Source organism: Musa acuminata, unplaced genomic scaffold, assembly GCF_036884655.1.
Source record: "Musa acuminata AAA Group cultivar baxijiao unplaced genomic scaffold, Cavendish_Baxijiao_AAA HiC_scaffold_1139, whole genome shotgun sequence".
Taxonomy (NCBI): Eukaryota; Viridiplantae; Streptophyta; class Magnoliopsida; order Zingiberales; family Musaceae; genus Musa; species Musa acuminata.
Genome location: NW_027021351.1, coordinates 1,925,189 through 2,069,367, shown reverse-complemented (window position 1 = coordinate 2,069,367; position 144,179 = coordinate 1,925,189). Strand labels below are relative to the sequence as shown.

Genomic DNA, 144,179 nt, shown 5'->3' with positions numbered 1-144,179 from the left:
AATACATACATATAGAAGACGACCATCGTCTACAGCCAAGGACATTTAATGACTGTGGCCAGACATGCGCTCAATGAGCACAAAACCATAGGAAGTAGCTACGTAGACATTGCCTGCTCATCTATGGCAAAGCAAGGAAGAATTCACGAGCTCGCTACCGTGAAACCTCGAATTTGAGCTAGAAATTGGTGTCACGAATCATGAAATAGGCCTCCCGAGCCTGATAAGAACCATGATCCGGAACATGATGAACAACATGAGGAAAGTAAGAAGACCTCCATGGCTATCCTGCAACAGAAGCAGTTCGGTCACCGCTGTCGGAAAAAACCCTTTCCCTAAAGAACTGCGAGAACTCCAAAGAACCCTTGTGGTTTTCTTCCCTAAGCAAATTCCACCGCAAATGGACACCACCGAACATAGGGCGATCAGAATCGTGGAGAGCCAGCAGTGCTCCCGGGGTACACCACCCCGCCGGATCGGCGTGGAGGCGTAGATGCTGCGGTTCGGCCGCTCGGACGGATGAGTCGACCGACGGCCGGATGGGTGCCGGGAGCTGAGTCATTGCTCCCAAGGGAACGGCTGTCTCAGACCGGGTCGGAGTTGACCAATTTTGACCAATCCGTGTGTGTGTGTGTATATATATATATATATATATATATATCCATTAAAAAAAACAAAGTATATCCATTAAAAAAAATACTATAACCCACACGGTCTCACTTTTTTTTATTATCATTCGACTCCATAAATGTATATAAATATTATTAATATTTTTCAAATTATATAAATTTAAATTTAAATGTTAATTATCATCTTTAATTTTTTTTCAAAACATTCTTAATTATTATCCAAAATCACTCAAAAAGTCTGAAATTAATAAACTTAAGATATATTATGAGGTTGATAATTAAGTATGTATATATTATATCAATATGTTAATCAATGATTAAACTGGAAGGAGTTGTCAATCCACGCAGCTTCGCAATCGGTCAAAGACCGATGTATAAGACTGCCACGTATCCTCGTAAAAGTCAAACATGGATTCCACGTTCAACGGCAGACATCCTCTCCTATTGCGACCAACACCCGTTTCTTCTCGGATTGGTAGTATATGAGATTAAAGCAAGGAACGAGACGACGACGACGACCACAACACGTGATGAGACTTCCTTTCCCCTTAATTTATTTGTGGTTATTGCGTCAGAGGCTGGGCATATCTTATCATGATAAGGTCAAAGAAGTGAATCGTCTATCAGTGTAATGGACGAATCTCCTTCTTCTTGTTGAGATTTTTGTTGGTAAAAGGCCCAATTTTGATGAAAGAATAGTAGTATTAGAAATTTTCATTCACTAAGGGAAGACGAGGAGTAGCAATACCTCTGGCTTTCACCGAGGACATGGATGACGATATGGCCGGAAGTCCGCTCTAGAAGCGTGAAACCATAAGCTGCAGCGGCGTAGACCAAGGCTTGCTCGTCCGGCGACTCGCCCTGGTAGTCGATGAGCTTGAGCGACGGATCCGATGTGTCGACCAATATTGGCACGATGGTGTTGCAGGTCGCCAGTGCAAGGAAGAAGTCTCGAGCTTGTTTCGCCTTTTCTGTTCCCTTCCCACCCATCATCACGTTCATCAGCTCCGGATCGGTCTTCACGGTCATTTTAGGCCGCCATGTCTCCCCAGCAACTGCATGAACACATTGCCGGATAACATCATCGATGCGGGAAAGGAAGATGGAAGAAGCACTGTTGTCCAAGTTAATTACCTGAGATCGAATGCGCTTCCTCCTCGCCACCGCTGTAGTCGACCCCGCCAACGCTGGCGCACAGGAACTCCATCTTGTTCTCCGTGAGAGTCCCCGTCTTGTCCGAGAACACGTACTTGATCTGCCCCAGGTCTTCGTTTATGTTGAGCGCCCTGCACTGGAAGCTCGTCTTGCTCCCTTCGTCGAACATGTTCTTGTCCTGGGTCATCAAGAAGGCCTGCCCAAGCCTTACCAGCTCCATCGATATGTACAGCGCTATCGGAATCATCACCTGGAATATGATCACCGACTTGAGGAAGCTGAACAGCGTCTCCAACCCCACCCCGTGGTAGTCGTAGGTATCCGCCTCCGCGCCCGAGAAGTCCTCCTTCCGGTAGTACGGCAGGTCGTCGAGTTCGTCGCGGTGGTTGGTGAGCCACACGCCGGCGAGGATCGTGACGATGGAGCACAGCGTGATGAGTGCCACGGCTAGCAGGATCACCTCCCGGTTCATGTGCGCCTCGAGGCGACTCCGCTTAGACGGTGTGCCGGAGCTGTTCAGCATCACCTTGGTTTCCTGCCCGGTGTACACCGCGACACCGACGACCCAGCTGGTGTTCTTCAGCTCGCAGCCCCGGAGGATTATGTTGGCCGGGCCGAGCGAGACCCGTTTGCTGCCGGGCACATCGACACCGCCGAGGAACCCGTAGATGTTGCGGTTGGGCTTCTCGCAGCGGATAAGGCCGGACATCGCCTCCGGCGACGTCGACTGCGTCTCCTGCTTCGCGTACCGGCTCTTGAGATTAGACTCGCCGTCCAGGTTGATAGTCTGCACGTAGGCCACGCCGGTGGGGTCGCTGGTCGCGAGCAGGACCATGTCGCAGGGCAGCGTCTCGTCGGCAGCGACCTTGACGACCTCCCCGACGACGATGTCCTTCCACCGCTTGGGCCGGAACTCACCGCCGGCGACCAGGACCTGGGCGGTCCGGCTGTTCTCGGTGCGGTCGGAAAGATGCCGCCGCCAGTCCTCGTACGCGTCCTTGACGGCGGTGACGCCGAGCACGAAGGCGAGCGGCAGCACGGAGGCCGCCGGGGTGAACACGCCGAGCTGCGGAATCTGGTTGAGCCCCACGAGGACGAGGAAGTAGACGTAGGCCACCCGGTGGAACTGCTCGAACAGGTTGCGGGGCAAGAAGGTGAGAACGGAGTACTTGGCGGTCCTGATCGAGTTGTCGACGAATCTAAGCGGCTGGTTGGTCCTCTCGGGATCGTTGATGTACACGAGCCGAGCCTCGTCGTCGCTGATCTCCCTCTGCGAGCCGAGCTTCACGGAGTCGGAGCGCCTGGAGGGGTAAGAAGCGACAGGCGTCGATCCCGACCGCTCCAAATTCTCGACGGGGAACGCCTCCCACGAAGTCCTTCCCTCACGGGACCGCCACGACAAGTTCCTCCTGCGGGGCGATGACTTGGGCAGCAACGGAGCAACCATGATGGGCGAACCAGGTTCGGCGGGCGCCGCCAAGTCGTTCGGCGGATGGAAGACGGGCATACTGCCGGCCATGATCGAAGGGTTGAAGACAAATAGATTGGTTGTGGTGGTGGATAATGGTGGGAGAAATATGCAGGCTTAGTTTCTGCAAGAGCTGTGGCAGCACAAGGCAAAAGAGGCAATCCATGACATGGAATTGGATTTATTGTCTTGTTGTCGAGCTTCCAGAGGAAATAAAGAGGAACTCGAGTTGGACTGGGGATGTTTGGCATCTTCAGAATGCCAAAGTCTGACCTCATTTCCTTGGTCATCATCAAACGCGGAAGTCTGATCAAGTCTTCAATTTTAGCTTCGTCATTCGTATCCTCCTATCTTCTGGAAGACTACTTAGGGAGAGGTAGAAGAGAGAGAATTGAAGGAGTTTGGAGAATGTGTCCATAGTATGCTAACTTATTAACGATTGAGCCACAAATCAATAAGCAATGCATTAGATCATGTGATTTGTGATAGAAGATAAGATTTTCCCAACTATATGAGGAAATCTCTCTATTCTGTTGAGGGAAATCATTTTTCCTAATCTGCAGGAGAAACATGTTAATGTATTGAAGCATTTTCATTTCTTCGATAAAGCTTCTTCAATCATTGTTCTTATCTTCTATTATTTTCATCATGGTATCAAAGCAGTGACAAAAGCGAAGTTTCGCTTTTGCCTTTAGCCAACGACCAACGTCGTTGAGAAAAGCGAAGCTTCACCCTTGTCTTCGGCCAGCGACCAACGCCGCTACAGCCACATTCCTAAGAGGCTCCACGGCCAATTCTATCTTCCTCACCACGGTAGCCTACCCTCACAGCAACAGCAATTGCAACAATAGCAGTGATATGCTCTTGCCCTACTCATGAAGTCTCTCGCTTGTGAGGGAAATCCATAAATAGGAGAGGGAACATGTTAATGTATTGAAGCATTTTCATTTCTTCAATAAAGCTTCTTCAATCATTGTTCTTATATTCTATTATTTTCATCAACCATGATAAGAATTAAACGAAGAATATAGAAAGATAGAAGTTGTAGAAGAAACTATGAAATGTATAAGATGTAATTGTCTAGTTCTTTGTACTGGTTGCTTTTCCTCTTGGATTTTTGATTGACCTGAGCTGTAATAGATGGTCCGGGCAACCTATCATCATGCTTCAAGTATGTCTCATAGTTGATCAACTTATCATAAAGTTCTTCAAATAAAATTGGTGAGTCGCGTGCCCGAAGTGTTGCTGTCAGTTCTTTATACTCGCCTTCTAGGCCATTGAGGGTATGGATTATGACTTCTTCATCACTGAGAGAATGACCTATCAAAGCTAAATCATCGATGATAACTTTGATATGTTGTAGATAATCAGCAATAGTACTTTCCTCTTGTTTCGTTTTCATCAGATTGGAGAGAAGACCGAGCATGCGAGTACGCGAGCGATTTGCCAAAGTTGTTTGTAACTTGCACCATGCTTCTACAGCAGTCGTACATGAGGATATCAGCGGGGCAATGGATCCAGCAACGGAAGCTTGAATAGCTTGGAGGATGAGGCGATCTTGACGTAACCATAGTTTATGGGTTGGATTTGGCACTGGACTGGGTTCATCTGAGATGTTGATCATTTCAGGTGGACACTGGAGAGAGCCATCAAACGTAACCTAGGAGATCATAGCCAAATAGAAGATTAGAAAGTTGTGCCCGCCAAGATGCGTAGTTGCCACCTTTGGATAATTTGAAGGGAATAAGTGGGCAATGTTGGTGAGCACAGCACTAGAGATGCCGCAGATGAAGGAAACAAACATTGGCGCATAGTGGCAATGGAGAAGACAATTGCGGTTCGCCGAAGAGGAAAGATTTGTCGCACCGAGCTGACGATGAAAAAGCAATGGTAATCTTATCTTCTATCAATTTGCTCAAAACATTCAGTAGCCGATTGAGTAGTGCACTCGGGAGAAGCTACACTTTCGGTGCTATACAGCGATGGCGAGTCACTGATGAACAATGTTTTAGGGTTGACGTGGCTCTCTCTTGTGTGAATGTTCAACAAAAAGCGTAAAATGTTTAGTGCTTGATAATAATAGTTATAGCAATCATATAACAGAGAATCAAAATATTTTTGTATATACTAAGACTTGGAGATGGAAAGCTTTGAAGGAGGATTATTTTTGTATATACTAAGGGAGGTAACAAAAAAATTCATAAGTGATATTTTAATATGCTAAATTTTGACTCATAGTCTCTTAAGCATTTGATTAACTTTTGCAAAAATGTTATTCTGTTATATTCGGTGATAATCAATGTAGAATTTTTTATCGAAAAAAAATTTGCTTGATCAAGAATGATCTAGCATAATTCGAACTAAACTTCAATTCGATCGAATTAGAGTTTTAGTTGGAGTACTAAGTTGGATCGTAAGTTCAAAAACTAAATTCAATTCAATTTAAATCTTACTCAAATTTGGCTCAAAATGAATTCTCAGTGAAGTCCAATTCAACTCATACCACTTGAAATCTAATTTAAATCCAATGTGACTATTCTCAACTCAAACTCAATTGAATCCAATGAGGTTAGGTCTAACAAGAATAGGTTCATATCCAAAGTCCTAAGGCATTTGGACTCTCCAAGTCCTAAATGCATTAGGACTCTCCAAGTCTTTACTTAGCTAGGAGGAGAGCCCATTTAAAGTATCTCCAAAGCAATTCAAGTTGTACTCTGAAGCCAACTGATCCTAAATTGAGAAAGAGAAAAGAAACAGTAATGTTCTTCTTCTTTCTATCTAGCCTTCTAGTTGGCTTAAGATAACTTCCTAACCAAGAGTAATAGTAGTAGAAGAAGAAGATGATTAGAAAAGGAAGAAAGTCTTGGCAATCCTTCTCCAACAGCAATTAAGATTAGCAAGTAAGATGTTTTTTCTTTCAACCTATGGTAGAATTTTATAATAGAGAATTGCCATAGAACAATAGCTTCGTCATCATCCTTAACATCCAAAAATATAATGGCAACCTTAACAAATAATAGCTCTTCCAGAAGCAAGTGTTCTATCATGATTTGTCCGAACATATCGTGCGAGAACTTTTGGGCAATCATCACTCAATGACTCTTTGCTTTAGTTTCCTATTTTATGTGCTTTAAATTCTTTGTAGAAGTATATTAACTTTTTTTATTCTAAGTTATGTTTATTACAGTAAAAGCATAATTTCTCTATCAAAACTTTCTTCCAAAAGATGATAATGAGTCAACGGATCGTCGGACCCAAACCCCATATAGATTACTTCTATAGCAGCTAATTCTACAAGTTTGAATAAGGTTTTCCTCTTATTATGCTAATGGAAGAAATAGCTTTCAAAACTAAATATATTGATATACTTACTTGATGACAATTGAGATTTGGTCAATCTTAATATCAAGGGTCTACAATTGCTTAAGTAGAAGAATATGGTAATTAGACATCCTCATCTTGAAGTAAGAAAGTATGTAAAGGTTGTATTTATGGAACAATACATACACTTCCAATTCCTAAAACTTTTTCGAGAGCAAAATCACCCCTTGAAATTATTCATGATGATATATGTGGCCCTTTGTGTTAATGAATGTGTTTTATCTTTACTAGAATGATGTAGGTTTATTTTTTATATGAAAAGTCAGAGACTTTCCTTATATTTCTTCAATTCAAGATTCTCATAGAAGTTTGCCTAATATTTTTGTTGATAGATGCCATTCGTATTGCAATTTATATTCTGAATAAATCTCCTACAAAGGTCATACTTAATATAGAAACTCATATGAAGATTGACATAAAAGAAATCAGTGATTGGTTATCTTAAAAGTGTTTGGCAATATTGGATATGCATATAATCTCTAAATATGAACAAATTTGATGAAAAAGGTAAAAAATTGTTCTTTATTAGTTTTAGTGATGAATCTAAAGGTTATAGATTATTCAATCTAAATACTAACAAGCTTGTGATATCATGAGATGTCATTTATTATGAGATTGTTGCTTGGAATTAGGAAGAAAAATTAGCAAATATATAAACTATTCAAGAGTTACAGCAACCAAAACTTCCTACAACTACAATTCCAAACACAAACTCTTCAGAAGGTTCCTTAAGTCAGGAAAATTCAGATTTCCTCTAAGAAAAGTACATTCTTTAGTAGATATTTATGAATCATATGAAATTGCATTCTTTACTTACCGAAATTTATGAATCATATGAAATTGCATTCTTTACTTACCGAAATTTATGAATCATATGAAATTGCATTCTTTACTTACCGAAATTTGAAAAGCTTTAAAGGAAAAGGAGTGGAGAAAGGCTACGGATGCTGAAATAGTATTAATTGAAAAGAATAAAAATTATTATCTCATTAACCTTAAAAAAGGAAAGGATATTATTGCAACGAAGGTGGTACAATCTAAAAATACATTACAGGACTCGTTGCAAAGAGTTATTTGCAACAATGAAACTTTTGCTCCAGTTGTATTTGTATTGATGAAGATGAAAAGAATAGTTCTTCTATTAGTAGCTTAAAGTTAAAAATATTCTAACTAAACGTAAAATCAGTATTTCTTAATGATCGTCAAGAAGAGATATATGTAGAACAATCTCAATGCTAGATCTGTGGAAGCGAATGAAGGAGGTCAACTATCCTCCTTTCTAGCAGTGATCCAAATGCTAGATGTGACGAAGATGCTCATCAAATCACCATACGATCTTTCTCTTCACATACATCACACGATAAAAAAGGAGCCGCCCTTTCTTATTATCCATATATACCAAACTGGAGCTATCGACTAAGGAGGAAAGGGAGGGAGGAGAATAGGAGGTGGCAACTAAAAGGAGTCTAGCTTGTGCCCCCTTTGATTCCCTCATATTTATAAGGGTTTTTGTCAACTTAACCCTAATGGATCCTATCCTATTGGGTACTGAATCTTCATTCAACTACCCAAGCCTCTTAGATTAGTGAATTTCTACCGAATAATCTCTCATTTGCTCTTATTATATCTTATTCACAAGATCCAATAATTGGATACCTAATAAGATAAGGGCTCTAACAAATATTTTATATTTGAACCTCTACTCATCAACTATGGACATATGTATATGACCCTTTAGGCATAATATCAAGTTGGTTGTAAGTCATACCTGCTAGAATTCCTTCTAACTCAATGAATTATTATCTCCATAATAATTCACTCGACTCATCAACTATGGATATACTAGGCACTACATCGTAGTCCCTAGACGATATAAGGGAATCAAATCCATTGGACCTATCTGTCATCAGTTATCTTATATCTATAGTTCTTCATCTATCTAATATCCCAAAAGCTGTATACTAAGCATGGTATTGTCAGGTCCATACGGAATCTACTCTAGTCTTACTCGAATCGGATTCTCCCGAAGAATTCTCTCTTTTAATCTGAATAACCATAGCTAAGAATTTGCTTAAGTAAGAACACATAAGATATTCTTCTCATGATATCGAGAGTAGATAATCCTCTATCGATATTCAATTGCTCTTATAAGGTTGGCTACCACTCCCGATGACCGATTGTGCTAGATTTGGAACTTTCAAACACATAAGTCTATTATCAAAGAATGGAATACTTATACAGGACATCCTTGATGTCACAAGTCTAAGTACTAGATATACTATTGGGATGATGGAATTATTGTCTAACAATGAGGTGTCATCAACCATTCAATATTCCATGAGTATATCAATCAGTGAACTCATTCTCTGATGAGCACCTGCATTATATCCTTGATCTCCCCACACAAGCAGCTATGAGACCAACTGCATCCATCATATAAATAGGTATGTAGCACAATAGTATGTCTGGTTATCTTGATTGCCCTCTTGAGTAATCTATGATCGGGATTATTCAAAGTCTATGTTTGAAGGTAAATCAGTCTCATTATCATGATCATATTATCATCTAATTAACATTGCACAAATCCATGGACATCATAATATATGTAACAAACAATATAAAGTGAAAAAATATCAATAAATAATAATAAACAAAAAGAGTGTGTATCGTGTCACACGTGTCATCACTTACGTGATTGACATGTAGGGCACTTATGACTAGCAAAATGCTCAAGGAGCATGTCGAGTACTTTCGAATAATTTTCAAGGTTCTTAGGTAGAACACTTTATTTGTAAAAATGAAGAAGTACTACTTTGCTCAAACGAAGATTTTATTCTTAGGGCACCGAATTAGCAACGGTTCCATTTGGATGGATAAATCAAATGTGTAAGCAATGGTGAAATAGTGAATACTAAAGAAGGTGTCGGAGCTAAAATCCTTCCTTGGTTTCATTAAGTATTATCGACGCTTCATAGTAGGGCATTCAAAGTACACAGCTCCACTGTTGGAATTGTTAAAGAAGGAATAGCCTTGGCGATGGTCCGACAAATGTAAAGCGGCATTCTAAGACCTAAAGGCTATCGTGTTAGAAGAACCAGTACTCAAATTATCGGATTATGGGAAGCCCTTCAAAGTTCCTACAAATGCTTCAAACTTCGCTATTATGAGAGTACTCATGCAACAGGGTCACTTGGTGGCCTAAAAGAGCTGCAAGCTCAATAAAACCGAGCGATGGTATCTGATGTATGAGAAGGAGATGACAGTGGTGGTTTACTATCTATGAGTTTGGTGGCACTATCTTCTTAGATTGTCATTTGTGCTAAAGACGGAGAACATCACTTTGAATACTTCTAAACTCAAAAGAAACTCTCTCCAAAGTAAGCACGATGGCAAGACTTCCTAATTGAATTTGATATAGTAATGGAGTGCAAGCCCGATAGAGCAAATGTCATAGTTGATGCACCGAGTCAAAAAGTGGAGCTAGTGAATGTCATGTAGTTAGAAGGCAGAGGCCAAGCAAGTTAGTTGCACTCCAACCTCCTTTCTAGGATCAGAGATGGATTGCACAATAATCCCCAAGTAGTAACCCTAATGCAACAAATCAAAGAAGATAAGACATAATAATTTTAGGTTCAAGAGAGGCTCGTCTACACTAAAAGAAATAGGGTTTATGTTCCTCGAGCGAACAATTTGAGGCATGAACTTTTGAGATAGTATCACAATTCCTTTTGGGTTAGATATTCAAGCATTCACCAAATATTAGCTCTCATGGAGAGGGTCTTCTAATGGCCGAAGATGAGGACTGATGTGGAGGAATTTGTTTGAACATGCCTTACTTGCCAACAAGACAAGGTAGAGTAGTGGAAGCCAATGGGACTTTTGGAGCAATTTCCCGTACTAAAAAGATCGTGGGAGAGTATTTCCTTGGACTTCATATTAAGCTTGCCAATAGTAAGGGGACTCGAATCGATAATCATAGTGGTCGATCGATTTTCAAAGTATGCAACATTCATTACTATACCCTTACAATGTTCAAGAAAGGAGGTGGCCAAGTTGGTGATGAAAAATATTGTGAAGTATTGGGGAGTCCCGTACAATATCATCAGTGATCAAGATGCTCATTTCTTGAGATGATTCTAAACTAAAGTATTCAAATTGCTATGGTCTAAGTTATACTTCTCCACAAGCCTCCACCCCTTGAGCAATATCTTCAGCACTTCATGAGTGCCAACCAATGGGATTGAGTGAAGTTATTGGATATTGCTCAATTCTCCTACAACTTATAGTGGAGCTCCACGTCCAATAAAAGCCCCTTTAAGATCATTATAGAATAGCAGTCATCGACTCCTCATACCTTGGCGATCAGTTATACTAGGGGTAGTCTATTAGTATATCACTTTGTGAAGGAATGACATTGAAATGCAGATATTTTGCGGGCTTACTTGGAGAAGGCGGCCAAAAAGATGAAGAAGTGGGTAGACTTGCGAAGGCAACTATAGGAGTTTAAAATTGGTAACTTGGTGTTCATGAAGCTCCAATTAGCATCACTCTAATTTTTTAAGCAAAAAGTATATAAGGGATTAATATGCAAGTATGAAGAACCCTTCCCAATTATCAATAGGTTAAGCAATGTCTCCTACAAGTTGCAACTACTAACATGGCTCAAAATTCACAATATCTTCCACGCAAGTAACAAAAGCCTACCACTCATATCCGCAAAATATTTCCCGAAGTGTTCCAACTCAGTTACCCCCCTCCATAGCCTCTTACGAGAAGCGAGTTAAAACTATTTTAGTGGATCGTAAGACAAACCTACCCAATGGAGAGCAAACTGAATACTTGGTGAATTGACGAAAGCTTCCCTAAATAGAAATTGGTTGGGAGCTAGAAGATGCCCTATAACATGAAAAAGCAATCATCAAAGCCTATCAGCAAGTATTGACGAGGGCGTCGACAATTTAAATGGGGAAGAATATCACAAAAGATTATTGTGCATCCGCAACATCTTCATTCAACAAACCATTCATCACCTTTGTATGCTTGTATAGATGTTTGGTAGCATGTTTTACCTTGGGTTTGTATTTTTTTGCTAGAAAAATATAAGCAAGAATAGTTCACAACACTACAGTGTGACTGCTCATCACACAGGGTAAAATTGCCCCAAAATGGCTCCATTTTCGCATGCCACGACCTATTTTTTTGCAAACCACAGTCATGCGTGAAACATTAGCCATCTCAAACCCTTGGAACTCCCAAGGTGGCACAAGGGTGGATAGGGCTTCAAGGTAGTATTGTGCGTTGATCGATATATATAAGTTCACATGTTAACTTGATGGGAACTTGCCATCACGCTTGACACTCGGTGAGCAGTCATTTGTGGACTTACGACTATTTGTTTTGCCTTTTAAAGTCTTTGTTTTCTCCTTCCTCTCTGTTCTCTCTTGCACTCGAAGTATTTGCTAAATTGTTTGTAAAGCTTTCCTTTTCGTGAGACGTCGAGACTTATCCACCGCTCGTTTTTGAACTAATCAACTTACTCATTTACAAGTCCTATGAGCCTTAAATGAGGTTGTAAATTAGTTGACCTTTTGCAAACGCATATCGTAAGGATGCTTCATGACTTATGGAATCTCAACTAAGTTCGAAATATTGGTGCAAGAGTGCTTCATGACTTAGACAACTTCAACTAAGTTTATGACTTTGTCGCAATAGTACCTCACGACTTAGACAATTTCAGCTAAGTCCGTGATACCATGTTAGCCCAAACATAAACATAGATGATAACCTATGAATATTTTTATATGTATAAATTTTAGACGTGCTATGTGTGTATTTTTTCTTTTGAGTAGATATAAATATTATGTAAAGGTGTCAAAAATCATTTTTAAATATTATATAAATATTATGTAAAGGGGAAGACCTATCTTTTTGTTTAGTAAGTTAGCATATCTTACTTTTAAGACTGTCAATTTTTTTAGCTATACTCTTTATAGTAATAATTAAACTAAAATATGAGATATGTGTAAAATTAGGAGTGGGATGTTACAAAATTATTCAAGATGTAAAAAAAAAATTTTATGTTAAGAAAAATATACTAGAGATTTGTTAAAAAGGTTTCATATGATAGCTTATAAGCTAGTAAGTACTCAAAATGAATACAAATAATAAACTTATGTTAGATGATGGAGTTTAAAAAACAGATGAGAAATATTACAAAAGTTTAATTGGAGGCTAATATATCTCATATATTTAAGGTCATCAGTTAGTTTGTTATCTAAGTTCTCCTAGCAAAATATCATTTTGGAGTAGTTAAAAGAGTTTTTATATATATCATGGGAACTTTCAATTATGACATCCATTATGGGCAGATAAAATAATTTAAATTATATTCTTATGTTGATAGTAATTGGGCTGGTTTTGCAAACGATAGAAAAAAAAACTTAGAAGATTTATACTCGTTAAAGGGTGATATCATGGACAACTAAAAAACAAAAATGTATTATTTTCTCAAACTACGAGGCAAAATATATTACGGCTTCAAGCACAGCATGTAAAATAATTTGATTTCCAATAGTTCAAATAGATCTTAAAAATAAGTAAGATGGACTAAATAAAATCTACTACGACAAAAGTCTATTATTATAATGATAAAGAATCTTGTTTTCCATAGATGCACTAAAGATATTGAAGTTTGACATCACTTAGAATGAAAAAAAAGATTCAAATGAAATACTCTAGTTGGCCAACATCTTTACTAAAGTTTTACTAAAAGAAAAATTTTATTTCTTGCAAGGGCATCTTCAAGTTGTTATAATCATTTTGAATTGAGATGGTTATGATAAAACTAATGCAAATGAGTGTAATCTCAACGAAGGTAATAGGAGTAGTAGTTACCATTCATCCACTTTAAAACAAATTCAAAGCGGATGAATGTGGGTTGTTTTATGCACTATTTTAAAAAGCTTGTAAATGCTTTATTTTTAATGCTATAAATAGGTTTATTTTGGACTCATCCAAGATATTACTGGTTTGAAGTACTCCTCAACTCCTCATCTATCTTCTTGTTGTACAAGAAGCGAACAAGATCTATGTTTCTCTTTAGACAACTGATATCATTTATGTTTAGAACTTATAGTTGATTGCAGGACCAGAGTGTTCAAGAAATATGAAAGAGTTTTTAGGAAAGTGACAGCATTTTCTTCTCTAAATTTAACTCAGAACCTATCCTTAGATTGACTGCTTTCCAAATTGCAAGTATAGACTCTCTCTCATCCACAGGCCTTCCATCTGTATCAAACCAAGAAAACATATTCTAAGGTATAACTTTGCATCTGTATTTCCAATATTATACATCCTAAAGAACTTTGGATTCAAAGTCATAATCTGGAGTACAAAAGCTGAGAGCATGGATGATAAGTGCTGGACTCCAAATTCCCTTAGCCTTTCCAAGACAAGACAGGATGTATACCTCTAAACTAAAACAATCTATAAATTGACGGTGTATATGTATCTATTATCTTTGTAAATAAATTAATTATTTTTATTAAAAAATATTCATGTGTAAAATAGAGTTTGAGTGAGAAATAAGAGTAATTTCATATTGGTAAGGAATAAGAAAATAAGTGATCAATTTCAACAACACTTAACCGAAGTCTCGTACTTCAAGGCTCATCCTTCTTTAAGATTATCTACATGTCATAATTATATGTGTTATTATGAATTCTTTAATATAATATTATAAATTAATTGTATAGGTCATTTTAGTGGTTAAAAGACCAGTATGATAACTTAAAATATCTAATAAATAAAAATATTTATTATAATATTTAAAAGGCCATTTTAGTGACTAAAAGACCAGTTTGATATTCTACTAGTCAGATAAAATTTAAAGATAAAAGTTACAAATAATATTTATCAAATATCCTTTAATCTAATTTCTTGAAATAATTTAATAATAATAAGCAATGATCATAATAATTATTAAGCATTAATCAGCATAAAATAAAAAACTCATGTGATAGATGTAGTAATGATAAAATATAAATTATATTTTTATGTGAAAAATAAGTATCATTTCATAATTTTAAATATATGCATATGAATAACTAAATAAATATCCAAAATAATAATTAAAATTTATTTATCACATGCAAAATTTTATCAATATATCATATGAGAAAATTATAAAAAATCATAATTTATATTTTTAATTTCATATGGAACCCTAAATTAGACAAATCATCTCTACTTAGTTAAGCAGGCTTAAAATTTTACTAAACATTAATTCAATCAAGTTAATTAAAATTAAATTTGATCAAAGTTAAAAATTAATCAAAATTTTAACTTTTCCAAATTTGATCAAAATGTGATTAGTTAAATCTAAATCTAGTCAAGCAGTCAAAATATAACCAAGATCAAATCTATTCAAAATACTTGATCAAAATAAATCAAATTAGATAATTTTGTAATTGAGGATGTAAATAAAAAAATCTAATTTTCGAAGTATAAAATATGAATTTATTTTGGAATATATAATAAAAAAATATGATTCTTGAAAGGTAGAATGATCAAAAGGACATAAATTAGAATTAAAATATTTATAAGTGTAAAATTATAATTTTAATAAATGAAACCCAATTTTTTTTTCTTCTCTTCTTGATTGCCATTGTGTGAGACATGTGATCGCCACCTATGGCCACATGCCTATTCTCATGTAGTTGACCAATGATCTTACCGTTCGCTGCACTATGCTGTCGCACCCACGTGTGGATGTTCTCATCATGCATGGATTCCTCACTGGTGGAACACCTTTGCGGCCATGCGTCACTGACCAAGCATCGTCAATCATCATTCCAACGCATGGTTGTGCACACACACGGATCGACAATCCCACACAATCACTACAATGTGCGGTTGTGCTCATATGTTCACCAAGTTACCCCATTGGTCGTCATGGCTATTCTTGTTTGCCACATAGTCATTGGAAATTACAGCCTTCGGTGTTTAGATGATGTCGGCTATGGTTAACAAACATCGTTGCAATGGCATTGTCGCAGTCATCAATCAAAGGCAGTACTATAGTCATCACAGGTAGTGACATTGTTATAACTGCTTACAACCAAGGCAAGCCAATCCCTGCAAGTCTACTTCATAAAAGTAGCTGTGCATGTGATCGCCACTAGTTATCGCACTCCATGACGCTTCCACTGCATATAGTAACACTTGTACACAACCTGCCTATGATTGGGCTAGTGACACTGAATGCTAGCACCCTCAATAATATATTCATTGATAATAAGTTATTAATAATTATTTGTTAATTAAACATAAGGAATCTCACATCGCTCATAGGCAGGCTATAGGATGGACGAAATCAGAAAGTAGATCGACAACATAAATAAATCATTCAAACATCATAAATCAAAATCGAATAACTCCTTTTCATGAGTGAATGGTGCTAATAAATAGATTCAAATTATTTAATTTTAAAAGATATAAATTATAAATATAAAATATAAAATTATGCTATTATTACATGAAAAAAATTAATGCCTAAATCGAAATCAAATAATAATATATCAAGATTTACAATGAATACCTTTTGATGTTATTTAGAAGGCTTTTATCTGATCTGCAAGTACATTGTCATTGGATCCGAAAGCTATAGCGAAACTGATATGCAAGAAGAACTAGACTCATCTTCTCTCTCTCTTTCTACCCTTCATATGACCACTATAAGTGATGAATTAGGGTGTAAAAGAGATTGAGAATAGATCTATAATCTTAATAACTGATGTTTTGTCTCTACGAGGTCCTATGCTTTTATAGGTGAGAGCAAAAGGTATAGATGCTTTTATAATCTTCTCTCTCTTTCTATCATTAATAAGACCACTATAAATGATAGATTAGAGTGTAAGAGAGATTGAGAATAGATTTATAATCTTAATATGATGTTTCATCTTTAGGATGTCCCATGCTTTTATAAGTGAGAACAAATGGTCTAGATGATAATTAGAAGAGTCTCTTCCATCAAGGTTCAATCTCTTAAGGAATTCTACTAGTATACAACTGTATTCAGAATATAATCAAATTTATAATATATTTTGTCTAATTAAAGAGTATCACGTAATCTAACAAGAGGTGCTCATAGATCGGGAAAGAAAAGAGATTGAAATAGGGTGACATGTTATTTGGTCTCTCCTGCGAGCTAACTCAAGCTCTACAAAGCCATGCATGAATGCGTGCATATCTGAATAATGAAGTATAAGTATATGGAAATCATTTTATTCGCATGAAGAAAACATTGCAAGTGAAAAGAAATATGGTTTTTGGAGACAAATTATGGAGGTGATCATGATTCATGTGGCCAAATCATAATCACTTATTAGTTCAAGCCTTGTACTTACATTTGACAGGAATCCATCCGATCTAGTTTTTTATTTGCTTTATGGTCAATATTTATCCTGCTCATGCATAGAGTTATAATTTATACTATTTCTTTGAGATGAATATATACAACAAAGATGAACTCGTTTGGGTACTTTTATATATAATTTATCTATGTGATTTAGTCAAAAGGTACTGCGCTAAGAGTGGGGGAAAGTTGGATTGATCATGATGATGAGGATGTGGATTCAGTGGATCATGCAAAATGCAACATCTAAATCCAATTATTTGTGAGATGTTGATGAGTAAAGGATATCATATGGTCTTGCTTGTGGAAATATTTGGAAGAAACTTAACTGCATACAATGTAGTCAAGCTTACAATTGAGCAACAAAGCACATCAGAACATCAAATATTTCTCAAGGTGTAGGTCATGAATTATATTTTATCTGTATTCGTATGCTCTTTTTTTCTCTATCTAAGAGGACATATGATCTTTTCTCATTTGAGATTGTTGCTGATTTGGTCAATGGTTTTGAGTTCGTATGTCATCAAGCAATAGGAAAACATCTATTAGCTTTTTCATTTTAACCTAATATAATTGAATCATTTGGACTGATTAACTCTGAAAAATGCTGCTGAAGTATCAGAAAACAAAAGTCTAAATCTAAACATAGTTTAACTCATACTAAACTTGATTTCTAATGCATCTATCCACTTAACCTGCAACTTTCTCACACTTTTAGACATCCAAATTATGTGAAAGTGTTTCTTGAGGATCTGATTGCATCTTCTGGATAATATTTTTCTAGTTTCTCGTTGTCTCATCATATGATGGTTTTATCTTTCAAACTAGTTGTTGGTCCAGCCATATGTGAGCTTGGACTGATCGATTTGGGCATTGAGCCCAAATCTGATTTATTAAAAAATAAAAAAATAAATGTGTGCAGCGAATGTGTGTATGCAGCGAACAGTTGGGGTGCCGAGAACAGTTGGGGTGCCGAGAAAAGCAACACAAAGAGAAGAGGAAAGAGAAAATTAAGATTTTGAGATTTTTTTGTTAGATGATCAAGTGCTAAATTTCATCGATTTTGACCTAAATTTTATGTGAATAATTCTTACAATAATCTTTATCTATGGTTTATCCTCTCTAAAAATTTTCTTTCATAAAATTCATCTATGGTGATGATGATATGTTATTGTTGAGTCAAGATATATGTTCTTGATGTTATTATGATTTTTTGATTATTTTGGAGAACATTTATTATAAACATATTATCATTATTGGTGATAGTAGAAATTTGAAGTGGACTACGGTTCCGTAGTTTTTCTCGTATTGGGTTTTTCACATAAAAAATTCAGTGTCTCACTTTGTGATTGATTTATTGTTCTACTATTTATGCTTCTTTGGTTAATATTTATATTTGGTAATAAGTTGGTATTTTGATGGGAAACCTATTTTGATACACAAAGAGGGAAAAGAATTATTCTGCTATATTAGTTTTCCCAACAAGTGATATCAGAGCTCCAAGTTGTTTGGTGCTAGTTTTTCTTGTATGATTGAAATGGAAGAGTCATATGATATGATTAAATTGAACTCATCAAATTATTCTACTTGGAGGCATATAATGAAAGATTTGCTCTATTGTAAATATTTATATAAGCATATTAAAGTTAAAGACAAATCTTCTACCATGGAAGATGAGCAATGAAATACTCAACATAGAAAGATTATTACCTATATTAGAAGATGAATGAATATAAATTTACATGAGCATATTTCTGATAAAACCATAATTGATATTGATTAGCAAAGGTTAGAAAATCTTTTTTATGAAAAAGACAATGAAAAATAGAATTTCTCTCCTTACAAGGCTTATCAATTTAAAGTATAAAGATAATATTAATATTATTGAGCATACAAGCTTATTTTAGAGTTTTGTAAATAAGCTGGTTGCTATGAAAATGAATATAGATGATGAGATGCAAAGATTATTACTTCTAAGCTCCTTACCGGAAAGTTGGAAAATATATGTGGTGATTATTTATAACTCTACGCCAAAGGGGATTCTAACTATAGACATGGTTAAAGATAGTTTGATAAATGAAGATACTAGAAAGAAAGAACATGAAGAATCTTCTTCTAGTACACTTATTATTAAAAAGCAAGAAAGACGTGGAAGAAGTCATAATAGAAATCCACATGGTTATAGAGGAAGATCCAATTCTAGAAGAGATATCAAGAGTTTCCACTATAATATGTTAGGTCACATGAAGAAAGAGTGTAGGATTTGGAAGCGAGAACAGAATGAAATGAAGAAAAATAAAAAATAGACCAATGCAATTACCGTTGAAGGTGATATCATTATTGTTTGTGATTGATGTATTAGTCTTACAGCTTAGGACAGTAAGTGAGTAATTAACTCTGGTGCTTCATTTCATATTACTTATCATAATGATTTTTTTAAATCTTACACTGCTAGTGATTTTGGTAATGTTAGAATGAGAAACAGTGATACATATAATATTATGGGTATTGAGATATTTGCTTGGAGACCAGTACTATGAGCAAATTGATACTTAAAGATATTAGACATGTTTCAGATATTCATTTAACTTGATATCTACAAGCATACTTGATAATGAGGGATTTATATACTATTTTGGTCAAAGTAAATGGAAGCTCACTAAAAGTTCTCTAATTATAGAGAGAGAAAATAAGCTAAACTCTTTCAATGTCATATAAGCTAAGCTATATAGAGGAGAGATTAATGTAATTCAAAAGGGTGTAAGTATAGATCTTTGGTATAAGAGACTTAGTCATATCAACAAGAATGGACTTCAAACTCTTACTATAAAACAGTTCTTATAGGAGTTGCAAGGTACATCTCTTAAATCTTGTGATTATTACTTAGTTGAAAAAATACATAGAGTTGTCTTTCATACTTATCAACTATCTAAAAGATCAAATGTTATTGATTTGATTTACACTAATGTCTATACTATACAAACTAGAACTCTTGGAGATGCTCTTTATTTTGTTACTTTCATTGATGACTGTTCTAGAAAAGTTTAAGCTTTTGCTTTGAAATCTAAAGACCAAGTACTTGATATTTTTAAAAGTTTTATATTAGTGTTAAAAGAAAAACTAGCAAAAAACTAAAGTGGTTCGAGCATATAATGATGGCGAGTACAAGGGTCTTTTAGAGAATTATTACAGGTTTCATGGTATCAGGCTTGAGAAAATAGTTCCTAAAACTCCTTAACAAAATGGTATGGCGAAAAGGATGAATAAAACTATTAAAGAAATGATTAGGTGTATACTTTCTTATATCAAGTTGCCTAAGCCATTTTGGAGGAGGCTATAAGAACTACAATTGACCTGATAAATCTTTCTTCATCAGTTCCTCTGAAAGGTGATATTCCAAAGAGAGTATGGAAGGGAAAAAAATATCTTATGATCATTTGAGAGTCTTTGGATGCTAATCATTTGTTCATATTCCCAAAGATGAGAGGTTCAAGCATGATATTAAGGCAAAAGCATATATCTTCTCAGGGTATAGTCATGAAGAGTTTGTGTATAAATTATGGGATCCAGTGAATAAGAATATTATTAGAAGCAGAGATGTTATGTTTGTTGAAGACCAATTATTTGATGATGGTGACAATATTGAGAAGCCAAAAACCTCTGTTTATATTCCTTGGAGTTTGGGTCTAGTCCCTCCACCTATAGTTTATGATGATCTTGGGGGAGATGAACAAGAAGATTTTGGTAAAAATGTCAATAATGATGCTCCTATAATTGATAATGTTGAACCAACTAAACAATTTGAACAAGCACCTCCACCACTAGTTGAGATTTTATTGAGAAGATCCACAAGAGAGTGATAACCATCTATTAGATATCCTCCACATGAGTATGTTATGCTTACTGAAAGGAAAGAGCCAGAAACATACTAAGAATCTATTCTATATGAGCACAAGAATATGTGGGCTAAAGCCATACAAGAAGAGATGAGATCCTTTCTTGAAAACCACACATATGACTTAGTAAAATTATCTTAAGGAAAAAAAAGCTCTCAAGAATAAATAAGTTTATAAATTGAAGATTGAAAATAATAGCTCACAACAAAGATACAATGCATGACTAGTTGTGAAAGGATTCAGTCAGAAAATAAGGTATTAACTTTGAAAAAATATTTTCTCCTATGGTGAAAATGTCTCATATCCGAATTGTTCTTGGTTTAGTTACCCCCTTGAATTTAGAAGTTGAGCAACTTGATGTGAAACTACATTTCTTCATGATGACTTAGAAATAAAAATTCATATGGAGCAATCAGAATGTTTCAAAGTCGAGAGAAAAGAAAATCTAGTGTGTAAGCTTAGAAAAAACTTATATGGACTCAAACAAGCATCCAAATAGTAGTATAACAAGTTTGATTCCTTTATGATGAGTTAAGGGTACAATATAACTATATTTGATCATTGTGTATTTACAAGAAAGTTTTTAGATAATGATTTCATTATTCCCCTACTATATGTTGATGATATATTGATTGTTAGCCATGATGCTAGTAAAATTGATAAACTTAAAAAAGAACTAAGTAAGTCTTTTGCCATGAAAGACTTACGATCGGTGAAACAAATACTTGGCATGAAGATTCTATAGGGAAATCAAGGGCCGATATCACATGCACAGTGGAAGAACATAAAAAATAAAAATCTTAAAATTTTTAAATATATGTTAACGCTCCTCAAATCACTACATAAATCTCCACACTTGCTATCTAAGAAGGAAAAGGGGAAAGAAGAATAGGAGGTGACAACCAAGAAGTATCTAACCTATGGTGCTAGTCATAGGTGCCCAATAAGCCAATCACGTGAGTGATGGCACATGTGACTTGACACATAGTCTTTTTTTCTTATTATATTTTAGAATTTATCAATTTATATTGCTTGTTGTGTGTGTGTGTGTGTGTATATATATATATATATATATATATATATATATATATATATATATATATATATATATATATATATATATATATATATATATATATATATATATATATATATATATATATATATATATATATATATATATATATTGTGATGTTCTTAAATCTGTGCAATGAGAATCGGATCATGATGTGATCATGATAATGAGACCGATTCACCTTTAAACATATATCCTAAATAATCTCAGTCATAGGTTACTCGAGAGGGACGTCGAGACAACCGGACAGACTGGTGTGCTGTATACTCATCCATATGATGGATACAGGTGATCTCATAGCTGCTCATGTGGGGACACTAGGGATACAATACAGGTGCTCATTGGAGAATGAGTTCATTGATTGATCCACTTACGAAATGTTGGATGATTGATGATGCCTTATTATCAAATAGAAATTTCGTAGTCCCAGTGGTGTATTTGGTTCTTAGACTTACCCCAAGGATGTCATATATGAGTGCTCCACTCTTTGATACCAAACTTATAGGTTTGGATGTCTCAAATCTAGCACAACCGATCTTCGGGAGTGGTAGTCAATCTTACGAGGGCTATTGAGTGTCTATAGAGGATCATCCACTCTCGGTGTCATGAGAGAAATGTCTCATGTGTTCTTACTCAAACAAATCTCTAGCTATGGTCATTCAGATTGAGAGAGAAAGAGTTCTTCGGGAGAATCCAATTAGAGCAAGACTCGAGTAAAAATCGTATGGGTCTGACAACAGCATGCCCGGTATATGGTCTTTGAGATATTAGATGGATGAGGGACTATAGGTACATGGTAACTGAGGATAGATAGGTCTAATAGATTGGATTCTCCTATATCGTCTAGGGACTACGGCGTAGTGGCATAGTACGTCCGCAGTCGATGAGTCGAGTGAATTATTATGGAAATAATAATTTATTAAGCTAGAAGGAGTCCTGACAGGTATGACTCACGGCCAGCTCGATATTGGGCCTAGAGGGTCACACATATATGGTAGGCGTTGCGATGAGTAGAGGTTTAGATATGAGATATCCGTCGGAGCCCTTATCTTATTGGATATCCAATAAGCCCCTAAATTATTGGATCTCATGGATAAGATCCAATAAGAGCCCATGAGATATTATTCGATAGAGATCCACTAATCTAAGATGCTTGGGTAGTTGGATGAAGATCCAATATTCAATAGGGGATGATCTATTAGGGTTAAGTTGACAAGAGACCTCTATAAATAGGAGAGATTCAGTGGTTCATGGGCTAGAGTCTTTGCTTGCCTCTCATATTCTCCTCCCCCTCTCCACCTCAAAGCAGGCCTAGAGTTTTTAGGAGCGTCGTCGCAGCCCTACTGTGTGGATCACCGCTAGAGAGGAGAGCTCTTGACCTCCTTCACCCTCTCCTAGAGATCTACAAGGATTCATGGATATACGATCTCCCTATTTAACATAACCTATTTTATACGTAGTTTTAAGTTTCACGAATTTTGCGTACCAATCTTCGCATGACGACAAACATATCTTTGTGAATTAGGAATTGTATTTTCTGTTCTTCCGCTGCGCATGTGATGTCGCTCCCAAGATTTTCCAATATGTGGGTCTTTGGTTCTCTCTTATTTATAGAGGTCTCCTATCAACTTAACCCTAATAGATCCAACCCTATTGTGTGTTGGATCTCTATCCAATAACCCAAGCTACTTAGATTAGTGTATCTTTATCCAATAATCTCTTATTGGCTCTTTTTGGATCTCATCCATATGATCCAATAATTCAAGGGCTTATTGGATATCCAATAAAATAGGGGGTCCGACGGATATCTCATATTCGAACATCTACTTGTCACAACACTTACTATATGTGTGTGACCCTTTAGGCCCAATATCAAGCTGGCCATGAGTCATACCTATTAGAACTCCTTCTAGCTCAGTGAATTATTATCTTCATAATAATTTACTCGACTCATCGACTACGGACGTACTATGCCACTATACTACAACCCCTAGACGATACAAGGGAATCCAATCCTTTGGACCTATCTGTCCTTAATTCTTATATATATATAGTCTCTCATCCATTTAATATCCCAAAGACCATATACTAGATATGGTGTTGTCAAAGCCATATGGTTTCTACTCGAGTCTCGCTCTAATCGGATTCTTACAGAGAACTCTTTCTCTCTCAATCCGAATGACCCTGGCTAGAGATTTATTTAAGCAAGAACACATGATATATTACTCTCATGAAATCGAGAATGGATGATCCTCTATCGATACTCAATAGCCCTCGTAAGGTTGACTGCCAATCTTGATGACTGACTATGCTAGATCTGGAACTTCTAAACCTATAAGTCCAGTATCAAAGAGTGAAGTATTCATACAAGACATCATTAGTATCTCAAGTCTAAGGACTAAGTACACCATTGGGATAATGGAATCAATGTCTGACATCATTAACCATCCAGCATTCCGTGAGCGAATCAATCAGTAAACTCATTCTCCAATCTCTACACGAGCAATTATAAGACCAATTGCCTCCATCATATGAACGAGTATACAGTACACCAATTTGTCTGGTTATCTTGATGTCCCTCTCGAGTAACTTATGACTAAGATTATTTGGGGTCTGTGTTTAAAGGTGAATCGGTCTCATTATCGTAATCTCATCACGATCTGATTCACATTACATAAATCCATGGACATCACAATATATTCATGCAATAAGCAATATAAAGTGAAAGAATGCTATAATAATAATAAGTAGAAAGATTGCGTGTCATGTCACACGTGTCATCACTCACGTGATTGGTTTGTAGGGCACTTATGACTAGCAGATTCTTCATGATAGGAAAAAAGGGACGATTTGGCTACCTCAAAAGACCTACATTGAAAAGGTTCTTGAAAAATTTAATATGAGTAAAGCCAAAGCAGTTTGTTCTCCACTTGTAGGTCATTTCAAGCTTAGTTCGAAACAATATCCTACAAGTGAGAAAGAAAAAAAAGAAATGTCCAGAGTGCCTTACTCATCTGCGGTAGGTAGTTTGATGTATGCTATGGTTTATACTATACCAGATATAACTCATGCAATTAGAGTTGCCAACCAATTTCTCTCTAATCCTAGTAAGGAATATTGGGCGGTAGTAAAATTGATATTAAGATATCTAAGATATGCTTCCATATTGTGTTTATGTTTTGATAGTGGTAAACCTATGATAGAGCGGTATACAGATGCAGACATAGTAGGTGATACTGATTCCAAGAAGTCCACTTCGGGGTTCTTGATGACGTTTGCAAGGGGAACAATCTCTTGGCAGTTTAAGTTACAGAATTGTGTTGCTCTCTCAACCATAGAAACATAATACATAGTAATTACTAAAGCCTACAAAGAAACTTTATGGATCAAAAAGTTTCTATAGGAATTGGGCTTGAAACAAGAAGGATATACTGTTTACTATGATAGTCAGAGTGTCATTCACCTCTCCAAGAATTCAACATATCATTCAAGATCTAAGCATATTGATATAAGATATCATTGGATTCGTGATATGCTTGGGATAAAAGAATTACACTTGCAAAAGGTGCATACCAATACTAATGAGAATGGATCACACATGATAAAGTCTTTGCCTAAAGAGAACTTAAAGCATGTAGGCGAAGAGCGGATTTACTACAGCCCACTATATGATTAGGGGGGAAAGAATTATTAGGTCCAACCCATATGTGGCCTTGGACTGATTTATTTGGGTATTGAGCCCAAATATAATTTATTAAAAAAAATAGACGTGTGTAGTGAGGGCTTGTGTGAAGAGAGAGAGAGAGAGAGAGAGAGGAAGAGCAGAGAGAAATTTAAGATTATGATTTGTTTGCTAGATGATCTAGTGACTAAACTTTGCCAGTTTTAACTTAAATTTTATGTGAAGAATCTTTGTAATAAGCTTTACAATTTTAATAGTATTAATCTAGAGTTTGTCCTTTCTAAAGTACTTTTCTGTTATACCCATTTGGTAAGATCTAAAATTTTTCTTTTATAAAATTCATATATGGTAATGATAATATATTATTGTTGAGCCAACATATATGTTTTTGATATTATTATGATCCTCTTATTATTCTGGAGAAGATTTACTGTAAATATATTATCATTATTGGTGATAGTAAAAGTTTGAAGTGAACTATGGTCTCGTGATTTTTTTTCGCATTGGGTTTTTCACGTAAAAAATTCGGTATCCCACTTTGTGATTGATTTATTATTTTACTATTTATACTACTCTGATTAATATTACATTTAGTAACAAGTTAATATTTCCACGAGAAACACATTTTGATATACAAAGAAAGAACAAAATTATTTCAATTTTTCCCTAAGACATATGCACTTGAATTATGTAAAGTTCTTGGGAGATACTTGATGTGCATCATTTCAAGTAAATTATCATTACTTTTGTTATGGATCATTTGTGTGAAACGGATAGCTCTTTCCTCGGTAGTTTCATGACTTAATTCTCTCATAAATTTCAGATTGATGAGTCTTATTTTTGCCATCGGGTATGTGTCATATTTGTTTCATTGCACTTATCTTGATGCAATGTACAGTGAGAATTTCATGCCTTCCTCTGCTTCTTGAAAATTGAAGACATGCTTAAATTTTCGTGAAGTTTGCAATTGGGATTTATTTACATATTTCCTTTTTATATATTTTGTCCGTAATTTTTACATCATATTCGACAACGCAAGAAAAAAAATCAAAATTTTCCAAGAAAAATAAAAAACCATCTGAGACATGTTTCTGAATCTGTAAAACAAAATTGTGTTCTGATTCTTTTGTGATAATTTTTATGACATCATTTTACCAAGATAGATGCATCTTCTTCAGATGTTCCTTAATGATTGAGTTACCCCTATGATGAAAACTTAAAAGAATTGAAACATGCTATGATGATCTGACATCAAGGGAGTGTAGCCATTGGCAACAGATCCTCCAATAATAATATATTAGTTTGAACTTTTAAATCATAGCTTCTAAGTTTCTCTGCTTGATCTAGCAAACATATGGTGATTCTGTTCAGCAGCCAAACATGGATTGTCCTGCATAAACTTGTTTGAAGTGCCTTCTGATACAAAAACCTGTTGCCAGATTCAGCAAAACAAATTGTTAATATGCAGCTACATTCGGTGTTAACTATGGCATTAATGGCTGGGTTGACAAAGATTTCTTGAGGAATTCTGATAGCTATGGTGAAACTAACATACTGTATCCTTTAACGAGAGTTTGACCTTGTTACAATCACATTAAAGTGCATGGTGTAGAAGAGTTCTCTTTGATCATGGAGCTTAATGAAAAGCTTCACTTTTGATTTCAGTTTTTCCTCAAGAAAAATCACTTTTTTAGATTCATAATACTTAGTTCTCCATAACAAACAATTAAATGTAGGATTGTTTTATTGCTCCAAATGCTGGTCTTTGTTAATGTTAGAAAAACTAAGAAAAAGGATTATTGCAGTAGAAGCTATCATTCAGCCATGTAATTTATGACATATATATATATATATATATATATATATATATATATATATATATATATATATATATAAACATACTAAATTCATTGCATTGTATTCCTGATGAAAATGAGTGCTTAACTGACATCTTTTTCCAGGAAGATTTTTTGGTGGATGGCAACCAAATAGTCCCTAAACTTTGATGTTTTCTTTTCTGCAACTTTCTTTTGGCTGTCACTCCACTCAGATGACAATCTGGTCCTGGCATGCCTTTTACTTTCCTATTTCTTAGTTCTCCAAATGTGTTGGCAGGGCCAGTGATGTTTCTACTATCTTGAGATTGCAAGTGGTGTGGTATGATCCTCTTGCTGCAAAGAGTAGCAAGTGCAAACAACACAGATTGAGCTGCATTAATTTTCTATGACATTCAAATAATCATCTTCCCAATTCTGACCACCAACAAAATTTTGCAGATATTTTTCACTCATCTTTACATATTTAAGTGAAACACTGTGTATCCTAAGATAAACATGATTTTATACTTAACCTAGCAGAAAAAAGAAAAACAAATAACATTCTTCCACATCAGAAGCTTGAACTTTGAAGTTACTACTATCACTGCTGAGCATGTACAAAGCATATCAACTGGCTTGAACTAATGGAATCATTCACCCAAACAGCAAAACACATCATAAGCTTGAACTTTATAGTACCATAGGCCTGCCTCTCTGATGGAGATTTGTGTAAGCTACTAGTTCTAGGGATCTGAGCTCTTTCTAACAATAATTTAAAGCTCAGCATGTATGTGAGCATCATGTGCAATGATCCCACCATCTGATAGTCCAATTATTAAAGGAAAAAATCATGAGGTGGGAAGAGTTAGTAGTGAAGTGGAGATCACTTCTGATTTGAATAGATAAAAAGGTGAAAAGATTTGAGGGAATGGGAGGAGACAAAAGCAGCAACAGGGCATGGTCAGGATGGATGAAAATGGAGTTGTTTACACTGTTCATAAAGCCAAAGCTGTCTGCACTCAAACAGTTCTTCTACCCAGCAACACTGTTCAACTTCTCCTGTCATAATATCTAGGAAACTCACCATTGTGAGACATCAACAGAAGACATCTATCTAATCTATTGCAGTAAGGAATCTTTTTGATTCTGTAGAGTGGTTGCAAGAATCTATCCTCATACATGCATGAAAAAATCTCGTTATTTTATTTAAAAAAAAATTTCCCTTCTAATCTGCATAAATAAGGAGAACATCTTAATACGAATATAGCTACTTCTACAATTTCTATCTTCAATATTCTTTGTTTAAATCTATAACTGCATTCAAAATATTGAATATTGAGGGTTAACATATATATGATTGGATATCAATTCACATCCAAAAACTTGGGTTAATCATTAGCATAGTCAGACTTTTCTTTTTCTTTTCTTTAATCTTCACTTTATATATAAATCATCTGTCTTTATTATTTAGTATATATTTAAGGTAGGATAACTGTTGTTTTGTCATCTTCATCTCATATCTTATATATATATATATATATATATATATATATATATATATATATATATATATATATATATATATATATATATATATATATATATATATATATATATATATATATATATAATAAAAATATTTGGAATTTAAAGAACATGAGACTCTTCACAATCAATCACATCATGCCAAACCCTGTTGGGATCAGCTGTTATGATTGGCCCACTTACTACAGGTTGAAAGAGAAGGCATTGGTGGTGAGGACAGGCGCTGACATTACCACATGCGTAGCTAAGAATAAGAAGAAAAGGACATCGTCACACAGCGCTGAAACTGCAGCGAGGTTTTGTTGGGCGTGAAAGATCGAATCCAATCATGACATCTTGGCGAGGAGAACAGCGTGTGGAGCGTCTCATGCTCGTCCGTACCCTCTTGATTCATTACAGCATGATGTGAAATCCCCACAAGGCAAGAGAACACTCGACGCAGTGCAGAATTCAGGCCTCCACTTGCCTCTCAGGGCAGGAAAAGAAGGAAAGGGATGGTGGAAAAGTGCCATGGTAGAGAAAAGCGTAGAGAGAGAAAAAGAGAGAGAGACCGTAAGAAGGTACATACAAATGGAGACAGTCACTGATGATGAGCTCCACCGAGCTCGAGCTGGCTAGTTGTGGGAATCATCGGTAGGGGAGAAGGAAAGTTCACCTACGTATTTACTATACATGGCATGGCAAGTGTCCTGTGTCTACATGCAGGCATAATAAATTGACTTCAACGTGGATTCAGCTCTAAATAAAATATATGGAGCAATAACTCTCATCCTCACTCTATTTAATCTTTCATCAAATATACAATTAATAAAGATGATATCATACTTTTAGTTTTAGGCATTTCCAATGGATTATAAATGTCAAAATTTATAGTTTATCTTAAAGATAAAATTCATATTAGTAACTATGATATTTTCCAAGTTTGAGATTTGAATTTGAATTTGAATTTTAAAAAAGAAAAAATATTTTAATTTATTTTAGTTCATATTATTAATGTCACTGATTAGACTTGTGGGTTGAAGTTGGATTGACAGTAAATATTAACCATATAGCTAAATTTTAATCATAGTAAGAATTCTAGTATTAAATGAAGCCTTATGATGTTTGGCCTTTCCATGCACAGTGAGAGAGAGAGAGAGAGTGTGTGTGTGTGTGGCACTGCGATTCCCATGTGCCATGCACCGGCAAGTCGGCGAGAGTCGCGGCGAGTCGTCGTTTTCCTTGGAGGAGACTGGCCAACAACCCCAAGCATGCACCATGTTTCTTCTCTTATTTGCCTCCTCGAATCTCATCAAACATTGTTTCCATTGCTTGCTGTCATGCAGTACCTTTTCTTTCTCTCTCTTCTTCTTCTTCTTCTTCAATGGCAATTGCTGCTTCGTCAATAGTGACACACCAAACCCCAACATTCAACGGAAGAAAAACTATCCCTATCTACCTATACATTTTGAAGGAAAAAGAATAGCCTCATTCATCAGAGATCATGAATGATCAAACTCAGTAATAAAATAGATGTTGACATGAAGAAAGAACCTGTTTTTTTTGTGTGAAGAAGGAGAAAAGAAACATGTCCACTGTTGGGACTGAGAGCATAATTATCACTGTCTTCCTTAACACCTTGAATAAAACATGAGGAGAATTACTTCAAATCTGCAGTGCTAACATCTCATCCATCAGCATCTATTTATAGGAGCAAAAGAAATTAATTACAATTTAAAAAAGGAAAATAAAATTATTCCAAATCATCACCTTTTCGTTGCATGAGATCAAAGTTAATTTCTGATAGATTTGTGCCAGATGGGTTAAGTGTTGCAAGAATCCTGCCTGCCTGTCTTGAACAAGACAATGAGTTCTTCCACCACAAGTAATATAAATGAAGGTTTGTAGGGAACAGCTGTAATGTTCCCTACTGAATTTTAAATTAGAGGAAGAAGAATTCTATTACAAAACAAGAAAAATACAAATCTCTATTCTAGTCAGCCAAGAAAAAGATCCTGGTGGAATAGTATCTGTAAGATTGGAGTGGAGTCTACACTAAAGTTGCTGATTGACTGCAGAACTGACACAGAAACATTACAACTTGATTCACAAGCACCACTAACACAGTATTTGTATGTACAAAAAAATTATAAATTGAATCATCTTTTATGAAGAAACACAAGAAGAATCACAAAGATAAAAAAGAGAATGATGATCCATAAGGAACTTGAGGCCTATCCTAAAAGTATTTACTCATATTAGAGAAATTAAGAACTTGAACTATGCAGGTTATTTTTGTAATGTATCCTTAAAAAGTATAATAACATCTTACATATTCCTCTGAAAATAAAATTCCTCTATATACTCATGCAAATCTTAGAATTCACCTATTTGTAACACTAACATTACAAGTGAGTTAGATAATTTGAATCCTTGTTAAGGATGTTAACTATCTTAGCTGGCTAAGACTTCCATTATAATTATAAGTATCATTTGTAAATAATAATAATAATAATAATAATCCTCATTAAATGACTTTAACACTGAAAGGTTATATAGGATGTTATCTTTCTCAAAGGACAATATAGGTAATATAACATTTTCTAGGGTTGCATCAAAAACATTTCTAAATTTCCAAAGAGTATTAAGAATGTGTTGGTGAAGGAAATAATCGGCGTAAAAAAATTTTTATAAGTGTTGTGAATCAAACTAGCTTAATAACTGACCATTGCAAATGAGTACAAAAGCCTTCCTTTCATAGCCTGATTTATGTAAACAAATTTTGACAGAACACTACCTAATTAATGTTGGCTAAACGACAATATATATAAATAATTTGCATTATAATTATCAGATCAATTTATCTAGCATCAATATCACACACTAATAATTCATGAGTATTTATAGAGATATGTAGGTGCATAAGAACTAAAAATTGGATCTGTACTTGTATGTTTATAGTAGAACAAGTTTACTTGTACAAAAATGAGGCAACAGTCAGTCCTTTTGGACAAAAAAAATACATCAATGCCTAAATTACAGAAGATAGACAAAAAAGAAAAAAAAGATGATGTATTGGTTAAAATTGCATTTGAGAAGTTGGTCATTTGAAGAGCTTGCCAAAGTAAAATAGGTGTGAAAGATTTTATTCTCCATCAGACATTATTCATTCTTTTTGTCCTCATAGTTTATTGCTAGAGATGGAATGATACATATATTATGGCATTCATCAGAAATCACTATGGAAGAACAAAAAAATTATAGTTCAAAAGACAATGGATTCATGAGAAGATTTAAAGAGCAAATATTACTTAAGAATGAGAGCACTTTTATATGCTTTTAGTTAGCATCCATAATAACAACCACAACTGCAAGAATCAAGCCATGCATTGAAGCACCTCCATTTCTTTCACAATGTCCCCATCAACTGCATAATAACATGCATGAGACCTTATCTTTGAGAAGAGTCCCACTCATGGGACCCTTGTGATGTGAAAGGTACATGATGCACTGAGAAGGGTTCCAAACTTTGTTAGTGGAATAGTATCATATTAGCTGACATCTGTTAGAGCTTGCATTATGTTCAGTGTAAAGGAGGCATCTCAATCCCACCTGTCTCTCTCAAGCCCCTTACCTTCCCTAAAAAAGACAACTTGCCTTTCTCTTCTGTTTAGGGCTGAGATGGGATGTGCTTGGGTACTCATATAATCTTTTAGAGGGTTAATTACATATTATTTTTATATTTGTATTCTATCATAATTTTTATATTTTTTAAAAATTATATTAGACTCCTCATGATTATAAAATTATAATAATACATCTTATATTTTATATTATTATCTATTGTGTTGACAAAAGATGTTGCACATGATATTATCACATGTTGAATTAGTGATTTTATGAATGATAAAATAATCATTTGACCCATTAATGGATTATGCTATTGTGGTAAGAAATTTACTATGAGGACTTCTTGGATGGAGTAGAACCTTAGAAGATGATTTGCTTCATGTTAAGTACTACATGTGAGTTGTACAACCAATTTCTTCTATCATTCTAATGATTTTATCTTCTAACGATTTTATCTTTATTAGTTGTATATCTTTCTTTATTGAATCCATAATCGATTTCTCTCGACAATCATTCTTTGTTTATAATGTGACATAAACATGTCCTTGAAAGAGTAATTCCATGTTTATTATGAAAGGTAAAGGTATCTAAAGCCGAGTAGGCCAAATGTATCTTATTTGGACAAGTGGTCCAAATAAAGAGGCATCTATGATTGCATCATCAATCAAGGAGCTTTAAAATGTTGTGTGTTTGCCTAGGTTAGATTGTGCTGCTACATTTCTAAAGTTTCATGTCCAGTTCTATACACTTTGTTGTAATGGATGTCCATCTATAGTTGCAAATTTTGAACAGTCTGAATGTTGAAATGATGAAGAAATGCAATGAATGGATCACTCATTAATGTTGCAAATTGGTGAGTGGTTTGGGGATTTGGCCACTCACTGCTCTCCTTTTTTTGTTTGTGGGATTTCAATGTCAGAAAGAACCTGTTTTGCACCAGGCAACATTAGCATGCATATTTCATGGCTGTGTAATTTGCTTTAGACCTTATATCCATTGGATGTGTGTGCACTGAAATGAGACTGTACCAGCAGGATTCATCTGAACAACAAAGCAACAGCAGCATTCATCTGGAGAAACAGCCAGTACTGATTTCATTTTGCACTGTGTGACTTCATATTCCATGCAGCAGCAGCAGCAGATGTCAAAGCAGTTTCTGCTGTTGATCTAGAATACAAATATGCTATTCATATGAACAGATTTGGAATATGAAACCCAATAATATGGACTGGAATAAAAAAAGCTGTTGCAAATCAAAACACCAATAGCAAACACTGTGAAAAGTCTGCTGCTGCATTCTAAATCACCAGAAAGGCTTTTAGAAAAATAAAAAATCAGCAAAGCCTTGGCAAAATGCAGGTTCTCAATACTGATCAAAATGGAGCATTCAAAAGTCTGCTGCTGCATTCAAAATACCAAACAATGGTGCTGCATAAAATAGTCTTTGCAAAACATATGAAACCTAATAACAAAATATGTGATACAGTTTAATGCACAGTATTCCAAAACAATGTACAGCATATTTAATTTACAGTGTCAAACAAACACTATCAATTTAATTTATAGACTTCCAAAACCTATCCATAATGATCAAAAGATTATAATCCAAAATATCCAAAATATTATCGTTTCTACCGTCGAAGTTTGTGTTTTTCTATATTTTTTTATGGTAAAAGCTATAAAAGAAAATGATATTCTGCCTTTTGTATCTTCTTCTTAATTTTTAATATTTTTTAAAAAAATTTTACGGAGATCGGGAAATCGAAATGGTTTGTGAATGCTAACTAATCACATCTCCTTATTATCTAAAGGATTAAAGGATTAAGGAGATAACTATAGATATCTAAGAAAGTGGCTCTTTAATAATATATGTCTATTTTTTTCTTTACATCCTTTCATAAATAATTTAAACAAGATAGCATGATAATAAAAGATACCAATTAAGTCTCACTCCCTATAACTATAAGAACAATAAGCAATATTAATTATTCTTTTATCTTTTCTCATTCCAATTATCTCAAACTTATCACCACCATTTCATGTATCCAATTGACAGAATTTATCTTTTCTCCTCAATGATATCAATGTTGGGATAAAGCAATTCATCAAGCCTTATTAATGAATCTTTATTTCTTAACTAGTTTACCTAATTTATAACTGGTTTATTTCTTAACCAAAGGTATGCATCTTTGTCAACCTTTTCAAGTTCATCCAATTCTTACTTAAAGTGCACCCTCATAGCTCTTGTAGCTCTTCAAAAGAGTTTTTTTAATGTTAATCCCTTATGCTTCTCTATGAAATTATTGTATAAATGTTTCAAATAGAATTTATGCTTGGTATTGAGAAGCAAATGTGCAATGGCCTCTAACGTGCTTTTTTGTTTGTCAATGATGAATATCCACTCATCTGAACTGCTGAGGAACTAGTTCTATATCATTATTCTTCCTCTCAACTATTACATATGTAAATAGATACATTTGATTAGTTAGGTCAATCCCTACAATAGTCAATAGTACACCTTAGGCACATTATAGGAATCTTTCATTTAGTATAGAAAAATAGATATAAATTTTATAAATATATTATTTTTCTCATTGGATCTAAATTTCATGACGCATATGCTCTTTGAATTTTCTTTTTGTAAGTGATGAAGGTAAGATTCGAGCTTAGGATCTTATAATAAACTATCTAAGTCCTTACTAGTTAAACTAGCTGATACCTTTATATTAGTTGAAGTTTTGAACCCTGGACCTTTAATAAGAGAGTTTGGGACACCACTACCAAACCAATGTTTGAGGTGCAAAAAAACGTTTTTTAGATTTTTGCAATAAATCTCCTCACAATAATTCTATAACAAAGCATATTCTTCTCTCTCGGTGCTTGTGATCATGCTCAATACTTTATTCTTCACTCTATATACTTTGTGTATATGAATATTCATAACATACTCTTATTGAATTGTTGGCTTCAAAAACTTTCCTAATCATATAGGATTTATTATAATCCTATTATAGTATTTATCAGCTAACCACTTAACCATAACTAGAGGATTGTTAAATGATCTCTGACGTGAATGTTCTGCATTCAAAGTTTTTACTTATAAAATTATCTCTACTTGTAATTTTTTATGCATATATTATTCAATCATATCCAACCTGATATATTATCATAATCTTATCCTTATCATTTTTAATATATCTGAGTTGTTTGCCCATTGTTATGGCATATTGCTTGATCGTAGTTCGAACCTCTTCAACATTAGCAAAACATATTTTGAGCTGAAACTCAAGATTATTCATATCAACTCAAGCATTAAATTATTAATATAATATTTTATCTTTCCTTTTGTTATCCATAGTGACATCAATTACTATATCTTAACCATTACTATTATCCAATTATTTATCTTTTGATAATGTGGTTGTAGATTGCCTTGTTCGAATATAAATATAATTCGAGTAAGGTTTCCTCTAGAGTTATAAGCTGTTGATTATTTTCCTTAATCTCCTTTTCATCTCCCAACCCTTGTACTATGTTCCATCACTTTCATTCTCACTCTTATTGAAATCATTATCACAATGGATGAAAAAACCATAATAGGCAAAAACACCATTAACATTACAAAGATTCTAAAATAAAAATCTATAACATAAGCAAAAGTAATGATTCAAAACTATTGATAGCAACAACTGTTTCAAAAATATATGAGTCAACAAGAATAAGAAAAATACATTTGTTGCATCAAGGTAAATACTCACAAAAATATGATTCCACCACTGTTTAACAAAAATATGATACAAAATAATAATTTAAAAGTTTTCAATGAGGATTAGAGTCAACTAACAAAGTTATAATTTGAGCAAAATATAGGAAACCAAAGAAAAGTTATAACTATCATTTTTGCATCAGTTTGACACTAATCCAGCATGTGATGTCATATGCAATGTCTCCCGTCAATAGACGATGTTATAGAAAATGAGATGAATTATTATAATTTAATGAGCACGGAGAGTCCAATATAACTTTTAAGTATAATATGATGTTATAAGGTCCGAGTTCGAGAATAATATATAATTAACCACCTTTTAGATGACATGAGAGGAAACATTATTCATAAGTTTTTATCTTTTTAATAAAATTTTAATTTTTTTTTTAGATACTATGGGCAAAGTATTACGTGGAATAAATATTCACATGAAGCATGAAAACTTCAAATTAGGAAGTTATAATCATACTTATGATTACTTATCAAAATCAAACAATTAAAATGATTCAGTTTAAGTACATGTTTAATTAAATATATAAATTAATTCAAATACATATTTAACATTAGAAAATATTCAAACAAATCTAAATATATTTTATTTTTTAAAAAATATATTATTAAAAAATAATAATGATAAATAAAAAAAAATGAACTAGAGATAGATTTTATCCGGAGGAGAGAAGCAACATAAAGAAATACTTCAGGCAAAGAAGATAGAGAAGGAGAGGGACGATCAAAATATGAAAAAATATTTCTTTTAGAAGCTCAATTTATTTTTAAATTAATAAAAATATCCTTGAATATTTAAGTAATTATGAGTGTATTATAAAATTAATATGATCAACTTATCAAAAAATAAAAAGAAACAACACTAATTTAGTATGTAGATTGGACTAATCAATGGTCTAATTCTTGATTTTTCTAATATAATCACCTCGATCCAGTTTTTATAAATGTAACCACTGCCTATTTAGTTCATGTGCGATGGAATCTATCTAAATAATTTTTTTAGACTTTATTTAACATTATAGTGTAACCTTTGCTATTGTTCAAACCCAATCAATAATATTTAACACTAATTGAGTTTATCTTTATTGTTCAAACCCATTCATCACTCTCGTAATGAATTATTTAGTAACTCTTTATGTTATATCTATGAGAGATCATAATATTATTTACATAAAATATAAACATATCGAATAGTATTATTTTTAATAAAAAGTTGCATCAATTGTTATCCTATGAACTATGCAAAATCAACATAATTTTACTCCTACATTTAGTGATTAAATTACACTAGATAAGCATTATTTTTCATGTAAAAATTTAATGAAGCTATGATAAGGGACAATTTTGTCGATCGGCCATTGGTGCGATTCGTAGGCTCACGAAAAATTATCTGTTTTGGAAGATGGGCGTACCCGCATGATTTTATCCTTTCAGAACATGTGAACTCCAAAAAGTATTTTTGAGAGTAAGGAAGATCTAGTAGACTTATGAACCCTTAGTTCCCATACTTCTCAACCAATGTGGAACTAAATGACCTTATCAGTGCTCCCTCCCATAAGAGAGCTAAGGACTCATAGTCTCACGTTGATTGAGGAGTATAGGAACCAAATGCCCATAAGTCCATTATGTCTCTTTTATCCTTAGAAATATCTTTTGAAGCTTACATGTTCTGAAATAACAAAATCTCATCATCCAAAGCGGATAATTCCTCGCGAGCCTACGAATCGTACGAATGATCGACCGACCAAATTATCTCTTATCGTGTTCCATCCAAACAAAAACCCCTATCAAACTCTATTTTGTAGCTCCTAGTATTCATGGAATACCTATGGGTAATGTCTAATTCACCTAAACTAGCATTTTGTTAGAGTCATTATGTTGCTTGACAAGTTGTACTTCAACGAGCGATCCAAATCTTGTTGGTTTAAAACCTTTTCTTCCTTTTTAATCCGATATAATCTAAAATAGCAACTCAAGAAAAAATACCAATTAGTTTTACTTAACCCGACTATTGATTCAGTGATGGCATTTGGCTGAGGCGATTGGGGTTAATGAAATTGTCCCACCAAGATCAGACATAGATTACGCTGGATTGGGTTTGATTGGTCTGCTTTGAAAGTGTAGGAAGATGCTGCCTCTTTAAAATGACAACTCCATCATTTTGCATCACAAAAATTAAATAAAAAGAAAACTTTTTCTGAAATAGAGTATTTATATGATTGGCAAGACTAAAGCACGCATCATGATTAAGATGTCACATCATCAAGTCAGCATATGTGGATCCTTGATGCATACTAAAATGATGATTGCTTGTTTAACATATGTTGAAGATGAATTTTATGTAACTCGAGTGCTATTAGAGTTATGATTATATTCAAATTATTTGAAGGAGTCTTAATTAGATCTTAATTCTTTGATGGATTAGGATTAGGATTAGGATCTAGATTAGGAATCTAAGTAGGAATTGTTATAAATATACATCTTTAGTAGTTATTAGTGAATTATGATTTGTTTTCATAAATATATCTTTGAGTCTTAAGGTGTTGATGAAAGAAAGAGATATAGAATAAGACATTCTCAGTAGTGGATATAGAAAAGGTTGAAGAAAGAATTCTTTTGGGCAAAAGTTTCTGACTTTGGTTTAACTTTTGATTCTTTGTATTTGGTCTTCTTAGTATGTATTCATTAAGACTCACCAAATCTATATTATTTATGTGTTGATCTCTAAGTTTGTCCTTTGGTTTCGTATTTTCTTTTTATTCCCAACAAAATTGATGATTTCTATTTTAGATGATTTTTTAAAAAAAAATTAACATTTTATTTTCTTCCTAATCAAACCCTCTTTTTCCTTTTCGCGAGCTCTTATTTTTTGTAAAATGACTAAATACTATTAATATATGAAAATTTTTTGCCAAAACAAATCAGATTTATAGTTGAATTGATCTAATATTATATTCGAACAACTATTATATTTTTGAATGAAGTTATAATATTTTGGTTCAGTAGATAAAAGAGTATAATTCCATTCAAAAAACTTTACAATTGGGTAATTCTTATTCATTCTTATTGTCATTCTCATGCATAAAAAAGAATAGAAATAGTGTTAATTATGAAAAAATTGAATAGTTTGTTTTGATCATCACAATCACAATAAAAATACTAATAATATACTCGAAAGCATTATAAATAATCCAAATACACTCCTAACTTCAATAAATTTAATTATAAATATAAAAATTTGTATTGTAATGACACTTATAGTATTTTTTTTAATAGCTTTATAATATTTTTAACATCTCAACAAAAAAACTATAATTTTATTGAAAAGTATTGTACATGAGTCAAATGAAATCAAAACACATTAGAAATTATTTGATATACTATATTAGGATTCAAATAAAAAATTTTATAATAGTTTACAAACAACATTAAAATTAACCTTATTATAATGTTTTAACCATCACAATAAAAGCCATATTAAATATATTTGAAAAAACTATAACTAACCCAAATAGACTAAAACCGCAACTAAACCAACTAAAAGTCTAAAAATATTGATATCATAATAGTTTATAAGCAATAATAATAATAAAAAAGACATGATATGATATCTTCTTTCGGCTTTAAATATTTTCAACACTTTAACTAAAATACTGTAATACTATTGAAAAACACTGTTAATAGATATTTGATATATCATACTATAATTCAAATAAATACTTATAACAGCCAAATGTAGATAAAGAATTGATCTATTATGATGTCTTGATCATCATAATAAAAACTACTATAAAATCTATACAAGAATAGTCAAATGTATTCCTAACCTCAAATACTATAATGAATTCATTGGTCCATCCACTTATATTAATATACTTTATAGATTGGTCCATAGGGTATCTTCGGGTATCTTCGAAACTAACGAAAATAATATCATTACGATGACATGTTCCATATTATTCAAAATAAAAATATTATTTAAAAAATAAAAACATAAGATACTTTTTAAAAAGATAAAAATGAAAACTTTTTTTAAAAAAATTAAATATTATAATGGATTGGATTCAACACTGAATTAGTTTTGGTCCATCTAAATTGAACTTGAAATATAAAAAAGTTAGGGTGTCAACTTTCCAATCATTGGATACTTTTGGAGGTAAAAAAAGAAAAAAAGCAGATGGTTTTAATTAATTTCTATTTTTTTAAATCTATATACAAATTGGAGATGAAGAGAAGACGAAGTGGCCTAATAGGACCCCTCGAACAACATATGCTGTTCCCACGTGCCGACGCACATGCACGTGTGGGTTACGCACAGGCTTGAAACCAGCATCCGTGAATGGGGTTCTTTTGGAGCTTTAGGTGGTGATGACCACCCCCTCCATGTGACTCTCTCTCTCTCTCTCTTCTCTCTCTCGGACCGCACTCCAATGAAAAGAAAAGACGCAGAGGGAGGGAAAGCTCCAAAAACTTACACCGCTGCAGCAGCAGCAGCAGCAGTAGCAGCGGCTGCTGCTGTTGCAGTAACATGTAAGAAAAGAAAAGCAAAAGGAAAGAGGAGTGAAGGCACATGTGTTGCGTTGTGCATGGTTACAACAAGACCACGGCGTGACGCCTCTAAAGCCAGTGGTAAAAGCTGCACAAAGAAACAAGCGCACATATAAAAGAAGAGAGAGAGAGCAGCAGCACTGCGTGGGGCGTTGGATTCTATGATATCCAAATCAAAATCCGGTTGACCGCATTCACCACTGTCATTTCATTTCTCTACTGCTGAGATCTTAAGCTTCCGTGCTTACAGTAAGCTGCTCGCATGTCATCCAACTATCAGACTGAATGCAGTAGGTCGTAGTAATAATAACACTGATGATGATTTTGAGAGGGCAACGTTCCCACTGCCAGCAGTCCGCCACCAGAAAGCCAGCAATAAAGATTGGGAAAGGAGAGGGAAGGGGACAGTGAGCCCTGGAGACCCAAATGATGGCTTAGGGAACAGGGAATTTAGCAGCACTAGGACAGAGATTGAAGAGACCAGAAAAAGAGAACGAGTGAGTGTGTGTGTGAGGGGAAAGGGAGACTCACCCAAGGCCTGGGCCTCTCTAAAGGAGAGAGAAAGAGAGAGAAAGAGAGAGAGAGAAAAGGGTTTCAGGTGGAGGAGGGTGAACGTGCTCCTCTATTTGAGAAGATGCAGATCTATCCAAATTAAAGAACAAGAGGCAGAGATGGAATATGTTATGTAGAAAACAACGCCAAGGCTGTGCCGGGAGAAGTAACAGCCGACGGTGGGGTTGCGACCGAAGACTGCTCCATTAATGGTTGAGTGCCCCGTCTTACCTCTGTCCCTCTCTCTTTCTCTGTGGAAAATGGTGTGTCCTCCTCCATCACTGCTAGTCGTATATTAAGTAGGAAGTCACCGTCTTCAATCACAAGTTGGTGTCTCTTCAGATACATGCTTCAGGTTTACTGTCTTCTTCCTCTAATATGGATGTTGAAATGGCAGCTGAGAGAAACTTCTGGTAGAGAAGGAAGATAGAGAGAGAGAGAGAGAGAGAGAGAGGGCATCATCATGGACGTGTACGAGGCGACGAGGGTGGTGTTGGCGAGGATACAGAGCTTGGACGCGGTGAACGCGGCCAAGATCATGGGGTACATCTTGATCCAGGAGCACGGCGACAAGGAGATGATCCGCCTGGCTTTCGGCCCCGAGGCCCTCCTCCACTCCGTCGTCCTCAAGGCTCGGAAGGAGCTCGGCCTTGCCGCCCCTGCTCCGCCCCCCTCCTCCTCCTCCTCCTCCGCTACCTCTCCTGCCGCAGGTGGCGTCGCCTCCCCTTCTCCCTTTGGCCTTTTGGCTCGCCAGAACTCCTCTTCCCGCTTCTCTACCAACTTAGTCTCCTCCCCCACCTCCTTCGCTCCGCCGCCTGTCTTCTCCCGCGCTGGTAGAGCGAACGGCGCTCTGAACGGGTCCCTGGAGGAGCTCCAGGCCTCCGAGGAGCTCCTCAGCCCCGGCAGCCCGAGTCCCTCTCCCTTCTTCAACGGCTGCGGAACCGCTGGCGACTCGCTCGTCGATGAGTTCCACCTCCAAGACCAGCTCTCCTTCCTCCACGATCAGGCCCCCTGCCACTCCCTTCCTATTGGCCCCAGATCCGTCGCTGCCGGCGGCGGAGGCGATCTCTTCAGTCCGGACATCGGGTCTCATAGTCCGAGCGGCAGCGGAGACGGGCTGCTGTTTCCTTACAGAATGGGATGGGGTGTCAACGGAAACCACCATCGCCGGAGCTGGTCCGCTGCTGATCTCCCCCTTCGTTCGGACGCCATCGCAGCCGCGGGATTCAGTTGGAAGCCGTGCCTCTATTTCGCCAGAGGTTACTGCAAGGACGGGACCGCGTGTCGCTTCCTCCATGATCTGCCGGACGAGACCGTCGCGGCGGTAGCTGCGGGCGCGAGAATGGACGCTGCGGTGGAGCAGCAGTGCCAGGAGCTGCTGCTGAGATCTAAGAGCCAGAGGATCGGGGGCGGCGGGGCGTCGCAGCTGACTGCGTCGGCCTTCCCTTACTCCCCGCTTGGTTCCCTGCCCTCCTCTCCATCATCCACGAGCAAATGCCTCGACTTCCTGCTCCAGCAGCAGCCAAGCGATAGCCCAAGGCAGCAATTCCTTTCGCTAACGTTTTTGCACCTTTCTTCGGCATTTTGTCTGTCGACAGTGGAAGCTAAGAAGCTTTGGTCCTTCACAGGGCCGCAGCGGCGGCGGCGGCAGCAGCGCTAATGCGAACGAGGATGGAGAGGGGCGATTTCGCAGGGATGGCCAATCCTGGGTCGAGGCAGATCTACTTAACCTTCCCCGCAGACAGCACCTTCACCGAAGAAGACGTCTCCAACTACTTCAGGTTGGTTCTTACTCGTTCTCTCAGGTAGATCAGCTTCCGAGCTCAATCATCAGTCCAAATCTCTCTGATCTCTGCTTCAATCTTCGTCGTTCGAATCGGAAGCATCTACGGGCCAGTACAGGACGTGCGGATCCCGTTCCAGCAGAAGCGAATGTTTGGGTTCGTCACCTTCGTCTACCCCGAGACGGTGAAGCTGATCCTGGCTAAAGGAAATCCCCACTTCGTCTGCGATGCTCGGGTTCTCGTCAAGCCTTACAAGGAGAAGGGGAAGGTCCCCGACAAGTGCAGGCACTCTTCTTCCTCCTCCTTCCATCAAATGCTCGTTTCCGTTGCTCATCGCTGCCTACGATGAATGATGTGTTCCCCTGCTCTCATTCAGGAAGCCGCAACAGCAGCAGACTGAGAGGGGCGACTTCGCTGCATGTACGACTCCTACCGGCCTGGAATCCAGAGATCAATTTGACCTTCAACAGCTTGGTTAGATTCTTAGATCTTCTTCTGGTCGTTCTGCTCGTTTCTCTTTAGCTTTTACCGAAGCTTAAGCTGGATGACGTAGTAGCAGCAGCAAGGATGCTGTACAACAGCGGCAGCAGCAGTCAGGAGCTACTGCTGCGGAGGAAGCTGGAGGAGCAGCAGCAAGCGCTGGAACTGCAGCAGGCCATCGAGCTGCACGCGAGGAGACTCATGAATCTCCAGCTCCTCGACCTCAAGAACCGGACTCTGTGCTCCTCAGCCCCCGCCTCCGTCAACTCTCCCACCATCAAAGCTGCTCCAGCAATCACTATACCTACAGCCGATACCCCGAGCAGCAGCGGCGGCAGCAGCAGCAGCAGCCAAGAACAATCACCAACCGGAGGTGAGCTGGGTCATGATGAACAAATAGTTACCGGTGAATTGTTTCTTTGTTTAGAAGTTGGGAATTTCTCGGCGGCGCAAGTCAATCCTGTTTGCTTGGTATGAGCAGTCCAGAAGATGAACAGCTGCAATGGCTTCCGCGAACACAAGACGGTCAACTCTGCTGATAAGAAGGAATCTGGTGATGAGGCAAACCCCAACAAGGATGGCGATATCCATGAAAGGTAATATACCATTAAACAATCCAAACCCATTGCCTCTTTCGATCTCTACATTGTGATTTCTTCTCCTGTCGATGCCATGACTGAATTGTTTCGGTTTGCAAACCATGGATGCAGCGCCGAGCATAACTTGCCCGATAGCCCCTTCGCCTCGCCTAAAAAATCTTCGATCGTGCCCGATCCTTTCTCCGTCCCTGAAATGGAGATGGCAGCTGCCACTGCTGCTTCCGTGAACGATAGTAGCAGCAGCAACACCTACCTGATTGCCTCTACATTGCCACCATCCTCTTCCACGTTGGACATGGCTTCCCACAAATCATGCTTCTTCCAAATGCCAAGGTAAGATGATTAGTTTGATGTTCTCTTCATGCGGATGGAAGGATGTTACAGTCCATTTCTGGTTCTTCATATGCCAGGGTCTCCTCCACTCATGGAGCCATTGGAATGTAGAGTTGGTAATGAGGAAGCCCTCCATGGATCACAGTGAGAATCAAACAGTCAAATAATATGCAGGTTATGGGAGTTGCTTATCGTTGATCTTAGAATGTTTTCTTGCAGGAAAAAGCAATGAGGAGTTTGATTGTAACCTTCTATAGTGTAAGCTACTAAGCTCCATAGGTAATCCATTCTATGCCACAGCACAAGGTCATGGAAAGGAGCAGCTTCAGTAACCAGAATCAGCTATATACTACTACTGCTACTACTACTACCATCTGCCACTACTGCAGCTTCTCATCACCATCCAATCCATTAAGATACTCCACCATCTCACAGACACCAAACAGAAGAAGAGAACAGGAAAGGACAAACAGCAGACTGATTTCTGTAAAGGATAGCTCAGTAAGAGATAAAAGCAGCACAGAGAAGGAGGTGACCAACAAAAAGAGACTAGGTGTGATCATTTCCCTGCTGCCTGCTTGTAGAGTGGTCTCTTCTACCTCCCACCTCCCTTTGGTTGCTTTTTGCCATCTCTAATTGTGACAAACATATAGACAAAGAAATGTGTTCAGATAGTCATAAATATGTAGTTCTGCATTCCTCTATCCCTTCCTTGTCTATAATTTGGTACTCAAATAAATATTTGAGATAGCTTACCACACAAATTTTTTTTTTTTAAGATAAAAACAAGTTCACTAAAATTGGGAATATGAATCCATTTTATCATTAAAAATTTCAGTAATCTATTATTGAATTGATAAAAAAGTTATATATTTTTTATATTCTTAACCTAAAAAAGTTATTTTCTTGAAGGTCAAATTAATATTTCACCTACTATTCTTTCATTATTTAGATTCTAAAGCCGGAGGATTTGTTGTATTAATTATTGGAGATAGAGGAGCAAAGAAGAAATAGAATACTACGATACGAGTAAAAAGAATCTTTTCGACTCAAGAAAATTGACAAGAACAGTTATGGTCTTATTTATAGGACCTAGTGGTAATTGTCCTATAACTACTAGATCATGATTGAAACGAGATAGTTATTGAAATTATTCGGTAACTACTAGATTATCATAATTATTTAGATAACTATGAATCAAATTTTAATATTAATAACATTGTTAATATTAGATCAAGTCGATGCAATCACTGTATCAGATTCCTCATTCATGGTTGGTACAACAACATAAATAAACAAAGGAGTTGCTTGTGACCGCTCCTTCTTCCTGCGCCTTCCGAGAAATAGAGGAAGAAGACGGAGGAGCCGCTGCTGCCGGCTCTCTGCCTCCATGTGCACTCACTCATGTGCTCTCTACTCCACATCTCTTTCTTCTCCCCAACATGTCTGTCATGAGAAGAAGAAGAACATAGACAAGTGTGCATATGATCCTGTAAATCTTGATGTCAGATCATCTTTTAATTTGGCATGCATTAATATATATATAACGTAGGTTGATTCTATAACGAGTGAAAACAAAATCATAGCTTGTCTGTTTCCTTATGTTTGATCCATTTCGATCCATGTCTTTTCTTATTTTATTTTGAATCCACACTTGGCTTTTGTAAGTTAGATTACCTGAATGCAATCAGTTTAATATCTATTATTTGAATTATGCAAGAAACGCTAATCACTCTATGTTTTATTAGCATGATTACTGCTAATAAAAGTTTTGATTGCTGCTTTTGGATGAACAGCAAAGAAAGGCTTCCTCTATGGAATATTAATTATTTGGACCTACCGCATGATCTTCAAAGATGAAAGAGAAACCGAGCCAATGGTTTGTATTGGCCACGATGTTAATTATTAATTGGACGTAACAGAGTTATTGATTTGATTTATTTTTAAAATATTTTATATGTAAAATTGAAAAAAAAATCTAATACGAAACGAGTGCGATAATAAAGACTAATCGAGAAGCTGGACTAAAAAAGATGTTTATTTAGGGAGTTTTGATCTGAATTCGCAAGATAATTTGGTTGGAGGCAAAATTTAATGATTATTTAATTTTTTATATATATATTTTTAAAACTTATATTTATGATATGATCCATTTAATACTTAAGTTAGTGCATGTTTATATTAGACAAAAGATGAAGATGATGTGTTCAGAAAATTAGATATAAGGTTATACTTTGGAGAAATTTTTTTTTTATAATATTCATTCTATAATTGATGTCAGTTTAGAATGATCTGATATCCTAACGAGAAAATATTTATTTTTATACTTTGCTAATGTGGCACATTATCATTTTGAGTTAATTAGGCTATTTATTCTTCCTTGATTATGCTTCGCATTAAGGTGTTTATCCATGCCAAAGCATAATATTCTTATCGAGAATTAAATAGTTATCACTTATATTAAAAGTGGTTAGAGGATGCTCCAAATGGATTTGTTCAAGATAGATAATTCATATACGATGAATGTTTTCCTAGCTAAGGTGTATCAAATGCATTAACGATTATATCTAAAGTAGATGCATTATGTGTAGGGAGATGTTTTGACTTATTAGATGTATTAGATGCTTTGATATTGATATCTTGAGATGAATGTATCACATATATGGAAATGTTTTATCTTGTAAGAATACAGTGAGTGGGGAGATGCATTTAATAGTTACGGTGCATCGGGTACTTTGATGATTATATACCATGCTTATACATCATATTTTAGGAGATGCTTTGCTTAATTAGGATGTATTAGATATTTTGATACTTATATCTTGGATGAATGCATCATAAGTAGGGGGATACTTTATTTGATTAGGATATATCATGTACTTTGATACTTATATCTTAGATGAATGTATTGTACATAGGAAGATAATTTGCCCAATTAAGATACATTAGCCAGTTTGATGCTTTTATCTTAGGTGCATGCAGTGAATGCATGCTAATACTTTGCTCAATTAGAATATATCAAATGATTAAATATTTATATCATAGGAGGATGCATCATGCATGAGAAAATTCCTTGATTGATAAAGATGCATCCTACATGAGAAAATAATTTTCTTAATTAGAATATATCATCTACTTTAATACTAATTTTCAAGGAAGGTTACTGGAAGTCTTTTTTATGATCAACTTAAAAAAACCTAAATGATTTAAGATAATTGATGAAGGTGTGGATTAATATAGAAGGGTGAGAGTTGACTAGCTATTGAGTATCATTGCTAAATCTTATGATGTAGCCAATTAGAGACTCAACTTTGCCTTATCGGATGATTAATAGGGTTATCATCCGATAACCCTATTTGGATATTAAATACTAGTACAGTAGAGATCAAACTCTTTTGCTAACTATTTGAATGATAATATAATATGAGGGAGAGTAGAGTATTACTCCCAAGTGTTTTACCCGAAAGTAGTAGGTTAAATCACCAACATGACCACATTAGAAGTGGTGTATAGGATCACTTAGCATCCTAAAAGTGACCACACGCTCAACAACAGGATTGCCACTTCCATCAAAAGTCTTAGGGTTTGAAGAATAAAAGTTGAAAGGAATGAACTCATCTTGTATCAATTTGGAGATTTGCTTAATCAAATTCTTTCTCGAGTTATATCTTATATCTCATGTTATCAAGGATATATTAATTTTTTTTAATTATTTATGCAAGACATAATTCATCTCATTAATAGTGTATCATAGATTCAGGCTAAATTGATTGTGACTGAGGCATATTGTTAATCTCATTAGGATGCATATGTGGTATCAGATTGATTATCGATACAACCATCATGGAGTTTCTAGTAACACTAAATAGTTGATGGACATTAGGTTTTGTACTACTACTAGCTATATTAATAGTAGAAGAAGAACAAGGATAGTCTATATTATATCTCGAATTAGACCTATTGAGTAAGTTAAAGAAAAATCTTAATAAGTTTGACTATGGGTTGAATTTTCTAATAGGAGAGTCTAAGGTTGTTAGAGAGATAATAATTATGGGGTAGAGTTTAAGTTGATTTAAATGCTCCCATGGTTGAGAAGATTTCTCAATAGGAGGAGAGTCTAAGGTTATTAAAGAGATGATGATTGTAAAACTGAGTTTAAGTTGATTTAAATACTCCCACAGGAAAAATACTCCTTATCCAAGGTTAGTCACTATGTTAAAAGTTGAGGAAGAAGTATCATTCTCGAGATATCCTCGAGGGGTTCGAGATTTTAATTTTTCATAATATTTTCTTTACTCTCTCATTCGAGAGTCAATTTATTATGTCAATTTTGATCATCAACTCGACATTATGATTTGACTTAGTCTTTTTTCTAATTTTATCATATTTAGAATTGAATAGAAAATTATTTTAGTGTGATATGGAAAAGAGATAATAGAAGGTGTCTATTCAAGAAGCTTTAACATGAACCCTTGAGGCCACTTGGTTAGATGCAAGATTTTATCATGTCCAACAAGGGAGGGTATTCCTAGCATGGCTCCTTTAATGCTTAAGTCGTTGTTTATTCATATTATGTGAAAAAGACCCATGGATGGTTTGAGAGTTTAGAATGAATTCTGAATATTTGAAAAGATATTATACTTAAAGAAGCTGTCTTATATTGAATTTATTTTATAATTATTCGTGATTAAGAAAAAAAATAAGTACTTTAATAAAAAAAATATTTACTTTATATGTTATATTGATATAACATGTCTAATTATGATATCATCATTTTTGGGTTGACTAGGCTTTAATAATAAATTTTGAATGATTATAGATAATTATCATTCTAGTTTAGATGAAAAACTAAGAATAGAAATAGTGATGCAAAGATCAGACAAGTGCAAATAGAACATGTTGGTTGGAATTATTCAAGTGCAAAAATATAGAGAGGAAAGTGATAAGGAAATAAATCTATCTCACTTAGTCTCTTGAATCCTACCTGAGATTAAACTTAGCATGTGACAAACCTTTCAGAGGTCGTCGTTGTTAGGATCGAGAGCACTAAGAGGGGGGGGGGGTGAATTAGTGCAGCAGAAATCTTTCAGCGATTAAAAACGAAAGCTGCGTTCGTTCGATAAGAACTATTTCGATACAAAAGCCGATTCTAAGATTACTTTTGATTAAGTGTAGTTTACGTCTAAACACAGTTTGCGTCTAAGCGCAGTTTACGCAGTTTGCGTCTAAATGCAGTTTGCGTCTAAGCGCAGTTTACGCAGTTTGCGTCTAAATGCAGTTTGCGTCTAAGCGCAGTTTACGCAGTTTGCGTCTAAATGTAGTTTGCGTCTAAATGCAGTTTGCATCTAAATGCAGATTGCGTCTAAGCGCAGTTTGCGTCTAAGCTCAGATTGTGTCTAAGCGCAGTTTGCGTCTGAGCGCAGTTTGCGTCTAAGTGCAGATTGCGTCTAAGCGCAGTTTGCAGTTATGAATGGAGTCAAAACGTAAACGTAAACTGTAAAGAAACTCGTTTGTAAAAGCGCAGAAGACAGTTTGCAGTTATAAATAGAATCAAAACATAAATGTAAATTGCAATGTAAAGACCGTACGAAAACACCGATTTACATCTGAATGCAGATTCGGAAAGATCAGAACTTAGAAACTTGTTCGTAAAAGCGCAGAGAGCAGTAGCTATGTAGGAGGTTTGCAGTAATGATAAAGTGCTCAAAATAAACGCAAACCAGAGATTTAGAGTGGTTCGGTCAGTCTTGACCTACTCCACTTTTGGCTTCCTCCACCGACGAGGTTACCAACGTCAACTAGAGGCCTTCCTTCAATAGGCGAAGGCCAACTGCCCTTTTACAGTTTCACTCCTTTTGACGGGCTCAGGAGACAACCCTTACAGAACCTTTCTCTCCTCCCTTTACAACTCAAGACTTGAAGAACAGAAGGAGGAGAACTTTTGGACTTTACACAAATTTGAGCTCTTAGAATCACAGAAAAGATCAAGAATTCGGTGTAGGTCTGTATCTTTTCAGTGCTGAATGGGTGGGGTATTTATAGGCCCCAACCCAATTCAAATTTGGAGCTCAAAACGATCAAATCCCGGAATTCCGGGATCAGGCGGTTGCACCTCCTGACTGGAGAGGTTGCACCGCCTGGCAGAGCTCGAAGACTGAGCCTCTGGGCGGTGCTACCTCTGTCAGGGGCGGTTGCACCTCTCTTCCAGAGCTCGAAGACCGAGCTCAGGCGGTGCCACCTCTCTGTCAGGGAGGTTGCACCGCCCAGTCTAGCTCGAAGACTGAGCTCAAGCGGTGCCACCTCCTGGCTGGGGTGGTTGCACCACCCAGTCTCGCTGGGAGACTTAGCCCAGGCGATGCCACCTCCTGGCCTAGGCGGTTGCACCTCCTGGTGCAATCAGGGTTCGAATGGTTAGCTCCATTCGGCCCAATTTCAGTCTTTCAGGGGCCCAATTTCCCCAAGATTAAGCTAATGGGATCACCTCCCATTTTCCAACTTAATCAATGTGCTAACTACGATTAGATCTAAGACAATTTCTGCAGCTTTGCTTCGGTGCGTCAATCGCTTCTTCCGGCGAGTTTCCGGCGAACTTCCGTCGATCATTCGATGAACCCTCGGTGATGCTCCTGCGGACTTCCAGCAAACTCCTGGACTTTGCGATGATCCACTTGGCGAGTTCCGACGAGCTTCGTTTGGCAAGCTTCTGGACTTCTCGGATCTGTTCTCGCAGAACCTCCGACGACCGTCTGAACTTCCGTCGAACTCTCGAACTCCCAACGTGATCATGAACTTGACTCCGGCGCAACTCCTGTTGCTTGTCTATCTTCCATCGTAGTTAATCCTGCACACTCAAAACAAAAACTTCGATCGAGACAATTAATCATAAGCAATTAACCAAGTTGTCCGGCATGTCATTGGTCCCTCGACGCTTCGTCCGATTCTTCGGCGCATCGTCCTTTCCTGCAGCCTATTGCCCAATCGGCCAGTTGACTCCGCAACTCCGATATCCTTGGCACAATACCCGCTCTTCTTGGCCCGATGCCCGAGTCCACGGTCCGAAGCCTTCTGTCGATACGTCGACCGATCCACCGGCCCGACGTCCAATCTTCTGACACGTTCCTCCGGCACAACATGATGTTCCTGCTTTAATTGTCTCATCCTGATCGAAGCACCCTGCGTCACTCAAAACGCAGATTAAATCATAAACATATATCAAGTAGTTTCATCATCAAAATACGAGATTCAACAATCTCCCCCTTTTTGATGATGACAACTACTTGATGACGGAGTTAAACTTAACTCCCGGAGTTTAAACAAACTCCCCCTATCAATATGCCTTATTGATAGAAACTCTTAGATTCAAAAATCTAAGGAACATGTCATAATAAACGGAGTTAACCTTAACTCCCAGAGTTTAAACAAACTCCCCCTATCAATATGTCATATTGATAGAAACTCTTAGATTCAAAAATCTAAGCAACATGTCATCATAAACGGGGTTAACCTTAACTCCCAGAGTTTAAACAAACTCCCCCTATCAATATGCCATATTGATAGAAACTCTTGGATTCAAAAATCCAAGCAACATGTCATCATAAACTTATGCATAACATGTTATGTCATCAACATACTTCTCCCCCTTTGTCATCAACAAAAAGGAGAGGTACCACAATCAAGTATTTGTGATATAAGTTTAACTCATTGTATGAAAAACATAATATCAAGTTTTATCATCATACAGTTTGAAGCCAGAAAATTTAGCAAATGTTACATCATGCTTAGAACATTCAAGCTATCAAGTTTTAGATATGCAAGTTTTACGGCATACAAGATAGCACATGCAAGCTAGCAATGTTACAACATTTTAGAACTTGCAAGCTAGCAGTTTAGAGATGTTCAAGAAGGCAACTCTTGCTTCTTGAAATATGCAAGTTGCAAGCTAGCAAATTTTTGCTTCCTTTGCAGTGTTAGCTTTTGATATCGTAACGCAACCATTTCAAGTGTTTATCAATTGTAGCATTTCATCATATGGTATGATATCGATATGTAAAGCTGTGAAGCAAGATTTTGATATCATTTCATGATGTACACATTTCGAATATTTTAGCAAGTGTAGCATTGCATCACATGGTAAGATATCAGTTCGTACGATGCAAATTTTTGTTTGATATCTTGATACAGGGCATATGGCAATCATATATTTCTTGGTGATGCAAGTATGGCCTAATCATAGCATCAGTGATAGCAACCATATCAACATCATTAATAGCAACCATATCATTATCAGTGATAGCAGGTATGGCCTAATCATAACATCAGTAATAGCAACCATATCAATTCATATTTTTCTCCCCCTTTGTCATCAACAACAAGGAGAACGATATAAGCAAATTTTAAATATAAGTGCGATGCCATAAGTTGGTTCATGTCATTTTCCAACAGTGAGTGATGATACCAGTAATGCAAACATCTCGAGGAAAACATGACATGGAGATAGCTTTTATTGCTTCTTCCTTTTTATTTGTTATCTTTTTACATGAAGGAGGAAAGCCATATGTGAAGTTCAAATCGATAAGATATTAAAGCACACTTCATTTTTGCAAGGATTAAGATATGTAAGTGAGTCAAATCCTTGTATATAAAAATATCATCCTTTTATAAGAGGGAATCATCAAATATGTTTCTCGAAAAATATTTTTCACATGATAAGTGCATTTGCTAGATGATTCCATATGTCAAAAATCAATGATGTGAATTAAACTAGATATGACATATGCTTGTTAAGTTCGGAAGAGGATAATGTATCAAGAAAATTCGAAAATAAAATTTGACACTTTCATACATTCGGACAGGGTTTTACTAGAGATATTCAATTACAATCATGAAGGTAAAACATGCTTATTATCATGGAAATTTTTGTATTCAAGCACATAATTTTCAACATGTAATCATGGCAAGTAATTGTGTAAAATCATTATGGCAATCAAGTGATTTGATCATTTAATCAAAAAAGTCCGAAAAATAATTTTAACACGTTTAATCATTCGGACATATTTTTGCCATAGTTTTTCAAATATAATCATGAAGATAAGGCATGCTCATCATCATGGTAGTATGATAGCAAGTTTACCATATACAAGCTAGTAAAAAAATTTTACATTTTAAGGCCCGCAAGCTAGCAATTTTGAGATGTTCAAGAAAGCGACTCTTGCTTCTTGAAATATAAGTTTTGCTAGATGTGCAAGTTAACTTTTTGCTTCTTGAGATAGGCAAGATAGCATTTCTTGGTGATGTTCAATATAGCTAAGTTCTACATCATGCAAGCTAGTGAATTATATAACATTTTAGAACATGCATAATCACCAAAGCATCATAAATTTTAATGATGTGCAAAATTACAAATTTTGCATGATTGCATTTGTGTGTCTTGAGATTTGCAAGATAGCACTTCTTGGTGATGTTCAAGATAGCAATTTCTTCTCTTTTGAGAAGTGCAATTTTTGCTTTCTTCTTGAATTGTGCAAGCTAGCTATCTCCTCTTTTGTCATTGTCAAAAAGAAGGGAAAAACCCTTTACATCAATTTTTAAATCATGACAAAGGTTAGTATCAATCTCATTTGTGCATCATTATATTTTTAAATTAAAACATGCACATTTTCAAAACATATAAACTCATTATTATATGCATGATTCCAAATTATAAATATTTCAAATCATCATGGTATTAATTTGTCACATTGCATCCTACCATGCATGATCGAAACTTCTCATTTGCATACATCAAAATAAATTCATGAATATCTCATGCATTCATATCATCACTTGAGGAATATTGAAAAGAAATAATTGGGTGATGAGATAAATATTTCAAGAATACAAAGAATTGTATAAAAATCATATCATGAATACAAGGAATACAAGTCACAATCATTCAAGAGAAAAATCATTATTCATTTTCAATTCATTCAATTTGATAAATCAAGATCATGATTTTGATAAAACTCATTTCAAATTTAAATCATCAAAATCATTTTTATAGCTCACAAAATTTATAACATAAATAGATTCATGATTTCATTGATAATATATTTTCCCCCTTTTTAAGTGTTTCATTTTAAGTGGTCGATTTCATGTTAGCATCCCTTTTCATTTATGAAAACATGCATCAATTTTTTAAAGCCACTATTATTATCATGAAAATCGATAATCAAGAATCATCATAATTTCAAAAAAATATATACTCATTAATCATAACTTCAAATTGAACATGATTTCATATACTCAAAATCGAGAAATAACAATGGAAATCAACATGATACACATTATTACTTCTCAACCACATATAGCATGATTCCATACCGTATTTTTAATCAAAATCATTTTGTTTATCATAAACATGCAATTTTCATGATTATTTTCAAAATTACTAGAATGATAAGCATGATTCCTAATTGTTTGTATTTTCATTATAAAATTATTAAACATGCAATTTTCAAGAAAATTAAATAAAAAAGAAAAATGCTTTATGAAAAGCATCATGTAATTTCAAAGTAAATTAAAGGCATTTTGATTACCTCGGCGTCGAAAGGCGTAAAGGCGTAGTTTGCCACCTCGCCTTTGTTGATTTTCTCCTTGTCTTCGGAGGAGCTTGATTCATCCCAATTTTTGTTCTTCTTCTTGTGTTCAAAGCAAGTAGTTCCCTTCTTTTTACTTTTTAATTTGTGTTTCATTTGTTGTTTAAGTTCACCATCACTTGAGCTTATGTTCGAGTGGTCTTCAAATGTTCTATGTCCCAAATCCTTCCTGTTCTTTGGAAGGTGGTTCTCAAGTTGTTCACGTGCATTGCACGTCATTTCATATGTGATCAATGAACCAATTAGTTCTTCAAGTGGAAATTGGTTCAAGTTTTTTGATTCTTGAATAGCAGTTACTTTTGAATCCCAAGTTTTAGAAAGTGAGCGCAAAACTTTGTTAACGAGTTCAAAGTCCGAAAAGCTTTTACCAAGTGATTTTAAACCATTGACGACATCCGTAAAACGGGTGTACATGTCAACAACGGTTTCGCTTGGTTTCATATGAAAAAGCTCGAAATCATGCAGTAAAATATTAACTTTCGAGTCTTTGACTCTACTAGTTCCCTCGTGCGTGATTTCAAGAGTGCGCCAAATATCGAAAGCCGTTTCGCACAAAGAAACCCGATTGAACTCATTTTTGTCCAAAGCGCAAAATAAGGCATTCATAGCCTTTGCGTTTAAAGAAAAATACTTCTTCTCTAAATCCGACCATTCGTTCATCGGTTTAGAGGGAAGTTGAAAACCGTTTTCAACGATATTCCATAAATCCAGATTTAGAGAAATTAAGAAAACTCTTATTCGAGTTTTCCAATAAGTGTACTCCAATTCGTTAAAGAACGGTGGATAAAAGACCGAAAAGCCCTCTTGAAGAGCCATTTCTCTCGGGTGTAAATCCGAAATGAGAAATACCCCGCTCTGATACCAATTGTTATGATCGAGAGCACTAAGAGGGGGGGGGGGGGGGGGGGGGGGGTGAATTAGTGCAGCGGAAATCTTTCAGCGATTAAAAACGAAAGCTGCGTTCGTTCGATAAGAACTGTTTCGATGCAAAAGCCGATTCTAAGATTACTTTTGATTAAGTGCAGTTTACGTCTAAACACAGTTTACGTCTAAGCACAGTTTACGCAGTTTGCGTCTAAATGCAGTTTGCGTCTAAATGCAGATTGCGTCTAAGCGCAGTTTGCGTCTAAGCTCAGATTGCGTCTGAGCGCAGTTTGCGTCTAAGCGCAGATTGCGTCTAAGCACAGTTTGCAGTTATGAATGGAGTCAAAACGTAAACGTAAACTGCAAAGAAACTCGTTCGTAAAAGCGCAGAAGACAGTTTGCAGTTATAAATAGAATCAAAACGTAAATGTAAACTGCAATGTAAAGATCGTACGAAAACACCGATTTACGTCTGAATGCAGATTCGGAAAGATCAAAACTTAGAAACTTGTTCGTAAAAGCGCAGAGAGCAGTAGCTATGTAGGAGGTTTGCAGTAATGATAAAGTGCTCAAAATAAACGCAAACCAGAGATTTAGAGTGGTTCGGTCAGTCTTGACCTACTCCACTTTTGGCTTCCTCCACCAACGAGGTTACCGACGTCAACTAGAGACCTTCCTTCAATAGGCGAAGGCCAACTGCCCTTTTACAGTTTCACTCCTTTTGACGGGCTCAGGAGACAACCCTTACAGAACCTTTCTCTCCTCTCTTTACAACTCAAGACTTGAAGAACAGAAGGAGGAGAACTTTTGGACTTTACACAAATTTGAGCTCTTAGAATCACAAAAAAGATCAAGAATTCGGTGTAGGTATGTATCTTTTCAGTGCTGAATGGGTGGGGTATTTATAGGCCCCAACCCAATTCAAATTTGGAGCTCAAAACGATCAAATCCCGGAATTCCGGGATCAGGCGGTTGCACCTCCTGACTGGAGAGGTTGCACCGCCTGGCAGAGCTCGAAGACTGAGCCTCTGGGCGGTGCTACCTTTGTCAGGGGCGGTTGCACCTCTCTGCCAGAGCTCGAAGACCGAGCGCAGGCGGTGCCACCTCTCTGTCAGGGAGGTTGCACCGCCCAGTCTAGCTCGAAGACTGAGCTCAAGCGGTGCCACCTCCTGGCTGGGGCGGTTGCACCGCCCAGTCTCGCTGGGAGACTTAGCCCAGGCAGTGCCACCTCCTGGCCTAGGCGGTTGCACCTCCTGGTGCAATCAAGGTCCGAATGGTTAGCTCCATTCGGCCCAATTTCAGTCTTTCAGGGGCCCAATTGCCCCAAGATTAAGCTAATGGGATCACCTCCCATTTTCTAACTTAATCAACGTGCTAACTACGATTAGATCTAAGACAATTTCTACAGCTTTGCTTCGGTGCGTCAATCGCTTCTTCCAGCGAGTTTCCGGCGAACTTCCGTCGATCATCCGATGAACCCTCGGTGATGCTCCTGCGGACTTCCGGCAAACTCCTGGACTTTGCGACGATCCACTTGGCGAGTTCCGACGAGCTTCGCTTGGCAAGCTTCTGGACTTCTCGAATCTGTTCTCGCAGAACCTCCGACGACCGTCCGAACTTTCGTTGAACTCTCGAACTCCCAACGTGATCATGAACTTGACTCCGACGCAACTCCTGCTGCTTGTCTATCTTCCATCGTAGTTAATCCTGCACACTCAAAACAAAAACTTCGATCGAGACAATTAATCCTAAGCAATTAACCAAGTTGTCCGGCATGTCATTGGTCCCTCGACGCTTTGTCCGATTCTTCGGCGCATCGTCCTTTCCTGCAGCCTATTGCCCAATCGGCCAGTTGACTCCGCAACTCCGATATCCTTGGCACAATACCCGCTCTTCTTGGCCCGATGCCCGAGTCCACGGTCTGAAGCCTTCTGTCGATACGTCGACCGATCCACCAGCCCGACGTCCAATCTTCTGACACGTTCCTCCGGCACAATATGATGTTCCTGCTTTAATTGTCTCATCCTGATCGAAGCACCCTACGTCACTCAAAACGCAGATTAAATCATAAACATATATCAAGTAGTTTCATTATCAAAATACGAGATTCAACAGTCGTCAAAATCAAACATAATCCATGATCAAACCCTAATATTGTGGAACTTGATTAAATAGTCTAATTTTATTTATTTGAATCTTTCACTAACCCAATAGAACTTGTATCAATCATTGACTTATTAATTTAATAAACTCGGATCATCCAACTAAAATGCTTAAGCCCAAGCAAACGTAGGAACCTCATCTGGTCCCTAGAAATGGATTATTATAATCTCCCTCGTTTAAGCTTAATATTATTATCAAAATTTAAATCATCAAAAATTTATCAAGATTTAAACATAGCTTATGATCAAAATGCATGGGAGACCTAAACCAGTAGTAGTGGCTCTAGTCACATAGATAGACATTTATCACTTGGGACTCTCAATTTACTCAATGCTATGTTAGTTTCAATGGGTTATAGCCTATTGATTTTGGATATATATATATATATATATATATATATATATATATATATATATAGAGAGAGAGAGAGAGAGAGAGAGAGAGAGAGAGATTCATTTTGTAACCTTGCAGAAGATTAAATATTTTAATAATAAAATATTTATTATTAAATATAATACACCAAGTTGGCACATTGATTGACCTTTGTGTCAAGTCATAATTGGTTTTAGATATAAAGTTGATCCAATTTGATAACTCATTAACTTTGGTAGATCTAAAACCATACAGAAAGAAATGCAGTTCTCTTTGCAATTTTCTCCCAAACATAATTGATTTTTTCTCGAGAAATATATATATATATATAATTAATTAGTCAATTATCTCACAAAATTAAATTGATCATATCCAATCAAATCGAGATCTTTGATTCTGAGTATGTTTATCTTGTCCGAGACGGCCGGCGTTTGATCCAGTAAAAGTATTCTTGGTCGGCCTCTTCGTGGCTGTACTCGCTTTGTACAGACGCGGTAAAGCAACGACGACACTTGTCTTGTCGACCGGCGTTGTGGCCAGCCAGACTTGGTCTTTGATGTTCTATAACACCTGCGTCCGACGTTACTTCCATGTAATCTTCTCCTAGCTTTGTTCTCTGCGTCGAAGCCTCTTTGTTTGCCTCCCATCTCCCTCGGACATCCCAATGAACGAGGAAGAGGGCAGAGATCATACAACCCGCAGCCGTCTGAGAAACCTCACAGCCGTGATGGTAGTTCATCCTATCAACTTTCTCCTCTCTTCGCCATTGATGTCGATGAAAGGTCTTCTTCCACTGTTGGTATGCCTTGTTTGCGTTCGACATGGTTCCTGCAGCACACACCCGCAAGATGGTATTAGTTTTCTGCTGTGCATATTAAGCATTGTTAGCTACTTAATCATGCTTGTCATGTTGATTTTGATGGTAAGAATGAATCTGTGTTAGTGTGGACTAACTATGATTACCGAACACGGACAGTTTCGGCTCTCAAGTCTTTATCTACTCAATGGAAGAACACACCTCCAAGCTGGAGCCATTCGGATGATCCTTGTGGTGACAACTGGGAAGGAATCACCTGCAAGGATTCAAGGGTGAAGAAGCTGTGAGTGCTTTTATCGCACAGTTCATGTGTGTCCTGAGCTACATAGTCTCTAATGGCCTTGCCATCGAATGTTTTCAGGAAGCTATTCAACATGGGAATTGAGGGCACATTGCACAGTGACATACAGAGCCTTTCTGAATTGGAACACTTGTGAGTGTCATTCTTTAGATCTCATAAATCACTCATGGAATTCATTATGTTTAGTCTCATGAAGCATTATAATGAGATGTACGAGTGCAGGGATCTCTCCTACAACCGAAATCTGGGTGGTCCGCTCCCACCAAGCATTGGCAACTTAAAGCAGCTTGTGGTTCTGTAAGTCCAGTAGGATAATTGACCTCTGCTGAGCTCACTGATATCGATCCTAATGTGCAGTGATCTGCAATATTCCTTAGGAGATTGATCGGTTGCAATTTCGGAGATCGTATCCCAATCGAAGTAGGCAACCTACTTAATCTCCATGTCTTGTAAGGATCACTCTTTGTGTACTCACTTGTCATGCAGATATAATTGAGTTACAGAATTATAAAGGACAGGGATTCGATGTTCCAGGTCTCTGAACTCGAACCGGCTCACCGGTGAGATACCTGCTTCGCTCGGTAGGCTCTCCAATCTCACCTGGCTGGACCTTGCAGGTAATCAGCTCACCGGACATCTCCCTACTACTTCGTCGGATGAAGCTTCAGGATTAGACCAGCTTGTGAACACTCTGCACCTGTAAGTAAGCCTCTGTGGTTCTTCAATTTTCCATGTAGATCGAGCATATCACTGTTTGATTGGTCTACTATCTGCTCAACAGGCATTTGAATCAGAACCAGCTATCAGGCCGAATTCCGAATAGTCTTTTCGGCTCCAATATGAAATTTATACATATGTAAGCAGCAACATTTACCTGATTTTCTCTATGATTAATTCTTCTGACTCGATAACAATTGCTTGTGTTCAGACTTCTCGATCATAACAACTTCTCCGGGGAAATTCCAGAGTCGATAGGTCTCGTTCGATCACTCAAAATCCTGTGAGTTTTCGACCGTCAGTTACATTCTTCTTTCGGTTGATCATATCTGACAGAAACTATTTTTCAGCCGTCTAGACAATAATTACCTGAATGGATTTGTTCCTTCTAGTATCGGAAACCTTACACTCCTTGATGCCTTGTAAGTGACCGAAAAATTCAGCGGCAGTGCTAACAATTATTTCTCGGACTAGACTCAGGAATTACTTTTGTTTTCTTCAGAAATTTAGCTAACAATAAGCTAATCGGGCCGATGCCGAATCTGACCGGAATGCATGCCCTCAACTATCTGTAAGGATGTCTGACTACTTATTTCGATCATGCAAGTATTTCCATGCTTTGCCTTTTCGTAAAAACTCGAAATTGCCGTGATCAGGGATTTAAGCAACAACACGTTTGATCCTTCAGAACTTCCAGAATGGCTTTTGGATGTGCAAAATCTCACGACTTTGTAAGTCAACGTAGTGTTAAAATCTTAAAATGCCATGCTTGATGAGCTATGAAGTTTAAGCCAAGCATCACTTTCCGGTGGAATCAGAATCATAGAGTCTGGGAGGCTTCATGGAGAAGTGCCACCATCACTCTTCAGCTTTCCTCAGCTACAGCAACTGTAAGACCTTCGTGACAAGATAAAACATCTTATCACAAGAATCACTTTGCTGAAATCAATCTACAGGAGACTCAACGACAACGCATTCAGTGGCAACCTCGACATGGGCAGCAACATCAGTCATCAATTGGAGATGGTGGATTTCCGAAACAATGCTTTAAGCTCGGTGACACTTTCTTCCGACTACAACAACACCATAATGTGAGCCGATCTCAAGCTCAAACTCCATCTTCCTCCCCCGGGAGCTTGTGTACCTGATGGATCTCTGATGTCTGCAGACTCGTGGGGAATCCAGTTTGCAGTAATGCTCAGCTGCATGAGACAGAGTACTGCCATGAGCACCAAGACTCGGGATCTGATTCCTCCATCACCGACTGCTTGCACCCATATGAAGGGCCAATCGTTTGCAGAGCGCCCTCCTTCAGTGACATAAGTCACAATCTTGCACCGATGGCGAACAGGATCGCAAGCTTGCTTAATGGGACTCCAGTGAGCTTCTCTCTTCCGAACTACTTCTTCGATGGCAATGCGTATCTGCGAGTGCAGCTAACGATTTGCCCATCGAGTGCAAAGCACTTCACCAGGAGAGAGATCTTGCTGTGGTTTGATCTCAGCAGTGAGAACCTTGCACTCTCAGAGATGTATGGGCCTTGTTATTTCGATCCATGGCAGTACTCTTTTCGGCGCAAGGGTATCGAATTCTTGCTTTCGATAAGAACTCCTGAACTCTTTTCGACTTCGTATCGAGAACTCATCCGTTTATTTGACTCCCAGTGAATCGAGGATTGATCGTCGGAATAGTAGTCGGATGTGTTGCTGCAGTGTTGGCCATTGCAGGGCTTGGAATCTACGCTTTGTGGCAGAAAAAGCGAGCTAAAAAGGCCATCATTCTGCACAATCCTTTCGGTAAACAAGAAAGAACATTATCACTGTTCAACGGGTCTTGTGTTTTCCTGCGAGTCTCTCTGATGATTGCTGTTCTACATGTCTTAGCATCGTGGGGATCAACCGGTGGAGATGCCGGAGATGCTCCACAACTAAAGTTAGCGAGATGTTTCTCCCTGGATGAACTCAGGAAGTGCACCGATGATTTCTCCAAGGACAATGAAATCGGCTCAGGCGGCTATGGAAAGGTATCCGACGACCTATAATTGTCGCCATCTCTTGGCCGCTTGTTCATCACTTCCTGGCTCAACCGCTGCATCTCTCTTCAGGTCTACAAAGCGACGCTTCAAGATGGGACGACGGTGGCCATCAAGAGATCACAGAAAGGTTCGAAGCAAGGCGGGGTTGAGTTCAAGACGGAGATCGAGATGCTCTCCAGGGTGCACCACAAGAACCTCGTCGAGCTCATCGGCTTCTGCTTCGAGAAGGGGGAACGCATGCTGGTCTACGAGTACATCTCGAACGGGACCTTAACAGAAAACTTGTCCGGTATCATCTCCACGAACATCAGATTAAGCTCCTCCTCCTCCTCCTCTTCTTCACCTCACGCTGTTGGCCGCAGGAAGAAGACACACGCAGTTGGACTGGAAAAGGAGACTTCATATAGCTTTAGACGCAGCTAAAGGATTAGCTTACCTTCATGAGCTCGCTAAACCTCCGATAATCCACAGGGATGTGAAGTCGAGCAACATTCTTTTGGACGACGACTTGGCCGCCAAAGTCGCAGATTTCGGGCTCTCCATGTTGGTAAACGACAGCAATCTCGGCCATGTCTCCACCTCCGTCAAAGGAACCATGGTACCTTAATTCATCTCATTCTGCTGAATCGTTCGAGTTTTCTTCTCGATCACCTCTGTTCTTCAATGCCTGTTGATCTTCACAGGGTTATCTCGATCCGGAATACTTCATGACCCAACAGCTGACCGCGAAAAGTGATGTTTATAGTTTTGGTGTCGTAATGCTGGAGCTGATGACGGGTAGGCTGCCGATACAGAAAGGTAAGTACATCGTTCGCGAGGTGAAGATGGGATTGGATGAGAAGGATAAGGAGTTCTGTGGTCTGAAACACATGATTGATCCATCCATTCTTAACGATGGATGCATCGTTGGATTCGGAAAGTTTGTGGAATTGGCTCTGCGATGCGTCGAAGACGCATCCGATGACCGTCCGACGATGGACGAGATCGTGAAGGAAATTGAGATCATGCTAAAAGACGACAAGCTGAAGGAGAATTCAGCTTCGTCATCTTCTTCTTCTGCTGATACTGAGCTTCGACAAACTTACGATGAGCTGCTGCTCCTCAGCAGGGAAGTGAACAGCGACGGCGTCCGTCGTACCGATAGATATTTGTTCTCGGATTTATCGGAGACTAATGCTTGCGCCGTTTTAGATCGAGGCAATGAATGAATCAGATGCTCGAACACCTAATATGGCTGTGTATTAGATCGTTGACATCACAAATATGTGATGGGGATGACACAGTGTATTAGATCGTTGACATCACAAATTGTACTAAATTGGTCCCAAAACAAGTCTTAATCATGTTAACCTCAAATCATCATGGCTGTCCTTAGGGCTCGTGAGGGTGTAAAGAGAAAGGAGAACAACAAAAGGAGAAAGGATTTGTGATCCCTCATGGCTTTCCTTCTCTTTTCTTCATCATTTTGTCTTTTGAGCAACTGCTAGTGATATGAGGTGGAGGATGGCAAAGATGAGGAATACTGAAAGTGATCAATGATCTAATGAATGAATACATGAAAAGGAACATGATTTTGCAGCACTAAAGACATCTGAGTTCCAACATAATTCTATGTGCAAAGTCTGGATTGAGGTCGATATCGACGAAGAACACAAAGTAATGACAGAACAGTCACCAATTAAGAACTAAAGCTGTGTGCAAATTCTGGATCAAAATAGAGAATAGTGAAGAACATAAAAGTAGTGGCAGGAGAGTCACCAGCTAAGTAGATGCCAATGTGTTGAACCATGTCTTACATCATGAAGAAGATAACAACTAAGGCTGTGTGCAAATTGTAAATTAAGGTCGGAAATAATAAACACAAAGTAATGGCGAAAGACTAACCAATCAAGATGTCAAGGTGTCGAATTCATGTCTTGCGTTATGAAGAAAGTAGCAAACAAGTCTGTGCAAATTCTGAATTAAGGTCAGGAATAACGAAAGAACATGAACTAATGACAGGATGCTCACCGGCTATCGAGGTTTCGAATCATGTCTTACGTTATGAAGAAAACAATAACTAAGCTGTGCGCAAACTCGGGATAATGGTCAAGAACAATGAAGAACACAAAGTAATGACACAGACTCACCAATTAAGATGTAAAGGTGATAAATCATGTCCTACATTATGAAGAGAAAAAACAAGCTGCGTGTAAATTCTGGATTAAGGTTAAGAATAATGAGCATAAAGCAATGACAGGACACTAAGGTTTTGAATCAGGTCTTACATTATAAAAAATAATAACTAGGACTGTGTGCAACTTCTTGAAGAACATAAAGTAATGACAGGACACTCACCAATTAAAAAGATGTCAAGGTTTCGAATCATGTCTTTTACATTATGAAGAAAATAACAACCAAGACTGTGTGTACATTCTAGATTAAGGTCAAGAATAATGATAAATACAAAGTAATGACAGGAGACTCACTAATTAATAAGATGTGAAGGTGTTGAATCATGTATTACATTCTGAAGAAAACAACAACTAAAGCTGTGCGCAAATTCTGGATTAAGATCAAGAACAATGAAGAACATAAAGTAGTGACAGTGAGACACCGATTAAGAAGATGTTAACGTGTTGAACCGCATCTTACATTATGAAGAATATGACAACTAAGGCTATGTGCAAATTCTGGATTAAGTTCAATAATAATGAGAACATGATGTAGTGACAGGAGACTTACCAATTAAGAAGATATCAAGATGTTGAATCACGTCTTACATTATGAAGGAAAAATAAAATCAGTGAGAGTCGTAAAATAGCACTGCTGCATTTGCTTCGGATCAAGCATCTCCCTGGAGCCTCATCGCTGCTATGTAGATAGGATTTCGATTGATGTGTTATTTCCATCTACTTAAATCCTCCAGAAATTGCTCCTCCATGACCATGGATTAATCAGTAATGCCAGTTGCAGAAAATTCTGGGCAAGGGTAACTCAAAACATATTCCCATCTCAGTGTTGCTTTTTATCAGAGAAAGGTCCCCGTGGAATTTTCTGGAGTACCTTCGCATCAAAAACTGCATAGTGCTTGTTGATTTCTACCATGGCCTTCTCAGCAGCTATGTCGACATGGTCCTCATACTTCTCATAGAGAACAGGTGTAGCATACAGAACTAGGAAAACTGCAAAAGATAAGTAATGGCAACCATCATTGTGTCATACCTAAATGCCTCTGACGTATCAATAAACAGACCTCAAAAGTTTACACTCATTATTATCATGTCTTAAGACTAAAAACTTAGAACAAAGGAGAGAATCATGTAAATAATTGATATGATCAGCGTGCAAAGTTGGCCTAGCAGAAGACATTTTTCATGAAAGTTAAGCTGCCTTCCAAATTACTCATATTTCCTATTGTTCATGTCGAGTAGACATTTACTAGTTCCTAGTATGCCTTGGCAACTGGTACCAGAAGCCAGAAACCTATGAGAGAGGTGCCTAGATATTGTTACGTTTTATCTCTTTGTTCGGGAATCATCGACATTGTTCCATTTGTTTGCACTGCAATATGTCCGTGATATTTTAGCTGCACACAGTGGGAAGCATGCTTTCTCTGGAAAAAAACAAGAATACAGGGCAAACATGATGATGAGAAGAAATAAGACAAGATTTCAAACATGGGGCATCATCAGTCCAGGTTTGTCTCCATGGAGCAATAGAAATCCACATGATAGCAAACTAGAAGTTCCAAAATAACTCAAAATTTTAGCTCTAATTAATTAGACAACATATAGAATAGACTGACCAATGTAAAAAAGAGTCCAGAAACTGAACCAGCTACCGACCATTGAAAGGATCCACAAACCTCCAATTACCTGCATGACAGACTTAGCTGTGAAGATCTGGAGCAAACTACATGAAAGAAAGCTTGAAGTTATTAAAATCCTACCCTCAGAAACTTCTTCAAGTCCTTCCCAGAAGCGACACAGCGGAAGGTTGCAAAAGCTTCATTTATTTTGTATCTTACAGCATGAGCTGTGGTTAAAAACACGTCTTCTGGCAATATAACCTCTGGAAATTTTGGCGGAGACCTGCATATAAAAAATTAGGTAAGAAACATAAACAAAATTTATGTCCATAACTCTAATATGGAAGAAATTGGGACTGCCATGGAAAAGCAGAAAGAGTAGCTCGACAGAGCACTCATATTCCGCACCAAACTGACCATAAAAAAAGCAAACTCGTTCAGGTTGTTTCACCATAGTGAAAAAGGTGATTGCATGATAGATGTATAGAGAAGCAATCAAATTCCATAACTTGCATATCCATGGTTTGAACTATCCTTTTATTAGCAGAATTTAATGATGAGAACCATAACGAGATCAACTACAATGAACTCCTACAAACCGATCCACATAAGTCTCCAATGTGCACAGACCAGGCTATAGAAACTTGCATAAGCGTATAACAGAATCACTCAGCATTAATATGAAATGGTCATCATTTTTCAGCAGATATAAATGAGCAAACATATTTAAGCCTCTCTATAACATCCATGGTCCAGTAGATTGCTGCTCATCATTATTTTTCAGCAACACACGATAAAACATATTAAGCTCAGTTACATTTTCCATAGTCAACTCTTGTAAGAAAATGTTGGCTCTCACCTGTTGACAAAAGATGCTGCATTAGACCAGACAAAAAACACAGCCAGTGAGAATATAAAAGAGTGGCAGATGAAGGTCAGCAGGTGATAGCCGATCCATTCAAAAAGAAGCCATATAACAGTAACTCCAGCAAGTATGCTGCCCGATAGCTGCTTATTTCTCCATAGTATGATATCAGCAGCTGAAAGCACAAAAAACTCATTACCTACAGAATTAGGTTTTGTTGAATCATATTCAAGAACACATGCTAGAGCCCTAATAACTATTATAGAAAATAAGTATATGGTAGAGTAATAACTCAAGCAAGCAACTGAAGTATGTAATATTTCACAAAATTATTTATACAGACATTCCTTACCATAATAAATTTTATCCCCTGACCTTCTCTATCGATAGCTAATTCCTAACTTGCAAATTTCACATTTTTGTCGGTGTCTATCTTGTAACCATAAATAAAAGACTTAAGAAACTTTTAATCTAACCAAGAATATGACATTTTATAGAGCTCAATCCATTAAAAACTGATGTTTCCACATTGTCCTGGCAATGCTTGTATAAATCTTTTTACCGCCCCTCTATCTCATCCATCTACATCAAACCAATGGTCCAACATTGTTGATCTAATTGCACCTAAATCCTTACATATGACATGGCTACTATATTCCACATAGGGAATTGACGTTTTCATGAATCAATAGCAAATGACAGAAAACATAAGATCTGAAAAATAACAAGGCATTGTGAATAAAAGCTCATACATTTTCCTCCTCCAAGAACAGCATGCACCGATGCCTTCCTCCCAAACAAATGTTTCTTCCTCCAACCATGAGATGAAGGCTTGTCGTTTTCTGAATCCGAGGAGGAGGACGACGACCCCTTATACTCATGGATCTTCTCGTCAATCCACTCCGTCATCGAAGCGTGCTCACCGATTTCCGACATCATCGTGAACGATTCTACCAATAAAATGCCGATTGAGTCGATCAAATACCTAACCGATTTGCTCCGACAAATACGAGTGACATTAATCAAGAAAACCGATCCATCTATGCACAATCAGATCATAACTTGCAGAAATCTTACGCATTCGATTCAAATCGAAGAAGAAGAAGAAAAATTCATCTCGAATCGTGTAATCGCAAAAGATTTCGGGAGCAAATGCAGAGAATTCGATCGTGAGACACCGAGATCGGAAGAAGAATTACATTATGGTTCGCAGTCCTCGGCAAAGGCTTCTCCCTTTCCTTTCTCTGTTCCGAACTCTGTCTCTCTGTCTCTCTCTCTCACTCTCTCTCCTCTCGCTCGCTCGCCCGCTTGCTCAAACTGTAACGGAAACCGGCAAACTAGGAGGCCTTAAAAGCGGGAGTTTTGGGTGGTCTGCCGCGAGAATCGGGCGGCTGTGAACCCAACGTGGGACGATCAGACGGCTACCGTGGCTCCGGCGTCAGGGAGGATCGGAACGGAGGACATGACGCCGTTGCGTGTGCCGAGCTTCCACGTGGACGGTTGGACTCAAGGAGCGGCTTAAACCCAGGGGTTGTCAGATTACGAAAATACCCTTAACATCGAAGGAAGTTCGACATGTCGAGGGGCCTATTGGTCTTTTTACTATAGAAATAAACTAACATAAACCTTTGACGTATGCTATTAACTTCATACATGTGGTATTTATTTTTAAGGAATTAACGGATTTATTGTGGACGACTCGACTTATATCTAAAATTAAGGTTTATAGTATAATAATAAAATAAATTATTTTTTTTTATAAATATTAATGTATTTTAATATTATTTATTTACGTTTACAAATATAAATAATATTATTTTGAGTTACTCTAAATCTTTGGTTGCATGTTTTTAAATGGATGAATTGACTGAAAATACTATAAATTGTTATCATCTCTTTCAAATAATATTTGAAATATCACTCATCCATTTCAATTGTATTTTTTTTCTCTCGTTATATTGTTTTTGTCATCACAATGAATAAAAATACTATAAATGATATAAATAGACTCGTAATTTTAACTAAATAAACTTCGAGCCTAAAACTTTGGTATTGTAATAATAGTTTACGAGCAATAACAAGCAAACTATGATATCACTTATGGTGTTTTTCAAAAGGTTAATAGTGTTTTCAACACCTTAACAAAAACATTATAATGCTATTTAAAAATACTAAATAAAATCAAAATAAATTAAGAATCATTTGATATATACTAAGAAACAAATAGGTATTTATAATGGTTTAGAAATAACATCACCCAAATAGAGATTAAAAAAAAAATAACTATTATAGAATATTATAAATGACCCAAATAGACTCCTAATCTCAATCAAACAAATTACAACTCTAAGAATATTATATACAATGACAATGAAAGAGATACAAAATTATATAGTATTTTATTAGTAAAACACTATACATGAGCAAAAAAACACTTTAATGATTCAAAATTGATAAAAATAATAATAATAATAAAAAGTACCATTAAGGTTGATGATTGGGCATTATTCGAATTAGGGTGGTGCCTTTTGGAAAAATAAAAATAAAATAGGGAGGCTCTTTGAGAAAGCTATTATTTTATAATTTATTTTTTGAATTAAAGAAGAAGAAAATTTATGTGAAGAGTGATTTTATCATATTACAGAACAGTATAAAATTATATAATTATATAATTTAGTATAAAATTATAAAAAATAATTACAATTACATTTCTGTAATTTGGTACATCATCCAAAAATAAAAAATAATATAAATTTATTTATAATATCTTAAACCCCATTGAACAAACCAAGATTTATTTCCATTAAGACTGATATTTGTTCTCTTTGTTGTAAGTTTTCAATGTTAATATGTAGTGGAAATATGAAGGCATTATTTGCAGTTGATGAAATCTTTCAAGTATTCATGATATTATGCTAATCGATTAGACACAAAACCTAAATCAGTCAGACCAATCACATAAAATGAGTTGATGAAAAACAAATTACTATTCTTCAAAATATTCCAGAATATTTTCTCACAACTCAATAAATAGAAGCCTATGATATATATAATTCAGGATCTGAATCCATGGGCTCTCGCATGATACATTGGAGTTTCTGTTCTCAAGCAGCAATATGATTTGACCCATGACACAAGTAAGCATTCAGGAATCAGTAAATCTTTCTTTCTCTACCACAATGATTTCTCTCTCTTGTTGGGAAGAAAGAGAAGACTTACAAACAAGATATACTAGTCCTTATCCTTTTGGGATACTAACTCTGTAAAATCTAAAAATATTTATCAATACCAACATCTCTAAGGTCATGGAATACTAGAAAGGATTCAGCTCAGATGCCATAGTTCACTTGCACCAGTATAACAACCAACTGGTAACATGAGAGATTTAGTTGCCCTGTATCGAGAGTAATTACAGTGTGTAATTACGGTGTATAAAATCCAGCATATGCTCAGTAGAGCATGGATGGACATATTAATATATCTGCACAGCCAGATGAGTGAGCAATTTTTTTACATCAGAACTAGGATTCGACAGAGTATCTATACATGTGTCCTTACCAGATGCTTAACTTTATGGGCTCTTTACGAGTAAAACGAACATATGTGTTTCGATAAACAGGTTGAGGAAACCATCATCTACATGAAACCCTAAGGGCATATCACATAGAAAGATCATGAGGTTACAGATTGTGGCTGATGGCGATCGGCTTTCAGAAACCGGACAAATTCCGTCTGGAACATCTGGCCACCATTCACTGGGTCGAAGGTGCACCTACAGAAGCTGGAAACAAAGGGAAAAGGAAAAGCAAGAGAAGTTAGCAGAGATACTCACTAGACGACCAAATAACAGGTAAGCTATTGGATTATAAAATGCATATGGTCTTTTTTTACCCACCTATAACCTGCAGCCAGGTCACATAACGAACAAGAATGCAAGGATCTAAACCATAATTGTCAAATTCTTGCCACAGATAACATTGGTTGGATAAATGATTATCTAAGGTCTAGATTCACTTTTCGCATGACCTCTTGAAAGTTGAAACTGAAAACTAGAACATTGAGCTTATTCATATCACATCTCCTATGTTAAGTACCAAAATCCTCCAAGTACAACAAAAGAAAGGTGTAGATGTCTGGAGATAAATAATTACTAATGAAATCTAGACATACAACAAGGTTAATTTGAGTCCAATACAAGTCTTATTCCTTCAAGGTTTTCTATAGTTTTGACATTCCATTAAAATTGAATTTCTGATACATTATGGAGTTTAAATAGAAATTTTGGATTCTGTTTCCAAATTTTAGATTTTTCATTGAACATGGTAATCTAGCTTCACTTATGGAAGCTTCAATCAAGGATCTTAGTTTTGGGTATTGAACCTAAACCAATCACTTCTCAGACTAATTTTGGTATCATTGTGTACCAGTTACTGGTGTCAAGCAAAAAGAAAAACACAAAATCCAACAAAGGAGGAGCCGTATTATCTTCCTCTTCTTCCATCCCTGCTTTCATTACTTGCTTTCAAGTTGCTTTTATGAGAGGTCTTCTTTTCGAGTGAAGTCCTCAGATTAAACAATAAAGGAAGTAATTAAGTAATTTAATGGAGGACTCCTCAGTTATTAGTCAATATCATGTTATACTGCCAGGTTCTGACCAAATCAGGTAAAGAAAAACAAGCTTTGGTCTGGGGTAAACAGGTTCATTCAACACGATCTGAAACTGAGTGATCCAGAATACCAGTCCATGGTTGGACCAACAGGCATTGCCTGGTGGGGCAGCTATTCATGATAACAAAATCCTTGGTCCCGGTAAGACCAAAAATGAAATCATCAAGAGCGTATCCTAGAAGACGTTGGGTTGCTGTAAAGAAATCAGCATGATTTTTGTTTCCTAGATAAAATCAAGACAAATATTCATAACAAGGGTTGTTTCTCTTTATTCTTAGCCTCATTCTTCTTTTCTCAATACTCCACTTGTTTTCTTGTAATTCCACTAACCATACTTCTTTATTATTCTCAAGCATAAATTAACCATCACTGCAATACTGTTATGCATCAGGTTACTGCAGAATATCTTATGTAGAAAATATATTCATTGCCATCCAGCTAGAGGTTGCTTCCAGAACCTAACCTGAGGTAATCAAGGTTAGACCATTTTTATTTTCTAAAATGATATGGAAAAGACAAACATTTGGTGGCTAAGTGCCAATAATTGATTGGTAAGAAATAAGTACCTAACATAACAAGAAGATATTTACAAAATGCAAACATAATGATTTAGAAACCAAGCATCTAGGTTGATCAAGATACAAGGTACTGCAATACTGTTATGCATCATGTTACTGAAAAATATCTGATGTAGAAAATATATTCACTGCCATTCACCTAGAGGTTGCTTCCAGAACCTAGCCTGATGTAATCAAGGTTAGACCATTCTTCTTTTCTAACTCAAGTGATATGGAAAAGACAAACATTTGGTGACTAAATATCCTTAATTGATTGGCAAGAAATAAGTACCTAACGTAACAAGAAGATTTACAAAATGCAAACATAATGATTTAGAAACCAAGCATCTAGGTTGATGAAGATATAAGGTAGGAGGATTAATACCTGCCATCCATGCCAACAATCATGACAGTGTTTTGAGATCCAAATGCAGCAATATAGCGTGTAACTTCTGGCAAGTGAAACTGAGCGAACGACCATTCAGAACTGAAGTACTTTGGCAGGACACCTGGGTGATTTCAGTTCATAAGAAAATATCCTGCTTTTACCAAATCAATGCACTTCTTAATGTTGCAATAATGATAGCAGATCCATGACGTAATTATCACATACTAAAGAATCAGTTTTCCCTCAACAAAATACTATAACAATCAGATGAAAAATTTACTTCACCTTTTTTTTCACATCATAAAACTATTCAACTACAATTTCTTTCAGCAAAATAGTTTTTGTGCAAAACTTTTATGTTGAGATGGATGCTTAAAGTTTCCAAATAACTTTCATAATCTAGCATTAATTTGAGGTGCACTTTTACATACAAGTACTTAATAGTTAATTCTCAACCCAGCAGAATTCTGTTATACAAATCGATGTGTCAGCTTGTGCCCTCATTCTGGCAATTGGTTTAATCTTCCAGTCAATAATGATCTGAAGTTCCAGATTAAGAAGTTAGCCATTTTCCTTGTTGTTTTGTGTTTTTTGTTGGCTTACCATAGGCCTGTGAATTGACCCTGATGGTCACCCAGTGAATATTTTTAACAGTTTGAACCCTATGAGAATTGCAACCTGAACTTCAAGCTCTATGTTCTAGACCAGGAGATAGCAATGAAACAAATACTATCAGCAATAGAGCTGAACATAGTTTTCCATGATGAGGTTTTAGATAAAACCTGCAGTAGAAGTAGAGATAACACCAACATGGTAAATATGATTTGTAGATCAAGAAGCTCCATGTGGTTAACTCAGAACCACAAGCTTTCTAGTTAGAGATCATGACTATACTCATTCCTTCAATCTCATACTCATAGACATTTTGCAAAAAAGCCATTGTGAATAAAGTAGCTAGAACACCAGAAACTGACGGTATTGTTAAAACAACTACATTCCAAACATAAACCACAAGAACAAAGACGAAAAAAAGAAGCAATAGAGCATGAGATGCCTAACCTCTCATAAAATATAATGATGAGTTGTTGTTGGCTCCAGTGTTCGGAGATATAAGGGGATCAACTGGAGCAGAAGAGTTCTGATGTACCATTTCTGGAGCTTGAACAGCTGGAAGCTGGAAAGAGGCATCTTCCCCACCCACTCTAACTCGAAGTCTGAACACATGGACAGTTCCTTTATCACTGGAAACGACCAGCCATTGTACATTTGTAGAGAGAGCAATGCTATATATCTCAGCCCTATCTAATCCTCTCCGTACCTTTAATTATAGAGATCAGAAATGAGTAACTAAAACATACTTAACAAGCAAATATACAGCAAAATCTTAGATGGATATAGAAGGCAATTAACTAGCAAACACAAAACATAGAAGTCAAGGCAATTAACTATCATTACATCTAATGGCAAGCACAATGAGCTAGAGAAACATAATTCACATAAATTGGATATAAAGCTACATAGAGTGAAGAATAGCCTTGCCAATAAAGTCCAAAATCTGTTTGTCTTGTCTTGCTTCATCTGATCAGAATGGGAGATTTGGTAAGCTTCACCAAAAGATGGAAAAACCTTATAGATATGGCCTAGTGTTGCCCATATCAAATCAATGATTTAAAAAGCGCTAGGCACCAAAAGGCGCCAAGGTCCCACAATGCCCTAGGAGTTAGACGCTCGCTCGAGCGAAGCGAGGCGCTCTAAAATATAAAAAAAATACTATTTTCCTACTTGGATTGATAATTACTGAATAATCTTCTTCTTCATCATCTCTAATATGTTCAACATTATCCGCGGATAAAATCTCATAAGGTTTATTCCTTTGCATCTTTTTTTTACTCATATAAGATACCAACTCTTCTTTTACATCAAGTGAACACGTCTTACATGCTGATGCATTCTTGAAGTTCCCTACCTGATGCTGTTTTGCAAGGAAAATACAACCTATAATAGTCTTATCACAAAAGATGCAAGTAATTGCATTAGGATCTTTAGGATCCTTTAGATAATTGTGTTTCTAAGCAAGATCCTTTCTTGAATTTTTTTATGAATCTTCTGAATTGTACACTTGCCATTAATCCTAAAATCCTAGTAACAATTCCAAATAAATAGATATTAGCAGTGTTAAAATATAATAGGGACTATTATATGATAACAGTAGTTAACAATCTACTATTAACAGTAGTTAGAGGAGGAGAAAAGAGTCATCGACAGTAAAAAGTGGAGAAGAAGGCAGCGATAACGGAGGAACTTTCGGACGACGACGACGATGGTGGAGGAAGCCGTGGATGGTAACAGCAGCGGCGGAGGAAGCTTCGGATGATAACAACGACGACGAAGGAAGTTGCGAACGACAGCAGGGACGATGGCGGAAGCCACAGACAACGACATCGTGAACGGAGGAAGCTTCAGAGGTGTCAATCAATAGCAGAGGAAGCTATGATCCTCTCCCTCAGTGGTGGAATGAGCTACACATGGAAGCAGCAACAACGGAGGGAACTGCGCATGAAAGCTAGACCATCGGACTAATCTATCAATGATAGAGGAAGCATCGGTCCTATGCGTCGGTGGCGGAGGCAACGGCTGAGGAACATCAGCGATGGCGGAAACCGTTGAGCTAGGGTTTATGGCTTGGGATCGCACGGGCAGATGTGGGTTTGGAAAGTATAGTAATAGTATGTAGCTTAGTTGGTTTAATCGAACCAACTAGCTACTATTCAACTTAATAGTCTGGTTTGGTTGCTTTGTTTGAACCGAGTGCTCACCCGAGGCGTCCAACGCTTAGGCTCGGGCGAGCGCCCAAGAGGCACTTCACTGAAGCGCACCGCTTCAATGAAATTCAGACACCTTAACCATCTAATTTTCCCCAAAGTCATTTTTAATTTAATAAATTTTAGACAAAAATGGGCGAGAAGAATGGTATCAAATATTAATATCTGAAATAGAGCATCAATCAAAGATTGCACCATTAGTATCATATCATGCCAAACAAACAGATATCAAGAGATACCTGCTGCATCTCCCTGGCTATGACTTTCCTCTTACTTGTGTATCATAGAACTAGAGTTGCTTCATTGAAAAACCCTATTTCAGTTTCTATAGCTGAAGGCTAGTCGTTAAGTCAGGCCTTCATTTATTGCATATATGCCACCAACAACATTTCATCAGTGCCAGGGGTATGTTGATCATCCTTTGTTTCAATCTTATTCAATCACATAAATCTATCACTTTTACTTTGCTTCAATCTTCCTATTCAATCAACATAAATCTATCACTTTTACTGTGAAACTAGAATCTGAACTAGTAAACCAAACCAGGGTTGCTTATGAACTAAGAACTGGCCTAGATGTAATTCAGAGGCAATATGGATCTTAGATCTAAATCATGGAAGATCCTATTTTGATTAGACTGAAATTTGATATACTTGTCCCTGACAGCAAGATGCAACTTCTATTGAGAATGTTAATGGAGAACATCGTTCACAAAGAAAGCAAGCGAAAGACATCTTTAGTAATAAAAATTTAAATAACTAGTTTTCAGCTTGCAACAACAGAATAATAGAAACTATGCAAACATGGAAATTTCCATACATCATTTGAAAGTGAGAAATAATGTCCACTAAAATCTTAATTTTTTTTTAATATCCCCCGGAATTTGAAATCTACAGTTATGACCTTGAAGTTAGATGCAATTTGCAGACTGTTAAAGACCTACTATCTGCAATTAAAATATCCAATATACTCCCTTCCGATGATGTCCGTGTTTGCTTGCTAAGTGCCATTAGAGTCCTTTCCTCCAATAGTGTATCTTATACACATATATCTATAGACCAGTTATCATTAAAATCATTTCCTCCAAACAAAACTATGCTACTTTTCAGATATGCCCATTAAAATAGTCAGATCTAGGTGCCTGTTAAATATGGCCTTAATCCCAGATAGGCACAGTCCACACATATTAAACCATGGTTTAGCTAGTCTTGCACTATTAATGCCAAACAAGAGGGAAATGTTTGATGGTTTTCAAATTTCTGAGAGAGATCTACGTAAAATCAAGATTTTTAAATTAAGAAGAAGAAAGCTCCTAATCCAGCCTAACTTGTGAAAAAATTTACATAAATAGCTGCTTTGAAGATATCCTCTAACTTCTATGCTCTTTCCTAAGCGTGGTGTTCATTGAACTAGAAATCATGTCAGTCCTTCTCAATCATACCATCTCTATCCACAAATATGCTATCCTTACTGATCTCTTACCATATTGAACATCAGATCATCACACATATATTAGGTATATTCCTAGTGAATTTTGTCATCATGGTAACATTGCCCTAATTGAGTCTTAGAAACAAGATAGGGCTACATACGTGGACCCAACCTCACATTGGTGGAGTATTGTACATCGAGAGGACCTCTTATATTAGGAATATTCTTGCACAACCCTAGCATACACATACAAGTAAAGGCTAGATGCAATTGCTATACAAACCTGGAGCAAGTAGACTTATGAGAAGAACTAAACAGCAATGTCTTTTATGAAGCAATGCTTAAGATGACTGTGCAATCCCAAATACCATGGCACCAGCCTTTCCACTTTGCCCCTGCCAACATGGTTCTTGATTTCCCACTACATTAACCAACCAAATTCCGCGAGCTCTTATATCCACGTCTCCATGTCTTTTCCGTCCCCACCTCTGAGGCTTGCACATGTGAGCCAGTAGCCTTGTATGAGTGAGAATATGCCTTGGGACTCCTGTGGGATGAGGAATTGAACAAGTTCAAACAAGGCTATTATACCATGTTTAGGAACAATCCAAAGATAGGAATTCCTATTTGGAGTCTGATAAGGGCTGACACCCTGTTTTTGATCCTCAAAAGATTCAACCAGCTCAAAATACCAAAAAGACCAGACGGCCAAAAACGAAAGATTTAGAGGCCAGTCTTAAAGAAGTTCTAGTCCAAATATAATATTAGTCTATAGTTTTCAGTTTTTGGAAGGTAGCCTACACATATGGCCTGTTCAGCCTCTTACAACATCCTTGTCAATCATTTCACATGTTCCCTGATATAAATACATTGGAAAGGTTTTGGTCCAACATCTTCAACAATTGTCTACCTTTCCCAACAATAATATTTTCTAGCTAAGTCGACCTCTTGGAAGAGTGCATCTCTTCCATGAACTAGAGAAAAAAGAGCGTAATCAGCAGGTAGAAATGGTGTTGATTATACCTGCACATGTAGCAGTCTCACCAACTGGCATTAAACAATGAAAAAAAAGTTGCAGAAACAATGAAAAAAATCATAGTTGTAACTTGTGAGTGATGTATAACTCTTTAATTGAGCAGAAAATGTTCCAAGTCTAAAAAGTGGCTAAAAGGATCATCAAAGTGCCTAACTTTAATTATGAATATATTAATTTTCTAATTATGCAGAGAAACAAGCACAATATGGGGTTTTTTCTGTTTAGCTGTTGGGTGCAGCCAGCTCAAGCCAAGTTGGGAAAACTACTTTTGTGCATGTGTTCAAAGAGGAATGAACTTTTGTATGATCAATGGATACTCAGTCGTTGATCATTATTAACTGTGGTGAATGTCAAGCCATTGTGAGGCTGCTTGCCCCAACTGAATCTATCATGCTAACCAAATACTAATATCTGAGAAATTTATTGCATGAAAAAGGAGATTTTCCAAATGGATGAGTGCACATTCAAGCATCTAGAAAGTTAAAAAAAAATAGCATGCTAGGTTGGTGAAGAAGTTAAGAAAAACCTCATAGAAGTATGGAACTTCAAATATTTAAGAAGAGACAATCCACCCATCTAATCCTACAGACAGATGACAGATATTTAGGTGCATAATGAGAAGAAAGGTAATATCATTAAATAAAGACATTCAAGGATGCAGCAGTTTCAGGGTTTTCTAGAACATGGAAATTAACAAATAACAATGTATTAGCACTAATGGCATGTAATTAATTTAGTCATACTCACAACAGCATACCATGATTTTAAACATAACGCAATATACACATATTAACATACTTATAAATGCAAAGCTTTTGCCTGGTGAAGATGTGTAGTTGCAACAATTATTATTATGCAACTAGCTGCTATTGTCAAAAACATTTGGCCAACCTATTGACGGTAGCAAGAAGATGAGTACATTGTGACAAATTTGTTTGAAGCTATACAACAACATAGGAACCATTAAAGGAGGTCGAGCATGATGCTGATAACAAATACCATGACTAGGATACACAATTAAACCATTATGAGAACAATAAGTGATGCAAAAAACTTAAACCAGTAAAACTGAGATGGAGGTGTCTATCCTAGTTTTCCTTGTCGGGTCAGTGGCACAAGGAAGTTTGAAGTTTTACCTCTTGTAGTTGTGTACCATCCATTGTGTTAAAAATTCTAATCAAAGTCCCTTTTGTGCTTGCAGTTGCAAGAAGTAACCCATCCAAAGTCATGGTCATACAAGATATCTGAGAATCATGAGCACTAATGACCTTTGTCATCTTCAAACCAAAATGTTCAACACGGACCTCTCCCCGACGAAGACCAGGGCATGCCAACACTGAAGTGCTAGAATGGTGTGAGAGGCAGCAAAGTCCCTTTGGATTAGATTGAGTTTCTATTTGATGAAGAAGCTTCAAGTCTGTGAAGTCATACACATAGATCTTGTGCTCAAGAACTATGACAATACGATCTCGTCTTAATTTCACACCTCTGACATTAGATCTATATGCATATTCACCAACACAACGGCTCTGATGATCATCCCAGATCATAACTTTATTTGGTGGGTATTGCATATTGGCACCACCACCAACAAGAGCCAGGATATTAGAACGAAACAGCATTTCTACTATTCCAAATCCTCCACTTTTCAAGTCTCTTCTAAAGGTTTCCTTGAAGGGATCACAGTTATATATCCGGAAGCCGTTGCTTGTTCCAACAGCAAAGCACCCATAGTCCTGATTCCAAGACACCGACAGCAGCTCAGTTCCATTGTCATCATCGTAGTCTCCTGGTTCTGGTTGACTGAAAGGAGTTGAAGATGGCCATGACTGTTGTGACTCCAATGAGGCAATCCCCATGGGAGGATGAATGCTTGACGATGTTGATATTCTCGAGCTCATCAAGGAAACCAACAGTCACTTATGTCCAAAGGAATTCAAAGGTCATTGCAACATAAGTGATTCAACATGGATTTCAATGGACAGCGTGCGGACCTGCAACAATGAGATTCAGAAGTTAGAACAGCCTGAGATCAAGCAATTAACTTGCCTTAATCTAGAGGAACAGCCTCTGATAAAAACCGAATATACCATGAGAAAAACAGAGAAGCATTTGCAGACATTTCATCAGATCAAACCTTGACCTTCTCAAGTATCTGTATTATCATGCAGTACAAACATATGCAACTGCCTAATGCATAAAAATTACAGTTATAATTCTGTAGTTTAACCATGGAATATACATAAAAATAAAAAATGAAGCCATGAAGATCTTATAAGGTGGCTCATAATAGCAACAATACATTTCGTGTATGTGATCTGGAAAGTGCATTTAGCATGAGAAAGAAAACGATTAACGAAAAGAGCAAAAGAGACGTCAACACAATGATTCATAAGTACATTTAGCATGTCACGTTCTAAATCAAATTTCTCATACGGGCAATTTGATAACAACCTATCATGTGCATCCTTTGTAGTGCAATGGTACACAACAGATGTGATTACTTAAAGAAAATAAAAATCGAACATCATGAATAGCGATGCAAACTAATTTATTCACATTAGAGAAATAATCCAAATTTAATAAATGAAAGGAAAGGCAACAATTAATAATCCAAAAGCTGATATGCTAAAAAATCTAAACTACTCGAGATTTATAAAACACGTAGCCATACACTTGGATATTATCGACTTTGTGGCTTCAATCACAATTCTCTAAATTCCGGCAGAGGATTTAGGGGGAAAAGATGCAACTTCGAGAACGTAACATATCGATTGAAGGCGCCAGGTATTAGTGAAACAAACAAGATCATTAACTAATGAAGGCTCGCCAACGTCGATTTCCATGAGTAATAAAGGAGAAAGGACAGATTTTAACCAGATCCCGTTACACATCCGTGCAGCCAAATTTTCTAGAGTCAAGATCGGGATACATCACTAAAAGAAACGAATCAATCGGCCAAAAAGCCCCACTTTTGACACCAAAAGGAAAATAATACAGCGACGATAAAACCACCATACCTTCCACAAAGCTGTAAAACTCTTACAGTTAGTGATTTCTTTTGGTGTCCAAAACCTATCAATAGAATTTTGGATGACCAATTTAGGAGACACCGAATAAAATCTAAAACGATCAAATAACCAAAAAAAAACTCAAAAGAAAAAGTGGAAAAAGCACCTCGATATCGATTCAATGCAGGAGGGCGGTCTCGGAAGCACGATTCACCGACTCGCCAACGGGTAAGGAGGGCAGAGAGAGAGAGAGAGAGAGAGAGAGGCTGAAGGCGATCGAGCTCCGACGACAAACACGTCCGAGTTTCACACCGATCTCTCTCGCTTTTATCGCGACCAAGCCCAAGAAAAGGGAAAGGAGGCTCGCATGGAACGAATAAAGGAACGATCGGGGTGAATTCTAGAACCGTGGGGAAGGTTTCTCTCGGGAGAAAGAGATCCTCTCCAATTCGCAATGTAATTTGACGTTTTCAGTTCCCAATCGCACCGTTCATCTTTCCCTTTGACGGGTTGAGGCTGCGTTAACGTGTTGAAATCAGAGGATGGACGGCTATGAGGAGATATCTATAACCGTCCAGTTATATATGAATCGCGTAGGATCGCAGCAATCGTTTTCGAATGTTGGTGATCACATCTTATTAACGTAACTATAGGCAGTATTACTTACGTCTCTATGTAACATAATAATAATAATAATAGTAAATATAATTTATAATGCAATTAAATAATAATAATAATAATAATAATAATAATAATAGTAGATAAACAATAAGTAAAGATAAAAGATGACTCAGTTATAAATGATCAACATAACTGATTTTTGTGATTGTTTTTATTGAGATATGAATGATAAGTTTAATTTTATATTTTATCTATAAAAGTTTTATTTCATCAGAATTTAAAATAATATGTTCTTTAATTAATCAAATAATTTACTTGATAATATAGTGTTAAAAGAGTTATGATAATAGAGACAAGAAAAGGAATTGCCCTTCTAGCCTTTGTGCCTATCAATGGAGATACTATTAGACCATCCATATATAGTATCATACAACATATACAATATAATATTATTATAAATTTTTTTATCATGTTATAGTATCATACAACATATATAATATAATATAATATTATTATAAAACTAATACAACATGAAAGATCCTAAGTCATGTATGAATAAGGTATATAAGGATTCCAAGTGAAACATAATCAACAGGAATAAAAAAATAAAATTAGAAGAAATGTTTTTTCTTCCCTTCTTTCCTTTCTTTTCTTTTCTTCTTCTTCTTCTTTTTATTTTTTTTCTTTTACTTGGTTTGAGACTCTTATACAGGAGAGAGTCAAGTTACAAAATGACAATTTAGTCCAAGACTTTGGATTTAATGAGGCTCTTAATCAGGTGCAAAAATATTATTTATAATTTTAAAATTTAATGAATGAGATTTTAGATTTTAATCCTTCAACTATTTATACTTACATATAAATTACTATAATATCATAAAGAACATGTCCTTTTTCTCTCAAACCGAAAACGAAGGCTGAAAGACGAATAAATGTTAAAATATTACTGAAAATTGTTACTTAAATATGACCAAGGAACAATTACAAAATGGAACCTTGAAATTTTTCTCCGAGAAAATTTGTATTACTATCTATTTAATAACTGTATTTTATTGACACGACTAATATATATATATATATATATATATATATATATATATATGTAAAATAAGATTTATAACGAGTAATCACTCCATGAGTATAAGTCTTTTTAGTTTTATTCAAGTGAGCATGTTGGGAAATTTGGGGTGACATCATATGCGCAGCGGAAGAATAGTACACAAAATCTCAAAATTCTCATAGAAAATAATGTTTCATCGTGTGCAAGGATTGGTGTGCCAAACCCATAAAATCGAAAATTATATGTATAGGAAAGATGTATTTCCTAGGGAGATTGTATATTTCTAAATATCTATAGATCTATGGGAGAGGATGAAGAAAGTCAATTGTCCTCGTCTCTAATGGTGATCCATATTGTCACGGCCTTAGTTGGAATTGCCTAAGGCGTGAGGTACCCTTGCGGCCAAAGACGTGAACTTAGCTTGCGTTGCCTAAGTCGCGAGTCATCCTTGCGGCAAAGATGTGAACTTAGCTTGCGTTGCCTAAGTCGCGCTTCGCCCTTGCGATATTGCTCCGCAAGGATCAGCCCACTTGTAACCTCTCGCAAGTCCTGAAGGACCTGTAAAAAGAGAAAGTTGATTAGTTCGAAAGAACGAGCAACGGACAAGTCCCGACGTCTCGCGAAAAGGGGAAGCTTTACAAGCAATTCAGCGAGCACCTTGCATGCATAAGAGAAAAGAGGGAGAGGGGGAAAACAAGGGCTTTAGAAGGTTGAACGAACAGCTGCAAGCCCACAAACAGCCGCTCACCTGGTCCCGGGCGCGACAACAAGTTCCCGTAAAGGCCACGTGCGAACTTGCGAAAGAGAGTTCAACGCCCGGTATATATCCGAAGCCCCATCCAGCCCTGTGCCACCCGGGGGGTTTAAAGGGGCTGAGATGGCTGACGTTTTGGTGAGCGGAGGTAGATTGCAGAAATCAGCCCGCGGCACGCAAAAACGGAGCTGTTTTGGGCTGTTTTGGGGCTGTTTTGCTCGGTTTGGTGAGCGATCGCTTTGTAACGCTGCAGCTTGTTCGAACTTACATTTTTACAAGCAAAATGACCCAAGACCAAGAAAAAACATGCTGTCAAGCAGCTGTACATGTAGGTGTGAGCGACGAACGGTTCATTGAATGGAGTTATTGCGAGTGCGTGACGACCGTTCGTGACATTCTCCCCCACTTAAACTATCGACGCATGTTGGTAGTTGTTGATGATTTCTTCTTCATGTCGCAGGGTGTCTTCAGGCTCCCAACTGGCTTCAGTTCGGGGAAGCTTTCGCCACTTCACCAAGTACTCTGTCTGCTCAGCTCCGTTGGGTAGCTTTATCTTGCGGTCCGCTAGAATAGTTTCAACTCACTTCTCGTAGGAGGTTGTGATGGGAGGTAGTCGAGTTGGAACACTTCAGGAAGCATCTTGCGGATTCGAGTGGTAAGCTTTTAGGTTGCTGGCGTGAAGAACGTTGTGAATTTTGAACCATGCCGGCAGCTGCAACTTGTAAGAGACGTTGCCTACCCTGCTAATAATTGGGAAGAGCCCTTCATACTTGCGTACCAATCCATTGTGGACTTCGTTCCTAAAGAATTGGAGTGATGCCGGTTGGAGCTTTACCAACACCAAATCGCCAACTTTGAACTCTTGCGGGCGCCTTCCCAAGTCTGCCCACTTCTTCATCCTTTTTGCCGCCTTCCCCAAGTAAGCCCGCGCAATATCTGCATTTCGATGCCACTCCTTTGCGAAATGATAGGCTGATGGACTACTCCTAGTATACCCAATTGCCATGGTGTGCGGAGTCGACGGTTGTTGTCCTGTGATGATCTCGAAGGGGCTCTTGTCGGATGCAGAGATCCGCTGCAAGGTGTAGGAGAATTGGGCAATGTCCAATAGCTTCACCCAATCTCGTTGGTTGGCACTCACGTAGTGCCGGAGATATTGCTCCAGGAGCGAGTTTATCCTTTTAGTCTGGCCATCCGTCTGGGGGTGGAGGCTTGTAGAGAAGTATAACTTCGACCCCAACAATTTGAATAGCTCGGTCCAGAATCGTCCCAGGAACCGAGCATCTCGATCACTAATGATATTATGTGGGACTCCCCAATACTTCACCACATCTTTCATCATCAGCTTGGCCGCCTCCTCTGCTGAATAGTGTAGGGGAGCAGCAATGAAAGTTGCATACTTTGAAAATCGATCGACCACCACGAGTATCGATCCGAGTCTCCCTACAAGTGGCAAGCTTGATATGAAATCCAAGGAAATGCTCTCCCACGGCCTTTCTAGTACGGGCAACGGCTCCAAAAGTCCCACCTGCTTTCGCTACTCCACCTTGTCTTGTTAGCAAGTAAGGCATGTTCAAACATATTCCTTCACATCGGTCCCCATCTTCGGCCAGTAGAAGGCCCTCTCCACGAGAGCCAACGTCCTGTGAATGCCTGGGTGTCCAGCCCAAAGGGAATCGTGACACTCTTTTAAGAGTTCACGCCTCAAATTGTCCACTCGGGGAACATAAACCCTATTCCCTTTTATGTAAACGAGTCCCTCTTGGACCCAAAATCATCGTGCCTTGCCTTCTTTGATGAGCTGCATCAGGATAACTGCCTGGGGGTCACTATACAGTCCATCCCTGATTCTGGAAAGGAAGTTGGAGTGCAACTGACTTGCTTGGTTTCCGCCCTCCAATTGTGCGGCATTCATACGCTCCACCTTCCGACTCAATGCATCGGCCATGACATTTGCCTTCCCAGGCTTATACTCCATTGCCATATCAAATTCAGCCAGGAAGTCCTACCAACGCACCTGCTTTGGGGAGAGCTTCTTCTGAGTTTGGAAATAGCTCAGAGCGATGTTGTCCGTCCTCAACACAAATCACGATCCGAGGAGATAGTGTCGCCAAACTCGTAGATAGTGGATCACTACTGTCATCTCCTTCTCATGCACTAGATACTGCCGCTCGGTCTCGTTGAGTTTTCGGCTCTCGTAGGCCATCGGATGACCCTCCTGCATGAGTACTCCCCCAATAGTGAAGTCCGAAGCATCTGTATGGACTTCAAAAAGCTCCCCATAGTCTGGCAATTTGAGCACTGGTTCTTCCATAACAGCAGCCTTCAGATCTTGGAATGCTATTTCACATTTGTCAGACCACTTCCAAGACTGCTCCTTCTTCAGCAACTCGGTCAGTGGGGTTGCACGCTTCGAATATCCCGCTATGAAGTGTCAATAATAATTGACGAAACCAAGGAAGGATCTCAACTCTGGCACCTTCTTTGGAGTTCGCCATTCCGCAACCGCTTGCACCTTCGACTTATCCATCCGAATGGAGCCATCACCAATTCGATGTCCCAAGAATAATATCTCAGTTTGAGCAAAGTAGCATTTCTCCCTTTACACGAACAAAGTGTTCTCCCTGAGAACCTTGAAAATCGTCCGAAGATGTTTGACGTGCTCCTCGAGCGTTTGGCTGTAGACGACGATATCGTCCAAGTAGATGACCATGAACTTATCCAAATACTCCTTGAATAGCTGGTTCATGAGAGTGCAGAATGTGGCCGGAGTGTTGGTTAAGCCAAAAGGCATCACCAAAAACTCAAACGCTCCATACCTGATCACACAGGTAGTCTTCGCTTCGTCGCCTTTGCTAGTCATAGGTGTTGGGAAATCTTGGGGGCGACATCACATGTGCAGCGGAAGAACAAGAAAACAAAATCTACGATTCCCAAAAAGATGTTCGTCGTCGTGCGAAGATTGGTGCGTAAAAATCCGCGAAACATAAAACTGCGTATAGAGTAGATTGTGTTACCTAGGGAGATCGTATATCCCTGTTTCCTTGCAGATCCTTAGGAGAGGGTAAAGGAGGTCAAGTGTCCTCCTCTCTAGCGGTGATCCACACAGCAGGGTTGCGACGACGCTCCTCAAGACTCCAGGCCTGCTCTGAGGTGGAGAGGAAGAGGAGAATAGGAAAGGCAAGCAAAGGCTCTAGCCTATGAGGCTGTGAATCCCTCCTATTTATAGAGATCCCGTGTCAAACCCTAATGGGTCCTTCCCTAGTGGGTATTGGATCTGCATCCAATAAGACAAGGACGACGTCGGATATCTCATATCCGAACCTCTACTCATCGCAATGCCTACCATATGTGTGTGACCCTCTAGGCCCAATATCGAGCTGGTCGTGAGTCATACCTGTCAGAACTCCTTCTAACTTAGTGAATTATTATCTCTGTAATAATTCACTCAACTCATCGACTACGGACATACTAGGCCACTACGCCGTAGTCCCCAGACGATACAGGGGAATCCAATCCATTGGACCTGTTTGTCCTCAGTTACCGTGTACCTATAATCCCTCATCCATCTAATATCCCAGAGACCGTATATCGAGCATGGTGTTGTCAGACCCATACGGTTTCTACTCGAGTCTCGCTTTAATCGGATTCTCCCGGAGAACTCTTTCTCTCTCAACCCGAATGACCCTGGCCAGGGATTTGTCTGAGCAACAACACATGGGATATTCCTCTCATGACGCCAAGAGTGGATGATCCTCTATCGACACTCAATAGCCCTCGTAAGGTCGACTACCACTCCCAATGACCAGCTGTACTAGATCTGGGACAGCCAAACCTATAAGTCTGGTATCAAAGAGTGGAGCACTCATACATGACATCCTTGGTGTCTCAAGTCTAAGGACCAGATACACCACTAGGACTACGGAATCGCTGTCTGACAATAAGGCATCATCAACCATCCAGCATTCCGTAAGCGGATCAATCAGTGAACTCATTCTCCAATGAGCACCTGTACTGTATCCCTAGTGTCCCTACACGAGCAGCTATGAGACCAGCAGCATCCATCATATGAACGGGTATACAGCACACCAGTCTATCCGGTTATCACGATGTCCCTCTCGAGTAACCTATGACCGGGATTATTTAGGATATGTGTTTAAAGGTGAATCGATCTCATTATCGTGATCTCATCACGATCCGATTCCCATTTCACAAATCCAAGGACATCACAATATATGTATGCATTTATGCAATAGTTATAAAGTGATATACGCCAAAATATAATAAGCAAAAAGATTCTGTATCAAGTCATACGTGCCATCACTCACGTGATTGGCTTGTTGGGCACCTATGACTAGCAATCTCCCACTTGACCTAAAGCCAATCACCTATGTGTCTGATCCCCATCAGACCCCTGTGACGCTCAAAGACAAACTGAGACAACGACTTTGTCAGTGGATCTGCAATGTTATCTTCGGATAGAACTCTTTCCACTACTACATATCCTCGGGTTACGATCTCTCTGATAAGTTGGAACCTCCTCAGAACACTTCTGATGAGACCCGGGTTCCCTTATTTGAGTAATCGCCCCATAGTTGTCGCAATATAAGGAGATCGGCTCCTCGCTACCCGGCACGACTCCCAAATCTGTGATGAACTTCTTCACCCAGACTCCCTCCTTTGCTACATCTAATGCAGCAATGTACTCCGCCTCTGTGGTCGAGTCAGTAGTAGTATCTTGCTTGGAACTCTTCCAGCACACTGCTCCTCCATTCAAGGTGTACACATACCCTGAATTCGACTTGCTATCATCGACATCAGACTGAAAACTTGAGTCAGTGTAGCCTTCAATCTTAAGGTTATTTCCTCCATATACTAGTAAAAGATCCTTAGTCCTTCTCAAGTACTTAAGGATACACTTTACTGCTTTCCAGTGCTCCAAGCCTGGATCCGCCTGATACCTGCTCGTGACACTCAGAGCATGCGCTATATCAGGCCTAGTACATAGCATGACATAAATGATAGACCCTATTGCTGAGGCATAAGGTATCATATTCATGTTTGCCCTTTCTTCTGGAGTCTTTGGGGACATACTCGTAGAAAGCGATATCCCATGTCTCATCGGTATGAGACCTCTCTTGGAATTTTCCATGCTAAACCTTTTGACAATGGTTTCTATGTACCTGGACTGGGACAAGCCAAGCATCCTTTTGGATCTATCTCTATAGATTCTAATCCCCAAGATATAGGATGCTTCCCCTAAGTCCTTTATGGAGAAGTGTCTAGATAACCAAGTCTTTACTGTGGATAGCATTCCTACGTCATTCCCAATGATGAGGATGTCATCCACAGATAACACCAAAAAGGTGATAGCGCTCCCACTTACCTTCCTGTATACACAAGGCTCATCTTCGTTCTTAACGAAGTCATAAGATCTGATTGCCTCATCAAATCTTATGTTCCAACTTCGGAAAGCTTGCTTTAGTCCATAAATGGATCTAAGCAACCTACACACCTTATCTGGGCAGTTCTTGGACACGAATCCCTCAGGTTGCATCATATACACCTCCTCCTCGAGGTTTCCGTTGAGGAATGCGGTTTTCACATCCATCTGCCAGATCTCATAATCATAGTGTGCTGCAATAGCCAATAGAATTCTGATGGATTTTAGCATTGCTACGGGTGAGAAAGTTTCGTCGTAGTCAACACCTTGCCTTTGACGATACCCCTTAGCCACTAGCCTTGCTTTATAGGTCTCTACCTTTCCATCTACTCCGATCTTTTTCTTAAAGATCCACTTGCAACCGATGGGTACAATACCTTCGGGCGCATCAACTAGGTTCCAAACCTTATTGGAGTACATAGAATCCATCTCAAAATTCATGGCTTCTTGCCACTTCCCGGAGTCTATACTCATAATAGCCTCCTCGTAGGTCTGAGGATCAATAACCTCTACATCCTCTCCTCTAATATGTCCCACATATCTCTCAAGAGGATGGGATACTCTATCAAACCTGCGTAAAGTTGATACTTGTGTATTAGGTACCTGAACAGACTCGGGCTGTAGAGTGGTGCTTGAGCTTGGTTCTCCAACCTCGCTCAACTCTATCATTCTCCCACTGTCTCCGCCAAGAATGTGTTCCTTCTTAAGGAACACTGCTCTCTTAGCTACAAAGACCTTTTGGTCCTCGAGATGATAGAAATAATACCCACAAGTTTCCTTGGGGTATCCCACAAATTTGCATCGCTCTGTCCTTGATTCTAACTTGTCGGGGTTGTGTCTTTTAATGTGGGTAGGGCAACCCCAAATCTTAACAACCTTAAGATCAGGCTTCTTCCCTTTCCATATCTCATATGGTGTAGACACTACCGACTTAGTTGGAATTCTGTTCAGAAGGTAAGCTGCGATTTCTAGGGCATATCCCCAGAACGAGATGGGTAGGTCAGCGAAACTCATCATGGACCGTACCATATCTAATAACGTACGATTTCTCCTTTCAGAGACACCATTGAGATGAGGTGTATAAGGAGGTGTCCATTGGGATAATATCCCATGGTCCTTGAGGAACTGAGTAAACTCTGTACTTAAGTACTCACCTCCTCGATCTGATCGAAGAGTTTTGATACTCTTTCCAGTTTGGTTCTCCACCTCATTCCTATACTCTCTGAATTTCTCAAAGGCCTCGGACTTGTACTTCATTAAGTACACATATCCATACCTTGAGAAATCATCAGTAAATGTAATAAAGTAGGAGTAACCTCCAATGGCATGAGTTGACATGGGTCCACATACATCACTATGTATGAGTTCCAATAACTCAGTGGCTCTCTCTCCAGTTCCACTAAATGGAGATTTGGTCAGTTTTCCACGAATGCAAGGCTCACAAGTTGCATATGACACATAGTCGAATGGATCTAGATATCCATCATTTAGCAACTTTTGAATCCTTCTTTCATGGATGTGACCTAGCCTACAATGCCACAGGTATGCACTGTTCAACTCATCTCGTTTCCTTTTGGACACATTTACATTCATGATATGTGGAGTGGTGTCTAACATAAATAAACCATTATGCAATGTTCCTTTCGTGATGATCTTATCATCTAATAATATCGAACAACCATTGTTCTCAAAAACAAATTTATATCCACTAACTGTTAAACATGAAATGGAGATAATGTTTTTGATAATAGAAGGAACAAAATAACATGCATCTAATGCAATAAAAGCTCCACTAGGCAGATGTAGGGCGACCTCGCCAACAGCTAATACAGCAACTTTTGCTCCATTACCTATCTTGAGGTCCATCTCGCCTCTCTCTAGTCTCCTAGGCCTTGCCAGAACCTGCAACGAATTGCATATATGATAAGCACTACCGGTATCCAATACCCATGTGTTATCATAAGAGTCTGACAAATGGAGACTGATCATGAATGTACCTGAAGCTTCATCAAGCTTTTGTTTTGCCCTTTCTGCAAGGTACTCTTTGCAGTTTCTCTTCCAGTGCCCATCTTTACCATAGTGGAAGCACTGGCCTTTGTCCTTTACTGGGTCTTTCTTAGCAACCTTTGCTTTACCTGGTATGCCCTTGCCCTTCCCCTTCTTAAGGGACCTTTCTGCTTTCCTTTTCTTTCTGGTCTCACCAGTGTAGAGAACTGGCTTCTCTTTCTTAATAGTACTCTCTGCCTCCCTCAACATATTGAGGAGCTCTGGGAGAGTCACCTCAAGCTTGTTCATATTAAAATTCATTATGAACTGTGAAAAGGAATCTGGTAGGGACTGAAGCACAACGTCCACACACAAGTTATCCTCTAGGACCATTCCTAGACCTGTGAGTTTTTCTATCCACTCAATCATCTTTAGGACATGGTTATGAACCGGTGTCCCCTCAGTCATCCTAGCGCGGAAAAGGCTCTTGGATATCTCATATCGTTGAGTCCTTCCCTGTTCCTCAAACAATTTACGGACATGTAGGAGAATGGATCTGACATCCATCTTTTCATGTTGTCTCTGTAACTCAGGAGTCATAGAGCCCAACATATAGCACTGAGCAAGAGTGGAGTCATCAATGTACTTCACGTAGCGAGCGATCTCATCCTCGCTTGCCCCTTCTTCGGGCGTAGGCATCACTGTATCAAGGACGTACATGATTTTCTCCGCTGTGAGAACAATTCTCAAGTTACGGAGCCAATCCGTATAATTTGGACCAGTGAGGCGGTTGACATCAAGTATGCCACGTAAGGGATTTGAAAGCGACATTTTTTGAAAATAAAGATGTAGCAGAAATGAATAACATGCAGATTTTGCAAGAAATAAACTATCAAGATATGGACTTCTATCTTAATATGCTCCCACTATTTTACTAACGAGTCACGCGACACCCTCAGCACGTGAAACGGAAGTCTCCGGCAGACTTCTAGTGGGGATCAGGATCCAATCAACGTCTTAGTGTAACCTCGAGGGACTCGACCAATCACACTAAGCCTAAAAGGTATGCAACTCTTACCAATCACAACTCCTTGTGATTCCTGTCCTGTTCGGCCTCCGAATCACCATGGCCTCGAGGGACTCGACCAACCATGATGCTCGGTTAAGTCAACACCTTCGTTACAAGATAAGTCTGATTTGATGATATACCCTCGAGGGACTCGACCAAGTATACCATGCCCTCAGGTCACCGGTGACATCTCTATGTCGTAAGCAAGATAGCGAATCGCGATATAGGTGAGTCTCGAGGGACTCGACCAACTCAACCTACACCGGGAATCGGTTCCTACTCATAACGATGGAAGGCCACGTGGGTCAATCTAATTGCCTCACGTTTACCGACTTAATATTATCGAGAGATGTTTCTATAATTTGGTCTCCTAATATGACATGTCACACATATACATATTTAATATATATCTACATCGCATGCAAATATATATACATATCTAGTATATGTATAAGCAATCACATCAGATGATCATGGACCACAACCTAATATGATTAGGCCCGAGCCAGTAGTCCTAATCACTCACATCAAGATCTATGTGTGCAACGGTGCATCTCCATGCCCCGTGATCGTCCATCTCGTCCTTGTCGGTTCCGTCGACATCTTGATGCATCTCCATGCATCACGATCGTCCGTTTCGTGGGTCCCGCTATCGCATCCACGCTCCCGCTGCGCCTCCTCATGTGATTACAACTTAATCATAGGCACGCAGGCCCGACAATAAACGAGAAATATAATGGAGGTTCGCAGACCTCAATAATAATAATCACAAGTACACACATCACACGGTCCATGATCATCCGTCCACACATCATACATCACATTTATAAATAATCATCATCATGTAGGACTACTAGATAATAATAAAAATAATAATCAACTAAACCTTTTAATTAATTAATATTTTTCTGAAATCAGGGACATGTAGGGAATTTCTCAATTCCTAAGGGTATTTTCATAATTTGGACAAAAGACAGAAACTGAAATTTCTCAAATTTCGAGGGGCAAAATTGTCTTTTTCCAGAAAACCCTAATGCCTTTTCCCCTTTTCGCTGCTGCCGCCGCCGCCACCTTGCCGGCGGCGGCCTGTGCGGCGGGGCGAGGGCACTGCCCTCGCCTGCAGGCAGCACGCCCGCTGGCGGCGATGCCGCTACGGGTGGGCGCCCCCTTCGGGCGCCGCTGCCTCCGCAGGCGGTGCTGTCCCGCCGGGCGGCCGCCCCTGTGGGGGGAGTTTCGCCCGCGGGAGTAGCGACGGCAGGCGTCGCTGCCCTACGGCGCCTCTGCCCGTGGGCTGCCAGCCCCGCCGGTAGCAAGCCTGCTGCAAGCAGGCCGCCGGCCGGCTGCTGCAGACGCAGCCCCTGTGCTGCCCGCGGGCTGCCAGCAAGGACATCACAATATATGTATGCATTTATGCAATAGTTATAAAGTGATATACGCCAAAATATAATAAGCAAAAAGATTCTATATAAGTCACACGTGCCATCACTCACGTGATTGGCTTGCTGGGCACTTATGACTAGCAATCTCCCACTTGACCTAAAGCCAATCACCTTTGTGTCTGATCCCCATCAGACCCCTGTGATGCTCAAAGACAAAATGAGACAACGGCTTTGTCAGTGGATCTGCAATGTTATCTTCGGATGAAACTCTTTCCACTGCTACATATCCTCGAGTTACGATCTCTCTGATAAGTTGGAACCTCCTCAGAACACTTCTGATGAGACCCGGGTTCCCTTATTTGAGTAATCGCCCTGTTATTATCGTAATATAAGGAGATCGGCTCCTCGCTACCCAGCACGACTCCCAAATCTGTGATGAACTTCTTCACCCAGACTCCCTCCTTTGCTACATCTAATGCAGCAATGTACTCCGCCTCTGTGGTCGAGTCAGCAGTGGTATCTTGCTTGGAACTCTTCCAGCACACTGCTCCTTCATTCAAGGTATACACATATCCTGAATTTGACTTGCTATCATCGACATCAGACTGAAAACTTGAGTTAGTGTAGCCTTCAACCTTAAGGCTATTACCTCCATATATTAGTAAAAGATCCTTAGTCCTTCTCAAGTACATAAGGATACACTTTACTGCTTTCCAGTGCTCCAAGCCTGGATCCGCCTGATACCTGCTCGTGACACTAAGAGCATGCGCTATATCAGGCCTAGTACATAGCATGGCATACATGATAGACCCTATTGCTGAGGCATAAGGTATCATATCCATGTTCGCCCTTTCTTAGAATTTTCAATGCCAAACATTTTGACAATGGTTTCTATGTACGTGGACTAGGACAAGTCAAGCATCCTTTTGGATCTATCTCTATAGATTCTAATCCCCAAGATATAAGATGCTTCCCCTAAGTCCTTCATGGAGAAGTGTCTAGATAACCAAGCCTTTACTGTGGATAACATTCCTATGTCATTCCCAATGATGAGGATGTCATCCACATATAATACCAAAAAGGTGATAGCGCTCCCACTTACCTTTCTGTATACACAAGGCTCATCTTCGTTCTTAACGAAGTCATAAGATCTGATTGCCTCATCAAATCTTATGTTCCAACTTCGGGAAGCTTGCTTTAGTCCATAAATGGATCTAAGCAACCTACACACCTTATCTGGGCAGTTCTTGGACACGAATCCCTCAGGTTGCATCATATACACCTCCTCGAGGTTCCCGTTGAGGAATGCGGTTTTCACATCCATCTGCCAGATCTCATAATCATAGTGTGCTGCAATATCCAATAGAATTCTGATGGATTTTAGCATTGCTACGGGTGAGAAAGTTTCGTCGTAGTCAACACCTTGCCTTTGACGATACCCCTTAGCCACTAGCCTTGCTTTATATGTCTCTACCTTTCCATCTACTCTGATTTTTTTCTTAAAGATCCACTTGCAACCGATGGGTACAATACCTTCGGGCGCATCAACTAGGTTCCAAACCTTATTGGAGTACATAGAATCCATCTCAGAATTCATGGCTTCTTGCCACTTCCCGGAGTCTATACTCATAATAGCCTCCTCGTAGGTCTGAGGATCAATATCCTCTACATCCTCTGCTCTAATATGTCCCACATATCTCTCAGGAGGATGGGATACTCTATTAGACCTGCGTAAAGTTGATACTTGTGTATTAGGTACCTGAACAGACTCGGGCTATAGAGTGGTGCTTGAGCTTGGTTCTCCAACCTCGCTCAACTCTATCATTCTCCCACTGTCTCCGCCAAGAATGTGTTCCTTCTTAAGGAACACTGCTCTCTTAGCTACAAAGACCTTTTGGTCCTCGAGAAATCATCAGTAAATGTAATAAAGTAGGAGTAACCTCCAATGGCATGAGTTGACATGGGTCCACATACATCACTATGTATGAGTTCCAATAACTCAGTGGCTCTCTCTCCAGTTCCACTAAATGGAGATTTGGTCAGTTTTCCACGAATGCAAGGCTCACAAGTTGCATATGACACATAGTCGAATGGATCTAGATATCCATCATTTAGCAACTTTTGAATCATTCTTTCATGGATGTGACCTAGCCTACAATGCCACAGGTATGCACTGTTCAACTCATCTCGTTTCCTTTTGGACACTTACATTCATGATATGTGGAGTAGTGTCTTGCATAAACAAACCTTTATGCAATATTCCTCTCGTCAATCTCCCCTTGGCTTTGCTAGAATTTACAATAAATTGTAGATGTGATAAGCAATATTGGTATCCAATACCAATGCATTATCACAAAAATCTGCCAATTGGATATTGATCATGAATATACCTGAAGCTTCACCAAGCTTCTTGTTTCGCCCTTTCTGCAAGGTACTCTTTGCAGTTCCTCTTCCAGTGCCCATCTTTACCATAGTGGAAGCACTGGCCTTTGTCCTTTGCAGGGTCTTTCTTAGCAACCTTTGCTTTACCTAGTTTGCCCTTGCCCTTTCCCTTCTTAAGGGACCTTTCTGCTTTCCTTTTCTTTCTGGTCTCACCAGTGTAGAGAACTGGCTTCTCTTTCTTAATAGTACTCTCTGCCTCCCTCAACATATTGAGGAGCTCTGGGAGAGTCACCTCAAGCTTGTTCATATTAAAATCCATTATGAACTATGAAAAGGAATCTGGTAGGGACTAAAGTACAATGTCCACACACAAGTTATCCTCTAGGACCATTCCTAGACCTGTGAGTTTCTCTATCCACTCAATCATCTTTAGGACATGGTTCTAAACCAGTGTCCCCTCAGTCATCCTACCACGGAAGAGGCTCTTAGATATCTCATATCGTTGAGTCCTTCCCTGTTCCTCAAACAATTTGCAGACATGTAGGAGAATAGATCTGGCATCCATCTTTTCATGTTGTCTCTGTAACTCTGGAGTCATAGAGCCCAACATATAGCACTGAGCAAGAGTGGAGTCATCAATGTACTTCATGTAGCGAGCGATCTCATCCTCGCTTGCCCCTTCTTCGGGCGTAGGCATCACTGTATCAAGGACGTACACGATTTTCTCCGCTGTGAGAACAATTCTCAAGTTACGGAGCCAATCCGTATAATTTGGACCAGTGAGGCGGTTGACATCAAGTATGCCACGTAAGGGATTTGAAAGCGACATTTTCTAAAAATAAATATGCAGCAGAAATGAATAACATGCAGATTTTGCAAGAAATAAACTATCAAGATATGGACTTCTATCTTAATATGCTCCCACTATTTTACTAACGAGTCACGCGACACCCTCAGCACATGAAACAGAAGTTTCCGGCAGACTTCTAGTGGGGATCAGGATCCAATCAGCGTCTTAGTGTAACCTCGAGGGACTCGACCAATCACACTAAGCCTAAAAGATAGGCAACTCTTACCAATCACAACTCCTTGTGATTCCCGTCCTGTTCGGCCTCCGAATCACCATGGCCTCGAGGGACTCGACCAACCATGATGCTCGGTTAAGTCAACACCTTCGTTACAAGATAAGTCTGATTTGATGATATACCCTCGAGGGACTCGACCAAGTATACCATGCCCTCAGGTCACCGGTGACATCTCTATGTCGTAAGCAAGATAGCGAATCGCGATATAGGTGAGTCTCGAGGGACTCGACCAACTCAACCTACACCGGGAATCGGTTCCTACTTATAACGATGGAAGGTCACGTGGGTCAATCTAATTGCCTCACGTTTACCGACTTAATATTATCGAGAGATGTTTCTAAGATTTTGTCTCCTAATATGACATGTCACACATATACATATTTAATATATATCTACATCGCATGCAAATATATATACTTATCTAGTATGTGTATAAGCAATCACACCAGATGATCATGGACCATAACCTAATATGATTAGGCCAGAGCCAGTAGGCCTAATCACTCACATCAAGATCTATGTGTGCAACGGTGCATCTCCATGCCCTGTGATCGTCCATCTCGTCCTCGTCGGTTCCGTCGACATCTTCGGTTCCGTCGACATCTTGATGCATCTCCATGCATCACGATCGTCCGTCTCGTGGGTCCCGCTATCGCATCCACGCTCCCTTTGCGCCTCCTCATGTGATTACAACTTAATCATAGGCACGCAGGCCCGACAATAAACGAGAAATATAATGGAGGCTCGCAGACCTCAATAATAATAATCACAAGTACACACATCACATGGTCCATGATCATCCGTCCACACATCATACATCATATGTATAAATAATCATCATCTTGTAGGACTACTAGATAATAATAAAAATAATAATCAACGAAACCTTTTAATTAATTAATTTTTTTGAAATCAGGGACATGTAGGGAATTTCAGAATTTATAGAGGTATTTTCGTAATTTGGACAAAAGATAGAAACTGGAATTTCTCAAATTCCGAGGGGCAAAACTATCTTTTGCCCACAAAACCCTAATGCCCTTTCCCCCTTTCGCTGCTGCCGTCGCCGCCACCCAGCCGGCGGCGGCCTGTGCGGCGGTGCGAGGGCACTGCCCTCGCCTGTAGGCGGCACGCCCGCTGGCGGCGATGCCGCTGCGGGTGGGCACCCCCTTCGGGCGCCGCTGCCTCCGCAGGCGGTGCTGTCCCGCCGGGCGGCCGCCCCTGTGGGGGGGGTTTCGCCCGCGGGAGTAGCGACGGCAGGCGTCGCTGCCCTACGGCGCCTCTGCCCGTGGGCTGCCAGCCCCGCCGGTAGCAAGCCTGCTGCAAGCAGGCCGCCGGCCGGCTGCTGCAGACGCAGCCCCTGTGCTGCCCGCCTTCGGCTGCGCTTCACGCACGCAGATCAAGGGCAGCAACTGTTGCTGCCCTTTCTCGCTTTTGCGTCAACGATTTTGACGTCAAAATTCTTCCTAAACACAACACACGCAGTTCAAAACCAATCATTCGCACGAACAACCTGACTCTGATACCACTGTTGGGAAATCTTGGGGGCGACATCACATGCGCAGCGGAAGAACAAGAAAACAAAATCCCCGATTCCCAAAAAGATGTTCGTCGTCGTGCGAAGATTGATGCGCAAAATCCGCGAAACACAAAACTGCGTATAGAGATTGTGTTACCTAGGGAGATCGTATATCCCTGTTTTCTTGCAGATCCTTAGGAGAGGGTGAAGGAGGTCAAGCATCCTCCTCTCTAGTGGTGATCCACACAGCAGAGTTGCGACGACGCTCCTCAAAACTCCAGGCCTACTCTGAGGTGGAGAGGGAGAGGAGAATAGGAAAGGCAAGCAAAGACTCTAGCCTATGAGACTCTGAATCCCTCCTATTTATAGAGGTCCCCTGTCAAACCCTAATGGGTCCTCCCCTAGTGGGTATTGGATCTGCATCCAATAAGATAAGGGCTCCGTCGGATATCTCATATCCGAACCTCTACTCATCGCAATGCCTACCATATGTGTGTGACCCTCTAGGCCCAATATCGAGCTGGTCGTGAGTCATACATGTCAGAACTCCTTCTAACTTAGTGAATTATTATCTCTGTAATAATTCACTCGACTCATCGACTACGGACGTACTAGGCCACTACGCCGTAGTCCCCAGACGATACAGGGGAATCTAATCCATTGGACCTGTCTGTCCTCTGTTACCATGTACCTATAGTCCCTCATCCATCTAATATCCCAGAGACCGTATATCGAGCATGGTGCTGTCAGACCCATACGGTTTCTACTCGAGTCTCGCTCTAATCGGATTCTCCCGGAGAACTCTTTCTCTCTCAACCCGAATGACCCTGGCCAGGGATTTGTCTGAGCAAGAACACATGGGATATTCCTCTCATGACGCCGAGAGTGGATGATCCTCTATCGACACTCAATAGCCCTCGTAAGGTCGACTACCACTCCCAATGACCAGCTGTACTAGATCTGGGACAGCCAAACCTATAAGTCTGGTATCAAAGAGTGGAGCACTCATACAGGACATCCTTGGTGTCTCAAGTCTAAGGACCAGATACACCACTAGGACTACGGAATCGCTGTCTGACAATAAGGCATCATCAACCATCCAGCATTCCGTAAGCGGATCAATCAGTGAACTCATTCTCCAATGAGCACCTGTATTGTATCCCTAGTGTCCCTACACGAGCAGCTATGAGACCAGTTGCATCCATCATATGGACGGGTATACAGCACACCAGTCTATCCGGTTATCACGATGTCCCTCTCGAGTAACCTATGACCGGGATTATTTAGGATATGTGTTTAAAGGTGAATCGATCTCATTATCGTGATCTCATCACGATCCGATTCCCATTGCACAAATCCAAGGACATCACAATATATGTATGCATTTATGCAATAGTTATAAAGTGATATACGCCAAAATATAATAAGCAAAAAGATTCTGTATCAAGTCACACGTGCCATCACTCATGTGATTGGCTTGCTGGGCACCTATGACTAGCAGTTCTCCCCCACTTGACCCCGCATAGCGTTCAACAAACGCATTGCTCCCATTCGGGGTCCTTGCGACTCCTCGTCGTCGCTGCTGGATTTAGAACTGCTCGAACTAAGAGCAACAGCTTTGCCCTTTTCCGATCGGGGGGGGTGGATGGAAGTCGTCAAAGCATTGAGTGCCTGTTTTTGTAGGCACTCCCTCACCATGTGCGGTCCTCCGCACAAGAAACATCCTCCAGGTTTTGAGGCCTTGCCTTTCGGGTTTGGCCCTTTGTGGGAACTCTTCTTCTTTTGTTCGCCCCCAAGCTCCTTCCCTCGAGAATGTTTTGGAGGGCGATTGCCTGAAGATTGTTTCCTTCTGCTTGGGTCTTCAGAGGAAACAAAGTCGGTGAGCCTTTCTGCAGTAGCAATTGCCCCGACCACATCGGTAACATTCCTTTGATTTAGCTCCTGTTGAGCCCATGACTTCAAACCATCAAGGAAGCTGAACAACTTATTATTCTCGGACATGTCTTGTATGTCTAGCATTAGTGCAGAAAATTGCTTCACATAGTCTCGGATGGTGGTACTCTAGCAGAGTTGTCTCAACTTCCTTCTTGCGACGAACTCTATGTTCTCTGGCAGGAACTGAGTTCTCAACTCCCGCTTCAAGTCCTCCCATGTGTCGACTCGACATCGACCTTGTTGGATCTCCTCCCAACGGGTTCGCCACCAAAGTTTCGCATCTCCGTTCAGATACATTGTTGCTATAGAAACTTTGGTATCTTCAGAATCAAGCCTCGTAGCTCGGAAGTATTGTTCCATGTCGAACAGAAAGTTCTCGAGCTCTTTGGCATCTTTGGCCCCTCCATATCCATGAGGCTCAGGTGCCCTCAAATTTTATGGCGGTGCAGCGCGGGTGTTGCTTCCTCTCGCATTTAGTGTTCTTGTGAGCATGGCCACCTTTGCAGTGAGTTCCGCCACAATATCCTGTAAGTGTTGCACGGAGTCTTTGGTGTCATCAGACAGTCGGTCGACTAGGGCCTTGACCTTGTCGATCATGGACTCCGCTTCCTCTTGCGAGCTCTCTACCCCAACAAGCCTTTGTTGGCCATGGTAGAGTTCCTCCATTCTCGCTTCAAGAACATCCAGGCGGGTTTCCGCCGTTGTGAGTCTCTCCTTGTGGCTCTTTTTCCCAGTTAGTGCTCCAGAGAGTAGCCAACTTCTCACTCATCATGTTCACTGTCGTGCTCCTCTTGAGCGGCTCCAACAGTATGAGAGCGAGTGTGCACATGCAGCCCACCTGCGGCTGCTTGGGGCAAAGGTCCGGCTTGCCCCGTCTTGCTTGATTCGCCACGATGCTTTGCCATGGCGAAGTTGCGAAGTTCCTTCGCTGCTCGCTCGAAGTGCTTGCCCGCTCTGATACCACAATGTCACGGCCTTAGCTGGAATTGCCTAAGGCATAAGGCATCCTTGCGGCCAAAGACGCGAACTTAGCTTGCGTTGCCTAAGTCGCAAGTCACCCTTGCGGCAAAGACGCGAACTTAGCTTGCGTTGCCTAAGTCGCACTTCGCCCTTGCGATATTGCTCCGCAAGGATCAGCCCACTTGTAACCTTTCGCAGGTCCCGAAGGACCTGTAAAAAGATAAAGTTGATTAGTTCGAAAGAACGAGTGACGGACAAGTCCCGACGTCTCATGAAAAGGGAAAGCTTTACAAGCAATTCAGCGAACACCTTACGTGCACAAGAGAAAAGAGGGAGAGGGAGAAAACAAGGGCTATAGAAGGTTGAACGAACAGCTGCAAGCCCACAAACAGCCGCTCACCTGGTCCCGGGCGCGACAACAAGTTCCCGTAAAGGCCACGTGCGAATTTGCGAAAGAGAGTTCAACGCCCGGTATATATCCGAAGCCCCATCCAGCCCTGTGCCACCCGGGGGTTCAAAGGGGCTGAGATGGCTAAGGTTTTGGTGAGCAGAGGCAGATTGCAGAAATCAGCTCGCGGCACGTGAAAACGGAGTTATTTTGGGGTTGTTTTGCTTGGTTCGGTGAGTGGTCGCTTTGTAACGCTGCAGTTTGTTCGAACTTACATTTTTACAAGCAAAATGACCCAAAACCAAGAGAAAACATGTTGTCAAGCAACTATACATGTAGGTGTGAGCGACGAACGGTTCATTGAACGAAGTTGTTGCGAGTGCGCGACGACCGTTCGTGACAATATGGTAGGGGCTGCGAAGACGCTCCTCAAATCATTGCCCAAAATCTCTTCCTTGCGTGCATTATGCAATCAAGAAGGGGTTGCCCATTCTTACTATCCACATGCCCCAAGTAGGGATTACATGTTGATGAGGAAAAGGGGAGAGGAGAATATGAGGTGGCAGCCAAAAATAACCTAACTCATGGCTATTTGATTCCCTCCTATTTATAGAGGCCCATTGTCAACTTACACTAATGAATCCTGTCATATTCGGTACTAGATCTCCATCCAATTACCCAAGCCTCTTAGATTAGTGGGTCTCTACATAATAATATCTTATTGTCTCTTATTGGATCTCATCCATATGATTCAATAATTCAGCGGCTTATTGGATATCAAATAAGATAAGGGTTCCAATGGATATCTCATATTCAAATCTCCATTCGTCGCAACACTTACCATATGTGTGTGACCCTCTAGGCCCAATATCGAGTTGGTTGTAATTCATACTTGTCAGAACTCTTTCTAGCTTAGTGAATTATTATCCCCATAATAATTCACTCAACTCATCGATTGCGGACATACTAGGCCATTACGTCGTAGTCCCTAGATGATACAAGGGAATCCAATCTATTGGATATGTCTATCCTCAATTACCATGTATCTATAGTCCCTCATCTATCTAATACCCCAAAGATTGTATACTAGACATAGTGCTATCAGGCCCATATAGTTTTTACTTGAGTCTCGTTCTAATTAGATTCTCACAGAAAACTCTTTCTCTCTCAATTCGAATGACCTAGGTTAGGGATTTGTCTGAGTAAGAATATATGAGATATTCCTCTCATGACACCGAGAGTAGATGATCCTCTATTGATACTCAATAGCCCTCATAAGGTTGGTTATCACTCCCCATGATTGCTTGTGCTAGATCTGGAACTTCCAAGCCTATAAGTCCGGTATCAAAGAGTGGATTACTCATACAGGACATCTTTAGTATTTCAAGTCTAAGGACCAAATATGCCACTAGGACGACAGAATCAATGTATAACAATAAGGCATCATTAACCATCCAACATTTAGTGAGCGGATCTATCAATGAACTCATTCTTCAATGAGCACCTGCACTGAATCACTAGTGTCCCCACATGAGCAACTATGAGACCAGTTACCTCTATCATATGTATAGGTATACAGTATACTAGTTTGTTCGATTATCTTGATGTCCCTCTCGAGTAACCTCTGACCAAAATTATTTAGGGTCTATGTTTAAAGGCAAATCGATCTCATTATCATGATTTCATCATGATCCGATTCCCGTTGCCAAGATCCATGAATATCACAATATATTCATACAACATACAATATAAAGTGATAAATACCAAATCATATGATAAAGAAAAGAATCTGCATCATGTCACATGTGCTATCACTCACGTGATTAGCTTGCAGGACACTTATGATTAGCAATGGTCTCCTAGATTGTGTCAGGTAGTGGTACTACCCAGACTGATAGTGGTACTGCCAATGCTCAATGTTGCTAGTGGTGGTACTACCAATGCTGAGTGCTGCTAGCGGTGGTACCGCCCAACATTGGCAATAGTACCACCAATACCTCAAAAACCTGGGGATAAGATATTTTGGTTTTATTTTTGAAGATATTTGGAGCCTATAAATACCTCACTTATTCTTGCTTCATATAGTAAGAAAAGAGCACTAAAAACTTGTAATTCTAAATGTATAAACTTTTTAAGTTTTTTCCTCCTTAATCTTTTAAATCATTTGAAGGGAGGCGTGAGGATTACTTATAATTATTTATCAAAGAGTTGTAACAAGGATAGTTGATTTTCGCTCAAGATCGTTAGTGAAAATTGATGGCCTCAACGAAGGAGGCATCGAGAGTCGACGTAGGTCACGATGACCAAATCACTATAAATCCAGTGTGTATTTCCTTTATGTTTTTCATTCTTATTGCTCAGTTGCTCACTACTTTTACTCACATTCTAAGTTAAACGTATTTCTAATATAGGTTTGATCAAAATTTTTTAAATCAATTCTTCATTTCGAAAGTACTAATTTACTCCCTCCCTTTTAGTGCCTTTACGATCCTAACACCTAGATAAGCCTGCACCTTCGATAATAGACCAATTGGATCGACTCATCAATCAACGATAATCATAACACCATTATAAGGTATGGGTGCTAGGAGTAGGATGTTAAAACTAACATTTAAAATATAATAAATGAGAATAACATTTGTATATGATTTATACTTTTATTAATGTATTAGTTATAATTTTAAAGTGTGTGAGATTTGGGCCATTCAAATGGAATCAACGTATGCTATCATTTGATACATCACATTATGATTCAAATATATATATTTATAATAGTTTAAGAATAATATTATCCAAATAAAAATGAAAAAAAAATAATTTATTATATTATTTTTATCATCATAATAAAAACGATGTAAACCCCACTTAAAAAAATACTGTAAATGATTTGAATAGACTTCTATCTGAAATCAACTACAAAATATGATATTGTAATGATCTCCGTAATATTTTTTAATAATATTAATATATTTTTAATACCTTAGTAAAAATACTATAGATATTATAAAAAAATATTATAAACATGCTAAATGAAAATACTATAATAATTTAAAACTAATAAAAAAGACAAAAAAATAGCATTTTTTTAGGGTTATTTTAGATTTTTGAAAATAAAAACTGCTTTTAAAAGAATAAAATGAGGATACCGGTTAAGAAATATCTAATATATGAGTATATTTTAGGAAAATAGTCCCTTTTTTTACATGGATAAAATTACTACGTGAATTAACTCTTGGCAGGAATTTCTCTTATTCCGGCAATTTAGTAGTAAAGACGAGAATCAAATAAAACCATAGAAACAAAACAAAAACAATATTATAGAAAAAAAAGGAATTATAAGAGCTTGCAATTAGTACTTCTCATAGACAAATTTATAATAAATTATATCATTTGACTATATCAATAATCATAAAAGCATTTTTCGTAACCAACATGCTGTCCATCAAACATGTTTTAAGAAACAGAAAAACACAAAACAAAACAAAAGGAATCGAAGCATTTTCCAGTTTGGTCTCCCACCAAAAGTTTGCTGCCAACAAGCGATCGGAAGCCCTCTCCCTAATTTGTTCTCTCGCTCTCCTTAAGCTTGCTCATGGCGAAACCCTACAAAGGATTCATCAACGGCTTCCGCAGGCTCTACTCCCACGAATTCCCGTCGAATCCTTCGCTGCGAAGCCCCATTCCTTGGGGTCAGACGCGGTTCTTGAATTCAGCTCCATTTCGCTCCAGCCGCTCCGCGAGTCCCTCGCCGCTTCCGGATCCCGCATCCCCGAATCGCTTCTTTAACCGTTTCTTCACTTTGGACTGCAACTCGAGCCGTCTGGGCTCCGAAACTGCCATCAAGCTGCGATCTTTGGGTTCCGGGATCAAGGGGCTCGGTCGGATCAGCGAAAGTGGGTACGGCTCCCAGATCTTCTCCATCAGGAGTCTGAACTTTGGCAAATATGGGGTATTTGGTGGGGGCGTGGGGAAATCGGTGGTCGATAAGCCCTTGTCGGCCGCTTCGTCGGCGTTCTCGCGGTACCGCGAGGCGGTCGGATTGCAAATGGATGCGTTTTGGAGGAGGAACTATATGATTCTCGTGGGGGCCGGCGCGGTGGTCGCATGCTTTGCGCTATGGAGGATCATGTTTGGGATCGCGAGCACCTTCGTCGGGCTTTCGGAAGGCATGGCTAAGTACGGGTTTCTTGCGCTCGCGTCTGCCATTGTGGCTTTCGCTGTGAGTATTTCATTTTATATTTGAGCAAAAATTTAGGTCAAGAGAATTTTTCACTTGTAGAAATTGTTTTTTGCTATATATAATTTGTTTATGTTTTGTGAAAAAATTTAGATATGTCGGTACCCCTGACAAATTTGAGGAGTTGTTGTGCATAAGTCTCAATTTAGGACCGGCTAGATGGATCTTTTATCGTCATTGAGATATGTAAAAAACTATATATTTAGATAAGTTCAGAATACTTAATTCTCTATTTAAAGTTGCTATTAAAGTTTTTTTTTCTCTCTTTGTACTACTAATATTCATTATTTCACTTTTTCTGACTATTTCCTCTGGTGGTCTCCTCGACACATGCCTATATCATCTTAAATGATTTTTTCTCATCTTATCCTTTATCGAAGCGATACCTGGTTATTCACAAATAAAAGTATTTATTTTCTTATCTTTCTTGATAACTCCACGTATCTATCTCAACATTCTCATTTCGACAACAACACAAACTTTTTGTATATGTTATTTCTTAACTACCCAATACTTAGATCTATAAAGTGTTAATGGTTTCACAATTGTCTTGTAGAATATTTCTCTTAATCTCAAAGGTATTCGATAATCACACAAGACTCTTGACGCCCCTCGTCATTTGAACCATCCTATTTTTATTCTATGAATAATATCTTCATCGATCTCTCCATCTTGTTGAATAATTGATCTAAGATACTTAGAGTTTTTATTTAAAGAGACTTCTTATCCATCCAATTTGATTATATTCTCTTGTTTCTTTCTAGAATTATTAAAATTATATTTTTATATATTTAGTTGTAGTCTGACTTAATCTAAAACTTTTAGTTTCTAAGACTTGCCTTCGTAGCTCAAGTTTATAATTAATTCCACTTAGACTCTCACCAACTAAGATAATATCATCGACAAATAATATACATGGGAGGTTTATCGTGTAAGTGACTAATAATTTCATCCATTATCAATGTGAAAAGGTAGGGATTTAATGCAGATCTTTTGTGTAATCCTATGCTAATAGGAAACTCATTAGACACATTCCCTATAGTTCTAACACTAGTAGCTACATTATCATACATATCTTTAATAACATCAATATAATTAGTGGATACACCTTTCTTTCTTAGAACCACCATAATAAATCTCTAGGAATCCTACCATAGACTTTCTCTATGTCCATAAAACCATATATAATTTTTTTTTCTCCCTATACTTTTTCATTAATTGTCTTAATAACTTATATGGTTAATCTTCTGGGCATAAAATCAAATTGATTTTAGATATATTTGTTTCAAGTCTTATCCTACTTTCGATAACTTTTTTCCAAAATTTCATAATATGGCTCATGATTTTCAGAGAAATTTGAGGAATAAGATGGTGAAAAATGTTTATCATAGTTTTGACATCTCCACAAAAGACCTAGAAGTACACTGGTTAAGCTTTGTGAGTTGACTCAAATAATCCATGAAAACTTCATTTGTTTAATCTTAATGCTGTTAGTGATATTGCCTTCGAAATGGGGTTCAACAAGGCGAAATGACCTAGCCTCAAATAGTTGGTTCTTAGGCTCGTCATTGTTGCTGAAAATAGTTCAGCATATTTCATGACATGCACAGCTGCCTTTGGTTAAAGGTAGCCATTTTATGTTTTGTCTCAAATTCTCAGAGACGAGAAACGGAGGATTCTGAGATAACTTGATCTTGATTGCCCGTGATTGTTATTTATAGAATTATGGTAAGTTTCTCACAGCTTAATAAAAGATTATTTCCCTGGGAAATAATCAGTTATATCGAGACCCAAACTAAGATGGGATGGTACCGTTGGATGAGTAGCTTGCCCTGATACTAGCTTGTCAAGCTAGTAGACACTTCTGGACAGGATAAAAATATTGGTTCTTATATGAGAGCTTATCACAAACATTCAGTAAGTTACTATAGGTTCTGTAGAGATATAGGTAGAGCTATATTTAATTGCTTTGTGATAACTACTAAAGGACACAAATTTATCTTGTCATTTTGTGTTAATGCTAATTAGTCCCGTGTATTTTGTGTTAATGCTACTAAAGGACACAATTCTCTGTTGCTTATATTTCCTGTATCTGAATCTTTATGAATTCAACTGAAAAGATCAATAGAGAAATTTCCTTGTTATATTGTACATATATGCATGATAAATTTTGGTGTATAAATGGCAACATACTCCTTCGGGCTTCTCTATGTCCCTTAAGAAATAATGTGATGTAACTTCATGATGGTCACGCTACTTCCTGTTAATGGTATTTCTTCAATGCTGAAGTGTTACTTGTTTTCTGAAGGGCATGTATTTCCGTGCAAGGTTCACTATTAATCCTGACAAGGTATATAGAATAGCAATGAGGAGACTGAACACGTCTGCTGGGATTCTTGAGGTTATGGGTGCCCCTTTAACTGGGACGGATGTGAGGGCATATGTAATGTCTGGAGGTCGACCCAAACTGAAGAACTTTAAGTTGAAGTTTGGCGACAAACGGTGTTTTCTGATATTCCCCATCCGAGGATCTGAAAGGAGGGGTCTTGTAAGCGTCGAGGTCAAGAATAAAAAGGGCCAGGTAGCTGTCTATAACTGAAATTAGTTGATAATCTATTTCATTACAAATCCTATTAACATTGTACGAAAATGTCGACTAGTTACATGCGTCTTTGTTATGACTTGCATAAATTTACACATGGATTCTCTCTGAAATGCATTTTAATTAGTTAAAAGTCATCGAGTATGATTCAATAATCGAAGGTTTTACAAGAAATAGATTTTTTGTTTACTTTGCCAGAAGTTTCTCCTGTCTACCTACTGATTAGGCTACCGTGCTAAATTTGGTTGGTTGGTGGTGGTCTCCACTCTCCAAGGTGATCCATTTAATGTGTATAAACAATTTTTTTTACTCTGTGTTAAACTAGAATATCTATAAGCTAAGGCTGTGGGCATCACTTAATCGAAGAAATTGTTGTTAGATTATTTGCTTGCCATCCTCTAGCTGATCTTAGTTATTTTAGGATTTGACCTGGAATGATCTATGATGCAGTATGACATGAAGCTACTTGCAGTTGATATACCAATGGCTTCAGGGCCTGATCAGCGGCTGTTCCTTGCGGGCAACGAGCAGGAATACAGAGTGGGAGGAGGTTTGATATCTGAACTAAGAGATCCCATAGTGAAAGCAATGGCTGCAGAGAAGGAATTTGAAGATCTAGATCAGAAGGAGGAGGAAGAAGATGAAATCAGGGAGCAGGAGGAGGCAGAAAGAAAACAACGAGAAGAGGAACAAAGAACACTTGAGGCAGAAAAGCAGCGGCACGAAGAGGAAGAAAGAACAGTTGATGCGGCTGATACCAAGCACCGGTGAGCCCAAGGAGAGTTGTAGTTCGAAGAGTGAACTTGTGGCTTTACATATTTTGTTGTGAAATTTTCAAGCATAAGAATAGCGGCATGCCGCATTCAGAGAACTAGATTTCCATAATACACAATTTTTTTCTCTAGAGAAGTTGAAGGCAGGCTTTCTGTTCCCTGTCATTGGCATAATAATGGCTTTTATTGCTTCTGAAGCCTAATAACATTCAACGAACTTGTCTAGTCCTTTTATTGGCTCTTATATTTATCAGGTCCTAATTGGCTGACCACTTGGCCATAAGACTGAAGAGGTGAGATTATGAGATAATGCCCTTTCTGTTCATGTGCATCAAGTTGTATTTCTCTGGTGATTTGGTGAGAAAATATTGTGAAGTGATCATCATGCAAATAAAGTGTATCCATAGCCAAGATCTAGTGATTTATTTTTCCATTGTCCATCTCTTCATGCTCCAACTTGTAATTTTTTGTATCTGTCACTGATCTTATGTTCATTTTGAAAGTGTAATCAGAATATTTTTGTATGTTGAAAGAGAATTGAAACACAGATTTTTATCATTTTGTTTGAAACATAGTTGGTTTGGGTAAACTGGATATGGTTAATTTTGTTGATTAGTCACATTATACATTTTGGCTTGATAATGTAATTTGTGGTTTCACAATCTGCTATGACCCATTAGGCAGCTATTTGTTTTATCTGCTTTCAAATCCCATTTACATGTTCTATAGACTCTTCGATTATCTGAGACACTTTCGAAGGATCTGCTGCCTAAATACAAAAGTTTGGTACGTCTTTTCAGATCGTGAAATTAATCTGGCAATTTGGATGTCTGACATGATCGTTTAAGATCCAAAATATTGATCAGTGCATTTGGTCTAATTCCAAATCTCTACTCTGCAATTTGCTCATCTAATCCCCACTTACATTCCCAAGATAATTCAAGCAGCCAAGCTCTTGGAGTTGGAACTTGTTGAATCGAAACAGCAAAATATTTCATGGGACAAAGTACATGGGATTTGGAATCTTAAATGTGCGATCCCCAACGCAATCTCCCAAAAGATCACTCCATTGATCTCCAACATTTCCTCTGATCCTGTATCCCTCTGCCACCAGCTGCCTTCTGATAGCTGACTTGAAGGCCACTGCACCCTGTCCTCTGAATCTGGGACCTCTGCAAAGATCTCATGCAACTGAGGAACTTGTCACAATAAGAGTTATTTATATCCTGAATGTTCTAATAATGAGGACTAGTGTCTTTTCCAAAAACAAGGAAAAGATATTGTCCTAAAACTATTTTAGGATGTGAAAAAGAAGTTATTTAAGACGATATGAATATGGACTAATTAGACCGATAAAATTTTAAAAAATATTATTAGAAAATATAAGTAAAATTTTAAAATTTTTTAATGAAAGATATCACTTGAAACTCAAAAACGACAAATATAAGTGGATTTCTTAAAAGATCTTATAGGGTATGATAATTGAGGAGCTCCTAAGAATAAGAGTTATTTATATCCTAAATATTCAAATAATAAGGACTATTATTTATCTATAAAAATAAAATATTTTATTTTTCTATTTCATTAGATAACTATTTTATTTATCTATAAAAATAAAATATTTTTTTCATTAATCTCGATAGAGGTTTACAACCGTGTGAATTTGTGAAAAACCGACAAGTGTTATATAGTTAGAAGAGATGAAATGATACGAAAATAGTATTAAAAAATTACTAAAAAATTTAAAAAAAATCAAATACTCTTAACTTAATATATGAGAAATCAATGGACACAAAAATAGATTAATGTACTTAACCTATTTTGATTTGTCTTCTCCCAGAAAGTTAGTCCCTAAAAAGGAAAGAAAAGAAAAAATTTGCACTCTGTTATGCACTTGTTATTTTTCTTTGGATATGATCAATTTCTCTCAAAGGTCTGTCTTTATCTAAATGTTGTATCCAAAAGATCAAAACAATGAAGAAAAATACATTCTACATCACCTCATGATCAGCCTCTGATGCCCAACAAACCCTTGAGCAGCCAAGTTCTCAGCTGTGGATGAGCCCATGACCTCTTCATCCCTCCCAGTGACAAGAAAGACTTGGAATCCTCTTCCCATCAGCTTCTCATAAAGCCTGAGGACTGCAGGGATTGCAGGACAATCTCCTCTCAGAATCCAATTCCTAAATGCCGTGGAATCGAAAGCGTCTCCCCTGAGATCATACACAGAGAGAGAGAGAGAGAGAGAGAGAGAGAGAGCGAAGCTCTGTTCGTCAGCAGACTCATACGAGAGCAAGAAGAAGAGGAGTCGAAGATGCATCACCCAAAGTGCTTCCCCCTGTAGTAAGGAAGGTTGGAAAGGCAGGTGTCGTCCACGTCGAGGAGCCACACGTCCTTGTCGTCGTCAGCCGCGACGACGCCGTCGAGGTAAGCCGTGACGTTTTCGACCACGGCGTCGACGTCGCTCTCGTACTGACCTCCGAGCATGTAGCTCTCGACGTGGCAGACGCACTCCGACGGCACCGTACGCCAGCCGCGGGCATTGTTGGCCTCCACGGCGACCCGCCAGCTCAGGCAGTAGCTTTCTTCCGCCGCCATGTCGGAGCTCAGGCATCGCTTCATGGCGGTGGTGCAGCAGAGGTTGGTGGGAATGGGAAATGGGGAAGTCGCCATGAAGCCCCTTGTTAAGGTGTGGTGAGCATTGAGAGTGACCGATGTGTGCATGCCAACGTAGCTTGACTTTGAATGCTGTGAGTCTAACTTTAATATCACCCTAAGAGTAAGTTTTTATTTCAAGGTTTCTTAAAATTTTAATATCGACTTCGATAATCTATTGGATCGATATATTAATTGAATAAAATATAAAAAAATAAAAATTTCTCTTATTCGGACCAATAAATATACGTTGGTATCCGAAAAATTAAGGGATAGTATTACCCCTGTAATCAGCTATAAACAATTTTAAAAGTTATATTAGAATCTCTATATTTATAAAAGTGAAACATTGAGATTTATGTAAAAAGGTTAAAAAGTTTATTTTATAGGATTAAAAATTAAAGGAGAAAGAGATATTTTATAGGAGCAACGGATTAAATATTTAACTTTCGTCCAAAGTATAAAGAACTTAATATAATCTTTGAAAGTATAAAGATCAGGATACTAAAGATAACTAATTACAAAAGGATAATATTTAATTAGCCTAAATTGAGGAGTCTTATATATATGCTTCAATATATTATCTATAAAAAAAAAGAATATTAGTTTTTTTCATAAAAATAGCTAGGAATATGAAAAAATATATAATTTAATTATTTGATAAAAAATATTTTCTACAAGTTTTCTTAGAATTTTTTAGTATTACTGAAACATATATGAGAGAGAGATTCTCAAATAATTAATGTTAATAGTATAAGGAGACGTAGAACTAAACACGATGTAACAAAATCTTATTAGAAATTATAAGTAAAAGATTAATTTTTTAATTAACTAAAGATATCATTTTCTATAGAAGATTCAGTTTATTATCATTATTGATAATTAATTATTTTTTTCATCTATCTATATTATATATGTTACCTTAACGAAAAAAACCCTTAAAAAATCACATTTCTTGTCTCCATATGGATCATATCATAACATTTTTTTTTTCAGATAAAAAGAAAAAAAATCCAAACTGTGTTCATTTATACATTTCCTCCATTGTTAGGTCAAGCAAGAATTATACAGTAATCAAGCATGTGAATCCTCTACCCACATTTCACGTCAATGTCTTCTATATGAATGCGTATACCTGTCATCTTGCGGCTTGACTCCTGCAAATACCTACAAAGACTTTGACTTCATTGACTATAATATAAGCTTCTAATATTATCCCACTGTGGAGAACATATATTCACCATCGATATGAATCCTTTTTTGTCAGATTCAAAGCAAGAAATAAAAGAAAATAATGATTGTTATAAATTAGATGTCATTTTCTTTGAAAATTCACAAAAAATATTATGTTGTCCGATAAATGATTAGACTAAAAGGAGAAAAACATCAGAAAGCAAAGATTGGTGTTGACCAAATAACTCTTGGAAAATTGGAAATAACTCGGAATAAGCACTTTAAGTACAATATCATATTATAATGATTATGACACATCACCCATTCCAACACATTGTAATAAGGAAAACAATATAAAGACAAAAAAAAAGAAGAGAAAATATCTTATAAACAAATTGTGATTGCTATTCAAAGATTTTTCTTCTTCTTTTTGATAGTATTTAAAATGAATTAACATGAAAGATGAGAATGATTATTATTATTTTCCTCATTTCATAATATTTCCTCGACGCATCAGATAGTAACTTTCGGTGTGACTTCCATGCCGTAATTTCTGACTTTGGATTGGCAGCTACGACACGAGTCAACATTCAAAACTGAGTATTTTGTGAGAGAGACCCGATCATAGATACTACTAGTCAAGAGTCAACGGGTTGGGTCAATTCACCTACGTATTTCAATTAAACCCATCTCAAATCTCATTGAATGATATTTAAATCTAGTTTAAGTGAGTTAAATTGATGATAATATCGAACAAAAATTTAATTTGTTATCATCTTTATTCCTTCAATCTAATTTAGTTTAAATATTTTAAATTAATAATTTATAGTCGATAAATATTTTGATTGAGCTATGACACTATTAGTTAAATGAATTATTATGAGACACAAGGAGTGCCAATAAACTTACAACGGTTAATGATATAGTGATGAGATTGTGAATTTATGATTAATAATTTTAGCCATATGTATAATGGGTAGCAATGAAATAAAATAAAATAAAAAAGCATTGTCATATGACATCTTTACTTAAGAATTAAGCCGAGAGAATTCAGACCTCAATTCCATCATCACCTCAAACAATCACATATTTTTAGATTAAGAGTTTAATGTAATGCATGACAATAAAAGCATTTAAATTTTTTTAGATTTATAAGGTGGATTTCTTAGTGTTTCATTTGAATTCATCTCCATACATAGTAGCAAAGACAGGATGGAATCATACATAAAACTTTGCTATCAGTAGTCAAGATATATTTATTAATTAATATTTTAAAGTCTGATAATCTACTACTAAATTAATGATCATACTCAATCTTCTTCTTCTTCTTCTTCTTCTTCTTAGAAACAAAAGTTTTTTGGCTACATTTATTTAATTTTTTGAAATCAAACTTCAAGCTTTTAGTTGACTTGAGAGTTTTTTGTGTCTAAAAGCCAATAATGTCCTTCTTGTCCATGTGCAGTGAACAGACTTGAACATTGTTCCATGTAGCTGCCTTCCTTCAATCTTCCTTCTTTTTGGCTGGTTCTGTGGAAAATTGTCATACACACAGATGAACACATGATAGGATGTGAGATTTGAATGAGGCTTATTTCCATGTGGAAGGAAATAGATCCAGTTTCATTTGCCTTCTTCTTTCCTTTTTCTCTATTGGTCTGTGAAACCTTGTCATATACAATGAACAAAGAAACATTTTGAACAGGTGTGGGAGTCTTCTTGCCATGTGCATTCTACCTTTCCTGTCTCAGTTCTAAGTAACCTACCTAAGATGAGGCAGTAGAGTTCCAATCAAACCAGATAGAATTTGATATGATAAGATGAGATGAGATGAGTTCCAATCATCCTATGTTTATCAACTGACTTGTAATGCTATCTATGACAGCTCATGAACAACCATTTTGTGCTCCTCATCTTTATCTATGAGTTGTTTGAGATCACAAGTCCTGGATCTTGTGGCAGTGGCAACCAAAACAAGGGGTGGGTGGTCACATTCTATCACTGTGATCCCATCCTTGATGGTGGCAAAGAAACAAGGGTTCCCCATGCCTCCTTGTTCACAAGTTGCAAACTGCAGTGCTGATCTGAATGAAGCATGTCTTTTCCTTTCAGATAGAGGTTGTATTGGCTCTTGACATACATACTTTCATCCTGCATACAACCTTGATGGCACCAGAATTGTACAATCAATGATCCAAAGCATCAGACTAACAATGTCTTGACCTAAGAGTTGATTTCTCTCTCCATAATTTGAATTGATGTGTGAACATTGTTACATCAAAGAAGAGGAAAATATTGGTCAAGAACAGTTTCTGCAATGTTTTAATTGTAGCATGTTGATCCGAAAACACCAAGCAATCCTTCTTTTTGGGAGTGAGAGTGCATATTTGTTGTCTGAAACAAATATTCAAGCTTCAACCTTGCAGAACATTCTTTTAGACAAGCCTGTTCAGTGTGATGTAGGAAACCATTTTACTGCAGTGTTATGTTTCTTGTAGATACAGATGAGATCAACTCCGTTTGAAGTATTATGTTTCCTGAAATGCGATCAGATATTGAAATAAGCAGAAAGTCTGATCAGTAGAACCACAAAGGAGTCCCGAAAACCCGAATTCGGCAGAGGATTTACAATCAGGAAGCTGCCTACAAGCATCCGATCGATCGATGTAGCTCATCCAAAAGAGACATGGCCACCATGATCAAGCTTGGATCAACTGTTGAGTGGAGGACCAGTAGTCCTAAGATGAGCTTAGATTGGCTTACGACACAGCATCAGTAGTCCAGTCCAAAATCCAAATTATTCACACAATAAGGACGCTTAGAGATGGAGACATCAGACATGGCACATGAATTTGTCTGATGAACCAGAGACCTGAGACCTAAGGTAGCTCCCCCAATCACATAAGAAGATGGCTTGGAAAGTATCATCAGGGGGTTTGAACCACACAAGTGCTGTGCCCACATTCTCATCATTTATTGTCCTTCAGGACTAGCATCAGTTCTTTACCCATTGCATCAAAAGTTACTTCAGTTCCTTTTTGATCCCAAGAACACCATATGAGCTGGTGTTGTGTTCCATATCTGATACCCAACTTGTGGAGGAACTCTGCAATTGCCTTTGTCATGTATGCACATTTGAGATTCTCAGTGAGGCCACACTGACTGAAACAACAAAAAGTATAGTAGAATTTTAGTTGATTCAAGCTTCTTTCTTTTTCGGAAAATAATGGAAGGATACATCTGCCAGCTAAATTATTTCGTGTAGCTTGTCGTTATCAACTCGATGTCGGTAAAAGATCCATATAACGGAACCCAAAATAGTTATCAATAAATACTTGGATATCAATCAGACATAACATTTGTCCAACATAATTCATGCAATGAAAAGAGCTTTGTCCTTCAGTTAAGGATTCCTTTCAATCTCTTAACAGGAGTTACTTGTGTCAGATATTTTGGATATCTATCATTCTGAAAGGCCTCAAGTTTCAACAGTGAAGATGAATGTAGAGAGAAAATAAGAGATAATTGGTCAATCTAGACAATTATAGATGAATAAGCTCTTTATATTTACATGTCATTAAAGAACAAATGATGTGCCATTAAATGAACCAAGAGAAAAATCAACAAAGAAAGATCAACTCACACTCATCATGTTGTTTTTTGTCAGCATTAAACAAAGCAAAAGAAAGCGGTAAAACTTTGAGAAAGAACCCTAACTGGCATAGGAATCAGTTAATATCCAAGTACATATCCACTCTCACAGGTTCTCCTCTGATCCATTTAATGCTCCTCCCTTGCCTCCTTCACAGTCTTATTTCTCTTTCTGTAGAGCTTCTGGTGTCGGAGAGGACAGAATTTAGATGTGCAGCTGAGGCTTTCGAGTCACATTTGGTACACTGGTTGGAGGAGGACTGAAGGAAGGTGAGGATCTTGTTTTCTCTTTGAATACCTTCAATCTGAGATCGAACTGGATTTACTGGCTTTCTTCTTAACTATGGTAAATCTATGATGTATTTTTTCTAGTCGATGGGATTTAAAGCACCAAGTGATGTTTAAGCTCCGCTGCAGGGTCATTTGAAGAAGGATTGCTGTGGTGATTGTTGCAGAGTATCAGCTGCTGAAGAAAGGAAAGAGATGGAATCCTTAGCAAAGAGCAGAATGGATGACCTGCTATCTGCTGAGGTTGGAAAGCATGATTATGATTGGTAACATAACCATAAGCCGAGCCTTGTTCAAGCTATGTTCACCATTTAGATGTATGTCTTCTTCTTGCACTGAGAGATCAAATGAAACTGGATATGATATGCTTTTTTCCTTCATCTAAATCTTAGTTTCTTTGGACCTGCAGAGGTTTTAGATACAAGACTTTTGACATCTACACTTTGTAATCAAATTCATACTGCTTATTGATCTCAAGAATTATAGTTTCTTTCCTAAATTGTAGATAAGCTGGTATGATTTTTGCAGCAACAGCATGTTATATCTAGAATTTTAGAAAAATATAGGCAGTAAATCCAACAACGTGGACAAAGAAGCTGAACCACAAGGAAAAAAAATTAACATTTCTCTGCCAAATCTTCATTTCTAATGTAAAAGTGAATCTAAGAAAATTCAGGAACAGTCTTCAGTATATCTTCCATGGACTGTGTAGCTTAAGCCACTCCCTTTTGGTCACTGTAAAATTGCACTCAGCCAACTTTTCACAGTGCACAACAAACAAGATCCATTCTGCTATAGCTAATAATTTCAAGATCTGATAATACATCTCATGTATATAAATGATGCAGAGAATTCTACATTGCTTTTAAGTTTCAAGTTGAACCCATTTACCACTGAAACTAAGAACTGACAGGCTTCTCACTCCTCCTGGAACTCCTGTTTCTTCCTACTCTGACAAGCAAACATCCAAGGTGACACCAAGGAGCAGATCCAATGCTAGATCTGTTTCCACTGGAAAAGCTTCAAAGGTGAGTTCCTTTTCTTTTCCACCTTTTTATCTGAAGAATTATGATCTTAACATGCAAACTTTTTCCAAATTTCCTGAACATCTCCTATAATTCATACACCTAAATTTTCTAAACCTAATTATCTACCATCTCTAGTTGTATTTTTTAATTAGAATAAAAAATTGTAAGGTGATCATTAGGTATCGATGCGTGTCGGAATATAAAAATGGATGCGCAAAGTTAGTAGAAAAGATAAGAGAAAATAATTAGATATATCGTTTAAGATTATATGAACTTTGCTCATTGACCTGTCAATATATAATTAGTATTAGTGGTGTAAGAAAAAATATATTAAAAACTATAAAGTAAAATTTAAATCCTTTTAATTTAATCAGAATATTATCTTGTGATGATAAAAAAGATCCATATATAATTTCTTGTTGTTGTTCAGTTGTCTTTGAATTAAAATGATTTCTCCTGCAGTTATCTGTGTGTCAGTCAGAGAAAGACAACTCTGTCAAGCCTGCAAGAAGTAGCTCAGCAATGCGGCCTTCCATGCCCAACGCACACTCATCCTTCACCCATTTCTCTAACAGCAGGCAAACAGCACTCCTCAACACCAGCACAGCCTCCGTCACTTCCAAGCCTTCGACGCCCGGCCATCGGTCGAACACAAAGATGACTCCGTTCACGCCCTCTCGATCATCCCCATCACGGTCTTCACAGAATAGTAGGCCTTCTTCGCCAACTGTTCGACCTCAGATCGGCTCCATTGCTCCGAGCACCAGCTCGACCGCCGCAGCCGCAACTCGAACCAACTCCCGGCCATCGACTCCTACTCGTCGTGTATCAGCAGCAGCAGCAGCAGCCGCGGTAGCCTCTGCAAACATCCGAAGCACCTCCCCGGCACCACGAGGCCGAGCTCAAACACAAACGAAGCCGCCTGAGCGTGCCATATCCACCGGCAGGCAACGACGACCAGGAACAGCGTCGACGCAGTCTTCCTCGCCCCTCGTCAGCAGAGGCAGGCTTCAAGAGAACACATCGAACGCTCGGTCGAACCATAAGTTGATCACGGCATCGGAGACCGCAGCCCGGCGAGCCACGAAGCCAGCTCTCAAGAACACCACGGTGAGCTCCTTCCGCTAGCAGATCTGCTGCATGAATGAGGCTCACTGAGCTCTTGCTACCTTGTTGTAGGACATCAAACAAAGCACGGGTGGCATCCGCGGGACCTCCCCCTTCCCTCAGAGCACTCGCTCCGCCGCCCAAAAAGGCCGGCCTGGTCGTTCCTCGGAGCTGGGAGGTTCAACTTGTCGCAGTGTAGCTCATCATGTTGATGCGGCCGTTTCAGATGATGACAGTCGCAATGGAGACATCTCCAATGGCTACAATGGATCAGTTCTGGGCAACCAAGACATTGCTGTTCCATTGAAATCTGCATGACAACCATTGGTATCATAAGATATAAAAGATCAAGTGAAGCTTCCTTGGGTACGTCTGATCATGGCTACATTGATGAATATAGATATCAGTAGATTGTGTGATTCATGTCCACCGAATCCAAACACTCCTTGAGTTTGAACAATTGAGATGAATAAATCACTGCTACACTTTTTATGCCCAAATTGTGATACTAATATAGTAAATTGGACACTGAACTGTATGTATCATAATCTTAAAAAGATACCAAATATCGGATAGATAAGCTCTTCGATCACTGTATTGTTTATCGAACCGATACATCGACTAGTGAGATAATAGGTTGGATGAATTTTTGAAAAGAGAAAATATAATAATATATTTATGTAAAAGCACAAAATATATTTTGATTAAAGAGATTTGTGGTTTTGTAAGTTATTATGATTAAAAAAATAATAAAAATAAAAACACAAATTATAATAACTTACAAAATCATGAATCTTTTGGCCCTTCATGATTCTACCTCATTTCTTCTTCTCTTCTTGTATTGTTGAATCTAATATGTTACATTAGCTTCTTATTTATAGTATTTGAATATTATAAGCTAAAATAAAATTAAAAAGAAGCAAGTTATGATCTGTAGTATTCTTTGGAGTCTTTAAATCTTGAAAGCATATTTGTAGTCTTGTCTACCTTTGTGAATTGGCAAAAATTTGATTTTGAGTCTTTGAATTTTTGAATCATACAATTGTAAAATTTTATAATTTTTGATCAATCTATTTTATTTATTTTAATCAATTATAAAATTTTGATTTGTCTCGAACTAATTTTAAACAAATCTTCAAATAAAAATCAAGCTGTTAGAATTATCAATTACAAAATTTTTTATTTCTAATCTTGAATAGCAGTTCTTTTCATTTTTAACATCAGCAACTTCTTCTAAACCTCATCTATCAACTTATCTGAATTTGCAATCTCCTTTTCTACATACCTTCTTTATGCTACCAACATGAACAAAATTATTTACTCTAATAAAATTTATGTTTTCACTTGCTATATTAGTGGCATCACAACCAAAATCATGTTCATCAACAATGTAAAATGACTAATTATTAAAGTTATCAATAGAAATAAAATCATCCTCTTTTTTCAAAGAGGCACAAAGCTCTCCCATCTTAATTCTTCTTGTTTTTTGTAGTGCTAATCATAATTCTTGATCTATACATACACAGATTTTCTTTTGGAATGACTCTCACAGTCCAAAAAATATATACATTTTAAGTTAGGATAACATAATTTTTATCAAAAAAATTATTTCTGCTATGTGACATATCCCCATCCTCAATAGAAAAAACATTTTGAAATATAATAATAGCTTTTTTACAAATATAATAATAGCTTCGACCCTTTTGAAATCAACCTCTAAATTCAATTCAATGTCTCTTACTTACTCTTTTAAATTCAACTACCTTGAGGAAATCTTATTTGCTATCATGCCCCCGCAAGATTGAGCTTATATTAAGGATGCCGATCTTGGACCGATGAGATGAAAATAGTTTGTGGGCGAGAGGTTTTGTGAGTGAGTCTGCTAGTTGATCAACTATATGTACATGAGAAACACGGAGTTGATGTCTAACAACTTAATCTCGCACGAAGTGGAAGTCGATGGCAATGTGTTTCATACGGGAATGGAACACTGGATTGACACATAAGTAGGTAGCTCCAATATTATCACAATATATTGTAAGAGTAACTGTGGAGTTGACGTTGAGTTCCTTGAGCAAATTTGTGATTCAATTGAGTTCAGCAGCGGCGGTGGCGATGACATAGTATTCAGCTTCAGTTGTAGATCGTGCAACCGTCTTTTATTTTTTAGAACTCCAATTGATTGGAGTAGCTCCAAGAAAGACAATGTACCTTGATGTGGATGTTCTATCATCAAAGTTCCCTGCCCAATCGGCATCAGCAAAGGCATGGAGATGGAGTGAAGCATTTTGCGAAGAAAAATTCCATGATTAAGAGTCTCTTTAAGATACCGAAAATTCGTTTGACTGCAGACCAATGCATAGTAGATGGTCGATGCATGAATTGTGATAATTTACTAATGGCAAATGAGATATCTGGACGGATAAGAGCCAAGTACTGTAATGAGCCAAGGACTTGTCGATATTGAGTCGAATCTGTAGTAGGGCTTCTATCATATAATTTAAGTGATTCACTGGTAAAGAGAGGAGTTGTAACCTCTTTTGCATCTTGTGTGTTTGTCTTTGATAATAAATCTTGAATATACTTTCTTTATGATAGGAAGAGACCTGAAGATATAAATATTGCTTTCATTTCCAGAAAGTAGCTTAAAGTTCCTAGACCTTTGAGGGAGAATCGATCGGCCAAGTGCTTTAGAAATGCCCGAGTCTTCAAAAGATCATTGCCTATGACAATAATATCATCTATATACACTAAAAGATATATTGTGCTGGCAAATGAATAACGAGGTATCAGACATGGAATTGATGAAGCCAATTGAGGTCAAAAACGAGCCAAGTTCTATATACCAAGCCATTGCAGCTTGACGAAGTCCATAAATAACTTTTTGAAGTTTGCAGACATGTCTTGGATACTGAGGATGAATGAAACCAGGAGGTTGCTATATAAAAACATCTTTAGTAAGCAACCCCTGTAAAAAGGCATAGTTAACATCCAATTGTCGTATGTGCCAGCCCTTTGAGATGACCAAACTCAGGATAAGATGGATTGTTGTAGGTTTAACAACGAGACTAAATGTCTCTGTGAAGTCGACACCAGGTCGTTGATGAAACCCTTTGGCAACTAGACATGCTTTATATCTAGCAATGGATCCGTTTGGGTTCCGCTTAATTTGAAAGACCCATTTACATTGGTTGATATTTTGTGTGTAATGAAAGGGTACTAAGGTCCATGTAGAGTTATGGAGGAGCATCATATTTGTCACACATGGCATTATGCTAGTGAGAAGATTTTTGAGCTTTTGAGCTTGAGTGATTGTAGTGGGTTTATTGGCCTCAGTGGAGGAATTTGTTATAACATGTAAGTCAAGGACTTGACGTGGTTTGAAAATATCACTTTTAAAGCGTGTTATCATTGGATGTCTAGGGGCGATGGAAATGGTATATTGTGTTGGTGATATAGCCGAGGGCGAGTCATTGTCATGGACCAGGCCAGCTGTCGGCACGTCAATGTCACTAGGTCTAGGAGAAGGTAAAGCCAGTGGCAATGTTGCCGAGAGTATTACTTCAGTAATAGGGGAAACTTGTGAGGAAGGGAGTGGATAAATAGAGGGAGTGAGAAGCTGTTGAACTAGAGTAATAGTAGTATGCGGATCTTGAGGGTAAGGACTGGACGGTGTCGTGGGAGATTCGTGTGATGAGATCGAAGGGATACTCCAATGATGTATATTTATCGGAGTAGCCTGCATAGTAGGATTGTTTTGAAAAGGAAAGACAGACACCTCAAAAATAACATGACGTGATATAAAGACTTTTTTAGTTTGGGGTTCATAGCATCGAAAAGCATTATATTCAATAGAGTAGCCTATAAAAGTGCAAGGCTTAGATCGTGGTGTTAGCTTATGCGAGGCATTGGGACGGAGCCATGGATAACATAAACAGCTAAAAACTTTGAGTTTATAAAGGTTTAGAAGCTTGTGGAATAATTTTTCAAATGATGATTGGTATTATAAGACTAGAGTGAGCATACGATTAATGAGATAAACTACAATTTGAAAAGTTGCTAACAAAAAAGGTGGTGGCATGGATGCTTGATGTAGAAGGGAGAGACTAGTTTCAACGATATGCTGATGTTTGCATTTGGTAGAGCCAACCAATTGGGGAGTATGTGGGAGTGACTTGAGGTGTTGTATACCATAAGCGGAGAGATAGGATGTGAGGGCTTGATATTCGCCTCCGCCATCAGAGTAAACTGTTCTAATGGAAGATTGAAAAAAATTCTCGACCAACTTTCAAAAGTTAGTAAATACTGTGGAAACATCAGACTTATGATGGAGAGGATATAACCATGTGTACTTAGTGAAATAGTCTACAAAAATGACATAAAAGCGAAACTTGTCAAAAGAAGGAATTGATGTTGTCCCAAAAGGTAATTTATGACTTTAGAGTAAGAAATTGAGGTTGTCCCAAAAGGTAATTTATGACTTTTATTGTAAAGACAAGCATCACAATGAGTGATAGTGCAATTGATTTTCAAGGTAGGAAGAGAAAAATAAGAAAGTAATTTTTGCTGGATAAAAGAAGAGAGATGACCAAGACGATGATGCCATATATCAATCGGATTTGCGATTGAAGAGTGAGCAGTAGGAAGGGTTATTTGCGAAGCGGATGGCCACTTATAAATGTTGTCTTTGTTCTGGCCCTAGACTAAAGATGCCCCCATGCTTAAATCCTTGATAAGAAAAGAGTTATGAAAGAATTCAATCGAGGTATTATTTTGTTTATAGAATTAAGAAATGAAAATGATGTTTCTTTTAATGTTAGGTACACACAGAACATCATCGAGTGTAAAAGTTGTGGTAAGTAAACTAAGCGTTGAGGAACCAGAATGAGTAATAGGAATTCTTTTACCGTCACCAATGATGATATCTTCATTTCCGTCATAGTTGTTATGGATGGATAAGTTCTGAAGATCAAAGATGATATGATGAGAGGCGTTCGAAACCACAATCCAATTAGGTTGGGTAGTAGTTGGAGTAGCCATGAAATTCGCCTAAGGCCACTGTGATGGAGCAGGGAATCTGGGGTGAGACCAACAGACTTTCGCGGAGTGTCCAACTTTATCACACAGTTGGCAAATGACTCGTTGGTGGCTTGTGAAGTCAGGACGCGACGGTTGAGGATTATGAAAGTTACCACCTTGATAGGGATAAGGGGGGTTTGGTCTGGACCCCATAGGGCTAGGAGGTAACTTAGGTACTAGTAGAGCTTGGTGGTTGGGATTTGAGGGCTTTAAGGGTGTTCCCTCTTCTAAGCGTTGAGACACGGTTGTAGTAGTGTTAGTAGCAGAAGGCTGCACCGATGCTGGAGAAGGCTGCACTGATGCTAGAGAAGGCTGCACCGATGCTGGAGAGTGACTAAGATGGAGTTGCGGTCCACAGAAGGAGCCGAGATTCAGTGGTGGCCTTCACGGCGATAGCTCTGATACTATGATAGAAATGAAATATAAAGAAGAAGATTGCATTGATTGAAACAATATACAATACTCCATATTTTTATATGTTTGGAAGGGAGAATTTTCCTCAACATAGGAGGATTTTCCTTAACAGATTTACGATATCTCATCATGTAGTTGGGGAGATCTTGGCTGTTGTTGTTAGTAGCAAAAAGCTGCATCGATGCTGGAGAAGGTTGCAGTAATTTCTGCAGCAATGCAGAATGCAGGAGAGATTTCGCAGCGATGCAGGAGAGATTGTTGCAGCGAGGCAGGAGAAATCTCTACAGCTTGCAACGATTTCTGCAGCGATGTAGGAGAGATTTCTGCAGCAATGCTGGAGAAATCTGCAAGGTTAGAGATAGTTGCAGTAATGCAGTGTTGGAGTTTGGTGGCTGGAAGAGCGGCGGAGTTTTCAGCGGAAGACTTCGGTTGGCAAGGGAGCAGCAGCCGGTGGTAGAAAGAAAGGCCGCGAGTATGCTTCCTTTTGGAGTGTTGCCCATGGAAGAAGTGTCGATGCAGTGGGCGTAGCGACAAAGACGGCAGCAGCGACGACACCACCGTCATCTCAATCTATGCTGCTGCGATGGGTGTGATCTGAGACTAGCAGCCGCAAGTGCTGCAGTAGGCCGTAGTGAATGGTTGCAGCTGAGGGGCGGAGACATCACCGCGAGAGGGATGGTCGAGTGGCTACGACTGCGACCCAAGGGGAGGCAGTGGACTTCGGTCGGGAAGCGGTCATGGGGCTGTGACGGGAGGTGACTGCTTTATTGCTTTAGATTAATGTTGCCGAGGTGCGCCGAGGTAGAGAAAATGACAGGCGGCTTCCAGCTCATGTAGGAGAACACAGCGAAACAAGGTAAACAACGTCGGCGTCGAGCACCTCTGCTGACGAGGTTGTGTAAGGAGTCAAACAACGAGAAGAGGGCTTGCTCTAGGCAAGCAGCTCTGATACCATGTAAATAATTAAACGAAGAAGATAGAAAGATAGAAATTATAGAAGAAACTATGAAATGTATGAAATGTAATTGCATAGTTCATTTAGATTGTGAGCTCTTGATAGCTATTTCTAGATGATACGTCAAAGAAAGATTTTATGGGTATGGATACGAAGGCCCGATCAAACATTATTCTAAATCTCGCTGACGAGGTTTTACGGGAGGTAGCTACGGAGACTACGACTAAGAGCATGTGGGATAAGCTTAAAGCCTTATATATGAAGAGGACAATGGAGAATCATCTCTACTTGAAGCAGAGTTTATGTATGCTTCGGATGATTGAAGGTACATCTATACTCTCACATCTTGATAAATTTGATTCATTAATTATGGATTTAGAGAATATAGATGCGAAAATTGATGATGAGGATAAGGCCCTATTACTTTTGTGTTCTCTTCCCTAATCCTTTAAGTATTTTCGTGATACTATGATTTATGGAAAAGAAATAATTTTGTATCAAGAAATTAAATCTGCACTAAAATCTAAGGAGCAGATAGACAGGGATATCACTAAGGAAAGTAGAGAGAATCAGACTAAGAGTCTGGTTATCAGGGGTAGAACGGATAAAAGGGAATTTGATAGTAGTAGATCTAAATCGAGATTTAAATCCAGACATAGAAATTTGGAGTACAGATATTGTCATAAAATGGGGCACATTAAGACTGATTGCTTTAAATTGAAAAATAAATTAAAGCAAAAGGAAAAAATTGTTGAGAAAACTACTTAGTCCGCTGAAGCTAGTGTAGCAACTGATGAGAATGTTGGAAATATTTTCTTTGCTACTGATGACAGGATGAGGTCTAAAAATGAATGGATTTTAGATTCGGGTTGTTCTTATCACATGTGTCCCAATAAAGATTTGTTTTCTATATATGAATCTTGTAATAGTGGAATTGTTTTGATAGACAATAATACCACGTGTGATGTTGTTGGTAGAAGCACAATCTGAATTAAAATACATGATAGTATTGTGAGGATGCTCACTAATGTTAGACATGTTCATGATTTAAAAAAGAATCTCATCTCTTTAGGCACCCTAGAGGCTTTTGGGTGTAAATACGCAACTAAAGGTGGAGTTATGAAAGTTTCTAGAAGTGCCCTTATTGTTATGAAAGCTTGTAGGTCTGGTAGCTTATATATTTTGCAGGGAACTACTGCCATAGGTTCGATTGTAGTTTCATCATCATCATTGTCTGATTCTGACATCACCAAATTATGTCATATGCGTTTGGGTTATATGAGCGAAAAAGGTTTGAGCATATTAAGCAAAAGGAGTCTTCTTTGCGGACAAAGTACTAGGCCACTGGATTTCTGTGAACATTGCATTTTTGGAAAGCAGAAAAGAGTCAGCTTCAATTATCTGATAATTCACAAAACGAAAGGTACTCTTGACTAAATTCATTCAGACCTTTGGGGTCCAGCTCGTGTTCAGTCTAAGGGTGGTGCCAAGTATATGTTGACTTTCATTGACGATTATTTTAGGAAAGTTTGGATTTATTTTCTGAAGCATAAAAATAATATTTTTCTAACCTTTAAACAATAGAAGGCTTTTATTAAGAAGCAAACATGTAAACAGATTAAGCAGCTTCAAACAGATAATGGCATGAAATTTTGTGAATTTGACTTTGATGAATTCTGCAAAAATGAATGAATTGTTCGGCATCGCACTGTTAGGATGATGCCTCAGCAAAATGGTGTGGCCGAACATATGAACAAAACACTCTTGGAGAGAGCAAGGTGTATGATCTCAAATGTAGGGTTGACAAAGGACTTTTGGGTAGAGACGATTAATATGGCCTATTACGTTGTCAACTACGCTCCTTCTATAGCACTTAATATTAGAACTCTATAGGAAGTTTGGTCAGGTACTCCTGCTGATTACTTTGACTTAAAAATTTTTGGGTGTCCAGCATACATTCATGTAAATAAAGGAAAATTAGAACCTCGAGCTAAAAAGTATATTTTCCTTGGGTATGCTTCTAGGGTGAAAGGATATAGATTATGATGTTCTGATCCCAAATCCCCAAAATTTATAATTAGTAGAGATGTTATTTTTGATGAATTATCTATGTTATCTTCCAAAGAGGAATATACTAGTTGTACAAATGATAGTGCGCAGAAGCAGGTGGAGCTTGAGATTGATAGTTCTGATTCTTTTTAGTCGAACTCTTCTACTCAAAGAATGCCAGTAGATGGTCCCGAGTCTACTGACGAAGATGATCTAGAGGAAGAGCAATATTCCATAGCTAAGGATAGACCACGTAGAGATATTCGACCACCACAAAGATATGCAAATTTGGTTACATATGTTTTGTTTGTTGCAGAAGAAACAAGTGAAGTTGGTGAGCCTACTACCTACTTAGATGCAGTTTCTTGTGATAATTTCTTTAAGTGGTTGATTGCGATGAATGAAGAAATTGAATCTCTCCATTAGAATAGAACTTGGGATCTTGTGAAGCCGCCTTCGGGTAAGAAAATTGTTGGATGCAAATGGGTCTTCAAAAGGAAGGAAGGTATTCCAGGGGTTGAACCTACAAGGTACAAAGCACAATTGGTTGCAAATGACTATAGTCAATTGCCATATATGATTTGGAATTGGAGCAACTTGATGTCAAGACAGTTTTCTTACATGGTGAACTTGAAGAACAAATTTACATGGAGCAACCTTATGGATTTGAAGTTGATGGTAAGAAAGACCGTGTTTGCTTGTTAAAGAAATCCTTGTACAGATTGAAGTAGTCTCCAAGACAATGGTATAAGAGGTTTGATTCTTTTATGTTAGGTCATGGTTACATGAGGAGCATGTATGATGGCTGTGTCTACTTTCGGAAGTTAACTGATGGCTCTTTGATGTATTTGTTGCTTTATGTTGATGACATACTTATTGCAGCTAAGAATTTGTCAGAAATTCACACTTTGAAAATGCAGCTGAGTAGTAAATTTGAAATGCAAGATTTGGGAGCAGCTAAGAAAATTCTTGGCATGGAGATCAAAAGCGAACAAGGAGTTAACAAATTATTTCTGACCTAGAAAAATTATCTCGAGAAAATCTTGGAGAGGTTTGATATGAAAAACACTAAGCCAGTGAGTACTCCTCTTGCTAGCCATTTTCGACTATCTGCTGCTCAGTCACCATAGTCAGTTGAAGAGGAAGAATATATGGTACAAGTTCCATATTCCAGTTCCATCGGCAGTATTATATATGCAATGGTTTATACTCGTCCAGTTATTTCACAAGCAGTCAGTGTGGTTAGCAGATATATGTCTCGCTCGGGTAAAACACATTGGTATGCTGTGAAGTGGATTCTCAGATACTTGCAAGGGACTTCAGATGCTTGTTTGTAGTTTGAGAAAAATCGTAATACTTTGGTTGGTTTCGTCGACTCTGATTATACTGCGGATCTTGATAAACGAATATCTTTGATAGACTATGTTTTTTGCATTGGCGGTTATGTAGTTAGTTAGAAAGCTTTCTTACAACCTATCGTGGCTTTATCTACTACAGAGACAGAATATATGGTAGTGATAGAGGCGATCAAAGAAGTTTTATGGTTAAGAGGTTTGTTCGGTGAATTATATCTGCATCAAGGTGTTACTACAATTTACTGTGATAGTCAAAGTGCTATTCATTTGACTAAAGACCAGATGTATCATGAGAGGACGAAACACATCGATGTGAAGTTTCATTTTATTCGGGATATCATTGCTGAGGGAAAGGTCCTTGTTCAAAAAGTTCATACGAAGGACAATCCAATTGATATGTTTACAAAGCCTCTTCTGGTTTACAAGTTCAAGCAGTACTTAGACTTGGTTGGTGTTCATTGTTGGTGATTGCCCGTTGGGGCTTTTGTGAAGAAGGTGGAGCAAGTTTTATTAATTGTCAATGTTGGGATATGTCAAGGTGGAGATTTGTCAGTTTGGCAAGTCCCATATAGTCCCACATTGAGAAAATCAAGCTTGTTATCTCCTATTACAACTATAAATAAGGGTCTAAGCTTTGAAGCCAAATGCACCACAAGAAAAATCTAATTATTTGCTTTGAGTTTAATTTCTATTAAGTCTTAAAATAGTTTAGGCTTATAGTTTGAGTTTTTCTTGTTTAGTAGTTTCAGGTGTTTTATGGCTTAGGAATATTTTCCTAAGGTATTTGTAATTGTCCCTTTTATAGTAGAGTTTTGCTTTTTCTCCGTCCGCGTAGGTCAATTGATCGAACCACGTAAATCTGGTGTCCTTATCTCTCTTATTTTTCTACTTTATTTTTTTTATTGGGTTATCAAATTACTTTTGGTAAATTTTCTGGACCAGCTCTAGCAACCATCATATACCCGACCAGTGTTCCAAATTACATTGCACAACCAGATGTCTACTCCACAGCAAGATCAATGGGTCCAAAGCACAGGTGAACTTGAACTACAATTTAACCTGGATTCCCCCCGTGGAAGCTGGCTTCTATTACCTTGTCCGGCTACAGAAAAGATCCAGTATCCGATAGTCAAGGTAAACCAGAGAGTCTTTGACATCTACCTTGATAACCAGACTGCAACTGAAGAAGCTGATGTCATAGGTTGGAGTGGCGGTATCGGTATCCCTGTTTACAGGGACTATGTGGTGATGACAATGGGAAGAGGGCAGATGGATCCGTGGGTTGCGCTTCATCCAGATACACTCTCCAACCCAGAGTATTATGATGCCATCTTGAATGGGCTTGAGGTGTTCAAGCTGCAGAACAGTAATAACAGCCTGGCTGGTCTTAATCCAGGAGCACGCTCGCAGCTCTACGTTGATCCTGGAGATCTCAGGAAGGGGAGTGCGAAACATAAGAGTGAAGTTCCTGTTATTTTTGGTGGCGTGGTCGGAGGTTTTGCTGTTTTGCTCGCTGGTTTTTGCCTCATTGGAATGTGCAAATGACAGAAGAAGAAGATGATGAAGGAAGGGAAGGGTGCAGTTACAAGCAATGGGCATTATGGTTTGTCGCCTCTCTCCCTCTATGGCAACACACGTTCAGCTGCGTCGGCTGAGTCCAACCTCTGCCGCTACTTCTCCATTGCAGAGATAAAAGATGCCACAAATGACTTCGATGAGTCCCTTCTTCTTGGAGTTGGTGGGTTCGGAAAGGTCTACCGTGGGGAGATAGATGGTGGGATCACAAAGGTAGCCATCAAGCGTGCTAACCCGATGTCCGAGCAAGGTGTCCATCAATTCCAGACTGAGATTGAGATGCTTTCCAAGCTCCGACACAACCACCTTGTCTCTTTGATCGGTTACTGTGAGGAGAGCTGTGAGATGATCCTAGTCTACGATTACATGGCCCTACCATGGAAACTGCGGCTTGAGATCTGTATCGGGGCTGTTAGAGCTAGCCCCAGGAAATTTACCACAAGGTAATTTTGGCAACACAACAAAGACACGAGCAAATCACTACTATGAAAAGGGATTATTACAAATGCCTTAAGATGTTCCTAGGCCATAAAACACCCGAAAATACTAAACAAGAAAAACTCAAACTATAAGTCCACCTATTTAACTGAGTGTAGACTTAAACCAAAGTGAATACTTAGGTTTTCTTGTGGTGCATCTGACTTCAAAGTCCAGGCCCTTATTTATAGTTCCAATAGGAGATAACAATCCTGATTTTCTCGATGTGGGACTATGGGACTTGCCAAACTAACAAATCTCCACCTTGACATGTCCCAACAAAACTTGCTCCATCTTTTTCATAAAAGCCCCAACGGGCAATCACCAACAATGAACACCAACCAAGTCCAAGCACTACTTGAACTTGTAAACTGGAAGAGGCTTCGTAAGCATATCAGCTGAATTGTCCTTCGTATGAATTTTCTGAACAAGGACTTTTCTCTCAGCAATGATATCTCGAATAAAATGAAACTTCACATCAATATGTTTCGTCCTCTCATGATACATCTGGTCTTTAGTCAAATGAATAGCACTTTGACTATCATAGTAAATTGTAGTAACACCTTGATATAGACATAATTCACTGAACAAACCTCTTAACCATAAAACTTCTTTGATCGCCTCTGTCACTACCATATATTCTGCCTCTGTAGTAGATAAAGCTACGACAGGTTGTAAGGAAGCTTTCCAACTAACTGCACAACCACCAACGCAAAATACATAGCCTGTCAAAGATCTTCGTTTATCAAGATCCGCAGCATAATCAGAGTCGACGTAACCAACCAAAGTGTCACGATTTTTCCCAAATTCCAAACAAGCATCTGAAGTCCTTTGCAAGTATCTGAGAATCCACTTCACAGCCTGCCAATGTGTTTTACCCGGGTGAGACATATATCTACTAACCACACTAACTACTTGTGAAATATCTGGATGAGTATAAACCATTGCATACATAATACTGCCGATGGCACTAGAATATGGAACTTTCACCATATATTCTTCCTCTTCAACTGACTGTGGTGATTGAGCAGTAGATAGCCGAAAATGGCTAGCAAGAGGAGTACTAACTGGCTTAGCATTTTTCATGCCATACCTCTCCAAGACTTTCTTGAGGTAATTTTTTTGAGTCAGAAATAATTTTCCAACTCCTCGATCTCTTTTGATCTCCATGCCAAGAATTTTCTTAGCTGCTCCCAAATCTTTCATTTCAAATTCACTACTCAGTTGCATTTTCAAAGTGTGAATTTCTGACAAATTCTTAGCTGCAATAAGCATGTCATCAACATAAAGCAACAAATATACAAAAGAGCCATCAGTTAACTTCCGGAAGTAAACACAACTATCTTACATGCTCCTCGTGTAACCATGACCCAACATAAAAGAATCAAACCTCTTATACCACTGTCTTGGACACTGCTTCAATCCATACAAAGATTTCTTTAATAAGTAAACATGGTCTTCCTTTCCATCAACTTCAAATCCATGAGGTTGCTCCATATAAATTTGTTCTTCAAGTTCACCATGTAAGAAAGCTGTCTTGACATCAAGTTGCTCCAATTCCAAATCATACATGGCAACTAAAGCAAGCAAAGCACGAATAGAGCTATGTTTAACAACAGGTGAAAATACGTCATTAAAATCAACACCATGTACCTGACTATAGCCCTTTGCAACCAATCGTGCTTTGTACCTTGCATCTTCAACCCGTGGAATACCTTCCTTCCTTTTGAAGACCCATTTGCATCCAACAATTTTCTTACCCGAAGGCGGCTTCACAAGATCCCAAGTTCTATTCCGATGGAGAGATTCAATTTATTCATTTATCGCAATCAACCACTTAGCGGAATTATCACAAGAAACTGCATCTGAGTAGGAAGTAGGCTCACCAACTTCACTTGTCTCTTTTGCAACAGACAAAGCATATGCAACCAAATTTACATATCTTTATGGTGGTCGAATATCTCTCCGTGGTCTATCCTTGGCTATGGAATATTGGTCTTCCTCTAGATCATCTGCGTCAGTAGACTTGGGACCATGTACTGGTATTCTTTGAGTAGAAGAGTTCGACTTAAAGGAATCTGAACTACCAATCTCAAGCTCCACCTGCTTCTGCGCACTATCATTTGTACAACTAGTAGAATCCTCTTTAGAAGATAACATAGATAATTCATCAAAAGTAACATCTCTACTGATTACAAATTTTGGGGATTTGGGATCAGAACACCATAATCTGTATCCTTTCGCCCCAGAAGCATACCCAAGGAAAATGCATTTTTTTGCTCGAGGCTCTAATTTTCCTTCATTTATATGCATGTATGCTGGACACCCAAAAATTTTTAAATCAGGGTAATCAGTAGGAGTACCTGACCAAACTTCCTCCGGAGTTTTAAAGTTAAGTGTCGTAGAAGGAGCGCGATTGACAACGTAACAGGCCATATTAATCGCCTCTGCCCAAAAGTCCTTTGTCAACCCTACATTTGAGATCATACACCTTGCTCTCTCCAAGAGTGTTCTATTTATACGTTCGGCCACACCATTTTGTTGAGGCGTCATCCTAACAGTGCGATGCCGAGCAATTCCTTCATTTTTGCAGAATTCTTCAAAGTCACCTTCACAAAATTCCATGCCATTATCTGTTCGAAGCCGCTTAATCTGTTTACCTGTTTGTTTCTCAATCAAAGCCTTCCATTATTTAAAGGTTAGAAAAACATCATTTTTATGCTTCAAAAAATAAACCCAAACTTTCCTGGAATAATCGTCAATGAAAGTCAACATATACCTAGTACCACCCTTAGACTGAACATGAGCCGGACACCAAAGGTCTGAATGGATATAATCAAGAGTACATTTCGTTTTGTGAACTGCCGGAGAAGTGAAGCTGACTCTTTTCTGCTTTCCAAAAATGCAGTGTTCACAAAAATCAAGTGGCCCAGTACTCTGTCCGCAAAGTAGACCCCTTTTGCTCAATATGCTCAAACATTTTTCGCTCATATGACCCAAACGCATATGCCATAATTTGGTGATGTCAGAATCAGACAATGATGATGATGAAACTGCAACCGAACCTGTGATAGTAGTTCCCTGCAGAATATACAAGCTACCAGACCTACAAGCTTTCATAACAACAAGAGCACTTCTAGAAACTTTCATAACTCCACCTTCAGTTGTGTATTTACACTCAAGGGCCTCTAGGGTGCCTAAAGAGATGAGATTCTTTTTTAAATTAGGAACATGTCTAACATTAGTGAGCGTCCTCACAATACCATCATGCATTTTAATTTGGATTGTGCCTCTACCAACAACATCACATGCAGCATTATTGCCCATCAAAACAATTTCACCATTACAAGATTCATATGTGGAAAACAAATCCCTATTGGGACACATGTGATAAGAACAACCCGAATCTAAAATCCATTCATTTTTAGACATCGTCCTGTTATCAGTAGCAAAGAAAATATTTTCAACATTCTCATCAGATGCTACACTAGCTTCAGCGGACACAGTAGTTTTCTCAACAAGTTTTCCCTTTTGCTTTAATTTATTTTTTAATTTAAAGCAATCAGTCTTAATGTGCCCCATTTTATGATAATATCTGCATTCCAAATTTCTATGTCTGGATTTAGATCTAGATTTAGATCTACTACTGTCAAATTCTCTTTTATCCATTCTCCCCCTAACAACCAAACCTTCAGCCTGATTCCCTCTACTTTCCCCAGTGATATTCCTGTCTATCTGCTCCTTAGATTTCAGTGCAGATTTAATTTCTTGATACAAAACTGTTTCTTTTCCATAAATCAAAGTATCACGGAAATGTTTAAAAGATTGGGGAAGAGAACACAAGAGTAACAAAGCCTTATCTTCATTATCAATTTTTGCATCTATATTCTCCAAATCCATAACCAAAGAATCAAACTTATCAAGATGTGAGAGTATAGATGTACCTTCAGTCATCCGAAGCATATACAGACTCTGCTTCAAGTAGAGATGATTCTCCACTGTCCTCTTCATGTACAAGGCTTTAAGCTTGTCCCACATGCTCTTAGCCGTAGTCTCCATAGCTACCTCCAGTAAAACCTCGTCAGAGAGATTTAGAATGATGCTAGATCGGGCCTTCTTATCCATACCCGCAAGATCTTCCTTTGACGTACCATCTGGAATGTTCTCAGCACCCTGAAGTGCCAAATCAACTCCGTCTTGAACCAGAATGGCCTCCATCTTGAGTTACCACATGCCGAAGTTGACATTTCTATCGAATTTCTCGACAACGATCTTTGTTATTGTCATTGTTGCCAAAAGATCCCGAAACCAAGCTCTGATACCAGTTTGTTAGAGCTAGCCCCAGGAAATTTACCACAAGGTAATTTTGGCAACACAACAAAGACAATAAAACAAAAAGATAAAAGCGACAAGAACACCAGATTTACGTGGTTCGGTCAATTAACTTTGACCTACATGCACGGACGAAAGAGGAGCAAATCACTACTATGAAAAGGGACTATTACAAATGCCTTAGGAAGATGTTCCTAGGCCATAAAACACCCGAAAATACTAAACAAGAAAAACCCAAACTATAAGTCCACCTATTTAACTGAGTGTGGACTTAAACCAAAGTGAATACTTAGGTTTTCTTGTGGTGCATCTGACTTCAAAGTACAGGCACTTATTTATAGTTCCAATAGGCGATAACAATCTTGATTTTCCCAATGTGGGACTATGGGACTTGCCAAACTAATAAGGGCTGCACGTGGTCTGCATTACCTACACACCGGTGCCAAGCATACCATCATACATCGAGATGTGAAGGCAACAAACATACTGTTAGATGACAAAAGGTTTGCAAAAGTTTCAGATTTCGGGCTCTCGAAGATTGGTCCGACCTGCCGACGAGTCCCATGTCAGCACGATGGTGAAGGGAAGCTTTGGTTACTTCGATCCAGAGTACTTTCGAATGATGCAGCTCACAGAGAAATCTGATGTTTACTCTTTTGGGGTCGTGCTGTTTGAGGTTCTGTGTGCTTGCCCAACTGTTAACCGATGCTTTCGTTGGGTCCAGCCATATGGGCTTGGACAATTGAGCTTTCTGAGCCCAAATCAACAATTAAAAGAGAATTATATAAGATAGGACAAGGAGAGAGGGAAGTGATTTGTGCGTACAACGGTAACAACACACAGTGAGAGGAAAAAGAGAGAGAAAAGATAGAGAGAGAAAGATTAGGATTTTGAGTTTTATGATCAGTAGCCAAACATTATCAGTTTTAGCCCAAATTTTATATGGAGAATCCTTGTAGTAAACTCTATAATTCTAATAGTGTTGATATACAGTTTACCTTCTCTAAGGTACTTTCTTGCTATACCCAATTTTTGAGACCTGTAATTCTCTTACGAGGAGATCAATCCTATGTGATGATGATATGTTATTCTTGAGCCAAGATCTATGTTCTTGATGTTATTGTGATCCTCTAGTTATTCTAGAGAAGATTTACTATAAACCTGTTATCATTACTATTGATAGTGGAAGTTTAAGGTGGACTACAGTCCCGTGATTTTTCCCACATTGGGTTTTTCACGTTAAAATATTTGGTCTTAGTGTGTGATTGATTTATTGTTCTATTATTTATGCTATACTGGTTGATATTTGCATTTTGATATCGAGTTGGTATTTTGATACATAAAGAGGGAAAAGAATTATTTCACTTTAATAGGTTTTTCCCAACAAGTGGTATCAGAGCAACATGTTATTTGATGCTAGTTTTTCTTATGTGATTGAAATGGAGCAGTAAGATGGTATGATTAAATTGAACTCATCAAATTATTTCACTTGGAGGCGTATGATGGAAGATTTACTTTATTGCAAAGATTTGTATAAGTCCATCAAGATTAAAGATAAACCTTTTACTATGGACGATGAAGAATGAGAAGTTCAACATAGAAAAACTATTGCCTATATTAGAAAATGGATGGATATAAATTTGCATGAGTATATTTCAGATGAAACCAGAACTGATGTTGTTTAGCAAAGATTTGAAAATTTCTTTGCGAAAAAAACAATGGAAAATAGAATTTCTCTCCTCAAAAGGTTTGTAAATTTGAAGCATAAAGATGGTGGTAATATTGTTGAGCATATAAGCCTATTTCAAAGTCTTGCAAATAAGCTGGTTGCTATGAAAATGAATATAGATGATGAGATACAATGATTATTACTTCTCAGCTCTTTACCAGAAAGTTGGAAAACGTATGTTGTGACAATTTGTAACTCCACGCCAGAGGGGACTCTAACTATAGATATGGTTAAAGACAGTTTACTAAATGAAAATGCCAGAAGGAAAGAACATGATGAATCTTTTTATGGGGCATTTGTTATTGAAAAACAAGAAAGACATGGAAGAAGTCATAGCAGAAATCCACATGGTTATAGAGGAAGATCCAAGTCTAAAAGAGATATCAAATATTTTCACTGTAATAGGCCAGGTCATATGAAGAAAGAGTGTAGGTTTTAAAAGCGAGAACAGAATGAAATGAAGAAAAATAAGAAAGAGATCAATACGATTGCTACTGAAGACAATATCACTATTGTTTGTGATGATGGTTGTGTTAGTCTTGTAGCTCAGGGTAGTAACTGGGTAATTGACTCTGGTGCTTCATTTCATGTTACTTCTCATGGTGATTTCTTCAGATCTTACATTGCTATTGATTTTGGTAATGTCAGAATGGAAAATAGCAGTACATCTAAGATTGTGGGTATTAGAGATATTTGCTTAGAGACTAGTATTGGGAGCAAATTGATACTCAAAGATATAAGGCATGTTCTAGATATTCATCTTAACTTGATATCTATAGGTAGACTTGATGATGAGGGCTTTGCACATTATTTTGGTGAAAGTAAATGGAAACTCACTAAAGGTTCTCTAATTGTGGCAAGAGAAAAGAAGTTTAACTCTTTTTATATCAGGGAAGCTAAGCTACACAAAGGAGAGATTAATGCAATTCAAAAAGGTGAAAGTATAGATCTTTGGCACAAGAGGCTTGGTCATATCAGCGAGAAGGGACTTCAAACTCTTGCTAGAAAGCAGTTCTTACCAGAGTTGCAAAGTACATCTCTTAAATCTTGTGATCATTGCTTAGCTAAAAAAATACATAGAGTTGCATTTCATACATATCCATCATCTAGAAGATCAGATGTTATTGATTTAGTTCATACTGATGTCTGTACTATGCAAACTAGAACTCTTGGAGATGCTCTTTATTTTGTTATTTTTATTGATGACCATTCTAGAAAAGTGTGGGCTTTTGCTTTGAAATCTAAAGATCAGGTATTCGATGTTTTCAAGGAGTTTCATATTAGTGTTGAAAGAGAAACTAGCAGAAAACTAAAGTGTGTTCAATCAAATAATGGTGGCGAGTACAGGGGTCCTTTTGAGAATTATTACAGGTTTCATGGTATCAAGTTTGAGAAAATAGTTCCTAAAACTCCTCAGCAGAACGGTGTGGCAGAAAGGATGAATAGAACTATTGAAGAAAGGATTAGATATATGCTTTCTCACGTCAAGTTACCGAAGTCATTTTGGGGGGAGGCTATGAGAACTATAGTTGACCTGATAAATCTTTCTCCATAAGTTCCTCTTAAAAGTGATGTTCCAGAGAGAGTATGGTGAGAAAAAATATATCTTATAATCATTTGAGAGTCTTTGGGTGTAAAGCATTTGTTCATATTCCCAAAGATAAGAGGTCCAAGCTTGATAATAAAGCAAAAGCATATATCTTCTTGGAATATGATCATGAAGAGTTTGGATACAGATTATGGGATCTAGTGAACAAGAAGATTATTAGAAGTAGAGATATTATGTTTCTTGAAGACCAATTGTTTGATGATAGTGATAATGTTAAGAAGCCAGAAACCTCTGTTTATGTTCCTTGGAGTTTGGGTCCAATTCCTTTACCTGTAGTTTATAATGATCATAGGAGACATGAACAAGAAGATCGTGGTGAGAATGCAAGTGATGATACTCCTACAGTTGATGATGTTGAACCAACTGAACAAGCATCTCCACCACCAGTTGAGATTCCATTGAGAAGATCCATTAGAGAGCGACAACCATCTACTAGATATCTTCCACATGAGTATATTATGCTTACTGATGGGAGAGAGCTAGAAACTTACCAAGAAGCTATTCTACATAAGTATAAGAATGAGTGGGTTAAAGCCATGCAAGAAGAGATTAGATCCTTGCTTGAGAACCACACCTATGACTTGGTAAAATTGCCTAAAGAGAAGAAAGCTCTAAAAAATAAGTGAGTTTACAAATTGAAGTATGAAAATAATAGCTCACAATAAAGATACAAGGCACGACTAGTTGTGAAAGGATTCAGTTAGAAGAAAGGTATTAACTTTGAAGAAATATTTTCTTCAGTTGTGAAAATATCCTCTATCCGAGTTGTTCTTGGTTTAGCTGCCCGCTTGAATTTAGAAGTTGAACAACTTGATGTTAAAATAGCATTTCTTCATGGTAACTTAGAAGAAAAAATTTATATGGAGCAACCAGAAGGTTTCAAAGTCAAGGGAAAAGAAAATATAGTGTGTAAGCTTAGGAAAAGCTTATATGGACTCAAACATGCACCTAGACAGTGGTACAAGAAGTTTGATTCCTTTATGATGAGCCAAGGGTATGATAGAACTACATCTGATCATTGTGTATTTATGAAGAAATTTTCAAATGATGATTTTATTATTTTACTATTACATGTTGATGATATGCTAATTGTTGGCCATGATGTTGGAAAAATTTAAAAGCTTAAAAGAGAGCTAAGTAAGTCTTTTGCCATGAAAGACTTGGGATCGGTGAAACAAATACTTGGCATAAAGATTCTTCGTGATAGGAAGAAAAGGAAGATTTGGCTATCTCAGGAGACTTACATTGAAAAGGTTCTTGAAAGATTCAATATGAGTAAACCCAAAGCAGTTTGTTCTCCACTTGCAAGTCATTTCAAGCTTAGTTCGAAACAACGTCCTACAAGTGAGAAAGAAAAAGAAGAAATGTCTAGAGTGCCTTACTCATTTGCAGTAGACAGTTTGATGTATGCTATGGTTTGTACTAGACCAGATATAACTCATGTAGTTAGAGTTGTTAGCCGATTTCTCTCTAATCCTGGAAAGGAACATTGGGCAGCAGTGAAATGGATATTAAGATATCTAAGAGGTACTTCCAGGTTATGTTTATGTTTTGGCAATGATGAACCTATGTTAGAAGGTTACACAGATGCAGACATGGCAGGTGATACTGATTCCAGGAAGTCCACTTCGGGGTCCTTGATGACATTTGCAAGGGGAACAGTTTCTTGGCAATCTAAGTTACAGAATTGTGTTGCTCTATCAACCACAGAAGTAGAATACATAGCAATTACTGAAGCCTGCAAGGAAGCTTTATGGATGAAAAAGTTTCTACACGAATTGAGCTTGAAATAAGAAGGATATACTGTTTATTGTGATAGTCAAAGCGTCATTCACCTCTCCAAGAATTCAACATATCATTCTAGATCCAAGCATATTGATGTGAGATATCACTGGATTCATGATGTGCTTGAGATGAAAGAATTACAGTTGGAAAAAGTGCATACCAATGAAAATGGTTCAGATATGTTGACAAAGTCTTTGCCTAAGGAGAAGCTTAAAGCATATAGGCGAAGAGCGAGCTTGGTACAACCCACTATATGAGCTGGAGAGGGAGAATTGTTGGGTCCAGCCCATATGTGGGCTTGGACAATTAAGCTTTTTGAGCCCAAATCAGCGATTAAAAGAGAAAGATGTGAGATATGGCAAAATAGGAGAGAGGGAAGTGATTTGTGTGTTCAGTGAATGGCGACAGTGCACAGTGAGAGGAAAGAGAGAGAGAGAAAAAGAAGAAAGAAAGATTAGGATTTTAAGTTTTCTGCTTGACGATCAGTGGCCAAACGTTATCAATTTTAACCCAAATTTTATATGGAGAATCCTTACGATAAACTCTACAATTCTAATGTGTTGATCTATAATTTACCCTCTCTAAGGTACTTTCCTATTATACCTACTTTTTTAGACCTAGAATTCTCTTACGAGGAGATCCATCATATGTGATGATGATATGCTATTTTTGAGCTGAGATCTATGTTCTTGATGTAATTGTGATCTTCTAGTAATTCTAGAGAAGATTTACTGTAAACCTGTTATCATTACTATTGATAGTGGAAGTTTGAGGTGGACTATGGTCCCATGGTTTTTCCCACATTGGGTTTTTCACGTTAAAAGATTTGGTCTCACTATGTGATTGATTTATTACTCTATTGTTTATGCTGTGCTGGTTGATATTTATATTTTAATATCAAGTTAGTATTTTAATGAGAAACTCATTTTGATATACAAAGAGGGAAAAAAATTATTTCATTTTAATAGATTTTTTTCTAACAGATGAAAAGATGAGCTTGTCGGAGTGGGCACTGTACTGCCAAAAAAAAAAAAAATGACATGCTCGACATGATCATTGATCCCTACTCGAAGGATAAGATTGCTCCACTGAGTTTCAAGTGGTTTGTAGAGACTGCAGTGAAATTTTTGTCTGATACTAGGAAGGAACGACCTTCCATGGTTGATGTGGTTCGGAACCTTGAGCTTGCTCTCCAACTACAGGAAAGAGCAGAGGAAAGTGACAGCATCGATGGAGGGATCTCCGATGAGACTGTGTTGTTTGTCGGGATAGAAAATAAGGACTCCGATGATCGATTGATGGAATCGAGCACCACAACGAGCATAGTAGGGCAGAGTCCTGCTAGTTAGGAATCTGAGTGACGGGCTCTTAGCGCCACCTTGTCAGAGATTAAAAACTCAAATAACACGTTAAGTGGATCTTCCCATAATGTTAGAATTGTCATTTTTATTGCAATTAGCAATAGAGATTTGTAATGTAAACCCTACGGAGCTGCAAGAACAGTTGCTTCTTTTGCTTGGAGTGTTTGGATACGTCTCTACTAACAATAGAATTATATTCCGTGTTAGATTTTATTTTCCTCTTATTTCATTCATTTCATATATATATATATATATATATATATATATATATATATATATATATATATATATATATATATATATATAATCACCAGACAAATGCGAGAAACATGATCATAACTGAGTATTCTTTGTTGAATCATGGATTTAGATGATGAAATCAATTAATGAATTTATTAAACTAATATACTTTTAAGATAAGTGACATAGAAAATACATTGATCATAGACGTGAACCAACTATTGAGCAACTATTGAGTAAGAGAATCGAACGTTACGCCAAAAAATTATTGTGTCAAAAATTAGACATCAATTCGTCAACGTAGATCGACGTATCAAAGATTGGACTTCGTGATATATATTCGAGCATTATGTTGGAAGGATCGGATATTGTACGGAAAAATAGGATATTGTGGAAAAATAGACATACTGGTAGAATGGACAATATGTTAAAGGAAAAGACGATATGTCGGAGGTTTGGACAAAGTATTGAAAGATTGGACGACATGCTAAAAGATTAAACAATGTACCAAAGCTTCGTAAATGTGTCGGATATGTGATTGATTTAACAAAGTCTTAATAAAGATCATTTGAGGTCAATTTGAGTTGATATCGAGTAAAAACAATGCTAAATCATCGTAAAGCTATTGGTCTTGAAGTCGGATCGAATTAGGGCCATTAAAAGGTCAAACTGGTGGCCTAAAGTAGGCTTGGGCGATGGTACCATGATGCCCAAGTAATAGTACCGCCTAAGTTAGCCGACAATCATTGTTTATGCTTGTTAGCCTATAGCGATAGTGGTATCTGTTAGGTTCAAGTTGGCACTAAGAGGGGGGGGGAGTGGGGGGGTGAATTAGTGCTTTTAGATAACTACGTCGATTGTGAAAATTTGTATGATAAAACTATATGGAAAAGATGTTTAAGCTTAATGATATTTGTAGGAGAGTGATGAAAATGTAAAGTAGTTACAAAGTAAGTAAAGAAGAGAAGACATATCAATTTTATAGTGGTTTAGTCATCGTGACCTATATCCACTCCCAATTCCTTCTCTGTTGAGGCCATCAGCATCCATTAATGGTCTTCCTTTAATGGGCGAAGACCAATTACCCTCTTACAACTCTTTCTCATTTTCACAGGTTTAGGAGACAACCTTTACCAGCCTTACATTTCTCTTAGAATGATCACAAAGCTAAAGAAGGAGGAGGAGGACACTTAGTACTTTTTCAACACTTTTACAACTCAAAATCTCAAGATTTTTATTCACACTTTCGTTCAAGAAAGAGTGGAGTATTTATAGGCCCCAATGATTTCAAAAATGGATGAGACTTTTATTCTCATCTCCGATTTCTAAGGTACTGGTGATACCACCTCCATTATTGGGCGGTACCACCACTTGTAGATTGATACTGGGTGGTACCATCGCCTAGTCTAGGTGGTATCACCGCCTAGTTTAGGTGGTACGACTGCTTGATAAAGCCTCGGAGAGTGGGCTCTAGCGGTACCTTCGCTTGGCAACATCAATTGTCAACAGTACCATCGCCCGATCGCCTAAGAGGTCGAGCCTCAAGCGGTTCTACCGCCCAGTCTAGGCGGTGCCATCGCTCAATGTAGCTCTAAGTGGCTGAATGGGTCATCCAATCGACCCAAATCAGAATTGTTTTGAACCAAATTGGCCCCTAATTGAGTTAGTAGGATTTTTTTCCAAAACTAACTCAAATTAAAGTTCTAACTACGATAGTTAAGGCTAAAACAATTATGATACAAGCAATTTAAGTTATCCAGCACATCAATTATTCAACCAAACTCTCGGTGAACTTTCGGTGATCTTTCGGTGAGCTCCTGGCGAACTTCCGATGAGCTTTCACTACATCATCCGATCCTTCGATGTATCCCCCGATTCATCCGGCCTAATGCCCGTCATTAACTCTGGTCTAACATT

At 38.1% G+C, this 144,179-nt stretch overlaps 8 protein-coding genes and 1 pseudogene across 19 annotated transcripts in view; 5 read left to right on the top strand and 4 right to left on the bottom strand.

The window, feature by feature from the left end:
* The window catches only part of LOC135671423 (phospholipid-transporting ATPase 1-like), a 7,462-nt gene extending 4,047 nt beyond the window's left edge, over positions 1 to 3,415 (bottom strand). The window contains exons 1-2 of the mRNA XM_065179532.1: positions 1,764 to 3,415; positions 1,378 to 1,684 (exon numbers count right to left, since the gene is read on the bottom strand). Of these exons, the coding sequence (XP_065035604.1) occupies positions 1,378 to 1,684; positions 1,764 to 3,303 (1,847 nt within the window). The 5' untranslated portion in view covers positions 3,304 to 3,415. The remainder of the gene's footprint in view (positions 1 to 1,377; positions 1,685 to 1,763) is intronic.
* A 37,722-nt stretch (positions 3,416 to 41,137) lies between these two features.
* LOC135671483 (zinc finger CCCH domain-containing protein 53-like) lies at positions 41,138 to 45,446 on the top strand. 5 transcript variants are annotated; one of them, XM_065179638.1, is made up of 10 exons: positions 41,138 to 41,758; positions 41,944 to 43,085; positions 43,175 to 43,327; positions 43,430 to 43,615; positions 43,707 to 43,804; positions 43,887 to 44,183; positions 44,292 to 44,406; positions 44,521 to 44,742; positions 44,820 to 44,886; positions 44,962 to 45,446. In XM_065179638.1, the coding sequence occupies exons 2-9, from the start codon at positions 42,010 to 42,012 to the stop codon at positions 44,851 to 44,853; spliced, it is 2,181 nt and encodes a 726-aa protein (XP_065035710.1). In that variant the 5' UTR covers positions 41,138 to 41,758; positions 41,944 to 42,009; the 3' UTR covers positions 44,854 to 44,886; positions 44,962 to 45,446. The 5 variants fall into 5 exon arrangements, with proteins under 5 accessions (XP_065035710.1, XP_065035714.1, XP_065035713.1 ...); XM_065179641.1 differs by having other exon boundaries at positions 41,619 to 41,758; positions 43,890 to 44,183; positions 44,962 to 45,130; XM_065179639.1 differs by having other exon boundaries at positions 41,742 to 41,872; positions 44,962 to 45,130.
* Positions 45,447 to 59,502: 14,056 nt separating this feature from the next.
* Positions 59,503 to 63,980, top strand: LOC135671397 (leucine-rich repeat receptor protein kinase HPCA1-like). The gene is made up of 19 exons (XM_065179501.1): positions 59,503 to 59,574; positions 59,664 to 59,875; positions 59,954 to 60,025; positions 60,116 to 60,190; positions 60,271 to 60,342; positions 60,428 to 60,592; positions 60,675 to 60,749; positions 60,822 to 60,893; positions 60,961 to 61,032; positions 61,113 to 61,181; positions 61,267 to 61,341; positions 61,429 to 61,500; positions 61,567 to 61,701; positions 61,779 to 62,191; positions 62,275 to 62,406; positions 62,494 to 62,633; positions 62,715 to 62,934; positions 63,008 to 63,243; positions 63,329 to 63,980. The coding sequence occupies exons 1-19, from the start codon at positions 59,503 to 59,505 to the stop codon at positions 63,851 to 63,853; spliced, it is 2,904 nt and encodes a 967-aa protein (XP_065035573.1). The 3' UTR covers positions 63,854 to 63,980.
* Positions 63,981 to 65,320: 1,340 nt separating this feature from the next.
* LOC135671430 (reticulon-like protein B2) lies at positions 65,321 to 68,641 on the bottom strand. Its single transcript, XM_065179541.1, has 6 exons — positions 68,500 to 68,641; positions 68,053 to 68,250; positions 67,295 to 67,475; positions 66,577 to 66,718; positions 66,433 to 66,502; positions 65,321 to 65,809 (listed from the first exon to the last, which is right to left on the bottom strand). Exons 2-6 carry the CDS (start codon positions 68,237 to 68,239, stop codon positions 65,640 to 65,642), a joined length of 750 nt encoding a protein of 249 aa, XP_065035613.1. The 5' UTR covers positions 68,240 to 68,250; positions 68,500 to 68,641; the 3' UTR covers positions 65,321 to 65,639.
* Positions 68,642 to 70,730: 2,089 nt separating this feature from the next.
* LOC135671481 (autophagy-related protein 18d-like) lies at positions 70,731 to 81,579 on the bottom strand. Of its 3 annotated transcripts, XM_065179634.1 has the most exons (6): positions 81,380 to 81,574; positions 81,223 to 81,277; positions 79,339 to 80,196; positions 73,973 to 74,231; positions 72,911 to 73,034; positions 70,731 to 71,081 (listed from the first exon to the last, which is right to left on the bottom strand). In XM_065179634.1, exons 3-6 carry the CDS (start codon positions 80,101 to 80,103, stop codon positions 70,973 to 70,975), a joined length of 1,257 nt encoding a protein of 418 aa, XP_065035706.1. In that variant the 5' UTR covers positions 80,104 to 80,196; positions 81,223 to 81,277; positions 81,380 to 81,574; the 3' UTR covers positions 70,731 to 70,972. The 3 variants fall into 3 exon arrangements, with proteins under 3 accessions (XP_065035706.1, XP_065035707.1, XP_065035708.1); XM_065179635.1 differs by lacking the exon at positions 81,223 to 81,277; XM_065179636.1 differs by lacking the exon at positions 70,731 to 71,081 and having other exon boundaries at positions 72,941 to 73,064; positions 81,380 to 81,579.
* Positions 81,580 to 105,292: 23,713 nt separating this feature from the next.
* LOC135671377 (uncharacterized) lies at positions 105,293 to 109,631 on the top strand. The gene is made up of 3 exons (XM_065179455.1): positions 105,293 to 106,010; positions 108,337 to 108,609; positions 109,081 to 109,631. The coding sequence occupies exons 1-3, from the start codon at positions 105,384 to 105,386 to the stop codon at positions 109,399 to 109,401; spliced, it is 1,221 nt and encodes a 406-aa protein (XP_065035527.1). The 5' UTR covers positions 105,293 to 105,383; the 3' UTR covers positions 109,402 to 109,631.
* Positions 109,632 to 110,280: 649 nt separating this feature from the next.
* Positions 110,281 to 112,120, bottom strand: LOC135671425 (acid phosphatase 1-like). Its single transcript, XM_065179535.1, has 3 exons — positions 111,727 to 112,120; positions 111,404 to 111,616; positions 110,281 to 110,575 (listed from the first exon to the last, which is right to left on the bottom strand). Exons 1-3 carry the CDS (start codon positions 112,074 to 112,076, stop codon positions 110,398 to 110,400), a joined length of 741 nt encoding a protein of 246 aa, XP_065035607.1. The 5' UTR covers positions 112,077 to 112,120; the 3' UTR covers positions 110,281 to 110,397.
* A 4,872-nt stretch (positions 112,121 to 116,992) lies between these two features.
* Positions 116,993 to 119,802, top strand: LOC135671360 (uncharacterized). 6 transcript variants are annotated; one of them, XM_065179425.1, is made up of 5 exons: positions 116,993 to 117,149; positions 117,297 to 117,410; positions 118,081 to 118,195; positions 118,658 to 119,305; positions 119,375 to 119,802. In XM_065179425.1, exons 2-5 carry the CDS (start codon positions 117,391 to 117,393, stop codon positions 119,618 to 119,620), a joined length of 1,029 nt encoding a protein of 342 aa, XP_065035497.1. In that variant the 5' UTR covers positions 116,993 to 117,149; positions 117,297 to 117,390; the 3' UTR covers positions 119,621 to 119,802. The 6 variants fall into 6 exon arrangements, with proteins under 6 accessions (XP_065035497.1, XP_065035494.1, XP_065035499.1 ...); XM_065179422.1 differs by having other exon boundaries at positions 117,000 to 117,149; positions 117,252 to 117,433; XM_065179427.1 differs by having other exon boundaries at positions 117,000 to 117,149; positions 117,252 to 117,484.
* A 5,236-nt stretch (positions 119,803 to 125,038) lies between these two features.
* On the top strand, positions 125,039 to 142,019 carry LOC135671396 (receptor-like protein kinase FERONIA; annotated as a pseudogene).
* Positions 142,020 to 144,179: the final 2,160 nt, after the last annotated feature.

Coding starts and splice junctions, on each gene's coding strand:
- LOC135671483 (XM_065179638.1), top strand. CDS start 42,010: ATGGACGTGTACGAGGCGACGAGGGTGGTGTTGGCGAGGATACAGAGC. Junction 43,086..43,174: donor CAGCCAAGCGATAGCCCAAG/GCAGCAATTCCT, acceptor GGTCCTTCACAG/GGCCGCAGCGGCGGCGGCGG. Junction 43,805..43,886: donor ATTTGACCTTCAACAGCTTG/GTTAGATTCTTA, acceptor ATGACGTAGTAG/CAGCAGCAAGGATGCTGTAC.
- LOC135671397 (XM_065179501.1), top strand. CDS start 59,503: ATGGTAGTTCATCCTATCAACTTTCTCCTCTCTTCGCCATTGATGTCG. Junction 61,033..61,112: donor CTTACACTCCTTGATGCCTT/GTAAGTGACCGA, acceptor TGTTTTCTTCAG/AAATTTAGCTAACAATAAGC. Junction 61,342..61,428: donor GTGCAAAATCTCACGACTTT/GTAAGTCAACGT, acceptor CGGTGGAATCAG/AATCATAGAGTCTGGGAGGC.
- LOC135671430 (XM_065179541.1), bottom strand. CDS start 68,239: ATGATGTCGGAAATCGGTGAGCACGCTTCGATGACGGAGTGGATTGAC. Junction 66,719..67,294: donor GCAGCATCTTTTGTCAACAG/GTGAGAGCCAAC, acceptor TTTTATATGCAG/GTCTCCGCCAAAATTTCCAG. Junction 65,810..66,432: donor CTGGACTCTTTTTTACATTG/GTCAGTCTATTC, acceptor TATCTTTTGCAG/TTTTCCTAGTTCTGTATGCT.
- LOC135671481 (XM_065179634.1), bottom strand. CDS start 80,103: ATGAGCTCGAGAATATCAACATCGTCAAGCATTCATCCTCCCATGGGG. Junction 73,035..73,972: donor ATCATTATATTTTATGAGAG/GTTAGGCATCTC, acceptor GAAATCACCCAG/GTGTCCTGCCAAAGTACTTC. Junction 71,082..72,910: donor ATTGTTGGCATGGATGGCAG/GTATTAATCCTC, acceptor CTTTGTTTCCAG/CTTCTGTAGGTGCACCTTCG.
- LOC135671377 (XM_065179455.1), top strand. CDS start 105,384: ATGGCGAAACCCTACAAAGGATTCATCAACGGCTTCCGCAGGCTCTAC. Junction 106,011..108,336: donor CTGCCATTGTGGCTTTCGCT/GTGAGTATTTCA, acceptor TGTTTTCTGAAG/GGCATGTATTTCCGTGCAAG. Junction 108,610..109,080: donor TCAAGAATAAAAAGGGCCAG/GTAGCTGTCTAT, acceptor TCTATGATGCAG/TATGACATGAAGCTACTTGC.
- LOC135671425 (XM_065179535.1), bottom strand. CDS start 112,076: ATGGCGACTTCCCCATTTCCCATTCCCACCAACCTCTGCTGCACCACC. Junction 111,617..111,726: donor TACAGGGGGAAGCACTTTGG/GTGATGCATCTT, acceptor GTATGATCTCAG/GGGAGACGCTTTCGATTCCA. Junction 110,576..111,403: donor CATCAGAGGCTGATCATGAG/GTGATGTAGAAT, acceptor AGATCTTTGCAG/AGGTCCCAGATTCAGAGGAC.
- LOC135671360 (XM_065179422.1), top strand. CDS start 117,363: ATGGAATCCTTAGCAAAGAGCAGAATGGATGACCTGCTATCTGCTGAG. Junction 117,434..118,080: donor GGAAAGCATGATTATGATTG/GTAACATAACCA, acceptor AAGAACTGACAG/GCTTCTCACTCCTCCTGGAA. Junction 119,306..119,374: donor CAGCTCTCAAGAACACCACG/GTGAGCTCCTTC, acceptor ACCTTGTTGTAG/GACATCAAACAAAGCACGGG.